General features: G+C 36.9%; 2 protein-coding genes across 8 annotated transcripts in view; both read left to right on the top strand.

Annotated features, from left to right (window-relative positions):
* Positions 1-23124, top strand: part of LOC106052146 (uncharacterized) — a 34895-nt gene extending 11771 nt beyond the window's left edge. For all 4 annotated transcript variants that reach the window (XM_013207442.2, XM_056032381.1, XM_056032382.1 and 1 more), the window contains exons 2-10: positions 4204-4316; positions 4883-5044; positions 5717-5881; positions 12363-12497; positions 13682-13843; positions 15359-15490; positions 16520-16654; positions 18072-18221; positions 21523-23124. In XM_013207442.2, coding sequence (XP_013062896.2) covers positions 4217-4316; positions 4883-5044; positions 5717-5881; positions 12363-12497; positions 13682-13843; positions 15359-15490; positions 16520-16654; positions 18072-18221; positions 21523-21668 — 1287 coding nt within the window. In that variant the 5' untranslated portion in view covers positions 4204-4216 and the 3' untranslated portion in view covers positions 21669-23124. The remainder of the gene's footprint in view (positions 1-4203; positions 4317-4882; positions 5045-5716; positions 5882-12362; positions 12498-13681; positions 13844-15358; positions 15491-16519; positions 16655-18071; positions 18222-21522) is intronic.
* Positions 23125-59358: 36234 nt separating this feature from the next.
* Positions 59359-142802, top strand: LOC106052142 (excitatory amino acid transporter-like). Of its 4 annotated transcripts, XM_056034141.1 has the most exons (11): positions 59359-59464; positions 90830-90917; positions 131303-131457; positions 132672-132870; positions 135151-135358; positions 136402-136664; positions 138531-138657; positions 139175-139408; positions 139817-140011; positions 140741-140875; positions 142541-142802. In XM_056034141.1, the coding sequence occupies exons 3-11, from the start codon at positions 131344-131346 to the stop codon at positions 142731-142733; spliced, it is 1668 nt and encodes a 555-aa protein (XP_055890116.1). In that variant the 5' UTR covers positions 59359-59464; positions 90830-90917; positions 131303-131343; the 3' UTR covers positions 142734-142802. The 4 variants fall into 4 exon arrangements, with proteins under 4 accessions (XP_055890116.1, XP_055890118.1, XP_055890115.1 ...); XM_056034143.1 differs by lacking the exon at positions 90830-90917 and having other exon boundaries at positions 59444-59464; XM_056034140.1 differs by lacking the exons at positions 59359-59464; positions 90830-90917 and adding an exon at positions 107063-107222.
* The last annotated feature ends 1377 nt before the right edge of the window (positions 142803-144179 follow it).

Genomic DNA, 144179 nt, shown 5'->3' with positions numbered 1-144179 from the left:
GTGTGTGTTTGAATAGACGCCCATTAGGATCAGTCTTTACCATTAATATCATACACTCTTCTCTCTTTCACACACACAGTAACTAGGCCTAAATCTGTTTTGGGCAGTCCAAGCAGGGCCGGACTTAAGCCAATGCAACCTATGCGGTCGCAGTGGGCCCCGCACTTTCATAGGCCCCGCGCTAATTCTAGGTGGAAATTATTACATTAAAACATTATAACTTGTATATAAACAGCATGATTTGCGCGATTTCCTGATTTTCCATATGCTAGTGGAAATCTCATGGAATTGCAAAATATGCCAACAAGTTCTGGAAATCTCCTGAAATTAAATATCTACTGAAAACTCATAAAAATCTCCTGAAAAATAGACAAATTTGTCATTTTTGGTTGCCAATCCAACGCGCGTTAAAAAAAAACGGCATTGTCATTTAATAAAAATTTATTCTAAACACAAATGTATTCTGTAATACAAAATTTTAATTCTGACATTACGCTCATCCCCCTACCCAGACTGGGCCCCGCGCAATCCGTTACGCATATTGCCCCGCAATTGTTAGGACCGGCCCTGAGTCCAAGTAAATGAATTGAGAACCACCATCTCTGGTCTCATTAGATTGAGAACCATCGTCCCTGTTCTGATTAGATTGGGAAGTATCGTCGCTGGTCTAATTAGATTGAGAACCACCGCCCCTGTTGTAATGAAGCACTTATTCACTCAACACCTACCCTTTGTCCCCTGAACTTAATGGACAAAATGCTCTTCGGGGTCACATTGCTCTCATGCGAGCTGACAATCATCTATTGAAAGTTGTGAAGTCATTTTTTGGACAGAGAGACTGAGTGTTCTGTCACTAGATGTAACATCCTGATTTGAACAGCGTGCATGAAGCGCCACTTACCACTGTACATTTACGTCACTGTCTGGGCACGGGCTTGATTGTGTGGCAGACTTGTAGATCTAAGTGTTTGCGTCAACATTATGCGTCTATATGTTTTAAGATTTCTGTGTTTTTGGACTTTGCAATCCATTGAAATCACACGCACAAGCATAAGGATGAGTAATATTGTTCTTTACTAGAGGGATTGGGCTGGGGATGGGGATCAACGAGCACACACCCTACCCCCTTTTTTTTTTTTGTTTCATCGTTTCACCTTCCCATGATGCTCTTTTTTTTTGGTGTTGACTCTTCAAGTATGATTGGCATGGCGTGACCCAGTACTTCCGTAGATAGCTCGAATGGTGTTGGGTTGCAGCGCATGTTGCTGAGGGTACACACAGGACAGGAATGCTTATGCTGTTGCCGTCTCATCTTGTACGTGCTGCGCAGTGGTCAGAACCTTGGCCCTTTATATTGACGTGGTCAGATGACGATCAGCACTGAGGCAGCCGGTACAGTGGAAAGGTCAAGTAGCAAACTTCGTGATTCTCACAGGCCTGTTTGTCAAGTCTTCCATTTCTGACCTTTCACCAATGACCTGTCTTTACCTGAACGGACCGGAAAAGAAAAAAAAAAAAAAACACATCCTTACAGCCTTGGCAGATGTTAGTAACAAACAGAACGTTGATCGTCTACTAACATTTTTTAATGACAAAAGTGTGAAGAACTTTGTCAACGAAACAATCCTAATTCACACAATGAATCGTCTTCAGGACAATGTTTGTTTGTGTGTGTTTTCTGCATCGGTGGTGTTTGTCTTCATTCTTGAGTTGTTGGCATGTTTTGGTTTGATCATACAATATTAATGTAGGGAGAACAAAAATACTTTTGACCTATCAGTAATCTTCGACTGATGTGCTTATGATCTCAAACTGAAAGTAAAACAAAATGAGTGACATTCTAAACCCAGAAAGTGTCAGGGGATGTAACCCTAAGTTTTAGAATACAGTGGCCATGTGACCTACTAACAAGAAAACTGTTCAAGGAATGTACATCTACAGTTATTTTTTAGTACATCTACAAGTTGACCTAGATCTAGATCTAGCAGACGTAACAAATAATTTGATTCGCTTACTTTTGATTGCCTTTAATTACGAATTCTATTGATTGCCTTTGATTACTAATTCTATTGATTGCCTTTGATTACTAATTCTACCCCTTGTTATTTTGTGCTGTACAAGCTGATGGGGGGGGGGAATGCTATACACGACAATGGCTTCATTGCCAACGTTTCACAGTAAGCTTCTGTTTGTTATTAACACTGCAAGTGTCCAGGTCACAAAACGTTATTTATTGCCGTCTGCTTGATCATGTGTTGTCATGGTTTGACCACTAATACCCCATTTGTGAGCTGTCAGAGAGGACATCATTTCATACTAGTCGACCGATGGCATGTGGCATTGCATACGCAGCTATTTTGCTGGGCAGGCTTTAGGCCACTGCAACCTATTCTACCTCAGTGGGCTCCTACTTTCATAGGACCCGCGATAATTCTAGGGGTATAAATTATTAAATTAAACCATTTAATAACTTATATAACAGATTTCCCGCGGCCTCCTGTCCATTTACCAGGGACTCCTTCAAATCTCCTGAAATTGCAAGATATACGAAAAAGTCATGGAACTATCCAGAAATTTTATTACAATCTTTTGAAAACTCATACAAATATCCTGAAATATATAGACAAAAATTGTCATTTTGGGGTTTCATTCAATATGGAAAACGCCAGTCCTATGCGCAATTAAAAAAAAAAAAGGCATTATGCAATACCCGTAATTGTGAAATCTAGTGAAAGAAGCTTCTCACGCCTTAAACTAATGAATTACTTGAGGTCAACAATTCTCGTAGATAGATTGAAACATTTGGTAATTCTTGCTATTGAGCGTGATCTATGTAGGAAACAGAATGTTTATGATATACTGTATGACTTCGCTACACGCCGCAAGACTCGTTAAGTAATTCTGTAGGTACGAATGAATAAAATGCAATGACAAACTCTTAATTTTCACTTTGCCCTGTGAAATCGTTTCACATAGGGCTCCACAATGGTTAAGTCTGGTCTTGCTTTTTAGTGACGGGTGAATACAGAGTAAATTACTTGTTCTCTTTCCATGACTTCTTGGTCACAATGGTTAAGTCCAGCCCTACTATTTAGTTACGAGTTGTCCCCCCCCCCCTTTTTTTTTTTCGGCTCTTCAATTACGTGGGGTAACTCTAGTCCGTCTGACTTGCAAAAATAAAAGAGTGATCTTTCCATTATGTGGTGTCCAAACTCTTGAGCCATGAAGAGAATTATATATATATATATATTCCTCACTGTCCACGTGGTCCTTATAACTTCCCCCAACCATATCAAGCCCCTACATACACACATACATTTCTGCCCCACCTCCTAACCAAAACTGCTTGACTATACCTTTCTGATTTAGCTCTTTGGCTTCCAAAAGAATTGTATGATATATGCCACATCAAATTTTCATTGTATTGTCCCCAATTTTACTTTCCATGTCCAAGTTTAGAAAGACAACTTGAGATAGACTTGATTCAGTATAGACGTCTTCAATGCATGATTGTTTGCACTTTGTCTATGCTCAAATCTTGATATCTTTGATTATACCATTATTCTGTCGAAATGTACTCGTTCGAAAAAAAAACAAAAGAAATATGTTGGTTTCAAAGCAAATTAGGATTTGATCTAAATTCACCATTAGGGATGTGTGTGGCTGTTTATAATAATACTTTGACTTTGATCATTTAAAAGGAGTTAAAATTATTTTTTAAAAAATCCTTGTGTAAAATGTGAAGCATTAAAATTAAAAAACACCAAAAAAATAAATAAATAAAGGAAGATGTTGAGGTAATTTGTGACGTTAGCCCCTTGGGCAAGTGATGACAGTTACTCGCAAGTGGTGACAGTTATTCCTGGCTTTATTATAGATGGTAGTAGACTATGTCTCCACATGTCTGTTAGTGTTCTTTTCAGCCCCTTCATACACACATACACAGACTTACATGCCTACACATCACTTATACATGTATAGGTATACTTGTAGCTTCTGCTACTGAGATGAAACATTATTTACAAAGCTTATATCAACTCAATCTGTCTGGTACAAAGTTTGTATATGTGATTTCTCCCACACACAGATCAAGTTGAAATTTTGCACAATTATTTCTTTTACCTGACAAAACAAACATCATTTGTTTTTTAGATTACCAATTAAACTAAATGATATCACCTATATATCAAATGTCTATTGTAGATAAAAGACAAAGATGAAGTTGTCCCAGAACTGGAGTATGCTGTTGTTGGTGTCTGTGGTGCTGGCTGTATTGGTCTGCACAGAGACAAGGAAGAGGGGAGCTAATAAATCTGGTAAGGACTTGTTTTATAAACTATTAATGTATTGTTTGTTTTCATGATGTGTGTGTGTCATCATTGTAGTATTCACTAAACATATGGCAAAGTTTGTGTGGTGTTCTAGACAGTGTAGTGTTCTGGACAGTATAACGTTTTGATGTTTATGTTTCATTGCTGAAAACAATTAACAGAATATAAAAAAAAAGACTCAGGATGTGTTGTGTACCACAGAAATCAAGTGATGAATATAGATAATGATGGAAAAAACACACAGAATTTTTTAAAACTTGTTTGTATCATTTTCTTATCAAATTTGTGTGATAAAAATAACTTATTAAATTACTAATATACAATTGGCAAGGCTTTTCATTTTAAAAAAAATCATAATGAGATAATTATCTCATGTTAACACAAGCTGGTCTGATTGTAAAAACACTTTCAATTATTATAAATAGAAATAAAATCTTTTTTTAAAGTTTCAAATTCTGTCATTGATTTGTTGGGTTAAAATGTATAGTTCTATTAGTATTTTCTGCACTCTGTTAAGCTTGTAATCTCATTGTACACTATCACTTGTTCAGTTTGCAAGTACAACAAGAAAGGCAAAGAGGCAGAATGTGATACAACAACAAACACCAAGGCCATCACTTTCACCTTGAAGAAAGGTGATGCCAACACCTGCGCTCCCACAATGGTCAAACAAAAACCCTGCAACGGCACCAAGAAGTCCAAGGGCAATAAAGGTTAGTCATCTGGAAGAGATGTAGTTGATTAATAGTCATCTGGAAGAGATGGAGTTGATCAATGTAATCATATTATGGAATGGTCAAATGAATTACTTCAGGACAAAAATACCAATTAAGTCAAAATTGATAAAAAGGCTTTGCTCCCTTATAGTTCCCTGTTTAAAGATTTGGACATTCTGCTTGTGACTCCAGACAGCAAAACCCTTAAAATTTCAGGAATGACATCAGCTTACTAGTTTATTCCAATAACTGGACTGCTACACTGACTCTACAGTGTTTAAAACTAAACTAATCACCATTCTTTAATGGAAATGTGAAGGGTTTGAGAATCTGACATTATAATGGTGTCTAAAATTACTATAATTTTGCAAAAAGGGGTCATGACTTAATGAGGTTTGGTCTTCTGGTACTGGTCTAAAAAGGGCATATTTCTAAATTCTATCAATAAAAAAAAATAATTAATGCCAAAAATGACATTTTAAAAAATATGTAAAGAAATATTTAGACTTCACAATTTAAATTATTAAATTTTTCCCCTATACTCTTGAAAGTTTGAATGAAATGTAGCCTGACTTTGGCTCATCAATTTTCATGTGTTGGTAGAGTTATTGCTGGCTGCTTTTTTTTTTTTTAAATGTTCCTCATCATTTTTCTCTATGATAACATCAGATTGCAAGTATGACAAGCAGAATGCCAGTTGGAGTGAATGTGACGAGGCTACTGGCAAGAAGAAGAAGACAATGCCCTTAAAAGAAGGCTCTAGTGCAGACTGTGAACCAACTCAGACCAAAATGAAGAACTGTGACAAAAATAAAAAAATGAAACCCAAGAAAGGTAATTTCTTTTTCTTTCCTCTGCCTATACCCAACCAAAGTCGCTGTAAGTTTCCTGTACTGATTCCTAGTTACTGTCACCAGTTTTTAGGGACACAGAAGTTGAATTAATCAACAAGGGCTTGAAGGGGAACATACTAGATGGGACCTATATTAGTCCAATCTAGGAGACACTGTTGAATTCTCAGTGTATTATACTTGGTCTCACAGCTGTTCAATTTGCTGAGACATATGAAGATAAATAATCTGATCATCCTATAACAAATTGTTCATCAGATATTGTGTGTGTTCTCTTAATTGTATCATTGTTGTTTTATCAAAATTTTAATTATAAGTTGTTTTTGTAAAATAATGGATTGGAGTCTAAACTAGCTTTATATTTGCTAACACACACACAATTATTTCACACACACACTTTTGTCTAACACAAAACGCCAGGTAAATGTGTTTTAGTTCTAATTCTTGCTAGTGCAAGTTGTAACAAAATTCAAGGCATCAAAAAAGTTGGCATTTTCTTCTGAGCATTAATAATAGTCTTTTATTTTTATCATGGATTATGGAGATAGGAGAATTATCTCTTGGTGTTCAAAGTTCTTTTTTATTGTTTTTCATTTAAAAAATTAAAAAATAGCTCTGTTGTGCTGGCCACAGTTCATTCATGACCCTTTTTTTTTATATGCTCTGTCGTCTCACTGACCTATGATTTTTTTTCTTTTTTTGCATGCGACTTGAGTTGAGATCATTACATAGCTCTAAATTTGTGTTGTAGTTTTGTTTCTTCCCTTCTTGCATGTTTTTTTTTTTTTATATACATATTTGATCTTCGGCATGTCCACAAAATATGTTTTTAAAAAATTTGTGTATAGAATATATTTTTCATCAGTCACAAATATGAAAAGTACAAAATATTTTTTGTTTGTTCTGTCTGTATAATAACAGTTTTCATCATAATGGAATAGTTTGTTTGTTTTACTGTGGTTTAAGAAATCCTAAATTATTTTATGCTCTTTGATATTGAATTATTCATAGGTGATAGGTCATTTAAAAAAAAAAATATTGCTTACTTTCAAACTTAAGAAACCTTAAATCCAGAAATAGAAACCAAGTTTCTTTTGAAATCCAGGCCAGCCTCATTGACCGTGTTGTCGTTGTACTATACCCTTAACAAAAATTCAAACCAGTCGATTGCTCATTGTTGATATTTTTAAAGCCTGTTAACATTTTATTATTTTTTGGCAATTTTTCTTTTGGTTTCAGGTAATTAATGAAACTATCTCTGGCAGTTAGAACTTATACACAGGCAAAAGAGAAGTTTGGAGCGAAAGAGAGAGAAAGGGAAAGAGAAGGGGAAATAAATCACCACTTGATATGAAAGCATAGAGCCTCTTAATGTTTTTTCTTTAAATATTTGTGTATTTTCTCACTTTTTAACACTGTGTCAAATACATTTTCTTTATCACTTTGATGGCCAGGTTTAAAAAAAAAATCACTATATTTTGGAATTCCTATATTTTTTTGAACTAAAGTGTTGTTGTTTTCTTTTAAAGTGTGACCATTAAAAAATTTAATTTTTTAAAGCTTTTTTACTACTTTATTAGCCAAATACATCAATTCTATTCTCTGTCTGGCCAAAAACTGTAAATGTCTAGAGAAAAAAGGACAAAAAATGTAAACCTTCTTTCCCCCCCCCCCCCCTCCCTACATCTATGTTCAAGCCCAGATGATTTTTTACCTCATATTCTGTAATGTGTATCAACCTTCCAAGCTTATTGTTATCAACCTGATGTTGTCATGTATCTGAACAATTTTTATATCAATCACTTCACATCAGAGTTTCTGGCAGCTGTTTCTCTTGTGAGCCTGGATCTCTTTGAATTCATCTCAGACTCAGATCTTTTTATTTATTTTTTCTTTTTTGAGCAAAATTTATTTAACTTATTTTTGTATAAGATTTTACGTTGAAAAATTACAATCAAAGTTTGTTGATAATGTGTTTTTTTCTTTTTTGCTTGTGTAAAAAAAAAATGTTATCTTAGAAGTAGTTTATAGTAATCTTGTTAGTAACATACTTATAATGGAACATAACCCACCAAATATTGTACCATAATTTTATGTACTTACAATTCCTGTAATTCATCTGTGTGTTCTTTTTTTTTTTTTTTTTCATTTGGCATGCTTTTTTTTTTTTTTTAAACAAACATTTTTGAAGTCAATAAAATATTTTTTTATATTAAATCTCTTTTTTGCTTGTTTTAAACTCATAACTTTTTATTTTCTCACATCATGATTTCAGTGTGTGTCTTTTTAACGTTTCTTTATATCGTCCAATTCTGTTATTGTTTTGATGTCTAGGTTTAATCATGAAACTTCACTGGAACCAAAGATTTGCATGACATACATGTTTTCCTGACCTTTATAAAATTAACCCTCACTGAATTTCTATTTCTTCACTGGGTGTTTTGAATCTGTATTTGATTGTATTAGTTTTTGCTAGCTAATCATGTGACAGTCATGTGATTTCTCTTCTAGTGCTGTCTGGCCAACAGAGCTGTTTAATTGTAACACAAGTATTCATTTTTTGTTTGTTTCATAGAGTTAGCGACCTAGTTAGACTTTTAAAAAAAAAACATTCAAAAAAAGTATTTCTCTCCAGGAGAGAAATATCATTAAGATTAAACTGAGTAAACTTTTTTCAAAAATTGATTTAGTTTAGTGCAAGTTTGAATCTTGATTTTTGAATTTCTGGATTTTTAGAAGAAAAGTAATGGCAGTTGGTCATTGTGCTGACCATGACACCCTGCTCATTTACCTATGGCCAAAGAAACAGATGGCCTTAACATCATCTGCTCTATAGACTCTAATCTCAAAAAGAGCTGAACAATTATGAAACAAAAATATTTTTTTTCAATAACCGAAATTTCAAAATGTAAACAAAGAGCTAAAATCTTGAGTCCTGTAAAATGTAATCAGTCAGAAACATGACTAGTTAGTACTGCTTTAGTGTTTTTATTTAAATTGGAAACATAGTATCTCAGGTGATAGAGCTCAAAAGTTTGTTTAAAATGAAGTTTTCAAAACTTTACCATATGAAAAGTTCCAATTTTTCTATCAAACTTAATCTTTGGGAAAGGAAAATGTTTTTTTTGTGTTGACTCTTTATTTGTTCCAATTTTATTTTTTTTTTATTTTTGTGTGAAAATGAGCATTTCCTAGAATAAACTTTCAATTATTCAATCATATGAAATCGATAACTGATCTATTTGCTACTGCACTCTTTCTTGAACTAGAAACATGTATAGGTACAAGCCCGCTTGTTGTGTAGCATCACTTAGTGCCGTGGACATCAAGGAACATAACAAACACAAAATGAAAAGGTTTTGGTTTTAATCTAAACTGTTAGTAAAAACTTTTTAGTAGCACACTACACATTTATTCTTTCTCGTTTTAAAGCTGTCCTAAAAAAAACAACTAGTCATTCAATTAAAACTTGAAGTATCAAATCATTTGACTAAAACTTGAAGTATCAAATCATTTGACTAAAACTTGAAGTATCAAATCATTTGACTAAAACTTGAAGTATCAAATCATTTGACTATCTATTGGACAAGATTTTCTTTTGTGACCAAAGCAACTAACACAGAAACTGTTTTGCTCTGACCGTTATGAAGCAAATCTTTCTGACGGCACCTTTGACACAGGTCACGGAGGTCACGTTCTGACACACTACCCAACACACTTGACATTCCCCTGAGGCGGAAGTGAGACAGTTGATGAGTCAAGATGGCTGCAGTAGTGATCAGAAAGTAGTCGAGGATTGATGGATCGCGCTTGACGCCTATCAGATGTAGAATGTTAACTCCCAAACTATTTCTCCACTGAAAGCAAAGATTTGAAAAGAAAGACTAATGATACAAGTGAACACAAAAGTCACTTCGTAGAACTTGTACTCCTCCATGTTCCACCCCTCCAGTTTTGGCGGCCCCCGAAAGGGGAAAAGACGCCATTAGTTTTGTGTGGGCTGTCTGTCCCTCCGGTTTAGATCTCGTAAACTAGAACATTTAGTGAAAATCCGACATCATAATATTTTAGACCATTTAAAGTTCTGATGCGACGGCTACTTTTTTCTAGTCTGAAAGCGAAAAATCTAATTTTTAAAATCACTTATGCAAGTAGATTTTTTTCATAAAAATACACCACTTTTACTACTATTCACTATTAATAGCAATATACACGGGAGGCTCTTTAGTAGAGGAGATACAGTATTACCTCAATTTTAACACATTTATGCAAATGGTTTTAGATTTCTCGTCAAAAAATATTTATTTTTTTAGAAATGTATAGCTAAGTTAAGCAAGTTCTGTCATAATAACTAGCCTAGTACATTCAACACACACAAAAAATGTCTACTTTTTTTAAAGAGAAAAAAATCTATTCAGTATGCATATTAGTTGGACATGATTTAAAACATCAATTAAAAAGTAGTTTTTTTCATTTTATCGCGTGAATTATATCACCCATTATAGAACACTTAACTAAAGGAGTTTGTTTTTTACGGAAATGTTTTTTTTTTCTAGAGGCTTTGAATAAGAGATTGACCCATTAGATCAGATCAATTAGATAATCATCATAAGACATCAGTTAGGCCAGATTCACATCTAACTTCACATTCACTTTCACCTATCCCTTGGTCTGCTCGACCGTTGGGGCACCACACAAGATCTGTCAACCTTCTTTCTCCATTCTTCTCTGTTATTTGTCTTTGATAAAATTTCATTCTGACGTTCTTTCTGAAAATATTGAAACTTGCCTTTTTACCTGCCTGGGTGGACCACTTCGGTGGCCGATTTTCAGTTTGTGTTTCCACACAGTCTTTGTAACCTTCTATATAGTCCGCTATGTTTTGTGGAAATGCCGAATACTTCGGCCATCGTGAAATGATGATTACCTCTTTCGTCACCCAGAGACCTAATGGCTTTCCACTGCAGTTTTGTGTCTCTTCATGTGACCGATGAGACCCATGGAATCATGAAATGATTGATTGGAGGCAGCCAACTAGAGCATGTGCTGATTGCCTTCATTTTCTGCTCTGGCTGTTTTCTTGTCCTCTGCAACTTTCACGTCATTTTTTAAAATGCTCTTTCGATATGAAGAAAAAAAAATTAATTAGCAATAAATAATTGATCAATTGGTTATTTTATTTCTATTAATTCATGTTTTGTCAGGTACAATAAATAATTGTTTAAAGTTTCAACTTGATCCGAGATTGTGTGTGGGAGAAATAACTTCTACAACTTGATCCGAGATTGTGTGTGGGAGAAATAACTTCTACAACTTGATCCGAGATTGTGTGTGGGAGAAATAACTTCTACAACTTGATCCGAGATTGTGTGTGGGAGAAATAACTTCTACAACTTGATCCGAGATTGTGTGTGGGAGAAATAACTTCTACAATTATATAAGGAACAAAGCCCAACAAATTTAGCCATGTCTGTGAATACTGAAGGATTAATTTCCCTTTTTAGTATAAAACAAAAGAATTAATTACCAGTATTTCATTGACTAATTGAAGTTTTTCTTTATTGATTCATGTCTTGTCATCACCAATGAATTAATTGTCTGCAAGTTTCAACTCCGGACATGGATGTGAGAGAAATAACGTGTTCAAACTTTTTTACCAGACACAGACAGACAGACAGACCGACTGAGCTGATATAAGCTTTGTAAAAATCCCAGACTTTTCCAGACAACAAGCTCTACAACCTCTCGGTTTGGGAACCAAGCGCTATGAAGCTTGACCAGCACATCCCTAAGATATATAAGCAAGTTCTAAACATGTCTGAAACAGACATTAATAGAAGATGTACCTTGAAATTCTTTCTGATGAACTGTGATGCAGTTTCTAATTCATTTTAAACTACAAGATATTTTTTACAAAGCTTATATCGATTCTGTCTGGTAAAAAGTTTGAACATGTCTTTCCTCCAATTTTCCATTCTCGGATCAAGTTAAAACTTGCACAATTATTCATTAAAGCTGACAAGACATGAATCAATTAATAATAATATTAAAAAAAAACTAGCCAATTAGTTTATTAATTGTTGCTGATTAATTATTGTGTTTGATATCGAAATAAGGGGAATAAATGCTAATTAATGAGAGATATGGATGTTTATATGGATTTAATCCCCTTTTTACGTTTTGATTCGTTTTTTTTTTTCTCCCACTTCCCATTCTCGGATCACGTTGAAATTTTGCATAATTATTCATAGTCGATGGCAATACACCAATCAATCCAAAAAACAAACCAATTAGTTAATCATTTAATGCTAATATATATATTTTTTAATATAGCAGAAAGGGAGCTAAACCCTGTAATTTTCAGTAGATTGCATTCTTTTTTCTTCTGACACCAAAGAAAATGTTTTAATTTTGTTCCTGAAACGTTCAAATGGTTGTAAGAGACGTGCCTCGAACTGTTTCAGCTTGTATGTATGAGAAACAGCCCTGGTCTGTCTGTGATGTGGAGACCAAGCAGAAGCAAAGGGACATGATTCTAATTAAAGGGAACTCAACTCAATGTGTTCCCAAGAAGACCATCACCAAAGCCTGCAAGAAAAGTAAGTCTTTTGTGTGTGTGTGTGTGTAAATGTCGTCAACACCGCGTTAATACTGATAATACTAAGACAAAATTTTGGACACAAAATGTTTGGTGTTTTAAAGTAGTTAAAGGTAGTTATGCGTTAGTGTTTCTATATGAATGTATCTGTGAGTGTGGGTCTGTGTGTATTAAAGAGAAGAAGATCTATATATAAATATATTGTTTTGTTTTTCTTATTTTTGTATACAATGAAATCGATCTTTTAAAGGAGAAGAATCATCCTTTCCCACATTTTTTGTTCTTTCCCACACATTTATATATTTTCCACACTTTTTGTTTCTATTTCAGACTTCTTGTTGTTTTTTTCTTCAGACTTCTTGTTTTTATTTTTTTTCCAGACTTGTTGTTCTAAACAGATCTATAATTAAATAAATCCTAATACATTTCAAGCTTATATATACTAACCAGGTCCGAATTTAACGGAGAGCAGGCGGGGCTACAGCCCCGGGGTCTCCACAACGAAGGGGTCTCCACAAAAGAAATAAACATTTATCCGAATTTTAACGGTAACGTTTTTTTTCTTAGATTTTTTTTTTTATGGCTGGCAAAAATGTCGCGATTAAGAAGTAAACCTTAATACAAAAATTTAATTTTAAAGTTTATATTTTGGAAAATTCTAAAGGTCAAATCCGATTTTTACCTGTGTGGCCACTTAGCTAAGACATACATAAACTGTCAAATTTGTTGGACAATCATTAGATCTGTTTTCGAGAATCATGTCAGGATATGTTTCAGCTCGTAAACCAACATGAACAAAGATTATTATCAACATAACTGGGTAAGACATATTGGATGAATGATATATTCAAAAAGTATTCATATTTTGACCGAGCGTGATGTATCAAGAATTACTTCATCAATTTTAGTTTATGATTGTTTTACATCTTGTGCACACTTTATTCATTTATTTTATCACGACAATATACTACATAGTGTTTTGCATCAAGCCGATATTATCTAATTTCTATCCGTTTATTGAGTTACTTCCTTTTGGATGTAGCTTGAGTGGTGTTCTCCTGCTGTGTGTTCTTTGCGAACAACTAACAGTGAACCATTGCTTTAAGTTTAGATTTAGACTGGTTATATATTGAGATGCCCGTGAGTGTATTGATCATCTCGCTACTTTGTGTTTCTATTTACCAGCCTGTAGATATGACAGAAGTGGGTGGAGCGCCTGCGATAAGTTGACACGACAGAAACAGAGGCAGCTGACCCCAAAGAGCAACTCCCTTCCTCAGTGTACGCCCACGGTAGAGACGAGACCCTGCTATGTTAGAGCTGAGTTAACAGCAGCCAAACCTCACAGTAAGTCAGACTGCATTGATGTTTAAGGTTTGGATTTGAAACCTACGCTGTTCGCCAGTACAAGACTAAAGATTTCGTATCACAATGATGTAGGCCTACAAGTAGCGGCCTTAGGGGGGTGGCCAGTGGGGCAACTGACCCAGTCCCGAGATAGGAGATTCCCTTGTCATCGTCAGGTTCGAAAACCAGACCAGTTCTCATAAACTAGGAATGTTGCTCAATATTTCCTGGCATCTATATGATACCAATAAACATGTAAGCTCTAAACATGACATTTTTGGTTTGGAAATACTTTCAGTTCCGTAGAGACAGCATCTTATGAACTGTACATTCTAATCGGCTATTACTGTTTACCTTGGCATGAAAAAAAAAGCAACCAAAATCGTTTATTTCGTAAATAAAGAGTCATGCAGTACTGTTATGTGGCATTACAGTTTAAAAAGAATTTGTACGCATAAAGTAAATAAACTGTTACTTTAGTTCGCCATAGAGAACAAAAAGGGACGAGGGTGTGTGAGCAGGATTCCTTGTTTGGTACTGTCGCCTAGCTCGTAGAGTTATTTCAGCCATTCAGCATTCAAAAATTTTGACGATGAGTTATTCATTTTTTCTCCAATAGGCTACTGGGCATATAGGATACTGGGCATATAGGCTACTGGGCATATAGGCTACTGGGCATATAGGCTACTGGGCATATAGGATACTGGGCATATACATCGGGTAGCTGTGTGAAAACCCGTGTTTCACTCATCCTTATCTGCACACTTACTATTAGCCACAAAGAACACATGTCTTTTACATAGCGTATTGGGAACATGGGAGTGCCCGTTAGCCTGACCTGGTGCGATCTATATAGTCTTCCCTTACGGCTCAGTTTCCCGCATATGACATTCGCCCAGGGCCCCGCGCACTGCTAAGGCCATCTCTGCGACAACATTGGAGGAGGTGGGGGGGGGGGAGATAAATTTCCACCATGCCTGTCAAGGGTCGTATCACGAAAAAAAAATGTCCATTTCAATGGAACAGAACGATGCGATTGTGGACATCGGAGTGGCCGGAGACAACGAAAAGCTAGCTATTTATAGTTTTTCTGCCATGTTTAAAAATGTACAATAGTAGAAGTGAGTATATATTATCAAGTAGGCTACATTCTGAACATCACGTAACCAGATCTAGCTAAGGATTAGTTTAGGATGAATAGAAATATGAGAAAAAAGGATTCTTTTTTCCTATCATAACGGTATTAGTTTCAAGACTAAGACTAAGACTGCTTTATTGATCCTTATGGAAATTTGTTGTGTTATTACAAGGACTCTTTTTCTCATATAAAGACAACACCACAGAAACATACACATAAATAAACAATTACCAAATGTGATATTAACTTTTTGACACTATTTTATTTACTAGTTGTTATTTTTGTTGTTGTTGTTGTTGTTGTTATATAATTACCAAATTTTGACTTTTATTGGATACTGAGAAATGATTTTTTTTGTGTGTGCATATGAACCTCAGAATGTCGCTATATGCCTGGCACTTGGTCCGAGTGTGACCCACGCAGTAATACCATGACGATGGTCATGACGTCCAAAACAAGAGACCCGGTGTGTCAGAAGTACAAGAAGCTGTCCAGGAAATGTAAAGCAGGTCAGTTTATGGAACTCTATGTCTGTTTTATAAGTTATGACTTTTCTTCACCTATTCTAAACCACCTGCAGGACTGCAGCTGAAGGCAGCGAACAAGGTTCGAACTGGGAATCATTGTAACAAACATCTGATGAGCACACAGCACGACAAAGCAGAAATCTACACCATGGCCCGATTTAAGACAGTGCAAAACTCAGGGTCTCGACCTTAAATGGGCTCCATATTTAAAAAAAAAACAACAAAATGTGCATATATATTAAAAGAAAATAATAGAAATAAGGTTAAAGTTACACATTTCTTTCTTTCCAACTACAGCAGACTTTTGGGTCTTTTAATATAATTCAGTACATTTATATTGAGGCATGAATATGGTATGAGGCCTCTAATCCAGCCCAGGATCTCCACTTGCTAAGATCCGGCACTAATCTGCACACTGAGAAATCAAAACACTTTGATTGAACATAACATCCATGTTGAACTAAAGACACGTTTGAAACCCATTTATATGGTGTTAATATGATGTGATGTTAATGCAATGTTAATGTGATGTTAGCGCGATGTTTACATGAATTTAATATGATGTTAGTGTGATATTAACGTGATATTAATCATTAATGTGATGTTAATTTTATGTTTATGTTACGTAACGTGATGTTAATTTTATGTTTATGTTACGTAACGTGATGTTAATTTGATGTGATGTTAATGTCATGTTTGCAAGTGGTTTTGCCTAGTTATGTGAAACACTCCACTCACCCTTAACCTTCGATAACTGAAGGATGGTCTGTTATGTTTACCCTAGTTTTGTTAATACTTATAGTTATACCAGTGTTATTTTTTATATTATATGAATATACATATTCTTTCGTGCAATTTCTTTTTATTAATACTAAAGTTTCAAGCTCCATTTTTGGTTTTACTAGTTTGAATACACAAAAACATACAGTCATTCGTATTCACAGTTTGCCTTTCATCTTTAAAAATAAACCACTCTACTTATGCAATATTCTCTTTGTACATTTTGTCCAGCTTGCAAGTTCCGTAGAGGAGAGTGGTCAGAATGTGATGAAACTAGCCAGTTGATGACCCGCGTGGACTCGCTGGTCAGTGGAAGCCCTAAACAGTGTGATGAAAGCAGACAGATCACCAAGAAATGCAGGAGAAGTAACTCGTTTATTTATCAATTTTGCGTACAATAAGTGAATTACCTTCCTTGATTTAAAAAAAAAATATTTGTTTAAAACTGTGTGTGAGTACGCGCGAAAGTGTGTGTATGGGTGTGTGTGTAATTTTATATTTTTGGAAATACAGTAAATTGTAACAAAGTATCGAGTTACTTTTACTGTTGAAAATGACATCAGAAGTACACAAAAACTGGGATGAACACTTTGTTTTGATTAAGTTGTGTTTGTGAATGATGTCTTCAACGTCCTCACGGGAGAGACGGTTTATTTATAGCTACATATGTACTACATGGTATGGAGGCGTAGTTGATCAATCACGTAGAAAAACCCACACACATCTGCTAGCACATAAATTTACCTCAACACACACACATAAAACATATAAACATAAACACGTGTATATAAACGCATTTTAAAAGTTGGATTTATATATTCTATCTAAAAAGCATTTTCAAAATAACAATTATATAGAATATCTTTACTACCCCCTAGCTCGACCTAGTTCTCCTCTCTTGGTGCCTCCCAGTTGACGGAAACAGGATACACAAGAGAAAAACAAGGAAGACATATAAAACACTTTTTAAAAATTCAAAGTTTATATAAAGTGTCATTGTATCAATTAGTTTGAATCAGTCATGTAATTCAATTTGTAATAGATCTAGAATCTAGACCAACAACAATAAATCTGTGAGTTCAGAAGTATTATTTTTGTTTACTGCTATTTCAGTTGGGAAAAAATTGGGGGGGGGGGGAATAGGTAGGCCTAGAAAGAAGTTGAACTCATTGCTCAAGCCTATTCAATCCGACATACAAACAGTCTGCTGGTATAGTGCTTATGAAAATAGAAGATTTGATAGTTACCTATTGCTTGTTTGAAACTTAATTTTTAAGTGGAGACCTATAAAGGAGTCTAACTCAGCTTATACCACCACTACAGTCAAGTGCAATTTCTTTCCCTTGTTCGAGATACCTAAAAAAAAATTGCCAATAGTTAATTAACTAATTGCTTAAATTTTTTTTATTGATTCTTGTTTTGTCAGATAAATGAAATCATTCTGCAAAATTTCAGCTTGATCCGAGATTTGGTGTCGGAGAAATAGGAGAAATGACGTGTACAAACTTTTGACCAGACACACAGACTGATTTGACATAAACTTTGTAAAAAGAGCAATTACTTCTATTGAATTAGTGAAATTATTATATTAAACCACGTGACACTCGAACTACATAGCTACATCAAAAAAAAAACACTCTTGCACAACCCCCCACATACACACAGAAACACTTCTTCACACACACGCTTACAGTAAATTGACCTTGAACTTCATTGATCACCAACTTCCTTGTCAGCCTTGAGTTTTGCTAAGTTTTTTCCCCTGGTGTTTATTTCCCTGTAGAATGCAAGTACACGTTTGGTGAGTGGGGCGAGTGTGACCCAGTGACCAATCACAGGACCAGAGTCAAGAAACTAGTGGATGGAGGAGACCAGACCAAGTGCCTCCCTGAGGACATCGTCACGAAGCCTTGTGAAAAGAAAAATGGCCGAGGTGCGTATCGTACTTGTTGTCTGCTCTAGCATGTTGGCTACCTGTGGCATTTTACGTCTCGAGAGACTATCCTTTCCCTTTATAACTTCTTATGTGACTAAAGAGGCCAATCCTTGGTACAAAGCTGCGGTCAAAGGTTGGGCATATGTAATCACCAGGCGCCGTTGTACTTTCACCCTTCTTTCTACTATTGTGTATAGCATCTGCAGTCCGAGACACTTCTTTTATGCTCTCTCTCCATGTGGATCTATCCAGTGCCACTTTACCCCAGCTGCTAGTGTAGATTTTGAAGAGCTGCATGTTGCGTTTGCATACATCTGTATACCGTAAAAGTGGGCGACCAGCAACTCTCCTGCCTTCTATTAGATTGTCATACAGGATGTCTTTAGAAGTCGGCCTTGTGACATTCTATGAACATGACCAAGCTAGCCAAGGCGTCTGCTGCTGATAACAGAGCACCCTGCTCTTCTGCTCTTCCTAAAACTTCCTCATTGGTTATTTTATCTTGCCACCATATTTTAAAGATCCGCCTTAGGCATCGGAGGTGGAAGATATTTAGCTTTTTTTTCTGCCCAGAGTAGATTGACCATGTTTCACTTCCGTATCTCAGAGTGCTCATCACACAGGTCAAGCAGACTAAGGCTTTAGCATTGTTAGTCAGCAATATGTTGTCCCACACTCCTTTCTGCAGCCGTGACATGGTGCCCATTGCCTTGGGGTATCCTGTTGTTAATGTCTATTTCCAGTAGAACATCGTTGAATATGATAGAGCCAATAAAAAAATGGTCAACAATTTCCAGTAGTTGGCCATTAATGGTTACATGAGGTGTAGTATTAGTGTTCTGAACTAGTATCTTAGTCTTGCTTTGACCAATATTTAAGCCAAACTTCTGGCAAGCAGAAGATAATTTGTCAACCAGGGTCTGAAGCTGAGTATCAGAGTCCGCCACAATAGCTGCATCATCAGTGTAGAGGAGTTCCCTGATTAGTACCTTCCTAACTTTGGTTTCGGCCCTCAAAAGTTGATACATTAGAGAGAGAATATCGAGATACATCTATAAGCAGGGCCGGATTTATGAATGTGGAGGCCCCTACTCTTTTTCAAATGCTGTAATAACAATCCACTTATTAATGATAAAAAAAATATTAATATCTAAAACATACCATTTAATTTAATCTTCCTTCGTTGAAAAAAAAATAAAATCATTTAAATATTTAGTAAAAAAAAATACAATTATGAGGGTTTATGCACTGTAGTAAATCAGGTTTTTTTATGAGAATAGGAGCACATTACAAGCGGACACATTTTAAACCATGATAGTGTTGCCAACTGTAATATTTAACTTATTGTTACGTAAAAATGCTAAAAAATGTTTTAAAAAAAAACGTAAAGTTGCTGACCCTTCGAAATATGTTTTCTCTTTTGTGGTGGCCCCTGACTTGTGTAGACCCATGGTCTTTGGGGCCTCCTGTCTTGTGTAGACCCATGGTCTTTGGGGCCTCCTGTCTTGTGTAGACCCATGGGCTTTGGGGCCTCCTGTCTTGTATAGACCCATGGTCTTTGGGGCCTCCTGTCTTGTGTAGCCCCATGGGCTTTGGGGCCTCCTGTCTTGTGTAGACCCATGGGCTTTGGGGCCTCCTGTCTTGTGTAGACCCATGGCCTTTGGGGCCTCCTGTCTTGTGTAGACCCATGGGCTTTGGGGCCTCCTGTCTTGTGTAGACCAATGGGCTTTGGGGCCTCCTGTCTTGTGTAGACCCATGGTTTTTGGGGCCTCCTGTCTTGTGTAGACCCATGGTCTTTGGGGCCTCCTGTCTTGTGTAGACCCATGGGCTTTGGGACCTCCTGTCTTGTGTAGACCCATGGGCTTTGGGGCCTCCTGTCTTGTGTAGACCCATGGTCTTTGGGGCCTCCTGTCTTGTGTAGACCCATGGGCTTTGGGGCCTCCTGTCTTGTGTAGACCCATGGGCTTTGGGACCTCCTGTCTTGTGTAGACCCATGGGCTTTGGGGCCTCCTGTCTTGTGTAGACCCATGGGCTTTGGGGCCTCCTGTCTTGTGTAGACCCATGGGCTTTGGGGCCTCCTGTCTTGTGTAGACCCATGGGCTTTGGGGCCTCCTGTCTTGTGTAGACCAATGGGCTTTGGGGCCTCCTGTCTTGTGTAGACCCATGGGCTTTGGGGCCTCCTGTCTTGTGTAGACCCATGGGCTTTGGGGCCTCCTTCCCTGTCTATAAGAGAGAAATGATATCCATGATGTAAAAATTAGAGTGACTTGTGATGCCAAAGTACCATTGTTTCGTGTACTACGCAGTGACACACGTACAGTGTTATTTTGTTTCAAGTATTTTGTTTGAAGTTATGGTTCAGGGTCTTATGCATTATTTTCAATTTATCCCTTTTTCTTGAAGTGTCTCTACATTAAGTGATTTTACTAATGCTGTTACTAAGTTAAATCTCAGAATTCATTTATTATTACTTTCAAGGCTTGTACTCTTCTTCTGTTCCTGTTTCTTGTTTATTGAGTTGCAGGATTCCAAGCAGATGTTTGGTTATTTAGGTACTGGTCAAACCACGGTTGAATAGTCTTTTATGTTCTTGTTTGATTTGTAAAGATAATTGTGTTGTAAATATCCCTGTTTATTTTCAACTTTCTTGGTAATGTTGTGTTGCCTACTGCTTGCAGTTGTTTCTTGACATATAAACTCGCATTGTTTATAGTTTATAGAATTAAAACAACCTTGACCTTGACACTTATTATCACATGACACACAAAATAGAGATGTACCTGCCAGATTGTAACAATAATAATACACCAAGCACAGACCTGACACACACACGTGACACAACAGATAGACACAGGACACACCATACATAAGAATATACGGCAAATGTATACTTACGTCACATATGAACATAACATAAAAACATAAACACTCACACAAGACACTTACACAGTACCCGCTACACATTCTCTCTACATAAACCCACTAAAATCTACATATACCAGCTACACATTCTCTCTATATTACCCACTAAAATCTACATATACCAGCTACACATTCTCTCTACATTACCCACTAAAGTATACATATTCCAGCTACACATTCTCTCTACATTACCCACTAAAGTATACATATACCAGCTACACATTCTCTCTACATTACCCACTAAAGTATATATATACCAGCTACACATTCTCTCTACATTACCCACTACACGCTGACAACAACAAAAGAGAAAATGAAGACTCCACTGTATATTTGTTTTTCTGTAAGTATTTCTTCTCTATTTCCCATCCCTCAGAGCGATGTTTCTACGGGGCCTGGGGAGAGTTTGGCCCCTGCACAAACGGAGTGGTAACCAAGAACCGACAAGTCCTGCAGGGGGGCGTGGAGTGCGAGCGCAAAGCAGTCATCACTCAAGCCTGCACCAAGACGCCTGGAAGTTAACATGACCTATTTCAACAAGTGACAAACTTTAATTCCAACACAAGAAAGAAAAATGCACATCTATACAAATCAAAATTTCATTTAGTGAATGGAAAATGTGAGCAAGTTAATAACAAATTTTTTGTTTCAATTCGTATGTTTTGGTTATAATTTTTATTTGCAGAAACCATCTCTAGAATAAAACAAAATTTCGATTTTTTTTAAAAATATTTATGAGAATGTTATATTCACTATATGCTCAGATACTGACAAAGTTGTTGTCTGGTTCAGTGCATTTGTAACTCGATAACTCGTTAGGTTCAACATTTTCTGGCTAGAGACCAGAAGTTTATGTGTTCCAGGGAATATTTTCTACATTGAGACTATATCACTAGCTAACAAGGTTAAATACTTTTTGCAATTTACCTGCACCTACAGATCTTTACGATGCTGAAAATATTAACATTTGAATTGAGTTTATATGCTTAGCGTATAATCCCATGTAAGAGCCAATTCGAAGTCTAAAAAAATGTGCACAGGAAATCTACACAATTTCTGTGTAAAGGTTATATCAAAGGTTTAGAGCAATGGAAACTAAAACGTTTTGAGAACTCTTCGGTGACGTCATGGAGAGTAAACAAAAACAAAAACAAAAAAAAAAAAAAAAAGACTCCCAACTGAATAATGGCACGGTATACCATTTGTTTTTTTTTTAATTTGATCTTGAATTTGATTGTTTGTATAATGTAGTAGTTGTTTGTTTAATGTTTATTTGGATTGCACTATATACACCTTTGGGTCAGTCATGAAAGAATGAAATTCACTTGTAAGAATGTCTGTATCTGTGTGATTGACGGGGATAATACCAGACCTAGGTAATGCTGAGTTTGACTGTGTCAATCAGTCAAACTGCGTAGATTTTGGTCAAAGGTTGAAATTGTATTTACATCTGGAACTTTTCCCTAATTTCTCTAAATCCGGTCCATCAAAAGCTATAGACATAATTCATGGCTCTCAAGCCAAAACAACTAGAATCAATTTTTGGAAACCTATGTCTATAAGTTCAACTGAACTCTTCTTAATGCTTAGATTAATTATCTCAATGTAACTACATTAAAGCTTCAAGAGATGGGCTTTAACACTAAATATTTTCCACCTTATGGGTGTGTGTGTATAAATATAAATACATAAATAGATAAATATTGATTGATTCATTCTTGTTTTAGGGTCAAAGAATAATTGTGCAAAGTTTAAACTTGAGACTGTTAAGTGGGAGAAAGTACGTGTGCAAGATTTGTACCAGACAGACAGAGTGAATTATTATAAGTTTTGTAATAATATTCTATGTGTATATCACAGAATGAATGTTTTAGTTGTGAGTTATGTTTTTTAATGTCACATTTTCAATAATTTTTTATGAATTTCTGTGCAAATATTTTTTATAGTATTTAATAATAAAAGTAAACATTTTCTCTAATTTTTAAATGTTTTTTTTTGTTTTACATTTTGTTGTGTGTGTGTTTCATGAGTTTACGAGAGAAAGTAAATCTTTAAAAATGGCCTACAAATAAAAGGAATAGAATTTGTTCAATAGACTCAAGGGGCAGGAATGAAACGAAAACCAGCGTTTAGTTACAAGAAAACTTGAAACCACAGAAAATGCTCCAATATATGGATTGTGAGGTAGCGATAGTCATTGCGAGACCAGTCTTTCTAGAAGGCCTCAACACTGACCTGCAACGTCACAAGCTGCGGGCAGTTTAGACCAATAGCTCGTTGCCACGTCACAAGTCTGTACGACATGTCAACGAGCCAATTGGTCTAAGCTGCAGACACGTTGCAGGTCAGTGTTGAGGCCTGCTATAACAATCGGTCTTGATCATTGACCACAAATCAACAAGAAAAACACCGAGCGCAATTGTGTATGTTTTTAACTAGGGGACGCAATTCGTTGATTGGCCGTTTGAAGCAAACGAAACCTCACGTTAGTTTTTTTTGTTTGTTTTTTTGCCTAAACACAATAAAAACAAGGTTACAAAGACAGTTTGTGTGGAACGGCCCCTGAAGTGGTCCATCCAGGCAGGTAAAAAGGCAGGTTTCATATCAGAATGACATTCTATAAAAAAAAAAAAAAAATGACAGAGAAGAATGGAGAAAAAAGGTTAACAGACGAGCGGTCCAGCAGACCAAATAATAGGTGAAAGTGAATGTGAAGACAAATGTGAACCTAGCCTAACTGATAACCTATAATAAATATCTAATTGTTTTGTATAGGGTCAATCTTATTCCTCAAGAAAAAAATACAAAACATTTCCTTAAAAAAAAATTTTTTTCCTTCGGTTAAGTGCTCTATAGTGGTATATGGAATGCACTACAGTTCACGAGATAATATGAAAAACTACTTATTAATTGTTGTTTTAAATTATGTCCAACTTATATGCATACTAAATAGATTTGTTTCTCTTTAAAAAAATATATTTTGTGTCTGTAAATATAGTACTTTGTATAACAGAACTTACATAAATAACAATAGAAATATAAAAAAAAATATTTTTTTGAAAAAATTCTACAACCGTTTGCATAACTGTGTTAAAAATATGGTAAATAGTCATCTCCCCTAATAAAGAGCTTCCCGTGTTTGTTACTATTAATAGTGAACAGTTGTAAAAGTGGTGTATTTTTAAGAAAAAACTGCTTGCATTAGTGATTTAAAAAATTAGATTTTTCTCTTTCAGAAAATAAGAAAATAGCAGTTGCATCAGAATTTGAATGGTCTAAAATATTATGATGTCGTATTTTCACAATCTTTTCTAGTTTAAGAGATCTAAACGGGACGGACGGACAGACATTCCACACAAAACTAATAGCGTCTTTTCCCCTTTCGTGGGCCGCTAAAAATTAGCAGAATTCCATCAAAACGGTTTGGTGAAATGTTGCGCGCGTTCGAAAATTGCGATTACAGCTCCATCTGGTTCAGATATTGATCCGAATGATTTCTGTAATCAGTTGCAACTATTTCCCAACATTGTTCGGATACTATTTAGACTTGTTCTTGATGTCTTATGTTTTAGGTTTGATTTATGATCGTACAACAAGACACCCGATAGCAAAGACAAACAGACACAAAAACGTTTTTGTTCACTTAGAGATTAAATCATTAAAAAAACAATTCAACTATCGGATTAAAACAATTCACGTGTAAATTATGAGTGAGTCTTGGTGTGGATGTATATTTTGGTTTTCTATATTTATAATGTTTTGTTTGGTGTAATGCACGAATTGTTAAACACATTTCTTTACGAATAATAAAGATTATTATTATTATTATTGGTTTAATCATGTGCACTCCCAGTGGAGTATAGCGCCGCAACCACACCTCTCCACCTAACTCCGTTCTGAGCAGCTTTCTTTATCTGCTCCCATGTTATTCCAATATTCTCACACAACAATTTTTCATAAAGCTTTTATCAGCTCATTCTATCTGTCTGGATGGATGGATGGATGGATGGAATCGTGTACACGTTATTGCTCCCATTTTCCATTCTTGGATCAATTTGAAACTTTGCACAATTATTTGTTGTCGATGACAACAAACGAATCAATGAAAAAAAAAAAAAAAAATAAAAATCAATAATCGTAATTAATTAATTTTTCTCTATATCGAGACAGTAGGAACTACTAAACTAAGTGGAGATAAGGCTCGTGTAAAGAATAAGGGCGTTCGCAAACTTTTGTAAACTAACAAAAGACTATAAAACCTCTTACTTTTATAAGAACTTTGATAACCTTCTCCCCTCCCCCCTACCTTACGGGTCCACCAGCAGTTTTTGGAACACCTATTTAGGCCTAGCGGAACACTCGGGTTTCTGGGAACACAGTTTGGGAGACATTAACTACTGGTATGTTGGCTTTAGTTTTTGTTCTGCTCCCTGGTCTCAGCTGACGGAAAGTCTGGACCTAATAGACGAAAGAAGAAAAAAAAACACAATTACAATGATTGAATTAGTGACTACATTATTACATTAGACCAAGTGACCACACCAGCTCAATAGTCTCACACACAGACACACAGTTGTGTGCACCTCTCTCACACGCACACATAGACACACTTTTTCACGTAAATTGACCTTGAACTTAATTGATCTCCAATTTCCTTTCCCGCCTTGAGTTTTTGCTAAGTTTTTTCCCCTGGTGTTTATTTCCCTGTAGAATGCAAGTACACGTTTTGGTGATTGGGGTGAGTGTGACCCAGTGACCAATCACAGGACCAGATTCAAGAAACTAGTGGCAGAGCAAGCGTCTCCCTGAGGACATAGTCACGAAGGCTTGTGAAAATAAAAATGGCCGAGGTGCGTATCGCATTCCTTGCCTGCTCTAACATACTGGTTATAAAGTGATGTCCAGGCTATTGCAGCGCCCACCCCGTTCTAAAACATTTGTGAGGCCAAAACTGACCAGCGTCCACAAGGCACAGTACAATCATACACAAAACACAATAGTATTTTATTACGTTTTGTTATGTTCAGTGTATTATGTATTATGTTTTATGTTTCATGTATTATGTATTATGTTTTATGTATTATGGCTACTTTTTTTTTTTAGTCTTCTGTCTTGAGGTGTGTCTATAAGTTAAGGCTGTTACTCTAGTCGAATGTCAATAAAACTATGTATTTCTTCTAAATCTCTAAAGCTCTATTTTTACGTCTGTTCTATTTTCTTTTTGTTTCCATGAGCTGAGGGGTCCCTGGTACAAGACGCTAACATTGGTCTCATCAAAGGTTAAATAATATTTTAGTTGTTTGTTCTTGTTTGGTTTGTACACATTTCTTTTAAAATCACAAATATTTTGTTTATTTTCCTTATTATTAAATCAATGTAGGGATTCGTGAAAATTTCCATTATATTATAACTGCTAGGGTTTTAGTCCGAGTAACTGGATTACTTCGTAAGCCGAGTAACTGGATTACTTCGTACAAAGGAACTATGCTATGGCTGTTTTTTTTTTTTCTTAACTTAATAATAGAAAATTTGTTCTAGACAGTAAAACAACTTGATTCCCTTTTCTGTAAGTCGTCTAATTCCATATAGTTCTTTATTAATGAATCCACATACAAATAGAGTAGACACTAAAACATGTTACCCAATCTCTTTCATCAGATATGTCAATATGATGTAAATAAGCAACACAATTAAAATGTAATGTTTTCTAGAATTTCGTCGAACCCGGCTATATGCACGCTTAGATAAACTCTCTTTTTGCATTAACCAAAACTAAATAAATTTTATTGAGCAAAGAGAAATTATTTTGAATATTAATGAAATAACTTCAAATCAATTTTTTTTTCCTATCGAGACAGAAGAGTTATCTTTCCCACTCCATTCTCTCCCCTTGTATCCGTCTGTCAGAAACAAATGGGCCGACCATATTCTGTTTGATACAGACGTATGGGCCAACATTTCTTGTGTGACACCAGGATTCTTCATCACATTTCCATATAATGACTGGGTCACAATAACAATAATAGAATACATTAGAAACTGATCATTGGCGTTATTGTGTTTTGAATTCTGAACTTTAGGTCAAGTAAAAAGTAAAGTTTCCCTTTCAGACCTTGTGGTCTATAGAGCAGATGATGTAGTGATCATTTGTTTCTGTGGCCCACGGTTAACGAGGGTGTCATGTGGCCAGCACAACGACCAACCGCCTTTACTTTTTCCCAGCTAATGTCAAGTACGCATTTGAGCTGGGTGGACTCAGTGGCTCCCAAGGATACCGAAATTAAAATCCCAGTCTTCAGCAGAGTTCGATTCCGGCACCCCACAACATTGATCTAATCAAGGTCAAATAATAACTTTAGGACGAGCCAGAAAACTGCTGCACTTTAGACCCTTACTATTAAGTATGTCCGTCTTAAAGGTCATCTTTCTAATGTGTGATGAAGACAGTATTTGTTGAATTATTTTTCAAATGGGGGTAACTTTTTGTGTGTGTAAGTGTTACACAAATAGAAATGTCACTTTCAGTTGGTAACAAAGCGTACATGCATACAGCTGGCAGACCACACAGACACACCAGACAGACACACACATATAGATTTAAGAAATATGTATACTCACATCACATTCGATACTTTACCCAGGCACACCACATGCACCCCACACACAGACATATGTTGACTAATACGACAAAACTACGAATCCTCTCCACAAATACTGAACACACACAGACATATGTTGACTAATACGACAAAACTACGAATCCTCTCCACAAATACTGAACACACACAGACATATGTTGACTAATACGACAAAACTACGAATCCTCTCCACAAATACTGAACACACGCAGACATAAATAGAAATAATATTTTTGAGAAATTTCACTTTTTGTTTACATGTAGCTCTCTCTCTCTCTCTCTATATATATATATATATATATATATATATATATATAGATAGATAGATAGATAGATAGATAGATAGATAGATAGATAGATGGATGGATGGATGGATGGATGGATGGTTGGATGGATGGATGGATGGATAGATAGATAGATAGATAGATAGATAGATAGATAGTTAGATAGATAGATAGATAGATAGATAGATAGATAGATAGATAGATAGATAGATAGATAGATAGATGGATAGATAGATGGATGGATGGATGGTAGGATGGATGGATGGATGGATGGATGGATGGATAGATAGATAGATAGATAGATAGATAGATAGATAGATAGATAGATAGATAGATAGATGGATGGATGGATGGATGGATGGATTGATGGATGGATGGATGGATAGATAGATAGATTTTTTTAAATTTGAAGATGTCTAACTAATTACATATTGTTACGAATCTCACTATCCAGGCTCTCTGCAAACTGCACCATACACCACCAACTTAAAGAACTTGACAAGTCAGGGCTCCAAAATAATGTAAAGGTTTAATGTCCATAAATAACAGCCAATACTGTACAATTGGCAGCACGTAGAACAGTACAAATAGCTCTGCGATAACAAATATCTCTCCGATAACACCGTTCCGCCGTATCAAGTCTTGCACTGGCCTCTCCGTCTCGTTCCGGGCTTGCACTGGGTTCAACAGTTCGGGACTGACTTCACACACTAGGCTCGTTGTGTCGGACTCGATCACAGACCAAGATCAAGACGCCGTTCGTCTCAACTGTACTTGACAGTACTCCGCACTGAACCGTCGTAATGCTCCGTACAGAACCACACCGCTGAACTGTGCTGTAGTCGACCGTGTTCTGAACTCCTGTCGTGAACCCGCTTTCTCAACCTCGCTGTATTGAGCCCCTTTTCTCAACCGTTTTGACTGCGTCACATCCGCTCTTATATAGGGTCCCTACTGGCCTTCTCGAACCGGACAGAACGCCGCTCGACGTTTCTAGGTGGTCAGATGACTACAACTCTCGTGACGCCCCTGAGCTCTGTTCACGACGACGATCCTACTCGAACCTTCATGTTGATACTCGTCTTGGCTGACCGTCGTAACTCGTCACGGTTGACCGCTCGTCTAGCGCTGGCCTGGGGCGATTGGCGTCGGCTGACTACACACACACCACTACCCCTCTCTGTGCCACCACCAAGTTTATAACACTGCCCCCTCCTTAGATCTGTCCGTCCCGGACAGAATCAAGCTCATGACATTGGCTGTAATGTTTCATTGCTGCAGGCGGGGGTCGATCAGTGGCAGTTGGCTTGCCTCTTGAGCTTGATGGAGCCATCCATGTTGCAGTCAGCAATGGTCGCTTCCTTCTTCTTCTCCAATTGGCCTTCACCTGGTTGCATGGACGTCGTGCTTTCATCGCCACCCACGTTGAATTCAGAAAACGTTTTCTTCTTCTCCTCCAGTTAGCCTTCATCTGGTTGCATCGATGTCGTTGTCGCATCGTCATCCATGTTGCACTCAACAAAAGTAGCCTTCTTTTTCTTCTCCGCCAGTTGGTCTTCGTGCGGCTGCAGTTAATTCTTGGTTGAATCACCATGCACGTTGGACTACGCAAACGCCGCCTTCTTCTTTTCCTCCAGTTGATCGTCCTCTTGTTGCAGTGACGTTTTGGTTGCATCGCTCTCTTGTCGGTCGGTACTGAGGACAGCCTCTTGACACATGGAGAGGTATAGGATGTAAGGGTAGGGATTACCAAGATTGTTGACCAAAGAGGTGGCTTCATAGGGCTTTGCGAAGAAGGACTGGGATGGGCTTCAAATTCACAGGACAGGGAATTGTGGGACAGGTCATCATCGTCAGCCTTGTCTGGAGGGCATGCTTGTGGGGCAGGTTGGTAACACTCCTCGTGCAAAGGTCCCTCGTCTTCGGCTTCAGGCTCCATTCGGCTTTCTTCACCACCATCAGGACCTCTCTCTCTCGTCTCAGTATCGGGCCAATCGCCTGTTGGTTTCAGACCCGGTCGATGACTTTCATCGTGCGAATGTCCATCAACTTCAACGTCAAGCTCCCTTGGATTCTCTTCACCACCATCAGGACTTTCATCTTCAGTCTTGGCAGCTGGACCAACGTCTGTTAGGTCCGGACCTGGCTGGTATCTCTCGACTTGCATATGTCTCTCAACGGCTTCGTCAGGTTTCAATGGGTTCTCATGATCACCACCAGGGCTTCTCTCGCTGAGCTTAGCATCTGGACGAACGTCTGTATGGTCCAAGCCTCGCTGGTAGCTTTCATCATGTAAACGTCCCTCAGCAACAGGCTTGTAGGCAGAATCAGCGTTCTCTTGATCTGTTTTGCTGTTTGAGGTGCTCATATCAGGTAAAGCTTCAGCACAAGATTCGTTAGAACTATGGGCAGCTTCCATTGTCTCTTCATCTGTCTCTTTCGGCTTTACAGGTCTGTACTCCTTGTTTTCGGTTTCACAGGCAGCACCACGTTCACCAGCATTGCCATTGTTACTGCTTATTGATTCACAGCATTGGGTGGGTAATAGTTCAATGTCCAACGATGGTGAATCTCCTTCATCTTTCAAGTCTCCTTGGTCGTACAAGGTTTCTTCCACCACGTCCATCGTTTTCACCACGGGGCTCGTCACTTCTTTCACTGAGGTACACATCTTTTTAATCTCTCTACAGAACTCCTCGGTGGACTTCTTCAATGTCATACTCATCTCGTCTAGTACAGAGTTCAAGAGCTCTCCCAAGTCTGGTGCGACTTCAAACAGATACGTGTCCGGATCTTCTTCTTCTTCCATTATGTCTTCCCGGAGGCGTGCTTGTAAGGTTTCCTTGTTTCCACATGTCTTCAGCCCTCGTTCACGGAGTTCTTGCTTCAGTTCTCTAAATTCAAGTTCGTACAGCAGTTTCAGACGAGCCATAGTAGATCCGATCCAATCCGATTCCGATCCTATCCCACTTCTGACACCAGTTGTTACGAATCTCACTATCCAGGCTCTCTGCAAACTGCACCATACACCACCAACTTAAAGAACTTGACAAGTCAGGGCTCCAAAATAATGTAAAGGTTTAATGTCCATAAATAACAGCCAATACTGTACAATTGGCAGCACGTAGAACAGTACAAATAGCTCTGCGATAACAAATATCTCTCCGATAACACCGTTCCGCCGTATCAAGTCTTGCACTGGCCTCTCCGTCTCGTTCCGGGCTTGCACTGGGTTCAACAGTTCGGGACTGACTTCACACACTAGGCTCGTTGTGTCGGACTCGATCACAGACCAAGATCAAGACGCCGTTCGTCTCAACTGTACTTGACAGTACTCCGCACTGAACCGTCGTAATGCTCCGTACAGAACCACACCGCTGAACTGTGCTGTAGTCGACCGTGTTCTGAACTCCTGTCGTGAACCCGCTTTCTCAACCTCGCTGTATTGAGCCCCTTTTCTCAACCGTTTTGACTGCGTCACATCCGCTCTTATATAGGGTCCCTACTGGCCTTCTCGAACCGGACAGAACGCCGCTCGACGTTTCTAGGTGGTCAGATGACTACAACTCTCGTGACGCCCCTGAGCTCTGTTCACGACGACGATCCTACTCGAACCTTCATGTTGATACTCGTCTTGGCTGACCGTCGTAACTCGTCACGGTTGACCGCTCGTCTAGCGCTGGCCTGGGGCGATTGGCGTCGGCTGACTACACACACACCACTACCCCTCTCTGTGCCACCACCAAGTTTATAACAATATAAATGTTTCCAAGCATCTAAATAAATAAAAAATGATATAAGGTTTACTATTGCCATGTTTTAAGCAGAATTGAACAGCTTCAGTAACACAAATTTGAAAAACCATCAGAGATTCTTGTGCATGAGAGGGTTACTAAAAAAATAAACTTTCTCTTTAACTCAAGCACTATGAAGCTTAAACTTCAAATTGACATTAAAATATTTTCAGTAAAAATGAAACCTACATTTACAGTATTGATCCATGACTTTCATTGAACCTTCAAGAAAAGATTCTATTCTAGAACTGCTTGAAAAAGCTTTAAAAAAAAAGCAAAGCTTATCTAAAGAGGAAAAACTTCGTTCTAAAAACTATATCCACCAACACTGTCCAAGTTATTTCCTTTATTCGATATCAAACAAATAGTCAATTGACTTCATGAGTATTTTAGTCTATTGATTATTGTTTTTAGGTACAATAAATAATTGTGTTTAAAGTATCAGCTTCATCGTTAACAATCATTTAAGGGGACTAAACAAAACTTATTTATCTGTGAATACTGAAGCATTAGCTTCCCTTGTTGCTATTAAACAAAATAATAAATTACCAGTAATTAATTGTCTAATTGGTTACTTTCGTTACTGACTCATGTCTTGTCTATGTCAATGAATAATTGTGCAAAGTTTCAGCTTGATCCGAGAATGGGTGTGGGAGAAATAACGTGTGCACACTTTTTACCAGACAGAAAAAAATGAGTAAATTTAAGGTTTGTAACAAAAAGAGAGATATAAATCTCATTCGATGGAAGCTAAAATGTTACAGTGGAAGTAGGCCAAAATACTAAATAGTGAAGAAACAAGACTCAGTGATTTAGATGAAGACAATCTTATACATGAAATGAACTGGTTGAATCAAACGAACAAAATGAATTTCAACATATCACCAAGGATCTATTTCAGTCTAGACATTTCGGAGTAAACAATTTACTGTATTAAAAAATGTTGCTTTTGTTAAGCAATAATTAGCTTGGAATTTCCCTTGCCCTCGTGGGCTTCTCTCTCTCTCTCTCTCTCTCTCACACACACACACACACACACACACTTCTTTATCTCTCTCTCTCACACACACACACACTTCTTTATCTCTCACTCACACACACTTCTCTCTCACTCTGTCACTCCCCCAATTTTTTTTCCTTTTTTTCTTTGTCTAGCAATTAATCTCTAATTCGTATAATTAATTAGACTTGCAAGCAAAAACCAAGAGGAGATAATAGAAAAATGCTTTTCTTGCGTAACAAAGCGAGTGCTGGAATGCTAGTTCTATCCCTTTGTTTAACAATTAGGTTAATAATTTGAATCATTTCACACATCGCGCGAGATATCGTTATATTCATTTTATTATGTTTTAATAATAAATATCTAGCAGACGTGAACTTTTTATGATAGCGATAAGGGCGTGGCTTCGAATGTGTACGTTAAAAAAAGCACTGCAGAATTTTACTCTGTGACTAGAACGTTATCGCACTATCACCCACAATTCTAAGAAGTTCAATCCGTTAAGGCTTCGCATATCCCAAATAGAGAATTCATATTCTATTATTGGCCTAACCAAGGTTAAATAACATTTTAATTTTATGTCTTTATTTGATTTACAGACATTTCTTTTAATATACCCTAATGTTTTGTTTAATTTTTTTATAGTTTCATCAATATTTGGATTCCATGACAGTTTTTCATTGATTATAACACCTAGGTATTTTGCGTTTTTAGTCTGTGTTACTGGTTTACCATGAATAAGATAAGTGGAATTAATTTGTTTTAGGTTGTTGTTTTTTTGTTACTCCTAATAATTGACAGTCCTCTGGGCGGATAGACATGCTCCAATTTGATTCCCATTTCTGTAATTCATCTAATTCTCTTTGTAAAATTTCTGTATCTTGTGTTGTTTTTATTGTTCTATTTATTATGCAATCGTCTGCAAATAATCTGACCTTTGTTCCTGAACTAATGCAATTTGGTAAATCGTTTATGTAAATTTAAAATAGTAGTGGACCTAAGGCTGTTCCTTGAGGTACACCTGAGTTTACTGTTATTGGTGTTGATTTAGAGCCATTTATTAGTTTGTTCTCTCCCTATCAGAAAATCTTTAATCCACTGACGCAATGGACCATCAACGCCAAACAGATACACACACACACTTTCATAACAAGGTGTATGTTTTCTTTGAAAGTACACGTTTCAACTACCTATAGATCTTAAATATAGCTATAGTGAGTTCACAGCTGTTGTCCAGATATTATGTTTGGACACTTCATGGATCTATAGAATTCCTAAATAGCCAGCTTTTTGGTGCTTACGGTGCACAGAAAGAATGATGCATTGCTAAGCTAATGTTTTTTTAATAATAATGTGTGTACACTTTTCAGTACCAAATGTCTAAGCTCTTTTTGATGCATCACTAAGTAATTTTATTTTTTAGTTGGCAACATGGAGCTTTCAATATGGCGTCCTTGACATTATTGCCCTTATTTATTTCACAATCTCTCCCATAGTTCCATTTTCTTTCGTCTCTTTTCAGGTTCTGTATTATCGTCAAACTCATTTCTTCATATCGCTTTACCTTGTTTCTCTCTTATTGCATGTTATTGCTTAAAGAACGCCAACGAGATCTTACTACTCAACTAAATTCAGGTATCAATTAGACTAATTAGAGTTAGGTGGACTCAGCCCCCCCCCCCCCCCCCCAAAAAAAAAGACTTAAAAAATCCCAGTAGTCTTTGAGAAAGAGGAGATAACTATTGATGACTCCCTCATTGTAACACATCCGAGAAGAATCGCAGATGTAGTTCTGGGTTTAGTAAAAGTTTTTTTTACAGTTTAAGGTCGTTCACAAAATGTAGGACAGTTTGGCTGTACCCAAAATGACGTAACACGTGAAATGGGGGGGGGGAGGGGTAAGGGAAAGCCTGACAGACCTTGATAAAAAAATAGATCAAGGTTACAACAGAAAAAAACATAATTTAATATAGGTCAAGGTAAAAGGGAACAAGAGAAGTTAAGCTGAAGGTTATTAGAAAGTGTGTCATGTGGTGGCATGATGTGACGTCATAGTTCTAGAGGAGTCTATGAAGGGGGTATAGAAGGAGAAAAGTTTACTTGGTGTGGGAAGGCTTGGAGTAAAGCTGTTAGAAAATGTATTCTAATATTTAATTTAATACTGTTTTATGTTTAAATTTTGAAAGCAATTAAACTCAAGTAAAAGTTTCTCAAAGTGGTTTGAGCTCAAATTACGGCACCTACGAATCCACATGTCACACGATTTTGGAGAAGAAACAACGGAAGCCTTCATATAGAATCTTGACGACCTGAATCAATAGATCCTATTAGATCATCTTCGCAAACCCAAAAAGGCAGGGCGGATCTAATGGAGGGTGCATGGGGCTACAGCCCCGAGGACTCCACAAGAAAGAGACCTCCACAAAAGAGATGAAAATATATCGGAATTTCAACGGGTCAGAATTTATTTATTTTTTTAATTGTGTTCACATTATTACGGCTGACAAAAATGTCGTGAATAGCTCGACATAAGTAACTACAGCTTGGGATTTACGACACTGCGTCTACCCTCCCAAAACTAAAAAAAAAAACGACACTTTTTAAAACTAAAATAATCCATATTAAATAGTGTTTAAAATGAAAGTGAGATAAAATTTACAAGAACTCTATTTCTTTCGTCTAAAACTTAGCATGGATTCATGTTGAGCTAACTTTATTTCTTCGTTACTCTCTGCCTTATGTTTTTCTCTCCAGTGATTAGTTGTTATGACATGATTAGGATTTAGTTATTTGTTTCGGGAAAAAGAGTGAAAGTTTTACTTAGCGACGATGACGTAAAGTTTGTTAAAAAGTAAGATCGCTCTATTCAACACTATCAACAAGACGCTTTTCATTAGAGCAGTGAAAACAAGAAGTTATATCCAGACGACTAGTAACAAAGGACATTAGACGGATCCTTTCTTGAGGATTAAAAGCGTTTCCTATTTTAACACTAGTGTTGACTACCTATCTTGATTGTTTTGGCATTTCGTCGGTGTTTGAAGGTTACCTCCTGTTTATTTCATTGTTTGTATTTGACACGGCGGAAGAGCCACAATAAATAAATAAAGAAAGCGCCCATTTATTATATTAATTACCAGTCAGTCATTTGCATCTTTCATATTTAATTTGACTGATTAGACCCGACAGACATTAAAAGAACGCGATTGGCGACTACATATGCACAGAACTGAAATGTTTTTTGGGGGAAAAAATGAGAAATCAAAAGATTTAAAAGCAGATTTGTTGAACCGTTTCAGAAGTGATTATTGTGTCACTCAAAGTTGGCATGGCTTTCACGAGCAGAGAGCCGGAGGAGATTAACTGCTCTCCCTTGCAATGTTCCAGACCCCCCTTGTAAGATTTACTTGAGAAGACGCTATTAATATCTTGGAGATTCTAAATTTGGAAGGTGTATGGCGATTATTTCCAAATAATAACTCTTCCCTTTTTTTTTTCTACTCGTTTGTTAATTGTAGTCTGCCGTCTTAATCAATTTATAAAGCCTGTCCCCCTTCTATCTCTCTCTTTTACTTTCTCTCTCTCTCTCTTACTTTCTCTCTCTCTCTCTCTCTATTATGTTAAAATAAAGTGTTTTTGATAAAGACGATGATTAAAACTAATAGAAATGTAGGTCAATTATCTTTGGTGGGCAACGACATTGTCCTCAATGTAACTCTTTGTACTCAGTAGCCCTATTTCTAGTAGCCCTAACTCTAGTAGCCCTAACTCAAGTAGCCCTAACTCTAGTAGCCCTAACTGCAGTAGCCCTAATTCTAGTAGCCCGATGTCTAGTAGCCCTAACTCAAGTAGCCCTAACTCTAGTAGCACTATTTCTAGTAGCCCTAACTCTAGAAGCCCTAACTCTAGTAGCACTATTTCTAGTAGCCCTAACTCTAGAAGCCCTAACTCTAGTAGCACTATTTCTAGTAGCCCTAACTCTAGAAGCCCTAACTCTAGTAGCCCTAATTTTAGTAGCCCTAACTCTAGAAGCCCTAACTCTAGTAGCACTATTTTTAGTAGCCCTAACTCTAGAAGCCCTAACTCTAGTAGCACTATTTCTAGTAGCCCTAATTTTAGTAGCCCTAACTCTAGAAGCCCTAACTCTAGTAGCACTATTTCTAGTAGCCCTAACTCTAGAAGCCCTAACTCTAGTAGCCCTAATTTTAGTAGCCCTAACTCTAGTAGCACTATTTTAGTAGCCCTAATTGTAGTAGCCCTAACTCTAGTAGCCCTAATTCAAGTGGCCCTTGTGTTTGATATACCTTTGCTTTGCTCCTCCATGCCCAATAGGGACACTCCTTTCCACAATGTAGCCCTCCCTCTTCGACCCATTACATTGTTGCCCTAAAGTAGGCCTATATAATGCTTTTGGTTGGTCGCCTCCATATCCGCCCCTGATGTACACACATGCACATTTCTTGAAGCAAGTAGAATATATTTCTTTTGTCTCCTGATAAGGAGCTGACTGCGAGTGATATTTTTTAAAATGGTTTTCACCCTGTTTGTTTGGACTCTTTCATGTGTAGAATGACCAGCTTTGGCAAACATGAAATTTAAAAAAAAAAAACAACTTCAGCGTAGATTTCTTGTAGTTTCTTTCCATCAGCAGCACCTCAACCAGCCTTGGAGAGTTGACAACACTGATTGTGATAATCCACCAGATGATGTCAACATTAAGTAACATCACATTACAGTGGATCCCTGGACACACTGGCATCATGGGAAATGAAAAGGCATATAAACTATCAAAGGCAGGATCATCTATGGAACAACCAGAATAGACCTCTTAACTACCTCACCCTAAGGTCAATGTTAGTCACAATCACAAAGAGGAGGGGCTCAACCAATGGGCATCAGGAAACACTGGCAGAGCCATATACAACGAAACGACCAAGCCTAACAAACTGGACAGTATTGACTTTACTTTTAAGTCTTCTATCCTGAAGGCTTTCTAAATTTAGTGATTTTACTAAAGGTGTTATTCTAGTCAAATGTGAATATTCTTTTGTTATGAATTTCACTGCTCTATTTTGTGTCTGTTCCAGTTTCTTAATGAGGGGTCCCAAACAGAGGATGCATATTCTATTATGCATTTAGGGCCACCAAATTTACTGATCCTAGGGCCTCAAATTATCTGAGGTTCTATGAACATCTACCTCTCTCTATGAACATCTACCTCTCTCTCTATGAACATCTACCTCGCTACCTCTCGCTATGAATATCTACCTCTCTCTATGATCATCTACCTCTCTCTCTATGAACATCTACCTCTCTCTCTATGAACATCTACCTCTCTCTCTATAAACATCTACCTCTCGCTATGAATATCTACCTCTCTCTCTATAAACATCTACCTCTCTCTATGAATATCTACCTCTCTCACTATGAACATCTACCCCTCTCACAATGAACACCTACCTCTCTCTCTATGAACATCTACCTCTCTCTATGAACATCTACCTCTCTCTATGAACATCTACCTCTCTCTATGAACATCTACCTCTCTCTATGAACATCTACCTCTCTCTATGAACATCTACCTCTCTCTCTAAGAACATCTACCTCTCTCTCTATGAACATCTACCTCTCTCTCTATGAACATCTACCTCTCTCTCTATGAACATCTACCTCTCTCTATGAACATCTACCTCTCTCTATGAAAATCTACCTCTCTCTATGAACATCTACCTCTCTCTCTCTATGAACATCTACCTCTCTCTATGAACATCTACCTCTCTCTCTATGAACATCTACCTCGCTACCTCTCGCTATGAATATCTACCTCTCTCTATGATCATCTACCTCTCTCTCTATGAACATCTACCTCTCTCTCTATGAACATCTACCTCTCTCTCTATAAACATCTACCTCTCGCTATGAATATCTACCTCTCTCTCTATAAACATCTACCTCTCTCTATGAATATCTACCTCTCTCACTATGAACATCTACCCCTCTCACAATGAACACCTACCTCTCTCTCTATGAACATCTACCTCTCTCTATGAACATCTACCTCTCTCTATGAACATCTACCTCTCTCTATGAACATCTACCTCTCTCTATGAACATCTACCTCTCTCTATGAACATCTACCTCTCTCTATGAACATCTACCTCTCTCTCTAAGAACATCTACCTCTCTCTCTATGAACATCTACCTCTCTCTCTATGAACATCTACCTCTCTCTCTATGAACATCTACCTCTCTCTATGAACATCTACCTCTCTCTATGAAAATCTACCTCTCTCTATGAACATCTACCTCTCTCTCTCTATGAACATCTACCTCTCTCTATGAACATCTACCTCTCTCTCTATGAACATCTACCTCTCTCTATGAACATCTACCTCTCTCTCTATGAACATCTACCTCTCTCTATGAACATCTACCTCTCTCTCTATGAACATCTACCTCTCTCTATAAATATCTACCTCTCTCTATGAACATCTACCTCTCTCTCTATGAACATCTACCTCTCTCTATGAACATCTACCTCTCTCTATGAACATCTACCTCTCTCTATGAACATCTACCTCTCTCTCTAAGAACATCTACCTCTCTCTCTATGAATATCTACCTCTCTCTCTATGAACATCTATCTCTCTCTATGAACATCTACCTCTCTCTCTATGAACATCTACCTCTCTCTATGAACATCTACCTCTCTCTATGAACATCTACCTCTCTCTCTATAAACATCTACCTCTCTCTCTATGAACATCTACCTCTCTCTATGAACATCTACCTCTCTCTATGAACATCTACCTCTCTCTATGAACATCTACCTCTCTCTATGAACATCTACCTCTCTCTCTATGAACATCTACCTCTCTCTATGAACATCTACCTCTCTCTCTATGAACATCTACCTCTCTCTATGAACATCTACCTCTCTCTATGAACATCTACCTCTCTCTCTATGAACATCTACCTCTCTCTCTATGAACATCTACCTCTCTCTATGAACATCTACCTCTCTCTATGAACATCTACCTCTCTCTATGAACATCTACCTCTCTCTCTATGAACATCTACCTCTCTCTCTATGAACATCTACCTCTCTCTATGAACATCTACCTCCCTCTCTATGAACATCTACCTCTCTCTATGAACATCTACCTCTCTCTATGAAAATCTACCTCTCTCTCTATAAACATCTACCTCTCTCTATGAACATCTACCTCTCTCTATGAACATCTACCTCTCTCTATGAACATCTACCTCTCTCTCTATGAACATCTACCTCTCTCTCTCTATGAACATCTACCTCTCTCTAGGAACATCTACCTCTCTCTCTATGAACATCTACCTCTCTCTATATGAACATCTACCTCTCTCTATGAACATCTACCTCTCTCTATGAACATCTACCTCTCTCTATGAAAATCTACCTCTCTCTATGAACATCTACCTCTCTCTATGAACATCTACCTCTCTCTATGAACATCTACCTCTCTCTATGAACACATACCTCTCTCTTTCATCTCTGTCTTCTTTTCTCGTGTACAACTTATTTTCGTTCAGTTGTCTCCCTTTGACGTACAACAATAATGTGTACATTAGACCAGAGGTTCCCCAACTTTTTCGACCCGGAGGCCCCTTTATATACATGTAGTAAAAACTTGCCCACAGACCCTTAAGAGAAAAAATCTTTTAGTGATGGAGGTGTTTTCTTTGTATACAACTTTCCTCTTTCTGCTGACCCCCTTTGGCCGTCTCGTGGAACGCTGGGGATTCACATTCCACAGTTTGAGAAACACTGCATTAGACGATGTCTTCGACTCTTCTATACATTCACGTGAAAAAATGTTCTACGAGACGAACCATAGTCGCTCTTCGACTGAACGGGGCCCAACAAAATGTGTTAGTTCCTCCCTAACCTCTTGAACAGAGAATGTTAACTTCTAAAACATATGTAAATTGAAGAGAATGTAAACTTCCAAAACAAATATGAATTGTAGAGAATGTTAACTTCTAAAACGAATATGAATTGTAGAGAATGTTCACTTCTAAAACAAATATGAATTGTAGAGAATGTTCACTTCTAAAACAAATATGAATTGTAGAGAATGTTCACTTCTATAACTAATATGGAATTGTAGAGAATGTTAACTTCTAAAACGAATATGAATTGTAGAGAATGTTCACTTCTAAAACAAATATGAATTGTAGAGAATGTTCACTTCTAAAACAAATATGAATTGTAGAGAATGTTCACTTCTAAAACAAATATGAATTGTAGAGAATGATAACTTTAAAAACAAATATGAATTGTAGAGAATGTTAACTTCTAAAACAAATATGAATTGTAGAGAATGATAACTTCTAAAACAAATATGAATTGTAGAGAATGATAACTTTAAGGGGAAATATGAATTGTAGAGAATGTTCACTTCTAAAACAAATATGAATTGTAGAGAATGTTCACTTCTAAAACTAATATGAATTGTAGAGAATGTTAATTTCTAAAACAAAAATGAATTGTAAAGAATTTTAAATTCTAAAACAAATATGAATTTGTAATGCTCATGGTCTAGTTTATCTATTATTACATCTTCAATGTTTTAATGCTAACGTTTGAAAAGGGAGGAAAACACGGTGAAATAGAATTGAAAAAAGTTATTTCCCTTATTTTTTGTTTCTCTCAGTTGAATGTTGTGAAAAATTGATAAATTTATAACTTTTCCCATTGGTGCCGGAGGAAGCTACGAGACTCCTGGGAATGAAACCACTTCATTCCTGAACAGACAGTTGAACTCATTTCCAATGGTTCTACTGGTTCTCAATCTGTTACTTAGTATACAACATTTATAGCAAACAACTTTTTTTTTGCTTTACTGCGGTATTTTTAGAACGCTCGAGAGTCCACCCAATTCTATTCGGTGGCTAAGACAAGTTGGTGAAAGTAAAGGCGATTGATCGTTGTGCTGGCCACATGACACCCTTGTTAACAGTAGGCCAAAAAAAAAAACAGATGACCTTATATCAACTGCCCTATATATCGTAATTTTTATATAAGTTAACCTTAATTAATTTCTAATAATTTTTAAAAATTGTATTTCTACATACTTTGTAAGGAACAATAAATAATTGTGCGAAGTTTCAGATGGATCCGAAAGTGCGAAGTGGAGAAATAACGTGTACAGACATTGTACTAGCGTAAGTGGATATAAGATTTGTAAATATATTCAGATTTGTTTTCAAAGAAGCGTGTTCCTATTGTTTTCAAAGAAGCGTGTTCCTATTGTTTTCAAAGAAGCGTGTTCCTATTGTTTTCAAAGAAGCGTGTTCCTATTGTTTTCAAAGACGCGTGTTCCTATTGTTTTCAAAGTAGCGTATTCCTATTGTTTTCAAAGAAGCGTGTTCCTATTGTTTTTAAAGAAACGTGTTCCTATTGTTTTCAAAGAAGCGTGTTCCTATTGTTTTCAAAGAAGCGTGTTCCTATTGTTTTTACAGAAACGTGTTCCTATTGTTTTCAAAGAAGCGTGTTCCTATTGTTTTTAAAGAAACGTGTTCCTATTGTTTTTAAAGAAACGTGTTCCTATTGTTATCAAAGAAGCGTGTTCCTATTGTTTTTAAAGAAACGTGTTCCTATTGTTTTCAAAGAAGCGTGTTCCTATTGTTTTTACAGAAACGTGTTCCTATTGTTTTCAAAGAAGCGTGTTCCTATTGTTTTCAAAGAAGCGTGTTTCTATTGTTTTCAAAGAAGCGTGTTCCTATTGTTTTCAAAGAAGCGTGTTCCTATTGTTTTCAAAGTAGCGTGTTCCTATTGTTTTCAAAGAAGCGTGTTCCTATTGTTTTTAAAGAAACGTGTTCCTATTGTTTTCAAAGAAGCGTGTTCCTATTGTTTTCAAAGAAGCGTGTTCCTATTGTTTTTACAGAAACGTGTTCCTATTGTTTTCAAAGAAGCGTGTTCCTATTGTTTTTAAAGAAACGTGTTCCTATTGTTTTTAAAGAAACGTGTTCCTATTGTTATCAAAGAAGCGTGTTCCTATTGTTTTCAAAGAAGCGTATTCCTATTGTTTTTACAGAAACGTGTTCCTATTGTTTTCAAAGAAGCGTGTTCCTATTGTTTTTAAAGAAACGTGTTCCTATTGTTTTTAAAGAAACGTGTTCCTATTGTTATCAAAGAAGCTTGTTCCTATTGTTTTTAAAGAAACGTGTTCCTATTGTTTTCAAATAAGCGTGTTCCTATTGTTTTCAAAGAAGCGTGTTCCTATTGTTTTTACCGAAACGTGTTCCTATTGTTTTCAAAGAAGCGTGTTCCTATTGTTTTCAAAGAAGCTTGTTCCTATTGTTTTTAAAGAAACGTGTTCCTATTGTTGTCAACTTCTACGCTTACATACGTTTAGTTGTACTTTAGCTGTTTTCAGTGGCGTAGCTAGGGATTAGCCATCATTTTTGGAGGCTTGATCTCTTTAGGGGCCCCTGCATTTTGACATTCGACATCATAATGAGATATTGGCGTAATATTTAATATTTAATGTAAAAAAAATGTTTCGAACACACATTTGAGGGCCTCCCCTTAAGTGGGGGCCCGGGGGGATTTTCAAATTCTCCCCTCCCTTCCATCCCCCACCCTAGCTACGCCAGTGGCTGTTTGGAGCTACAAACCAACGACCGATCATTACCGTTGTTGACTTCTGAGATATAAGTCTACGAAAGATGCTGAACGTAGACAGAAAGAGAAACAGAACGCTGGTCTGACATGCATCCAAGCTGTCAATCATTTTAGTGTTGTTTAATAATTCGTTTCTTTGTGTTCCCATCTCCCTGGTATGACGTCATATAAGGTCATTTATAGGTCAAGCAGATGAAGTTTTCAAGTAATTAATACCTAAAGAAATAAAAAAAAAAAAACAGATTTTCCTGACAAAACAATAGATGGGATTAAATGTCTCTATTTTACCGTTCGCAAGATGAAATTAATTTAGTAATGGATCGCACAGAGTTGTCTTTTAGTTTTCAGGTAGAGAGATGAAATATTTAAGGAATGTTTTTCTTTTTTTATTTTTTTTTTCTAAAATATATATTTTTATTTTTTTTACATTTCGATCGTAAGTCTTACGAGACAAAGAGAAGAGGAGGGGATGTAGTTTGTACGTGTTTACACAAATCTATTCAACTCATTTCACCGTTCTCATCGGAAGCTTTCACAAAGTATACACTTTGACAACTAAATACAATATGCTTGCATGGAACGTATATCTCTAGAATGTGAAAAGTCAAACACTATAAATGAAGACATGCACGCGCTCCAAAGATGGTGGCAAAACTGCGAATCTTGTCGTCCAGAATAGTTTCTTTCATTTTTTCACCACTCCTCTATGTCTCTGTCTTTCACTCTCTTAGCTTTCTCTCACTCTTCCTCTTATCCTCTCTAACTTTTTTTTTCTTCTTTTAAGACATTTCCATTTGAGTCTTGACTTTCTTGTTCTTTCTTTCTCTCTTTTTTTTTTCCCTCTTTTTCTTTTTCATGTTCTCTCTTTCACTCTTTCTTTTTCTATTTTTATCTCTTTCTCTCTTTCTTTCTATCTCACTTTCTCTCTTTCTTTTTTCAGTTTCTCTGTCTCTCCTTTTTCTAGTTTTTCTATCTCTTTCTCTCTCTCTCTCTCTTTCTAGCTCTCTCTCTTCAATCGTATCTCTCTCTTTCTCTCTGTCTCACTTTTCTCTCTCTTTAAGTAAAGTATTCACTCTCCACACCTTGAGTTCAGTAGGCCTACAGGGTCTCCCTGAAGCAGTAGTGACATAGTTTGTCACAGTTCAAAGCTGACGCCATGTAATCGATTACTAAACAAAAGAAATTTCATTGTTGTTTGTCATACAGCGATACTCTGTTTTTTTTCTCGCTACTTCTCTCTTTCATTCATTGACGCCCTCTTTTGTCTTCCTCCTCTCTCTATCTCTCTCTCTCTCTCGCCGTTTAATCTCCTTTTTCCCACAACATTTTCAACCTCAATGTGTTAAGTTCATGAAATGTTTATTTACTGAACCACTTGTCCCCCAGCTGACGGTCTATTGTAGTCGCAGCGGGTACTCGGTGTGTCGAGCGGGTATCGACCTAAAGTATCGATGTTGTTGGACGGGAGAGCGAGACAAACGTTGACCTTGGTCACCCAGTGACCTTGAAAATGTGAGACAACTCTTTCAATCACATTTGCCATCATTAAGTTGATACTCATGAGGATAATTTCTACCAAAAAAAAAAATAAAAGGTGGTTTTTTTAATCTTTTCTTTTTATTTCTAAAAATGACTTTAGAAAGAGTGGATTAAACTTGAGGCCGCGCGCAATGAACTCTGGGAGAATTACTTAATCTTAATTATTTACTTAAGTTCAATTATATTTGTCCTTTTTCTTGTAAGAGAGGCATCACAATAAAACATCAAAGAGGCATCATAATAACACACCAAAGAGGCATCACAATAACACATCAAAGAGGCATCACAGTAACACATCAAAGAGGCATCACAGTAACACATCAAAGAGGCATCACAGTAACACATCAAAGAGGCATTATAATAACACATCAAAGAGGCCTCACAGTAACACATCAAAGAGGCCTCACAGTAACACATCAAAGAGGCCTCACAATTACTAGTTAAAGAGGCCTCACAATAACTTGTTAAAGTGTTCATAGTAACTCGTTAGAGGCCTCACATGAAATTGTTAAAGCCTCACAATAAATTGCTAAAGAGGCCTCACAATAACGTGGTAAAGAGGCTTCACGCTAATTCATTAAATAAGTCTCAGATTAACTCATTTAAGAAGCCTTAAAATAAATTGTTAGATACCTCACATTAACTTGTTCAAGATAACACTACATAATTATTTATAAACTATCACTAAGACTATTATAACTTCCCATTCAATTGTAGTACTATTTAAATTCAATAATGCCACTAAATTCGGCTGATACTTTTATACAAGCTATTAGCCAGCTTCTGGTTATAAAATACCGTCATAATGGTCCCAAGTACACTTACTTCCAAGACGACTCTATGACTACTACATGTAACTAAATATTCCATATCTCATTTTCATGCTGCTCCTTGGGTCAGTAAGATTGGTCCAACATAATTTGCCCTAAAAGTGTTGCTGGTCAGAGAGTTGTGAACACAACGTCTCCGCCATTCTTCTGCCCCGTTGGTTTGAGAAAAACACACAAAAATCTCGCCGACTTTGTCAAAGTTCAACTTAGTTTTTTGCCATAGATGGATGGATGGATGGATGGGTGGGTGGATGGATGATTGGATGAATGGGTGGATTGTCACATCTCTCGATATTTTACGTATGAAATGTAACAAATATTGTTGTACATTAAATTCTAATCGAATGAAACCTGGGGGGACAAGTAAACAAGGAAAGAGACAAGTTAGTGAACTTTCCTGTAACCTTAGTAAGAGTTCACGACATAATAACCTTCACCTTCAACACAAACCTTTGCTGCACTTTATTTCCTTCTCGGCATTCTTTGCTACAGAGACTGTCGACATGTACTCCTGGAAAGTTCAGCAAAAAAAAAATTACAAAGGAGAAAGAAGAAAGAGATTGGTAGAGATCGAGAAAGAGATTGTGAGAGAGATAGATGAGAGATAAAATTAAAAAAAGATAAAACAATAGAGAAAAACAAAAGAGTGACGAGAAACAAGAGTGGGATAAAAAGAAAGAAACAAAAAGAAAGGCTGAGAAAGAGATTGACCTAGACTGGACATCTTACCAAAAACATTCAATGTGGGATTCAAATATAGAACTGTAGAAGTGAGCTGAGCAACCACGATGAGACAATGAGGGAAGTAGAATTACAGAAGAGAGAGAAAGAGAGAGAGAGAGAGAATAGATATACAGAAACAAACAAGCATGATCACAAGCAAAAAAATCTATAGACATTAATTGTAATAGATTGAAAGACTCACGACTAATGTACAAAGTGTGATAGATTGAAAGACTCAAGACTAATGTACAAAGTGTGATAGATTGAAAGACTCAAGACTAATGTACAAAGTGTGATAGACTGAAAGACTCAAGACTAATGTACAAAGTGTGATAGATTGAAAGACTCAAGACTAATGTACAAAGTGTGATAGATTGAAAGACTCAAGACTAATGTACAAAGTGTGATAGATTGAAAGACTCAAGACTAATGTACAAAGTGTGATAGATTGAAAGACTCAAGACTAATGTACAAAGTGTGATAGATTGAAAGACTCAAGACTAAAGTACAAAGTGTGATAGATTGAAAGACTCAAGACTAATGTACAAAGTGTGATAGACTGAAAGACTAAAGACTAATGTACAAAGTGTGATAGATTGAAAGACTCAAGACTAATGTACAAAGTGTGATAGACTGAAAGACTCAAGACTAACGTACACTTTGTATTAAGTGTGATAGATTGAAAGACTCAAGACTAACGTACAAAGTGTGATAGACTGAAAGACTCAAGACTAATGTACAAAGTGTGATAGATTGAAAGACTCAAGACTAATGTACAAAGTGTGATAGATTGAAAGACTCAAGACTAATGTACAAAGTGTGATAGATTGAAAGACTCAAGACTAATGTACAAAGTGTGATAGATTGAAAGACTCAAGACTAACATACAAAGTGTGATAGACTGAAAGACTCAAGACTAACGTACACTTTGTATTAAGTGTGATAGATTGAAAGACTCACGACTAACGTACAAAGTGTGATAGATTGAAAGACTCAAGACTAATGTACAAAGTGTGATAGATTGAAAGACTCAAGACTAATGTACAAAGTGTGATAGATTGAAAGACTCAAGACTAATGTACAAAGTGTGAGAGATTGAAAGACTCAAGACTAATGTACAAAGTGTGATAGATTGAAAGACTCAAGACTACTGTACAAAGTGTGATAGATTGAAAGACTCAAGACTAATGTACAAAGTGTGATAGATTGAAAGACTCAAGACTAATGTACAAAGTGTGATAGATTGAAAGACTCAAGACTAATGTACAAAGTGTGAAAGATTGAATGACTCAAGACTAACGTACAAAGTGTGATAGATTGAAAGACTCAACACTAATGTACAAAGTGTGATAGATTGAAAGACTCAAGACTAATGTACAAAGTGTGATAGACTGAAAGACTCAAGACTAACGTACAAAGTGTGATAGATTGAAAGACTCAAGACTAACGTACAAATGGTGATAGATTGAAAGACTCAAGACTAATGTACAAAGTGTGATAGATTGAAAGACTTAACACTAATGTACAAAGTGTGATAGATTGAAAGACTCAAGACTAACGTACAAAGTGTGATAGACTGAAAGACTCAAGACTAATGTACAAAATGTGATAGATTGACTAACGTACAAAGTGTGATAGACTGAAAGACTCAAGACTAATGTACAAAGTGTGATAGACTGAAAGACTTAAGACTATTGTACAAAGTGTGATAGATTGAAAGACTCAAGACTAACGTACACTTTGTATTAAGTGTGATAGATTGAAAGACTCAAGACTCATGTACAAAGTGTGATAGACTGAAAGACTCAAGACTCATGTACAAAGTGTGATAGACTGAAAGACTCAAGACTCATGTACAAAGTGTGATAGATTGAAAGACTCAAGACTAACGTACACTTTGTATTAAGTGTGATAGATTGAAAGACTCAAGACTAATGTACAAAGTGTGATAGACTGAAAGACTCAAGACTAATGTACAAAGTGTGATAGACTGAAAGACTCAAGACTAATGTACAAAGTGTGAAAGATTGAAAGACTCAAGACTAATGTACAAAGTGTGATAGACTGAAAGACTCAAGACTAATGTACAAAATGTGATAGATTGAAAGACTCAAGACTAATGTACAAAGTGTGATAGACTGAAAGACTCAAGACTAACGTACAAAGTGTGATAGACTGAAAGACTTAAGACTAATGTACAAAGTGTGATAGATTGAAAGACTCAAGACTAATGTACAAAGTGTGATAGATTGAAAGACTCAAGACTAATGTACAAAGTGTGATAGATTGAAAGACTCAAGACTAACTTACAAAATGTGATAGATTGAAAGACTCAAGACTAATGTACAAAGTGTGATAGACTGAAAGACTCAAGACTAATGTACACTTTGTATTAAGTGTGATAGATTGAAAGACTCAAGACTAATGTAAAAAGTGTGATAGATTGAAAGACTCAAGACTAATGTACAAAGTGTGATAGATTGAATGACTCAAGACTAACGTACAAAGTGTGATAGATTGAAAGACTAAAGACTAACGTACAAAGTGTGATAGATTGAAAGACTCAAGACTAATGTACAAAGTGTGATAGACTGAAAGACTCAAGACTAACGTACAAAGTGTGATAGATTGAAAGACTCAAGACTAACGTACAAAGTGTGATAGATTGAAAGACTCAAGACTAACGTACACTTTGTATTAAGTGTGATAGATTGAAAGACTCAAGACTCATGTACAAAGTGTGATAGACTGAAAGACTCAAGACTCATGTACAAAGTGTGATAGACTGAAAGACTCAAGACTCATGTACAAAGTGTGATAGATTGAAAGACTCAAGACTAACTTACACTTTGTATTAAGTGTGATAGATTGAAAGACTCAAGACTCATGTACAAAGTGTGATAGACTGAAAGACTCAAGACTCATGTACAAAGTGTGATAGATTGAAAGACTCAAGACTAATGTACAAAGTGTGATAGATTGAAAGACTCAAGACTAATGTACAAAGTGTGAGATATTGAAAGACTCAAGACTAATGTACAAAGTGTGATAGATTGAAAGACTCAAGACTAATGTACAAAGTGTGATAGATTGAAAGACTCAAGACTAATGTACAAAGTGTGATAGATTGAAAGACTCAAGACTAATGTACAAAGTGTGATAGATTGAAAGACTCAAGACTAATGTACAAAGTGTGAAAGATTGAATGACTCAAGACTAACGTACAAAGTGTGATAGATTGAAAGACTCAACACTAATGTACAAAGTGTGATAGATTGAAAGACTCAAGACTAATGTACAAAGTGTGATAGACTGAAAGACTCAAGACTAACGTACAAAGTGTGATAGATTGAAAGACACAAGACTAACGTACAAATGGTGATAGATTGAAAGACTCAAGACTAATGTACAAAGTGTGATAGATTGAAAGACTTAACACTAATGTACAAAGTGTGATAGATTGAAAGACTCAAGACTAACGTACAAAGTGTGATAGACTGAAAGACTCAAGACTAATGTACAAAGTGTGATAGATTGACTAACGTACAAAGTGTGATAGACTGAAAGACTCAAGACTAATGTACAAAGTGTGATAGACTGAAAGACTTAAGACTATTGTACAAAGTGTGATAGATTGAAAGACTCAAGACTAATGTACAAAGTGTGATAGATTGAAAGACTCAAGACTAACGTACACTTTGTATTAAGTGTGATAGATTGAAAGACTCAAGACTCATGTACAAAGTGTGATAGACTGAAAGACTCAAGACTCATGTACAAAGTGTGATAGACTGAAAGACTCAAGACTCATGTACAAAGTGTGATAGATTGAAAGACTCAAGACTAACGTACACTTTGTATTAAGTGTGATAGATTGAAAGACTCAAGACTCATGTACAAAGTGTGATAGACTGAAAGACTCAAGACTAATGTACAAAATGTGATAGACTGAAAGACTCAAGACTAACGTACACTTTGTATTAAGTGTGATAGATTGAAAGACTCAAGACTCCTGTACAAAGTGTGATAGACTAAAAGACTCAAGACTAATGTACAAAGTGTGATAGACTGAAAGACTCAAGACTAATGTACAAAGTGTGATAGATTGAAAGACTTAAGACTAACGTACAAAGTGTGATAGACTAAAAGACTCAAGACTAATGTACAAAGTGTGATAGACTGAAAGACTCAAGACTAATGTACAAAGTGTGATAGATTGAAAGACTTAAGACTAACGTACAAAGTGTGATAGACTGAAAGACTCAAGACTAATGTACAAAGTGTGATAGACTGAAAGATTCAAGACTCATGTACAAAGTGTGATAGATTGAAAGACTCAAGACTAATGTACAAAGTGTGATAGACTGAAAGATTCAAGACTAATGTACAAAGTGTGATAGACTGAAAGACTCAAGACTAATGTACAAAGTGTGATAGATTGAAAGACTCAAGACTAACGTACAAAGTGTGATAGATTGAAAGAATCAAGACTAATGTACAAAGTGTGATAGATTGAAAGACTCAAGACTAATGTACAAAGTGTGATAGACTAAAAGACTCAAGACTAATGTACAAAGTGTGATAGACTGAAAGACTCAAGACTAATGTACAAAGTGTGATAGATTGAAAGACTCAAGACTCATGTACAAATATAAAATGCTGAAAGAAACGACAAAAACAATACCTCCTTTGTATAAATTATAGAGTGATTTTTTTTCTCTTCATAACTAATGAATGTTAGATTTAAATGGAATATTTAAATCTAGTTCTCTCGCTAAATTTAAATGTATTTCATTTTGTACTTGGAAAATGATAACGGCTTAACTTGAGTTTTTCCCCCTGTGGCCAACGAGTTAGTCATTCTTTTCTCAGCGGTATACATCAACATGTTACATTTCTAGAAAAAAAAAAGAGCCGTTTTTGAGATCAGCGACCAGAATCCACCCTCCGCCCACAAGCCCATGAAGTTTCGACTAGAATAGAGGTATCGTAAAAAAAAAGAGAAATGAAAACAAAATGCTCGAAAAGCTGCCAACCTCTGATGCGCAATTGTTTCTTGGACAATAGCCCCCTCCTTCTCGTCCACTCCCCGCTTTATCCGCATCCATTGCTTTGGTTAATTAATGATCATCCATCGTGCCGGTGATGTACAATCCCAGAGTTAAGCTGGTGTCAGAACTGACACATGGGGATAAATCCAGCACACATGAAGGAATGGGGCCAAGGGAAAAAAAAAGGGGGGGGGGGGTCACTTCATGAGCCATTAATTCAATCATGCTATATTGGACGCGTAGACTTTGTCCAGTTCAATGTTGGAGTTGCATCCTTCTTTAACTAACTCTTGCCCAGGATTATCTACCTTACAAGCTTGATCAAAACAATTCTACCTTTTTTTTTAAGCATTGACCTATATTTTATAGTATTTATTGCTAAAATTTTCTATATTTTTTAATTAAATATGTATTTTTTTAAAAGTCATTATGATTGTATAAACTTATTAATGAAAATCTGAAGCCAGATGTATTTAGGAAGTGATACATATCATAATGGAATTGTGTTGTAGGTATGTCATTGTATTCTCAGATGTTAATTTTGATGACCCAAAGTCCAATCATCTTTTCTTTGTGTTACTCGTGGCACATAGGGCCTCAGTAAAAACAAGACACCCTTTACCGTCTCTTGCTAGTTTTAATGGATTCCCAGCTCGGTCCTCTCGGCTTCATCTAGTTCACTGCGCGCTAGCCACGTTCTTTTTGGTCTTCCTCAACTTCTCGTGCCCTGGGGGCTCCACTCTAAGACCTGTCTAGCTCTGTTGTCCAATGCAGACCGGTGAGCCTTGTATAGGTGAAGTACTGACAGAAATTCTCAGAGTTAACATAGAGCTTTAAACTTATTGCCTTCCCTTGTATTTATACCTTCTTTAAAATAGCTTATCCAACACACAGGGACAAAACAGAACGCACATTGAATATCGTCGCATAATAATGTGGGCAGTGCTGCCAACTTCTTTTTTAAATGTATTTCACCTTCGAGTTTTCCTAATACTGGGATGAATAGTGCGGTCTGATTGCAAGAAAATACTTCAATATAGCCTCAATTCTTTTTACATTAACTTTTTCGACGTATACTTTTCTTACTATAAAATAAAAGGCAATTTAAACGCCCCGAGAAATAATTTCTAAGTTCAAAATGCAGAAAGATGCTTGGCGTCGCGGCTCCTTCAGGACCCCGCTGGGTGAGCTTACAACTATCCGCCAGAGGCCCAGAACCCTTGATAGATAGGAAGGGAACCTGGTGCATCTTCAATACTTCAGATAGACCTTTTTCTTTAAACAAAAAAAAAAGCTAACCAGAAGCGTATTTATGAAACACTATTTTTTACAAACATAAATATACTAAATGTTTAATAAACATTATTTATGTAAATATGGTTACTAAAGTTAATGTAACTATGAAGGCAAATTAACAAGAAAAACATTTTAAAAATACTATTTAAAAAAAAACGGGTTTGATCCACAACGAATGTCAGATCGACTTCTAGCAGCTCACACTAGATCTCAAAGAGCACCTCTTTCATTACTGAGTGGGTCAGTCGATCAAGCAGGACTCGTGTGCAAGGACCTTTACTGCTACTGAAGATACTGGGATGTCTCAATAATTGAAGCAGTCTGACATTTTGTATTGGGATCTAATAGCAGAATCTCATAGATCATGTAGAACAACGCATTTCTCCCAGCATAGAGTGTAGAAAAACGCATTTCTCCCAGCATAGACTGTAGAACAACGCATTTCTCCCAGCATCAGCATAGAGTGTAGAAAAACGCATTTCTCCCAGCATAGAGTGTAGAACAACGAATTTCTCCCAGCATAGACTGTAGAACAACGCATTTCTACCTGCATCAGCATAGAGTGTAGAACAACGCATTTCTACCTGCATCAGCATAGAGTGTAGAACAACGCATTTCTACCTGCATCAGCATAGAGTGTAGAACAACGCATTTCTCCCAGCATAGAGTGTAGAACAACGCATTTCTCCCAGCATAGAGTGTAGAACAACGCATTTCTCCCAGCATAGAGTGTAGAACAACGCATTTCTCCTGGCATAGAGTGTAGAACAACGCATTTCTACCTGCATCAGCATAGAGTGTAGAACAACGCATTTCTACCTGCATCAGCATAGAGTGTAGAACAACGCATTTCTACCTGCATCAGCATAGAGTGTAGAACAACGCATTTCTCCCAGCATAGAGTGTAGAACAACGCATTTCTCCCAGCATAGAGTGTAGAACAACGCATTTCTCCCAGCATAGAGTGTAGAACAACGCATTTCTCCCAGCATAGAGTGTAGAACAACGCATTTCTCCCAGCATAGAGTGTAGAACAACGCATTTCTCCCAGCATAGAGTGTAGAACAACGCATTTCTCCCAGCATAGAGTGTAGAACAACGCATTTCTCCCAGCATAGAGTGTAGAACAACGCATTTCTCCTGGCATAGAGTTTAGAACAACGCATTTCTCCCAGCATAGAGTGTAGAACAACGCATTTCTCCCAGCATAGAGTGTAGAACAATGCATTTCTCCCGGCATAAAGAGTAGAACAATGCATTTCTCCCAGCGCTGACAGAATAAGTCTTTTACTTTTTTCGATTAGGGCAACTCTTTTGATCTTTTACAATTTCCGCCTGTCTTTTGGCATTAAATGATTGTTACTCGATGGTCCAAGGTTTAAGCCCTACCTGCCTCTCTCCTGGAAGAGGTTTGATCTAGAAGGTTATACTCTTCCAATGTTAAGAGACGTCCGAGAAATGTAAAATAGACTTTTATTTAGCACAAAATTGACTATTAAAGTATTTAAGTATTGTTTGGCGCTTTGGAAGAAGAAAAAAAAGTGAAATTCTCTTATCTACTTACTTGGTATTAGTGGTCAATTTGGAGTCAATGTAAATTCTTGTCCAAGATCAATCACTAAATGACTGATATTCACTACCAGATCAATCACTGAATGACTGATAATCACTAGACCTCCGACTTGCCATGGACGCTAAGATACGAAAATTTTACGTTTTTATTACTTAACGTAGGTCTAGAACAACAGAGCCATTTTCACGAGCCAAATAACAGCGATTAAGTTTACCCAAAACTTTTTTGATTCGCTGTTTCGACCCAATATGTTTTTTAAAGCCGACATTTTAATGTCTAAAGTACAAAATCGTATTTCTTTCTGCTTTAAGTACTTTTTATTAATGTTTATTTCTACGCAGATCTAGATCGTAAATCTAATTCTCCTCGAGATGTAGCCTATATAATCGGATTGAGGGCTTAGATCAGAGTGATTATCAAAAGTGATTGGGAATGAGGGCTTTCTATCGGAGGATGTCAAAAAATTATGCGATGTTATAGTAATTTTGGCTGTCCCACTGGATATAAGAAAAAAAGTAAAGTTCCCTTTTCAGTCTATAGGACAGATGATGTAAAGGCCTTCTGTTTCTGTAGCCTACATTTAACGAGGGTGTCATGCGACCAACACAACGACCAACCGCCTTTACTTTTCCACAACTAATGTCAGGAGCTCATTAGAGCTGAGTGAACTCAGAGGCGCCCAAGGATCCCGAAATTAAAAATCCTAGTCTTCACCAGTATTCGAACCCGGGATCCCCCCAGTTCGGAGGAACAAGCGCTTTACCTCTCGGCCACCGCGCCTCCCCACTGAATATATAAGGACCAAAACGTGTTGGGGGAAAGGCGTTTCATTTAAAAGTTGTGTGTGTGGTTGTTTGTGTATGTTTGTGTGTGTGTTTGTGTGTGCGCGCGCATGTGTGTGTGTGTGTGTGTGGTGGGGAGATAGAATGCTATTAGGCTATAACTGATGGTTACAAAAAGTGTTTGAACAGCACAGATATCTGCTTGTTTATTTGTAAGCTTTTGGTTTTAGAAGAGAATTATGAATTTGACATTAATTTATATTACCGAAAAAAAAAATATTCATGGTTTATGCTGTCCAACAGATGTAAGTAATGATAATTGTAATACCATTATCTTCCGACATGTTATTTATTGGTAGAGAATGTGGAGCTTTACATACAAAGCCTTCAAAATTAATGTTAAATATTTTTTATTATCAATCAAACATAAAATGACACATATGTTGAAGAAGTCATATTTTATGAAAAATAGTAAAACTGTTATGGTTTACACAGTACAAACAAATGTATTTAATATTTAAGTATGTTATTTATTTTAATATTTCAGCATTGCGAAACATGATTTATATCAGTGATGCCCAATTTAATACAATCTGCGGGCCATTTTAATTTCTAATACTTGTGTTGCGAGCCACATGATGGAAAAAATACACAAACTGAATGAAATTGACCTGAAACTATTTTATTTCAAACCCGAGGATCTAGTACTGACATTGAAGTATTGGGATGTTTCAATTTTCTCTTTACACTTCAAAAAATGGCGTAAGTTCTGTATAGATTGTCTTGTTATTGTTTTTTTTTTAAACAGCCACACTTTTTTTATAAACACAAACATGTTGGCTAGCAATGGTATCATGTTATACAAAAAGTAAAGACCTGTTCACTTTTCCAAGTAGATTCTAGAGTCCCATTTCATGAACGCACAAATGTTAAATGCCTTGGTAGTAATCCATTAGAACAAGGAAACAGCCCTAACGTAGGTAAAGATACATTTTGAACATTTTTGTTTTGGGGGGGGGGGGGAGAATTTCTATATTTTGTGGCGACGTTTCGGCTGGCCAGATGGAAGCACGTCGTGGGCCGGATCTGGCGCGCGGCCCGAATTTTTGGGCATCACTGATTTATATCATTTTAAAAAACTAAAAAATAATGGTAATACTAGCTACATTTGAAATAAATATGTTGTGTATTTTCTTTTATTTCTAGAGCGCTAAAGGTTCATCTCATCTAAAGGTTCATCTCATCTAAAGGCTCATCTCATCTAAAGGTTCATCTCATCTAAAGGCTCATCTCATCTAAAGGTTCATCTCATCTAAAGGCTCATCTCATCTAAAGGCTCATCTCATCTAAAGGCTCATCTCATCTAAAGGCTCATCTCATCTAAAAGCTCATCTTGTCTAAAGGCTCATCTCATCTAAAGGTTCATCTCATCTAAAGGTTCATCTCTAACCTCCATTTTTGTGTGTATGAGCAGAGCGTATGGAGATCTTCTTGTAACACTTTTTGTATAGAGGTTGCGCTCCTTCCGGATTTCCAAAGGACAATATCATCTGCATATAGCAGCTTTTGGCATTTTAGCTGAGACGATAGGTCATTTATGAAGGTCGTGAAAAGGGCGCATGACAGGACGGAGCCCTGGGGGAGGCCGTGCTCGAGGGTCATTTCACCTGAGACTTCTCCGTACATCCTTGTTCTTATTGTACGCTCTTGTAGGAAGTCTCTAATCCAGTGATATATCCATCCCCGCACCCCCACGGCTCTTATCTTTTGAAGCAAACCAGGCCGCCATACTTTATCATATGCCTGTTTTAAGTCCATGAAGACTGCTTTCGGTCCTTTGGAATCCATCTGCTACGCTCTGCACAAAGATGTTGACTTGGTCTATAGCGGACATTCCAGCCCTGAAACCAGCCTGTTCTGGAGCTATAAGACGGGCACTCTCAAGGTACCACACCAGACGCTCATTTACCATTTTTTTCAGCCATCTTTCCCACACAAGATGTGAGTGAGATGGGCCAGTAGCCCTCAGCAGTGGAAGCGTCTTTTCCTTTTTTTGGTATAGGAATAATGGTGGCACGTTTCCAGGCCCTGGGCAGATGACCATCAGCCCAGGTTCTATTTACAAATGCCAAGAGCACGGCCCTTCCTTTCCGCCATACATGCTTAAGTATTTCGGGGGTGATACCATTAATTCTGTTAACAAGCTGTGATTTCTACAAATAAATTGGGCCTCCCCCCCCCCACTCGAAAGTTTATTGGGGGAGGGCGGTATTGATACATCGCCACCTCCCCATCCCACCAAATCGGCCAACTTACTAGAGGGGGGGGGCGAAATAATCTAAAAATAGTTTGAAATATAAATAATTTTTATATATTATTATCATAACTAATAAATTCGTATACAAATTGTGTGATTTCTTTACTAAAATTCGTCTTCCCCCCCCCCCTTTGGGAGGGTCAGCCAAGTGGGGGAAGGGGCGATCGCCCCTACCGCCTCCCCCCCTCTGGATCCGCCAGTGATTTCAGCACTGTAGAATCAAATTACTAAGATCTTTCTCTTGTAGAACAAAATAATGTTCATTCTTGAGTTGGCAGCAGTAATGTTTCAACATGGCGTCCTTGACATTGTTTAGTTTGTCTATATATTTCTAATCTCTCCCGATCTTCAACATTCCATTTCTTACTTTTTTTTTTCAACCACCAAATTTCTTCATTAGTTTTCTCTCTCTCTTTCTCTCTCTCTCTTTCACTCAAACACACACACACTTTTTCTTCAAATCTCTTATCGAAGGTTATCACAGAACGTAAACGGGGTATTAAATATCAAGGTGCAAACTAACGATGAACAAAGATCAGGTAACTGCGATCAACTTTAAGTGTTCAAATCAGCAATAATAGTTCCCCTTGAAGACTTTGGGTCTATAGAGCAGATGATTTTAAAGGCAATTTGATTCCGTGGCCCAAGTTTAAGGAGGGTGTCATCTGGCCAGCACAATGACCAACCGCCTTCACTTTACCCCAACTCTGATGTCAGGTACCCATTAGAGCTGGGTGGGACTCAGAGGCGCCGAAGTATCACGAAAATAAAAAAATCCTTGTCTTCGCCGAGATTCACACCCAGGACCCCAGATTCGGAACCCCAATTCGCTTTACCACTCAACCACTATGCCTCCAGACATATACATACTTTTAAAAAGCAGTGGCGTAGCTAGGGTTTTTGATGCCTGGTGCGGTCGGTCCTCATGATGCCCCCCCCCAAACAAAAAGTTCTTATTTTTTCTACAAAAGAAATGCGTATTTAATGTTAAAGAATTGCTAATTTGGAAAAAAAATATATTTTACAAAAAAGATACTACAAATAAATCTTAGTGCTTTCTTACTAGCAGTTTATTTATAATTTTCATACCGCATCATGATATTGCTAAAATTTGATGATAATTTCTAGAAGAATTTGGTCCAATGAAAAAAAAATTCAACCCGTAGCTCTTTAAAGGTGTGTTTCTACAGAATCTTTTTGCTTTTGCCTGGTGTTTTTTTTTATGCAGCCAATATTGCACTAATTTAGGACTTTTAATCCAGCCTTGACATGTCAGGTGTAGGCTTGATGCCCCTCATCACTTGATGCCCTGTGCGGCCCGCACCACCCGCACACTGCTAGCTACGCCACTGTAAAAAAGTATAAATTACTGTATATCTTTAATTGACTAAAGTCTCTTTTTTTTTAACACTAGAAAATTGTGTCAACTACCCATGCCAAAGTTGCGTAACATTCACAACCATGGACCTAGTCATTTTATTTGGGCTTTCAGTTTTCTTGTTCCTCTAAGGGTCCATGGATCAGCCAGGGAAAACAATTTTGTTTTTTAAATCTCACTATCACTGTTTCATTAAATCCGTTTGTACAACGGGGGGGGGGGGGGGAGCCGCTACATCACTACGTTTCGGTTCTCCCATCACCCCCATTGTGCTGTGGGAATCCCCTTGGGGTAATCCCTCGCACCCATTGGCTGGACGAGGTCACGTGGACACGGAACAAAACTCGTGGGATTCCATTCGGGAACTTGACTCGCAGACTCTCGTGCTCGTGAGATCTGCCCTTGGTGTAGTCCGCTCTGCTATCCACACGCTTTTCAAAGGATTTCGTAAGTACAGATTTACTATCTTTTTCTTTTTTTAGCATAACTCCACACTTGTACGCAGAATCGCAGAGCAGATTTATCTCCCTTATTTTTTTTTAAATTGAAGAATATTTTTTTCCATAATAACTTACAATGAAATGCACTATTTTGATGCATGAAATCTTAAATAGTGGATAACTTCCACAACTGTTTGATATAGATAAATATCTGCATCAAATTTTAAATATAATTAGAGTATGATTAGATTTATAAAAAGATTTTTAAAAAACGCCTGAAATCATTGAGTCCGTATAGTTTACGTTTCAACCTAAACATGAGAATAAACTGAGAACATTGCTTTGTAAAATTTCGATTAATTGTAATGGATCGATAAAGTATTTTTTTTTAAAAGGAAAAAAATCTTAAAATTACTTTTTTTTTAGTGGGATGTGTGTGGGCGAACTTAAGTGTTTGTGTGTGTGTTTATATTTTTTGAAATCTCTTGATTTTTATGCGTGTAATTCAGAACTAAATATAGTAGTTTTTATATCTATGAGAGAAAGAAATGATTTTATGAACTCTAGCGTACATATTCAGTGTATACAAACAGGTCAGCTCCGCTATGATGTGCATGCACCATTTTGTCTTAAACTTTTTTGTTGTTGGTGAGGGGCGATGCTTGGTTTTGGACGTGGGGAGTAATGTCCTAGTCAGAGCTGGTCTTTATATTTCTTTAATTCAATTATTATATCTTTCTCCTATTCCTTCTATGCCGTGTGGGGTGAGTGGGGTTGATGGTGATAACCTTGGAGTGCATGTACCACGTGATTAGTTTCTAAATTTATGTTAGTCAATAGTACTATATAATATCTTGTTTGTACCTGAGTGGCTTTTGTTTTACAAACTGCGTTACTCAGTTTGCATGTAAAATGACATGCATTCAGCAGTCTGACTCAAACATGATGGCTGCCGTAACCCTGCACCGAGAATGATCGTCATAAAAGGCCTGAACACTGACCAGCAACGTCACAACCTGTGTGCAGTTTAGACCAATAGTTCGTTGCCATGTTACAGGTCTGTACGACGTGGCAACGAGCTAGTGATATAAACTGCCCACAGGTTACGACGTTGCAGGTCAGTGTTCAGGCCTTTTATGACCTCGGCTGGACTGCCTATATGCGCGAAGGCCATGACATGCACCAGCTTGACAATATTATATCTTCCCTTTCTTCTACATCATCATCTTACATTCCATCTGGACCAAGCTACTTGGTTTAGACAATAATCATCCGTCTGTTACCTACTTCTTGTTAATGATTACTGTAACTTTTTAAATATTTTTTTTCCAGTTGCGTTATGGGTTTAAATAACAATATAAAGTGTAGATAGGTGGGGGGGGGGGGTATATATTTTTTTAGCGCTTCAATGATTTCATGTATGCATTCAAATTTGTATCTGTTTGACATGTGAACACGTGACCATCTTATTCCTTAATGATTGTAGGGTTTCGCTCTATGAAAAAGAAGGTCTGTTGTTGTATATAGCTTGAGCTAGTCGACTGTGTCACCATAACCTTAGGTTCTAATACGTGGGACACTACTTTATGACTAAGCATGCGTCTTGGTGGCCTGACTCGTCTTGGTGGCCTGACTCGTCTTGGTGGCCTGACTCGTCTTGGTGCCCTGACTCGTCTTGGTGGCCTGACTCGTCTTGGTGCCCTGACTCGTCTTGGTGGCCTGACTCGTCTTGGTGGCCTGACTCGTCTTGGTGCCCTGTCTCGTCTTGGTGCCCTGACTCGTCTTGGTGGCCTGACTCGTCTTGGTGGCCTGACTCGTCTTGGTGGCCTGACTCGTCTTGGTGGCCTCACTCGTAGAACGACTTCTGTTCATCTCATGGAGCACGCTGATGAAGATATATAATAAAGTTATTTCTATAGGTAGAAGGTAGAATGGAAATCACTCGATTCTGTTTTATATTGTCTACAAATTACTTACAAGTTAAAAATTTCTCTTATTGTTAATAACAAAATAACTTTATTAAGCAGTTACCATTTGTACAGTTCGTACTAAATGCTTCAAAGAACGTGGCTCATCCCAAGACCAAGAACTCTAATTGGTTGCTCTAGAAATACTCTAGATTCATGGTTCATCATTATCAAAACCATCATTATGAAACATCATTGGACTGATGGCTTGAGAGGTTCGAATCCTTTCTTGAAACCCAGAAACTTTCCTGTCGTTTTTTAATGCACGTATGTCAACCTGCAGGTCATCGATGGTCCATAGAAAAATCTTTGTTCATTTTTTTCTGTTTATCAAGTTAGACGATTACAATTTTCTGGAATGCTTATAAGAATGTAAAAAGTTCTACTCTGGTGCAGCACTAATATTCACAATGAACTTTTGATCATACTATTCTCGGTGCATACTTTGTTCAGATCTCATTGTAATTCATTGTGCACTGGTCTTGAATGTTCATACTTTGTTCAGATCTCATTGTAATTCATTGTGCACTGGTCTAGAATGTTCATACTTTGTTCAGATCTCATTGTAATTCATTGTGCATTGGTCTAGAATGTTCATACTTTGTTCAGATCTCATTGTAATTCATTGTGCACTGGTCTAGAATGTTCATACTTTGTTCAGATCTCATTGTAATTCATTGTGCACTGGTCTAGAATGTTCATACAACTTTTGCCGTTTCACTTCTAGGCTCAGAAGAAAACAATCGACTTGAATAATTCAATATTTTTTTGGACTAAAACTCGACACATTTGTATGTCTTCCCTCGTTCTAGTCTCAACGATTAATATTGTTTCTTCTTAGTGGAAACTCAACATGAAACTCTGGCTGCACGTGTATGCGCGTGAATATGTGAGCGTTGACGGTTAGTTTCATTGTTAGCTCACATGGGGGGAAGAAAAGTGGTTGGGGAAGGGGGAAGGGGGGGGTGAAAGCATTATGTCAACAAAGTGAGCGCTGGTCACAGATTGTGCTCACGCAGGTTTCCGAGTGAATGGGACACGAGTGAAAATGTGTTGTGGTACCAAGCACGTGAGGCGGTGCGTAGATCCAGAGTGTGAGTAACAATAGGTCTGACTTAATGCTCACACATCTCCCCGTCCCCCCAGGAGACTCTGTGTCACCGACACCCGCATCAAGTTCAAAAGTGGGTCAATTGGGGTGAGTTAAGCTCATGGTGGGCAACTACAGCTAGGCAGGCTTACTCAACCATATACATAAATAATAAATAAATAGAATATATATATATATATTTAGAGAGAGAGAGAGAGAGAGAGAGCGAGAGCTTGTCTTGAAGTCCGAAGATTAATGAGGAATGCAGTGTTGTCCGAGGCTATGCAGTCCCAGCTGCGACCTACATACTTTACCACATCCAGCGCAGACATGACTAATATCCGCCGTGATCAATTTAGATTTTCTATTCGCCGTCTACGTCTGGCTTAGGCAGTGGGGTTTGTTTGTTTTTTGCCTCAAATGTGTAAGTGGCCTTTGTCAGTGATCTCCAGCTGTCTCATTCTGAAGCCGCCTCCTACCAGATGCTCTCATCTATATCAATTAAAGCAACTTGTATAATACTGAATGATAGTCAGCGCTCACTAATCTAAATGCAATTGGGCAATTACTAATAAATAATAATAATAATAATAATAATAATAATAATGTTAATTATAATAATATCTTACTATCCCGAAAACAAAATGTGTTTTCAACTAGTGCCTAACAGAACACAAATAGCAGCAATGGAAACAAAAAATAAACATTTTGACAACAGTTTCACTTGAACAACAGATGTGGAGTTGGCATCACAAAGTTATCAGTGCCATAGGATTCTATTATCGTACATACCTCTTTAAATATAAACTAGAGGACACGTTGTTTTGTTTTGTTTTTTTTAGTTATTGGTTGTAAATAAATAAAAATACAATACATAAATATGTATACAGAGAGCGAGACTGACAGACAGACAGACAGACAAACAAACAAAGATGAAGTATAACTTTAGGAAAAATTAACCTTTAACATGTTTCTCTGACATCAACGACATTTCTATGATTTCAAATGTTAGCATGTTAATTCTGTAGCAAATATATGAACAGTGTCACTCGTTTAGTCTAAATTTCACGATCATCAAAAGCTCGATCTCCAACGTTCCATTTGTAATGGTGGCTTCATGATTTCCATGTGATTTACAAGTCAGATTGATCTTTGGAATAGTGTTAGAGAAGCCCATTTGGAACGTGTACGTAGATTTGATTACATTATTCACAGGAGACATTATTATTATTATAGCTTTTATATTGCGCTACTTTCATGCTTATAGCATGCTCAGAGCGCTTTTGGTCCAATTTTATTTGTGGACCAGTGGGGGGAGGGCGTATCTAGGAGTTGGTTTTCCGTGCTGCCTTTAGGCTCAGTAAACACAACTCTGCCCGAGTCGGGTGTCGAACCTCGAGCCCCCTTCTAGGTAGCCAAGCCAAGCCAAGTTCAAGCGCCTCTCGACCACGCTTCCCACATAGGTCAGTGCTTGTTTCTGTAAGCATAATGTTTACAATGAATATATGCAAATAATAAATTATCAACGATTCTTTGCTAGTAACAGATTAACTCGACTATTAAGTGCCTTGTAGTAGGTCAAATATGTCACGCTAAGTATTTTTTTTACATACTCTGTGTTTTATCAAATATTACAAATTGGCTAATGTAAAGTTCAGTACTGGAAATAGCCTCATCTGCTAGTTATTCCTTACCTCCCCCCCCCCGCCCCAATTACTGATACAACAATTCGTCTGCTAATCATATATACACGTCTGCTGTTAAGGTTTACGTATTAGTAAGACAAATAACTGAAACTGTTGTACAACAGAAAGGCATCACGTGGTAGTCCAAACACACTGCCAACGTTCTCACGTCCTGGGCTGCTGTCTTATCTCCCCCTCCAGAACTATTTCCTCCATTGTCTCCCCCACACAATATCATCTACACGTGGTTTTGTTTGTAGCAGCGGTGCCTGGTATGTGACTCGTAGAGAGTCATTTCTTTCCATGCTTTTCTATTACAAAAAAACAAATAATGTCCAATCTGTTACATTTGAGATTATGAAGTCTTTGTATGTAAATTGTTTTTTATGGGAAAAAAAATATGTGTTCATATTCTGGACTGAAAGAAATAAGCATGATTTTTAATTTGAGATTTTCATAAAATGGAGGCTGATCCATAAATAGCTTTAGTTTGGTACATCCGGTGTGCAGAAAACTAAATATTTTTAAAACAATAGATTGTGTGCAATTTTTAGCCGTTCCACAATTCGTTCACTGACATTTCGTTCACCGACAAATCGTTCACGACTTTTCGTTCACGCGACCATTCGTTCACCAGACATTTCGTTCACCCGACAATTACCGAAATAGTGTTTGGCGGCGGAGCTCCGCCTCATGCTATGGGAGCTCAATAGCGCTCCCGCCAGACCCCGTTGCTGGCAATGGCTGGGAGTCTACAATTTTTGCACTAACTCCAGGTCAGAATGTAATAAAGACTAATTATGTACACACGCACACACATACACACTCAAACTTACACACACACACACATATATATATAAATATATTTGCGGGGGGGGGGAGAAAAAAAATCCCCCCCCCCAAACACCATCCCCCGAAAAAAAATCCTGGCTACGCCCATGCTACCAACAATATGGCGACATTAAAATTAGTTAGATCTAGAAACAACATTCAAAGTTAGATTCCAAACCAAGCATTTATCCGAGAATTTTTTTTACCATGACAGAACCAGGGTTCCCGCTGTAGTGGGTATCTTTCAAACAGATTAAACTAATTTGCCAACTACTTAGAACAATTTATTTCACATCTATAGAGTAGACAGAACTGTCACCTGAGTAGGTATTTATTTCTAAGTCTGAAAAGGAGAGGAAGTGGTATATTGTAACTCTAACGTCGAAGATTGAACTTATATGTCACACTTGTAGTATTATTGTTTACTGTTAGGCGCCTCCGCGCTATATATTATGAAGTCAAACGGCGATAACAATCAAATAACGAAATCCAATACAAAGGCGAAAGGTCAACACTGTAAGTTAGTCGACGCTAATAGCGAATGTCGAATAAATTTAATAATAACAAAGGGAACCGTCAAATGTCGTCAAGCTAAATCTCTACGTTCATAAAAACTGTCTCTTTCTAAAACCGTCAAAAGTATTCTGGTTACATTTCAATATTCCTCCTAAATTCCTAGTCTTGCTTTTACTAGTCGCGTCATTGTCTCTAAGTCAAAACTTTCCCTTTCTACGAAACAAATAACTAATGCCTAATCGTGCTATAACATTTTATATATCACCGACGGCCGACACAATGATTTCGTCATCAGTAATCCTTGACGTCAATCATTTAAAACACAACCGTCTTCCGCTCCATGGTGACTACATCTTCCTCTTGTTTCTTCACATTCTCCAAGAAGCTGATACAGTCTTTGTGAATACGAAACAAAGGACACTTCACTTCTTGTCTAACAAGATAAAAGTCGTCCGTGTGTGTGTGTGTGGGTGTGTGTGTTGTAGTCACTTCAAGAATTCCTTAGACTGTTATTTCTACTTTTGTGGTTTTCTTTGGGATATTGTTCTTTTTGTAATCAGAACACATTTCCAATTAGTATCGCTAAAGCAGTTATGGTCTTAGTACATCTAGTAGCCCTAATAACCCGAATTATTTTGTGATATCGATATGAAAACCTCATTATAAGAGATGTTTTCGTTGACCTCACAGGAAATTGGCTTTTAAATTGTTCACTGAATCATTCACTTAATTGACTTCTCCTTGATATGAATTTAAATAAAATATGAGAAAATTCAAATAATAATATTATAATAACGACCTACGATCCATCTATAATAATATAATGATTAAGATATCAATTATCATTTATATTATTCTTGAGGAAATGTGTATTTTATTAATTGCTTAATGTCGTTCTAATGTTATAGAAAATGAATCAATAACGTTTCTGTAAACTCGCACGCTAACAACTTCACCTTTTATCTTATTTATCTTATAGATTAGGAAGCACGGTGGTCGAGTGATAAAGCGCTAGGCTTCCAAAACGAAAGGTCCCTGGTTCGAATCCTGGTGACTGGGAATATTAATTTCTGGATCTTTAGGGTGCCTCTGAGTCCACCCACCTCTAATGGGTGCCTAAGATTAGTATGGAAAAAGTAAAGGCGGTTGGACGTTGTGCTGGCCACATGACACACTCGTTAACTATGTGTTAAAGAAACAGATGACCTTTACATCATTTGACCTATAGATTATTTATCTTCTAGATTACATCTTAGTGAAAGAAAGAATAGAATTTTATAATAATATATCGAATGATGATTTTAAAGGGGGATAATAAAAAAAAAGAGTAAAACAGTAAACTACACTAGTATAAATATTCCTGACCAATATTTTTATTACAAAGCCTACATCAGTTCACTCTGTCTGGTAAAAAGTTTGTAAACGTTATTTCTCCGACACCCATTCTCGGATCAAACTGAAATTTTGCACAATTATTCATTGTTGAAGCCAACACTTGAAGGAATCAATTTTTACAAAATGAACCAATTATGGTAGATAATTAATTGTTAATAATTTATTAATTATGTTGTATATAGAATATTGAGTGATATGGCATAGATTGATTCCTTGTTAAATATAAGCTTTGTTGCTATTCTTATTTTTAGCGGCCCCCGAAAACGGAAAATACGCTATCAGTTTTGTGTTGTTTGTCTGTCCGTCCGTCCGTCGGTCACGTTTAAATCTCGTAAACTATAAAAAGGTATTGAAAATCCGACATCATTATATCATAGACCATTCAAAGCTTTTGATAGAATATCATCATGATATTCTTTCTGAAAATATTGAAACCTGCCTTTTTACTTGCCTGGGTAACCTTGTTTTGTTTTCCTATGCATCGGTCAACTATCCACTGTAATCACACAGGCTTCTAAGACCTTGGTTGTGCCATGGGTCGTCAGATATTGCCAAGCATAACGATATTGATCAATGGTATGACTGCTCTAAGAACTGTTTCCAATGATTTAATCTACATGATCTACTTTCTTTAATCAGACTAAGCTAAAATAAGTACAGTATTAATATTGGCCTTTTAGTATCCATATTATAATAGGCCAATGTTAGAATATGCATCCTCTGTTTGGCACCTCTCAAATCAAGAAAACTTTTTTTTTTAAATCAGGAGAGAAGAATAAAACGTCAAGTAGCAATAATACATAAAACACTGAACCATAATTTACAAATAGAAAAAAAAATACGAATAAAATAATCAGAAAGACACAAAGGCACATTTCTTATTCCATATTCTAGGTCAAATACTTTCAAGTACTCCTTCTTTCTTAGTGCCATTAGAGGATGGAATGGGTATTCTGGATCAGCCAGGAAAACCAACTACTTTGCAGAATTTAAGTCACTGATTAACATGCATGACTAGGTTGACATAGGAAATGCGTAAGACGTAATAATCTTCTCTAATAAAGTAACGTATCAGGTTCGAATCTGGGGGAAGACTAGTAATAATTACTTCAAAGGACTATAATGGGTACCTGAAATAGTTTGGCAAAGTAAAGGCGGTTGGTCTTAGTGATGGCCACGTGACATTTTCGTTAACCGTCGGCCATAGAAACAGATCGTTAAGTCTGTAGGGTATACTTAACTATATAGGATCCAGGGCCGACCCTACAGATTGCGGAGCCCATGCGAAACGGATTGCGCCCAGTCTAGTTAAGGATAAGGATAATATGTGAAAATTAAAATTCTGTATTAGAAACTAAATTCGTCTTATTTTATTCACCTACTTTACTAAATGCAAAATCACTGTCAAATTAACTTTACGAGCCATCTACATTAGATATTAGTTTCACAACAAAAGGCCGATAAACATTTAGATCTGTCTTTTAGTTTTTCTATCGACTAGCAAAATATAGATTTAGATCTATATTTATATGCCATTGACTATTAAAGTAAATAAAGTATTTGAACTTCTTATTTTGGTAAAAATTCGCTCTTATTATTTCATTTTTATTAAATTAAAGTTGACAATGCCTTTTTTTTTATCGCGAGTAAAATTAGCGTTTTCCAAATTGAATGATACCCCGAAATGATAATTTTTTTCTGTTTTTTAAGAAGATTTTTAAGACGATTTTAATAATTTCAAAATATTTTCATGACTTTTTCGTAAATTTAGCAATTTAGGGAGGATTTCAGGAACCCTTTAATAATATGTTAAAATCGTTTAATTGAATAATTTACACCTAGAATTCGCGCGGGGCCTATGAAAGTGCTGGGCCCAACTGCGGCCGCATAGGTCTATGCACTGATACAGATATGAAAAAAAAATCTACTTTTAGTTGTGAATGAGAACACGGATTCTCGAATGCAGTCGTACTATCATAACAGAGCGCCACTCTGGCAAGACCATCCTAGGCCAACAGTTTTGAAATAATTCTCTGCTCTCGTTTTGAAAGGTTTCAATGTTCTCACCATTTCGAATGTAGGTCTTTGAAGTTTCATTTTCTCTGCAGTTTGCTATTTCAATAGCCCACCCCCTACTGGCTATCTGGCAACTCCCACCAAACTTTTTTTTTTAAATCTCCTCTACAGACACTGTTTAAAAACCTGGTGTCGGTTCTTTTAACCTGAGTCTGTAGTAGTCTCTACTTGGGTCATGACCTATATAAACAACTGGGTTACAGGGTATCACCAATCAGTGTTGGATGTACTTAAGCAACTTGCTAACAGAGACTTTATTGGAAAAATGTATAGGTTGAAAATAAGTGTCTTCACTTTATCAGGCAAGTCCGAAAATTGAGTCCCTGTGCAGATGACCAATAGGAGGCTTCCAAGATAACAAGAGCACCCCCCGGTAGGCTATCGGCCTTGCCACTGGGGCTCTGTGAGTGAGGAAAAAAAATCCATGTCTTATGTTCTCAACGGAAATATTGAAGCTGACAGAGATCGTTGGTGTTCGTAATTAGATTTAATTAGACAGAAATGTGATAAGGTTTTCAAATCTTCGCTGAGGATAATATAATATGCAGTAAACACTACTTATGGCCTCCTTCAGTGTAAACACTACACACTTGACTTAACCACTACACACGTGACTTAACCACTACACACTTGACTTAACCACTACACACGTGACTTGCCACGAGGAGGAACGATAACCTGTTAAAAGAGCGGGAAAACAATTTCAAAGAGAGTGTGTGTGTGTGTGGGGGGGGGATAATGAAATTAAATAAGGAAATGGAACAAACTTCTGTAGTGACTATGAATGATCAATTGCGATTTCAATCTATAGTATATTTTGTAAAATGCCACCGAATGACTGATTTATGTATCAAGAGATTTCTAGAACTAGCACACGGATTCGCAGCCAGAAACCCGCCACTCAGAGAAAAATCACAAGTTTCCTATTAAACCTTTGTATATTATTTTCTCTATTTCCCCCAAAAGGTCGCATTTCTATATATAAAGTATGAATAGAAATAGCACAAAATTAGGATTTCCTGTTGTTTTTTTTTTAAAAGCACATTTTTTTCCCTTAACTTTTTAAAAATTTGACTAGCGTCACTTCCGCTTCCTTTTAGACACATTCTAAATATTTCAAATAATAGTCCTAATAGCATCAATGTTGTTTGTTTTTTTTTTCAAAAGAGAGAGAGAGAGCAAGGAATGATATTTTGTAGCACTATCGTTTCTCTTCATTCAAAAGGAGTCATATATACGATCAATAAAACCAAATTAATAGTTCCTTTTATTAAGATGACACAATACCAAACTAAATGTGTGGTATTCAATTGAAGCCTTCGGATAGACCATATTGTTCTCGAGGCCTGAAACTGGTGGCCTGAAGAAATGCTTGCGGTGTCTAATAACATACCAGTAGTTCTCAGCCTTTATAGTTGGGCGACCCCCAACCGTAAACCTTTTTTCGTTTACAGATAAATAAATTTGTGCTCATAATTAAATTAAAATGGATTATTATTCAGACTTGCGTTTATTAACCTTTCTATTGCGTATTTACTAATATACATGCTTATACGTAAGTGAAAAATTTGATAAAATCGGCGAAGTATGGAGAACAGTCTTTGATAAGTAAAGTACATTGTTATAGAATTAGTGTTATGACAGTATTTACAGACACGCCATTGGTAGTACGAAGGTTGAGCTTGTTCTGTTCCACCTGATCTGGAATTCAGTAGTACAACGAATGTCATCTTATGCATCAAGTCTGCTTATGAATTTAAACTTAATAACTAACAAGCTGGAATAATTTGTTTTTCAAAGATTTGTTCTTGGAAATGGAAGAATGCGCAACACAATCTCAAACTGAACCACCAGAGGGGAGCGGTAGGGGGGCGATATTTTAACCGATCTTTATATTATTTAGTTCCCCTGTTGGCCGATTGGGTGGCGGACGAATACATCTACTGCCCCTCCCACCTAAAACCTTTGAGTGGGGGGAGGCGGTCCTACTTTTAATTAGAAATCATAGTTTTTTAACAAAATTAGTAGAATTACTATGTCATTTTTATATTATATCGCTACACTTCTGGTATCTTAGCCGTTTTGGTGAGGTGGGGGGGGGGCGATTGCTTCTACTGCCCTCCCCACGCTAACCCTCTGAGTGGGTGGGGTGCGGTCCTATTTTTATGGAGAAATCATAGTCTGTGAACAAAATTAGTTGAACATCTGTATAATATAGGGTACATATTGATGCGCCTGGTGGGATTGAGTCAGTTGAAATAGTCGTCGCGTCCTTTGTACATACGCTCTGTATACGATCATATGAGTTCATGCTGTGTCAAAATATGCAAGTGTATGTTTATGTGTGTCTGTGTGTGTGTGTGTGTGTGTGTGTGTGTGTGTGTGTGTGTGTGTGTGTGTAAGAGTGAGCTCCACAAGCTTTGTTGTAGATTTTAGCTTGATAATCACCTACGGGGGGGGGGGGGAGGAGGAGGCAGCGTTCTTTTACGTGTAGTGCTAACATCTTACACACGCACACAGAGATAACACTATTTCTTAGTAGCAAGAGTCGAGTGCAAAGCTTTGAGAGCAGTCTAGTCTACAAAGCCTGCATTTGATTGAGATGCATATATTTTAGCAGAGGAAAAAAAGCTACTGCAATGTCATGTGACAGATAACGTTGGATGCATCATCACGTGCTTATTCCTGTCACGTGATGTCAGGCACACACTTTGAATGAGACAAACGTAGGTTTCATGTTGGAGCCCTGAAAGTCATGAGCCAGTAGTGCCAGTATAAGACCTTACTAGTTTAGAGGAACAAGATAGTTTCTGTCGACCTAATATCAACTCTGTGTGTGTGTGCTAATCAGCTACTTGCCTCCTCTTTTTTTTTTGTCACCAGTGGCGTAGCTTGGGATTCGCCATCATTTGGGGGCCCGGGGAATCGACCTCTTTAGGGGCCCCTGCATTTTGACATTCGAAATCATGACATGAGATAATGGCGTAATATTTAATATTTCATGTAAAAAAAATGTCCAACACTCAAGTGGAGATCCGGGGGGATTTTCAAATTCTCCCCACTCGCATTCCCCCAGCATGGCCATGCCACTGTTTGTCTCTCTTATATCTTTTTTTAAATATGTCATAAAAATACTTTGTCACGAGTCTGGAACAAGCCCCTGCCACGTATCGATCCAGCAAGAAATGGTCGCGTGTATTCCCTGTCATGTATCGATCCAACAAGCCACTGTCACGTATCGATCCATCAAGCCTCTGTCACGTATCGATCCATCAAGCCTCTGTCACGTGTCAGTCTAACTAATCACTGTCACGTGTCTCCAGCACGCCCCTGTGACATGTCAGCCCAACAAACCAGTGTGACATGTCAGCCCAACAAGCCCCTGTGGCCTATCAGCCCAACAAGCCCGTGACATGTCAACCCAACAAACCAGTGTGACATTTCAGCCCAACAAGCCCCTGTGACATGTCAACCCAACAAACCAGTGTGACATGTCAGCCCAACAAGCCCGTGTGACATGTCAGCCCAACAAACCAGTGTGACATTTCAGCCCAACAAGCTCCTGTCACTGTTCTAACTTGACAAAGAATAGCAGACGCTAGAATCGCATTGAGAAGACGTATTGAAATGTCTTCTATTCGAGAGCGTTTTGAATCGAGCTTATTCCAGCCCGGGATCATTGTCACCATCGAACGACAGGTCCAGAGTGGATACCACATGAGCAGACAGTCCAGGCTTGTGACGTCTCCTAGGGGAGAACGTCGGATCTAATGCCCCTATTGCCTTCTTAGTGTTAAAAAATTGCAAAATGGCTGCTACATATCTATATTATAAAGTAGAATGTGAGGGGTATGTATGTATGTATGGATGTATGTTACTTATAGACATCAAAACCGCTTGACCAATCTTGATAAAACTAGGCAGGAATGTTCCTTGGGTACCAACTTAGACCGTAGTGTATGTATTGTAGCCCTAAAACAAACTTAAGACCCTCAAAAAAAATAAAGTTGTCCGACTCTATTACAGCTATAGTATTTTATGGATCTAGGTCATGTCTACAATGTTGACATGAGAAAAGATAGAAAGGATTTAGACCTAGATCTAATTTTAAGAAATACACTTTGCGCAGATAGTTTTTTACTTTGACACATGAAAATACAAAAGAAGATCCATTGATTTCATTATATAATAAAATTAACCTTCAATTTTGTGTTTCAAAAGCATTTTTTACATAAATTAGTTCCTGATATCTGTGACTACAGATTTCCTGACGAACATTCTTTCATTAGACAATACCGTAATGAATCGCGTACTAAAAATTATTTCGTTTAATTGTTTACTTTATAATCCCATCCCTAGATCTAAAACTCTAATCCAACTCTAAGATGATAAAACTTCTCTTCGCACAGATAGTTTTATACTTTAACACATAAATATATTAATTAAAGTCCATTCATTTCATATTTTGATCAAATAAACATTCAAATTTGGTTTTCTAAAGCTAAAAAGCTGCGAAGCCGAGTTGAGATAGTCCTAGATCTATATTCATTCATGAATCGCGTACTAAAAATTATTTCGTTTAATTGTTCACTTTATAATCCCATCCCTAGATCTAAAACTCTAATCCAACTCTAAGATGATAAAACTTCTCTTCGCACAGATAGTTTTATACTTTAACACATAAATATATTAATTAGAGTCCATTCATTTCATATTTTGATCAGATAAACATTCAAATTTGGTTTTCTAAAGCTACATTCGTTTACGAAAGCTGCGAAGCCGAGTTGAGATAGGCCTAGATCTATATTCATTCATGAATCGCGTACTAAAAATTATTTCGTTTAATTGTTCACTTTATAATCCCATTTATTTAACAAAGCTATCGCTCTTTTCGTTTTTAATAGATAAGAATGTATCGACTTCGGGTAAACCATTTTCGCAAAACTAATTTTATTTTCGTAGCGAAAGAGAAATAACGTGAAAGGATCATTAGCTACGTTTAACATACATCTAAATCCAATCCACTAGATTATTTAAAAGCATTTTTTACATAAATTAGTTCCGAATATCTGTGACTACAGATTTCCTAGCGAACATTCTTTCATTAGACATTACCAAATGGTTACACATTAATAACACATCTCTCTACTGAGTCTATTCCTAGGCCTAGGTCTAATAAAACTCTTATTGAACTCTAAGATTATAAAACTTCTTTTCGCAAGATAGTTTTATGCTTTAACACATAAACATACTAATTATTGTCCATTCATTTCACATTTTAATCAAATTAACATTGAAATTTGTTTTTCTAAAGCATTTTTAATACATTCGTTCTCTGTTCGCTAAAGCTGCGTAGCCGTGTTGAGATAGGCCTATATAAATTCATTCATGAAAAAAGGTCACGCATGCGCAGCACAGAACTCTAGATTAGTGTAGATTTAGATCTACGTCTACCTCAAGATCTACTTTATACTTTATACACATGAACATACAAAATTTAGTCTATTCATCTCAAATTTTAATCAAATATATGTAGGCCTACATGCAAATGTTTTAATTTGAAAAAAAATGGATTTAAGCCTATTAGCTATTCCATGGGCGTAGCCAGGATTTTTTTTCGGGGAGGGTTTTGGGGGGGGGGGGATTCCCCCCTGACCCCCCCCCCCCCCCCGCGGAAAAAAATTATATATAAATATATATATATATATATATATATATATATATATATATATATATATATATATATATATATATGTGTGTGTGTACATAATTAATCTTTATTACATTCTGACCCTTTCGGAAGACGTTTATTGTTTATTTTAGACTCCCTGCTAGCAAGGGGGTCTGGGGGAGTTCGCAGCGCTCCCCCAGCGCGGGGCGAAGCCCCGCCGCCGAGCACTATCTCTGGTATTGAAAGCCAACAAAATGCATATTCTGAGGTATCTACAGTGCATTATCTTGCTATTAAAAAGTTTTATTTCAAAAACCTAATGTGCTATTCTTACTGACTTAGACCCTCTCGAGCCGATCGGCGCATTTTCCGGCAAGCTGTTTCCGCAACTCTTATTTTGCGTAATTCATTTTGTGTGAGAACATGTCCCACAAAACCTCATGCGACGCTCTGTCACAACCTTACTAAAAATTTGACTCCCAGTTCGGCATATGATTTCTTTGATTTAGACCCGATCTCTATGACTACTCCTAAAATCTGTCTTAGTCATCTTTGTTGAGACACATTTAATGATTTTCAATTTCGGCAGAAGACTATTCACACTTTATTAATGGAGCCCAAGCCACTGGTAGAAATTTGTAACCTTTCTTGACTACGCTCTTGGAATTACATGCCTGTATTTCGCTTTAGATTTTATATCGAAAAGGAAAGTTTTTTCGTCAAATCATCTGTTGAGGGGTTTTAAACTAAGAAATCTCTGGAGTTTTTTTGTTTTGTTTTTAATTCAAAACCCCATTTAGCTACGATCATAGAATTTGGTGACTGTAGTTTGCTTTAAAATAATATTGAAGAGAGAGGTTTTCAACTCTAAACGCTCTGTAAGGGAATTTTAAACTCAAAACCATCTGGAGGGGTTTTAAACTTTAAAGAAAAAGCCATCTGGAGAAGGGGGACTTAAACTCAAAACCCCTTTGGCTACGCTCATAGATTTTATAGTGTGTAATTTGCTTTTTTTTATATTGAAGAGGTACTTTTTAGCTTCAAACCCTAACTGGAGGGGAGGGGGGTTTAAACTCAAAACCCCTTTGGCTACGCTCATAGAATTTTGAGTGTGTAATTTGCTTTTTTTATATTGAAGATGGGGTTTATCGTAAATTTTGGAGGGGGTTTTAAAATCAAAATCTTCCTCAACTGTGCTGTTGGAATTTGGGGATTGTTGTTTGCATTTTTTTTTTTTTGTTTTATAGAAGAGGGGGATTTAACTGCAAAAAACCTCAGGTAGGGGGTTTAAAATTCAAAACCCCCTGTAGGGGGTTTTAAACTCAAAGCCCCCTGGTAGAGGGATTTGTATCTCAAAACCCCCTGGTAGAGGGTTTTTAACTCAAAACTGCCTCGGCTGTGCTGTGGTAAGTGATAATTTAGTATTAAAATCTCAACTAAAATAAACAAAATGAAAGCAAAAATCAGTCCCTTAATTCCGTTCCCACCCCCCTGCGGGGGGGGGATTTCATTTCGGGGGGGGGGGTTTGAACCCCAAGAACCCCCCCTGGCTACGCCCATGAGCTATTCTGATTTGATCGCTTCATTCACACTATTTTTACATTGACACATTCGCTTTACTTATTACATTATTATTTCGTTTAATTGTTTACAAAACACTCTCAGTGACTATATCGACAGTAATGCGCAAATAAAGACCCGCGGGTCGCGGGAAACATATGTCTAGTTTTTCATAAATGCAATTGTTGTTATATAGGTATGAATAATGTTTGAACATATATATGACATTGGATACCGTGTTTTTCTAGCTCCTATATGAGCGATGACATTATCACGTCACCCGCACGGCACGCGCTCTATGTCTTTTGTCATAAAACGATTTTGTCCCGTTTTCCTGTCAGCTGTCATTCAGATCACGTAACCACGTAAGAAGACATGTTCTGTCATACTTTTGTAACATGTCATAGAATTCTTAGTGGAGTTAGTCTCATGGAACCAGAGGGTGTCAGAGAAGTTTTCAAAAATAGTTTTTAAATTTAAAAAAACAAAAACAAGAACTAACTGAAAAAAAAAAAAAAACGGTAATCAAGTATAAAGTGAGAGGAAAAAAAAACCCAGCCACAACTAGACCTTGGGTGTTGGTCATATGTGACCTTCTGGTTACCCATAATGCAATAGCAAGTGTTGAAATTGAGCGTATGCCCTGGGCGTGAGAAGAGAGAAGGGGTGAAAACAAATTGTTGGGGAGGATCTGGGGGGCGAATCTGTGGCAGCGGCGAAAGTGATCATTTTCAAAAGGGAAAAAAAGAAATTTAAAAATCTCATAGAAAATATTGTTTGGTTCAAATGGAAAAGTGGAGGGATGACCTGTTTGATTATGAGGGTCGGTGCAGAGAGGCTACAAGAGGGGAGGTCATTCATCCCATTAACATTCTGTGTACTCTAACTTAAATCCTAAGATCAGTGAAAGTTTCCCTTTCGATCTATGGTACAGATGTTGTTCAGCTTATCTGTGTCTACCGCTGAGTGTCATGAGGCCAGCGCAACGAACAATCGCATTTACTTACCCAACGTATGTAAAGTAACTCATTGGAGTTGGCTGGACTCAGGAGCCTCCTAAAAATTCAAAATCCCCAAGTCTTCACAGGAATTCAAACTTAACACCCCTCGGTTCGGAAGCCAAGTATTTTACAACTCAGCCACCACACCTTTGTTCAAAGATACTTAAAAGATGTCAAATAAATATGATCTATTCTATGGTGAAAAAAAGTTGAAAAAGAATACAATTTTTTTTTTAATATAATCTTTTTTTTTTTAAAGGAAACCTCAGAATTTGCGCTATTCAATTTTAGCTTTATGATCATAGGAATCCTTGGGCCTAAGGCCTCTTTTCTTTGTCTCTTTTTTTGGGCTTTATGTGCCTCTTTATGGGCCATCTTGTCTCTTTTGTGGGCTTTTTTTTTTTTTTTTTTTTTTGTTATGTTATGATAAAATATAATCACTTCTTCCATTTTGTTAAATAGAGCGTCAAATTGTAACAAAGAAAACAAAAAAAAATTATGTTTTAGTTCTCCTATTATGCAACTCAGAAACGGTGTTGCGTTTCATGAGTACGTAATTTTTTTTATTAGACCACATTAATAAACACTTTAATAAAAGTCTAAAGCTAAAATGCATAAGAGGACCTAGTTACTCATTAGACTGAGCCCCCATTTTTAGCATGAATGAAGGAATGCGTCTGAGTGTCTGTATTATAAGTCTCACTTACCTATCCACATAAACTGTAAGCCCAAGTGTCAGATTTTTTGTCAACAGACTTGAGAAAGTTGTCTGTTGGTTTGTCTTTTTGTTAAATTTACCTCTGTACTATTAAAGGCACTGGCGGATCCAGGGGGAGGGAGAGGGGTGATCGCCCCCCGACCCACCCCCTTAGTGTTTGACGAATTTTATTATAGATTTCACACAATCTGTATACGAATTTATTACTTATGTTAATAATATATACTAATTATTTATATTTCAACCTATTTTTAGATTATTTCGCCCCCTCTAGTATGTTGGCCGATATGGTGGGGTCGGGATGGGGAGGTGGCATCAATCCCCCCCCCTTAACTTTCGAGAGGGGAGGGGGGTGGTCCAATTTATTATAAAAATCTCTGCTTGCTTACACAATCAATTAAATATCTAAATGATTAAAACTTATTATTAGTATTTTAACCGACCTTTATATTATTTTTGTTCCCCTGTTGGCCGATGGGGGGGGGGCCGAGTACCCCATCGGACAAACCAATACTTTTTCTTTTTGTATTATAGTTAATAAATTACTAAATAAATAAAATCAGTCACTAATATAATTTATTATTTATTTATATATGCTAAAAATGTAATTCTTATATCGAGTCGCCCCACCCCTATTCTTTAATGCCAAATGCAATCATCAGCAGAAATTATAAAAAGGAGCGAGGATTAATCGTTTTCATTCTACCGCCCCTACCCTTTCCAGACAGAGTTTATGTAATTTCACATGAATTTATAATAATTATTTTAAGAAAGACTTTGCTTTGGAAAAGTTATAATTCAAATGAAAATTGTCAGTATAAGAGTCACGATTGAGATGAGTTCTAAGCCCAGATAATTATCTCCTAGTCGCATAGTTTATGCAGAGGGTTAGGGTTTACTGGGCGTTAGGGTTAGGGTTTGGAAAAAATCGCCCCCCCCCCCCTTTCCGAAGTTCTGGATCAGCTAGTGATTGAAGAAACTCTTTGTCCTGCTTTTGTGAAGGATTTAGTCTGTAGTCCAGCTGTACATTCTCTTCTGTTATGTACCATCTACTACTCGTTGTGATACATCTGAATAATTCTTCCGTTAAGGAGCTATCTTGATTTTTTGTAGCCAGTTTTTCTTGACCACGACCTAATCACTTTTAAGGCTCAAATCTGGTCTCTCGATTTAAAAAAAAAAAAGGCTTTAATTAATTAGACAGGAAAAAAAAAAACATAACTTATCAACACGTCACGTTGTCTGTATACCAGATAGACGAAAACTAAACTATTTATAGCTTTTCAGCCATACATGAGAATCTCTAAATAATCTCTAATCACATTAGTTTTTATTTTCTGCTTGCGTGAATTATAATGACGACAATATTACGACAACAGTTTTTAAACCACTGTTTCCCAAATGAATAAAGCCCTGTCGGTGTTCCGGGAAGATTGCTGAAGGTTATAATAGAAGCGATAAGTTCTTAGATCAGTAGTTCTGTCTCGGGCCTTCCTCTTCATTCAAATTTAGTGTCACGTGCCTTGAAGAAATCTCTACCCATGGTGCACTGCCATTATTCCCGGATGTGTTTCCTCATTTGAGTTCGTTGTGAATTCCTGGCATATCTTGCTCTCCCACTGGCCCTTATAAATTTACGACACGACACATTGTTTGTGTGTGTGTGTGAGTGCACACATGTTTGAATGTGTACCTGTGTACGTGGTTGCGTCAGAGCCAAGGGGAGTTTTAAGGCTTGACCTTTCTTGACCTCTCTTCCCGCTCATAAACCAATATATTGTTGAAGACATGTCATGCATTACGGAAAACAGAGATGGCGTCACAAACAGCGCCTTCTGTGATATTCATCTCTTGGAGCCTGCTTAAACAAACTCTGCCAGATACATGACTTTCTCATAAAGAGATTTATTTTTTTACAATTGATAATATTTCATATTTTGTAGACTTATTTTTATATCGAGAAGCTAAGCTACATAAGTATTTCAAATAGATAAGTATCTAATGCAGAAACATAAATAAACCAAAAGGCAGAAATATGTTGACATTAGGTATTCGTGGTTAAAAACAAGTTAAGAACAACTTTTCATAAAAGTTTAAAAAAAAAACACTCAGAAACAAAATTTAGAAATGAATTTAAGAAACAAACATTAAGAACAACTTTAGCAACATAAAATATCTGGCTAGATGTATCTTATAGAATAAGTTACAGACGTGACTGCAAAACAGATGATGATTACGTTCTATGCGTGCTCCTGGTTCAATCTAGTCATGCATGTTATTTAGTGACTTAAAAGCTGAAGTCGTTGGTTTTCCTGGCTGATTCAGGCAACCCATTCCTAGCTCTAATAGCATTAGGGAAAAAAAGGGTGTTCGTTTTAGCATATGGCAGGGCCGGCCTTAGATAAGTGTAGGCCCTAGGCGAAGTGAATTTTGGTGGCCAGAAATGAAATAGAAAAATGAAAAACTGTGGAAAAAAAATTACCCAATTTATTAAAAACATAATGACTCCGACAATAACATTGAGGACAAGTTTCGATATTTCTACTCTAAAACTTTTTATACTTTGTGAGGCCCCCACCAATCAGAGGCCCTATGCGGCTGCCTAGTTTACCTATGCCTAAAGCCGATCTGCAAATGGAATAAGAAATATGCCTTGGAGTGGAGGGTCTTTGTCCCTCATCAGGCACACCCATGATTAGGATGTTTGCACATAATTGTAACTTATAACATATACACCATGCACACACAAACGCGACACACGTAGACACACACTCAATGCGCTGTTTGAAATCGAACGATAGCAGCGTATTGAAGGATGAATGAAACGCAACAGACCTTCTGGCGTGTATCAGTGTGTCAAAATGAAGAATGTTTCTTCCAATTATCGATTATTACAGACTTCCAATACACAGATAGATAGAATTTAAAAAAAACTACCATTGAAATTTATTCTAATTAAGTGGAATTTCAATGTATGCCTGTTCGAATTCTCTGCATTCCATTATATTTCACTTTCTCTGTGTTCTAGTGAGTCTCTGAGCTTTTCAAATATACTCAGACAGGTTTCAATCCTTTAGTGCTTAGCAGACGGCAAGTCTGAAACAGTAGCTTAGCTGTGAGATATTTACATCAAACACACACACACAAAAACTGTGGACTGGTGAATTCCACTGAACCTCATAAAACATTCAGTCAGCAGCAACCACCACATCCCACACTGCCCCTCACCATGGACACCAGTAACACCACCAAGTTCGTGTCCCACGCCGCATACACTGAAAATCTGTCTTCAGAGAAACAGAAACTGGGTTTATTAAATTACACATACTTGTTTGTTTGTTGTTGGTTGTTTTTTTTTTTTGTTTTTTTGCAGAGATCGTTTGATGTGGTGGGGAAAAAAAGGGTGAAGGGGGGAAACCGAGGGGGGAAACCGAGGGGGGAAACCGAGGTTAAAACATATACATGCGCGCTGACAATTCTCCCTATGGACTTGCTGAAAGGGAGTTAACTCTGGATCCGTTTACTTGTGTTGGTGTAAGTTCACCATCCAGAGTTAAGCGAACAGAGAATTTCCCGCCAAATTCAATCACACGTGAAAACGTGATTACAGCGTGCGGCATGGTCGACGATCAGACGTAACTATAGCAGCAATAATTCCCACATTTTGTCAGGTCTGCCTTTGTATTTAGACTTTGCCCAACCTTGTGATATATCATCCCAAGTATACTAGTGCTGTTGCGTTATTATTGAGTGGTAAAGCTTTTGTTTTCCGAACCAACCGGTCTCGAGTTCAAGTCTCGGTGGAGACTTGGATTTTTGAATTTTGGGATTTTCAGGAGACCCCTGAGTCCACCCAACTCTTCTTGATACCTGACATTCGTTAGGGAACGTAAAGGCCTATGGTCGTTGTGCTGGCCACATGACACCATTGTTCAACCCAGATAACGGTTTCAACTGGTACCAAAGTATTAACCGTGTACCAAAAAAATCAGATGACCTTTTCATTATCTGCCCAATAGATCGCAAGGTCTGAAAGGGGTACTTTACTTTTAGCTTACTAAAATAATAACAATAGTTATGTTCTAATTATATAGCTCTGTTAAGATAGGCAATGGTTGGCTCAAGCGGTACAGATCTGTACGACGTGGCAACAAGCTATAGATCTAAACTGCCCACAGGCAGATAATTAGATAGATAGATAGATAGATAGATAGATAGATAGATAGATAGATAGACAGACAGACAGACAGACAGACAGACAGACAGACAGACAGACAGATAGATAGATAGATAGATAGATAGATAGATAGATAGATAGACAGACAGACAGACAGACAGACAGACAGATAGATAGATAGATAGATAGATAGATAGATAGATAGATAGATCTTTCAATGTAAAGATACATTTATATATGTTGTTGTTACAACTGCAAGAAGTTCAGGGGACGTTTCTTTCTTTCTTAAATAAGTAAATCATAACAACTTTTTTTCAAACAGATTTCAAAAATGAAATTCTCCTGACTTGGGACCACTTCCTGTCACCACTCTACTTAAAACCACACGATTATCAAGTGCCCTAAACCTAAATTATACACCTTTTTTTTTTTCACTTTCGTCATCAAATAAATACTATAATAAATAAATAGAGTAATAAAAATAAAATGAAAATGTAAATGAGAAAGAGGTCATTAAAATAATTATTTTAGATATTACACCATTTGTTGTTGTGGTTGTTGTTATTGTTTGTTTGTTTGTTTTTTTGTTTTTTTTCGCTTAAAAAAAACAACTCAAGTTATAGTTTGAAAAAAAACAACATTCAACCCAGATAACGTTTCAACTGGTATCCAAGTTTTCGTCTGCAAGACACCTGGTTTAAACAGGAAGTACTTTAGGGCTTCTTGTAGCTCAGGGAAAAACTTCTGGTTTTGACAAGAGGAAGTGAAAGACTTGGTTCAACGCAGCAACTTGTCTGCAGACTCATTTTCAAACGGCGGATTTGCATACGTTTTTCTGTTGTGGTTTTTCTTTTGTGTGTGTTTTTTTTTTTGTTGTTGTTGTTGTTGTTATACTTATCTTTAATTCTGACCACACTTGAACTGAAATTATTGAACTCAAACATTATGATCTACTTGTAGCACAATTTCGGCATATTTTTATGAGACAATATGTTTATTTAACTTCAATATTCTTCAGCACTGTTTAAGTTGGTTTTAAACTATTTGACAAAGCTGGCATGCTCAACCCAATCACGTGATATTCTCGCTCTGCTATTAAATAAAATAGAGTAGAAAAAAGTTGTATACATTAAATTAAACAAATTTATTTCACACAAGCGCTGATCAAGTTTTTAAATTTTGTCACCATTAGTTTTCAATGAAATCTCTCCATGTATTTTTAAAGATGAATTTCCCAATGATTCCTTGTTTAAACTAGATATAAGAGTAAAGTAATTACTATTGAAGTATTCCACACGCTGGGAAAAAATTAAAGCGAGGTCAAAGCCGACAATTTAACTTTTTTTTAATCGACCGAAATTGTATCTACCTTTCGCCAGGCCTTGAGTCTAAGTTTCTGTCTTCAGATTTATAAAGAACACTCACTGAGATGTCAACAGTATTAACTCTTTCTCTCCGTAATTATTTACTACATTCTGGTGGAATCAACGTTGGTATCGTCAGTTAGAAGAGAAATAGTTAAGTCTTTGCTAATGCTCTTCTCTACGCTTTGTAATATATTTTATCTATATCTGTAGAGTTTGTGTTGATCAGTACATGTATTATTTCTCTGAGTTCTTATGAACAGACACGGTATATACAACAGAAACATCAACAGGCGTAGATCAAATATAAATCTTTAATTCAGAACAGGAACAGTCTAGTCTCAGTCACTATTATGTTAAAGATGTCACTCCTATGAAAGCCTAGCCTAAACTGCCCGTTTATCTATATATACAGTCAGGGCCGCCCTAACATTTGCGGGGCCCTATGCGATATGGATTGCGCGGGGTCAAGTCTGGGAAGGGAAAAGGATGATAAGTGAAAATTAAGATTTTCGTATTTGAAAATAAATTTGTCTTTACATTACATTTTATTAAATGAAAGCTGACAAGCCGTTTTCTTGTTAACTCGCGTAGTATTGGCGTTTTTTTCTATATTGAATGACACCCCATAACACAAAGTCTGTTTTTAAGATATTTATGAGTTTTCAGGAGATTTTAATAATTTCAGATTTCCAGGACTTTTCATATATTTTGCAATTTCAGGATATTTCCGACATCTCCTGGAAAATTTACACCTAGAATTAGCGCGGGGCCTATGAAAGTGCGAGCCGGTCGTGTGTACACTACAGTCTCGCTTTTAATGAATGTCGTTACTATTGCGCGTTCCCTGGCAGTCCCCTAAAGTGCGACTCTACAACTTCCATTCACTTCGTTCCCTGGCAGTCCCCTAAAGTGCGACTCTACAACTTCCATTCACTTCGTTCCCTGGCAGTCCCCTAAAGTGCGACTCTACAACTTCCATTCACTTCGTTCCCTGGCAGTCCCCTAAAGTGCGACTCTACAACTTCCATTCACTTCGTTCCCTGGCAGTCCCCTAAAGTGCGACTCTACAACTTCCATTCACTTCGTTCCCTGGCAGTCCCCTAAAGTGCGACTCTACAACTTCCATTCACTTCGTTCCCTGGCAGTCCCCTAAAGTGCGACTCTACAACTTCCATTCACTTCGTTCCCTGGCAGTCCCCTAAAGTGCGACTCTACAACTTCCATTCACTTCGTTCCCTGGCAGTCCCCTAAAGTGCGACTCTACAACTTCCATTCACTTCGTTCCGAATACTTTCCAATGTCGTCTTTTACTCCTTTTTTTTTACCAACTCTTACTTCTTTATTCGGACCACCGGTTAATAGGACCAGCCGGTTAATAGGACCAGCCGGTTAATAGGACAAACAAAAAAGAACGTGACCCATGTGGTCCGATTATCCGGATTTGACTGACTGACTCTTGCGAGTGTACGATCCCTAGCCGACACCTTTTTGTCGGCACATTGGTTCAACAGTTGGGACGCTTCCTACAAGGGCCGAGAGCTACATAAGCAGATGAGTAGACCAGACCGAAAGGACGCATGGTGGGAGCTTTGCCGTGCGGAACAGGCAGTCCCAGCCCAGTTCCGAGCCGGGCACTGTCCAATAGGTGCGTACTTGGGACGGTGGAAGGAGAACTACGACACACGGTGCCGCCACTGCGTCGAGGAGACGAGACAAAAGAGCACATTCTTTAAGAATACCGAGCTCTGCATGAGGGACGTTTGGGACAAGGAATTGGGAGAGCGAATACTAGTCCATGTGCGGCAAGAGGTCTGTCCTTGTACGGGGACAAGGCGACCTTACAACTCACTGCCCGCTTCCTCTTCCTTGCTCTAAGGGAGTAATTCTCAGCATAGTTCGCTACCAATGGGGTTTCTGATTCGGTAATCGAGAGCGTGCGAAGATGTATAAATCTTGAATTGATCACATTTGTATTGACATAGGAAGCATAGATAACTGAAAAAAGAAAGATAATTAAATTTAATTTGTCTTTAGAGCTTAGAAAGCCACTGACGTCACAGCCGGGAAACAAGAATGAAATATTTGATTTTTCGAGCATTTGTTGCGGAAAGTTTGATTTGTGAATAATGCTTTTATTCGAATAATAGAATGACATTCCAGCTTTTATTCGCTTGTTCTATCGCTATTAACAAGTGCATGTTCAGTGGCGTAGATGTGTTTACCCCCCACTCCTGCCCCCAGACATACAGAAGACATGTATAATTCAAGAAGACTGTTAGCTTCGCATAGAAAAGACATCTCGATTTCTATTGATTTGTGCTGAGTTGAGCGCTCTGTGTAATAGAATCTATATGGACCATATATGGAAGTATGTTTTTATCTTACTGTCATTGTTTTGTTTTGTTTTGTTGTTGTTTTTTTTTTTGTTGTTGTTTTTTGTATTTATAAGCATTTTCTTCTTCATCTGAACTGTCTTTTGCTTCTCTATTGAATTTTGTTGTTTTTTTTCTTTCATTACTTTCGTTTTCATTCAACGTTCTCTCTCTCTCTCTCTCTCTCTCTCTCTCTGCGTCTCTCTCAGTGTCTCTCTCTTCGGACTCTTCCTGTGTATCTCTCTGTCTTTCTCATGAATGTTTCTCTCTTTCTCTCTCATTATCTCTCTCTCTCTCTTTCCCTTTTCTCTGTCTCTCTTTTTCCTTTGTCTCTCTTTGTCTCTCATTTACTCTCTTTCTCTGTGTCTCTGTATCTTTGTCTGTCTCTTCTCTCTCTCTCTCTCTTTTCTCTCTCTTTGTCTCGTCTCTCTCTGTCTCTCTCTCTGTCTGTCTCTTCTTTCTCTGTCTCTCTCTCTTTCTCTCTGTCTCCTATCTCTCTCTCTCTGTCTCTCTCTCTTTCTCTCCTACTCTCTTTCTTTCTCTTTCTGTTTCTCGCTATAATTGTGCGAAACTTAGAAACACTAGCCTGCAAAATTTATATTTATGTCGACTTAAAATAAAATCTGATAAATTATAAATCTTAAAATATATTATTGATAATCAATAAATCTATCAGACAAAATTACCCTTAAAAGCTAATTCTCTCCCCCCCCCCCTTTTTTTTTTCTACCTGTGCTTGGCCTGTTACTAGTCTGGTGTCCTTTACCTTTGTTTTTTCTCGGTCACTAGTTGACATTGTTGGAATGTCATGTGACACCAACAAGGGGCAGACAATACAAATGTTTTTTAAAAAAGTACAGTGAAAAAAAAAAAACGAAATGGATAGGCTCTCCCTTACAATATTTGTCTTCACTGGGTGGAAAATCATAAAATATTCGTCACATGATTGCCATGTTCTAGAATCCAAAATCTTAGCCATTATTTTTTTAAATGCATTAACCTTGTGAAATCTAATTATTCAATTATACCTCAATTTAGGCAGAAAACAATATATGCAGCTCTAATTACAAACATATGAAATATGCACATAATTGTTGACTGGAAGGGCAATAATCACTGGTACATTTAAATCTTTATTATATACATTATTTATAATTTAAAATAGTAAACAAGATAGTAATTAATCCTTAATGTACAATTTTATACAATAAAAAGTTATAAATAATAATACTTTGTCCAGCTTTAGTTTTTGAAACAGTATTTGGAATTATTATTATTATAATGTAAATTTAGTGTATTTTAAAAAATTCATTTGAATTTATATTTTAAACACTTAAACTTTTTGTTAATCATAACACAGCAATGCGCTCCCAGCTTCAAGCAGTTTTCCACGCAACTCCAGCAATTAACACAATAATTATACATATAACAATCATAGACTTACCCATAAAATCCCTGGTATCTTTTGAAATTAATTAGTATCGACTGTAAGTGTTCAACAAACGGTATGAGGCCGCATAAAAACAAAAAGAGGCTTAAGAATTCAATGGAGAAAAAGGAATAAACGATTGCAATTATGCAAATTTATTAATACCAATTTTTTTGTAAACCACATATACAATTTAATCCTGCTAATCGAAAGTTCAATTTGCAGTAACGTCATCGGTGTAGATTATAACGTGTGCTACAGACGCGTCATGAATATTTTCTTATACGACATGTCCTCATCAATGGACGCGTATACGATTTTCGACGGTGTTATAATAAAGTGAGGCAGATGGTAATTAACCTGGTCCTTCGTAACCTTCGTAAACATTTCGTTACTCGAGACACATCCGAACACTCTGAAATGCCTTCTTTGAAAGAAAGTTTTGAGAAGTTCTTGTTGAAGGGGCCAATTGTAAAAAAAAAACGACGTTTCATAATTAATTTTATTAGTGATACTTAGACTGACTTAGACTTAGGTCCTCCCACGTCGTTCAGCACATTGGGCGGCAAACTGTCTCCACAAAGGTCACTGGCAATGTCTGAAGCCTCCTCCATCTACTCCGCCATCTGCCGGTCCCGAACCCGGGTGAGAAAGGAGGAGGGTTTGGCGTGGAGCTAGCGACCCCACCCTGTAAAACCACTATTGCTACCGAAAAGTCAACCTTGAACTAATTAGTGATAATATTGTTTTTTACTTGATTAATGCTCAGACGTGGATTTACAGCTATTTTCACTCTGGCAATCTAGAGTTGTAGGTCGAAAGCTGACGACAATGCCGCTTATATCGTTAACAACCAATCACTAACCTCTTCCCATCGTCACCATTGACAAAACACACACACACACACGCCATTACACAAACACAATCTTTTTTGTTTTGATCCATGAAAAAATGTAAGCATTGCCCTCCTCTCGTCTCGTTCCAATCAGCAGTCTCGCCCTCCCTAACCCTACGTCATATGTCCCAGAGCTTGAGAGAATCTCATTCTCTAACGCTTTATTTTTAGATTCTCTTACACCACAACATTTCTCCAGATCGCTAATTTTTTAAAATGTGTTTTGTTACTAAGCTTATATCAACTCTCTCTCTGTCAAGTAAAAAAAATGTGTACAAGTTATTACTGCAACACACAATCTTGCCTAAAGCTGACATTTTGCACAATTATTTCTTTTTACCTGACAAAACAAGAATCAATTCAACAGAATGAAATCATTTAGTTAATCAACTATTGGTAATTAATAATTTTGTTTGGCATCTAAAAAGGTTAAGAAATTGTACTTCACTGATTTAGTAATATAAGTTGAATAGGTAACCGATTTAAAGTTTGAAACTAATAATAGATAACTATAAAACCTAACATTTTCATAAGTGCCCCACTAGCATAATGGTTTATATATCTGTTTGAGGTGACTTTAGCCCTGAGTTCGAATTCAGGTGGTTCCCTCCCCTTTTGTTTAATAAGTGCATTTAAAAAGTGATTACGATAACATTCACCCAGAATGACCCAGATGACCCTTTCTTCCCTACCCTTACCCCCTTTTTTTCCCAAACTTGTCCAGTGATAGTGATGGGATCATGGTTCATTGCGTATGGAGAAAGTTAAAAGTATGAAATTGCGCTAAGCAAAAACAATTGGTAAAAATATTTCTAATCGCACAGATTTATTAATGTTGGTCAAGACTCTACGAGTGTAGGCTGATGGCGGAAATTGTTCTGCGTAGTTGACCATTTCGTGCGCCATCATTGGTCATGGGTTTTAACGTTTAAGCCCACGTCTATTAATCACGTGAGAGTGTTGATAAATAGTCAGGAAATTGCATATAATAACCATAGAAGTGACACTTAATGCTTTATTTTAACTAGTGAACTACCCAGGGCCGGTCCTAGCGATTGCGGGGCCCTATGCGAAACTAATTGCGCGGGGCCTAGTCTGGGTGGGAATAAGGATAATAAGTGAAAATTAAGATTTTGTATTAGAAAATAAATTCGGCTTTGCATTTTATTCATTCTTTTCTAAGTACAAAATTGCGATCAAGTTAACTTTACTGTACGAACCTTTTAACCTATGGCATATTTATATTCCAGTGACAATAAAAGTAAATAAGGTATTGGAACTTCCGGTTAAGGGGAAAATTCGTCCGATTACTACATTTTATTACAGGAAAGCTGACAATGTCTTTTTTTTTTTCGCGCGTAGGAATGGCGTTTCCCATAATGAATGACACACACAAATGGTAATTTCGTCTATTTTTCATGAGATTTTTATGAGTTTTCAGGAAATTTTAATAAGTGCAGGTTATTTCCAGAAATTTTTCGTATATATTTTGCAATTAATAATTACACATAAAATTAGCTCGGGGCCTATGAAAGCGCGGGGCCCACTGCGACCGCATAGGTTGCAATGGCCTAAGACTGGCCCTGGAACTACCTATGGAACTAAAGCTAACAAAAATACACCATTAGCCTGATTATGTTGACGCCAGAGTCTAACCTTTTAACCAATCAAGGTCGAGAGGTCAGGATATTACCTCTCCCTCTCTCCCATCTCTTTCTGATTCAAAATCATATTATGGATTCATGAATTGCGTATTTTATTTTCTGGTTCGCTCTCTCTCTCTCTCTCTCTTTCTCTCTCTCACACACACACTCTCGCTCTCTCTCTGTCTCTCTAATTTATACTATGTATTTCGAATTTTTCTCTTTTGTTTTCTCTGCCTTTCTCTCTCTCTCTCTGTCTCATTCTCTCTCTCTCTCTCTCTTTCTGTCTGTCTCACTCCCTCTCTCTTTCTCTCTCTCGCTATATGTTCATACTCATGTCGATGTGTACTTTCCTAGTAAATTTTTATTTGTAAGTAAGCAATCACGATATACTTGAAGTACTGGAGGATCCAATTGGGAGGTGGGGGGGGGGGGGATGGAGGATTGTTTCGGAGAATTTAAAGAATCGGTAAAAAAAAGAAATAATCTAAATAATGTTGATATTGTACGCAAGTCTCCAGTTGTTTTTCAATCACAGTTTAATATATAGGTCTATTTAATAATCCAAAGACTAATAATATATTCAAATAGTGGGTGTTATTGGCGAGTAATAGCTGGTTGTTTTAACAAGGTTTATTTTTTAACTTTGATTTTTAAAAAAGTAACTCTATATCTTTGTTAAAGAAAAGCGTGCACAAATGTAATGCTGAACGCTGGGTATTTATTGTTTAAAGTTTCATTACAAACTTAAAATAATCCTGTATTTATAGAGTGATGATGTTTTGGGAGCATAAAAAGCAGTTACGTCTTGAATTGATTGGCAGATGTCACAGATGTGGAGTGGAATCAGGTTGCAAGGATAAATAGAACAAGCTCATTAGTAAAGGAGCATCAGGTGTTATTTACATTGTGTTATTATCTCGATGCGCACACACACACGCAAAAAGATGTTATGATTTTTTTTTTGCATCCCCAACAGGCATCACACCTAGCAACCCACCGTCAGCTTGACGTCACCACGACCCCCCCCCCCCCCCGGCATTAGTGAAAGGATAAAGTACAATAAAGTAAGTATTATTTTTTTTTTTTTACAAATCCGTCTGTTTGGTCAAACTTTTGTACACATTTCTCCAACACCCAATCTGGGATCAAGTTACAATTGTACACATTTCTCCCACACCCAATCTCGGATCAAGTTACAATCGTACACAATTATTTCTTGTACCTGACAAAACAAGAATCTATATAAAAAATATTAAAAAATTAGTCAATTAACTATTGGCAATTAACTTTTTTTTTTGGTATCAAAAAGGGAAAGAAATTAAACTTTGACATATGTTGTGGGATAAGCAGAATTAGTCCCCTTTAGAAGGGATGACCTTCTAACTAGAAGTCAAGATATATCAAACATTTAAAAAGCGATCGCGGTAACATTCACACAGATAGCCCCCTTCCTTCACCCCCCCCCCCTTTTTTTCCCTTTGCCCCCCCCCCAACTAGTCCAGATAAGTGATAGGATCGTAGCGTAGTAAGAAAGCTATAATCATGAAATTGCGCTAAACAAAAACAATTGGTAAAAAAAAAATTATTGCACAGATGTATTATTGTTAGTAGAGATCTGTTACGTAGTCAATTTCATGACATCCAATCTTATAAATACAATTACGCTTAATCTAGGCCTTTTTTTTTAAAGTATTTTTAAATTGTTCTTGTTTAGACTATAGGCCTACTGCGGAACATAAAAACTTTCTTCTATTTTCGTGATTCGATTTTTTGTAAGACTAAAGCAATATTATCAAACTGTTATAAATAATAAAGTAGTGACATGATATTAGGAAACTTGAATTTAAAAACAAAATGTATCCATGCGCCAACATTCTCCGCAAATACGGCGCAAGAAATTCATCAACGTTTTTTCAGCAAAAAATAAATTAATAACTTATATTTAAAAAAATGAAACTAATTTTCATAGATTGATTTTATTGTCTATATTTTTTGTTTTCCTATCAGCAAATTTAAACTATAACTTTGCATCGAGTAAATTTAACTTTATGCTAGACTCTGCAAGTTTCGCCTCGTCTTGAAACAGCCAAACAAATTGTTACATAGACGTTTTAGGTACTTCGTAGTCCGTATGAGTCACGTGAGCCTAATCTAGAGTGAGGCATGCTGGGCCAGCAATGCTCAGCATTAATTATCATCACAACTAGCAAAAAATGAGCTGATAGAAAGGTCAATTGTAACAAATTGGGATTTTTAGTGGTTCTACAAAAAAAAAATAATAACGTAACACATAATGATAATGAAACTAAAGCTAACATCCTAAATAAATATTTTGCATCAGCATTCTCAGCCCCAGGAGACAAAGACATATTACTAAATTTGAACCAAGTAGACAACATAGGAGATATAGTAGTACAAGAAAAGGGGATCCAAAAGCTATTAGCGAACATTTAACCAAATAAAGCGTCTGGACCTGATGGTATTCCAGATAGATTACTCAAGGAACTAAGCAATGAGCTAGCACCAGTGTTCAAAATACTTTTTCAGGCATCTCTTAACCAGGGCAGAGTACCAAGGGACTGGAAAGAAGCTGTCACCCTCCTATTTGAAAAGGAGAAAAATCTGACCCAGGAAACTAGAGACCAATATCACTTACAAGCATCACTTAGACAAACATAATGTCCTTACTCCTTACCAACATGGCTTTAGGAAATATAGATCATGTGAAACACAACTAATAGGACTAATTGATGATTTTTCAAAAGGATGCTATTTTACTAGATTTTTCCAAGGCTTTTGACAAAGTTCACCACCATAGTTTGCTTAAAAAATTACAATATTTTGGTATTGATGTTCCATTACATCAGTGGATTAAAGATTTTCTTATAGGGAGAGAACAACTGTAATAATAAATGGCTTTAAATCAACACCAATACTGTTTTTAATTTACATAAATGATTTACCAAATTGCATTAGTTCAGGAACAAAAGTCAGATTATTTGCAGACGATTGCATAATATATAGAACAATAAAAACAACACAAGATACAGAAATTTTACAAAGAGAATTAGATGAATTACAGAAATGGGAATCAAATTGGAGCATGTCTTTCCACCCAGAAAAATGTCAGTTGTTAAGAGTAACAAAAAAAAATAAAACAAATTAATTCCACTTATCTTATTCATGGTAAGCCAGTAACACAGACTAAAAACGCAAAATACCTAGGTGTTATAATAAATGAAAAACTGTCATGGAATCCCCATATTGATGAAACTATTAAAAAATCAAACAAAGCATTAGGGTTTATTAAAAGAAATTTCTATAAATCAAATAAGAACATAAAACTAAAATGTTATTTAACCTTGGTTAGGCCAATAATAGATTATGCATCCTATGTTTGGGACCCCCTCAACACAAGAAAACATTAAGAAACTGGAACAGACACAAAATAGAGCAGTGAGATTCATAACAGACGAATATTCACATTTGACTAGAGTAACACCTTTAGTAAAATTACTAAATTTAGAAAGCCTTCAGGATAAAAGACTCAAAAGTAAAGTAGCAATTATACATAAAACACTGAACCATAATCTCCAAATACAAAAACAAAATTTAATAAAATACTGAGAAAGACACAAAGATAAAGGCACATTCCTCGTCCCATATGCTAGGACAAATTTGTACAAATACTCCTTCTTCCCTAGTGCTATTAGAGCATGGAATGGGTTGCCTGAGCTAGCCAGGAAAACCAGTGACTTAGCAGAATTTAGGTCATTGGTTAATATGCATGACTGAATGTATGACGCGTAGGACGTAATCATCTTCTTCATAAGATAAATTGTTCGTTTATGATAACCTTATTTAGTTTGAGCATTTCCGGTTCATCGTTTTAAGAATTTATTTTTTGAACATGTATTAATTAAAACTTGAAATTATATCCACTCAAATGCAATAAATTTTAATCCGTTCATGCCATAATAATTATAGCTTTTTTATATAATCATATAATGTTACAAAACAGTGGCGGCCTCCTGAGCAAAGTAAATGCCAACGCCCGTTTTTATATTTCCTGTGGTCTAATTTTTAACTGAGATTCAGGTTACAGTTTGCTGTTGTTTTTTGTTTTTTGGTTTTGGTCGTTGTTCTTATTTTCTGTTTCCTTTCATATTTGGCAACATTTTCATCCCCAAACTGCGTCCCTGGCACACTCAAACTATTAGTGAGACAATTTGGCACTATTCAAATAAATTTTTATCACTTCATTGTTCGATTACACTTTTCTGTAAGGCATTGAATTTTTTTTTTCCAAGAGTAATATATAGTCACTGGATCCAGTCTGGGGGGGGGGGAAATGGGAGGACGAGTGGAGGAGTCGTATCATTAGGTTCAAAAGTGGGTCAGAGTAAACAAGTCGGTATATCATTAGACTAAACCACATTACTTTAGTGACTGTGAGCTAAGGTTTTTTCTCTGGGTGGTACTACCATTCGGCTAGTGTTTTTGTTTCACTTGCAATAAGACCTAAAACTGTTTACATGTCTTGGTTTAAACCAAGATAATGACGATAATTAAAGCAAAAGAGAAATTGAGTCTGATTCATGTCTCCACCATCGGTTTCCCTTGGTCAATATTTGAATGTCTAGTGCCGCGTTTTTTTTTAAATAAGTTTTTTTTGTCTGAAACCTACACTCAAAATTATTTGTAGCCATATTTGAAACTACTAGAAAATACGAGTAAATAGGTTATATTTGTAATACATAAACTTCCCTATAGAGAAAATGTCATGGAACGTACGTTGTTATAAGCAACGCTTGCCGCGCTAGTTGCTTAATTCGTGTCCGAGTTCATTAACTAAAGCATGACCACGACAAGACAGAGCAGCAAAACGTCTGAAAGCTATGCACAGAAGTGAATGAAAAAACAAAGGAAAGTAGTTTCTTGTAAGTCAGGCCTAGAGAAACACACAGGCTCACACTTAAAAACTTCTGAAAACAACCCAGATTTTTATTTTTAGCTCCTTTTGTCTTTCTTCTAGCTCAGTGATTCCCAAAGTGGTCTATATAGACCCCCAGGGGTCTACGAAGAATTCCAAGGGGTCTACGAAAGTGAAAAAATAAATTGGGGGTCTATGAGATGTCCATGGGGGTCTACGAAAATGGATTTAATTGAAGCAGGTCGTGACTTTAATTTTCACATTTCATCAATGTAATTACTTTCTACACTAATGTATGATTTGTACTTTAGTTAATCCGATCAATATTTATCCTGCTATTCAAAACAAAATTTGTTATATTTAATTTCAATACTTATTTAAATAGCTTAATTTTTTCTACATGTAACAAAAAGAAATATAGATTGTACAGCGTTGGTTATTTGAAATTGGGATTCATTTCTTCCTTGTCAAACATATGGTTGCCTAAGTGACGTTATATGACGATATGAAACTAATTACATTGGAAGATCGATTGAGACGATGTCACCCTGATAAAAAGATAAAGGTTTTAAAAAACTTTCGAACTCTCAATGATAAAGTTCAGAATTAGACCCACAAAATCTCTCTTCAACACCATGTAGAGAAGATGGTGGTTTGTGAGCGTCTTACAAGATCTCTTTACTTATAGCCGAATACGGAAAAAAATAGATAAAACATTGATTTTACCAGCTGTTATAGTCGTTTTAAAAAGTATTTTACACAAACATTCATGTGATATTATTACACAAATTTCTTTAAGCAACAATACAGTAGGCACATCGGTGGTATGAGTTATATGTAATTCTTTGCAAACAACATATACAGTTTGGGATCAGTAGCCATCTTCTTTTTTGAAGTAACGTCTGTATTATATAAGATAAGATAAGTAGCCTTACAGGCTCTGACTGGGTGTAGCGCTGTGTGTTGCACACTGCCTAAGGGTCATCTGCTCCTTATTTTTCCTCGAGGTTGACCCACGAAACAGTTCCCATGTTTGGGTATAGCTGCAAGGCAGCAGAGGGTTGAATTCAGTTTTTCCCCTGCTAGGTGGTTTGCAATGAGTCCCTCCTGCCCAAAGCCTACTGGTTTGGACGCCCGTTACTTCGCCCCTTCTCCTGTTCCGCGGACCCAATATTTGAGCCAGACGTGAAAAATTAAGAAATAGGCCTACACTAGAAACTGCTCTTTACGAAAACTTTTGCAGTGATACTTAAGGCCAATTAATTAATTAATTGATATTTATTGTTTGAAGAACTACTTCACAGAACAACAAATTCCTATATGAAACATAATATCCGTAGTAACGGATGATGAACCTGCGAAAAACAACAACAACACACATTTCCGGTGTGTTTGGTGGTTCCAGTAATACATATCAATTGTTATTTTAATTGGTATAAATTTGAATTTAATAATAAAAAAGAAAGATCTCTCTAACTTACTAAGTAGCTTGAAATTACTTATTTACTATTTTACTCACTACAGCTAGAAATTACTTTTAAAAAATAGAGTTGGTGAATTTGCAAAATTGCAGTACCAGTATAAGTTAAGCAGGGGGTCTACCGAAAACCAGAAAACATGGCAAGGGGTCTACGAGACAAAAAAGTTTGGGAACCACTTTTCTAGCTATTTGTTTTAGTCGCAAGCAGAATTATATAAGTAATGTCCAGTTTTAGCAATATTTTTTTTTAAATATTCAATAAAAAAATATCCGTATAATATCAATAAAGAAAATGTGTCCACTTGAATGGTGGTCAGTACTTGCTGGATCATTCAACATCAGGGTCAGGGGAAAATATAAGGGGAAAAAATCGACAAAAGAATCGGCTAAATTCAGCTTGTGTGGTTCTGTTGTCCCAAGGCAAACAACTCTTGTAATACGCTAGTAATTGCTTCCCTTAGGATTCCAAAAGATGGTCAAACAGCGGTTTGTGGACGTGACTTCCTGTAATGGGCACCATGGGAAGAACTAGCCGGCAACAACCACCCCAACCCACCCCGTTTTTTCCCTTTGCTGTTTTTCTTTTAGTTTCAATACCTTGTAATGTCGTTAGAATTGTATATGCCATGTTTTGTCTTGGCATCTGTTTATAATTGTGAAGTAGGCTACTGTAAGAGATTTTCCTCTAGATCTGTGGCGGATAGCTAAATCATTGGTGTACATGGTGTACAGAATATTGAAAGTGTTGATGATATATGTATTATTTCTATATATAATTCTCTTCGTGGCCCAACCATACAGACGCCACGATGAAAAAGTCATAAAACTCTTTTATTTCTGCAAGTCGGGCTAGAGTTTCCCCATTTAACTTTCGCGGTGACAGAGAGCGAGGCTCAGAAAAAAGAGGGAGGCGTATGCTACGCCGCGGTCGGCTCGTAAAGTTTCTAAACGCTTACGATAATTTATTTTTGCACCTCATGGCACCGTAGAACCAATTTTTAGCTCTTTTGTATAAATAAGGAGTGAGAATTGTAAACGAAATGATTTTTATGTATTTTAAGTTTGGTTTTGAATCTATTTCTGTGAATGCCATTGAAGTAACTTTGTTTTGTGTATTATTGAATTTAATTGTGCCTGCGCTTGTTTATTTTCTGATTTCAATTTGGATTAATCAAATATGCAATTCTTTAAGGAGGATTTCTGCTTATCTTTTACCAATTAAAATATCTCCGGATACGTTAGTAATTGGGTCATTGGACGGTTTCTTATTTGCATGGAATCTCACACTGACCAACCAATTCCAACGCTTTATTCTATTTATTTCTTAAGTTTTTCTTTCATGGCCTCCCCCATTTCTCCAGATGGCTTTCTCTTCTTGTTCTATGTTACTGTATTTAATTGTTTCAAGAATGTAAACTGGATCCTAATAATCGAAACAAACGCAAAGAGGAGATTAGTGTGTTAAAAATTTAATTTATCCTGAAATTCCTCAAAAAATTTCAATCAAAAAGGTCTGTCCCTAGATTAAGAATTTAAAAAAAAAAGTTTAAAAAAAAAGTGAAGTATGGTATCTAAGTGTACTCGGATAACACAACGGTGGATAGCTACTATCAGGAACCACATTTCAGAACAAATTATTGAGCCCAAAAGCTTAACCCCATGATGTGATTGCCTTGAATTACGTTGGTTGTCTTCCCTTCCTTTTTATTTAATTTAGCCAATTGATTTTTGTTTCCCTTTTTAAATATTAGGAAAAGGGGTGGGGGAGTTTGATTTTTAAATGTTATGATTCTTTTTTATCACAATAAGAACAAAATATACAAATATGAAAAGTAGGATGATGATTTTTTTTAAAAATCTCCAGTAGTTTTATGAAATAATATTTCCCGATTAGGCACCATTTCCAGTTAGTATGGAGCCATAGGACTTGTTAGTTTTTTTTGTTGTTGTTTTAATTGCTTTTAGATAGCGCAACTTTCATACTTCTAGCATGCTCAATGTCCTATGTCCTATGGGCAATCTCTTTGTGGACCAGTAGGGACATGAGGTTTTCCGTGCTGCCTTTGGGCTCTCAGTAAACCCAACTCTGCTTGAGTTGGGTGTCGATCTCGAGCCTAAGCGGCTTAAGCCCCCCAGCCACATATCTTACTATCTGACTCCCAGGAACTTATTTCTAGAGTTCAGCAGACTATGCATTTGTCAATATCTACTTGTCTGATACCATTGTGTTCTGTTGCTATATATAAACTGTTGCTGAGCGTGGATATTCTTTTCCAGCGCACCTTCAGTGAAGTCCAGTAGGGAATCGGCACCTTCGAGGGTGCCATTATCCCGTTGACTGTTAGAAGGGCTTTTATCCAACAACCAGGCATTCCCCATTCCGAGTCCTGTCTGAGGGACCCCAGCGGTAGACGTGATTGACTGGTCCAGATCGGATCGTGCCGCGTACACAGCGCGCCGTCCCGTTCCTGGGCCCCACTCGCTACAAGTGGCCGAGAACAGTGCTGACTGCGGGGAGCTTGTCTCATATTCCTATAATGTAACTAACCGTCACTGTTCCGTGTAGGGACCGCCACTCCAGACACGGGTCTCTGATGATGGCCCCTTTGTGGAACGGCGTTGCGGACATTTTGGACTGGGGGTGAGTGAGATAAAAAAACAAAGGCTCACCCTGAGAATCCCGCAAGGGCCTGCTTCGCTACTCGTACTTGGCCTATCTAGTTCCACTACTAGACGTTTCCACGGAGGGGCCACGCTGAGGCGACGGGTAGCTGGAATCCTCCGTTTTCCAGCGCACCAGAAGTTTCATCCTTTTTTTTTCCCAACTAGCTCGGATTGTTGAGTATATTATATAACTTTATTATGAGTCATGTAAGATTTTTCATCAATTTAATTTTTAAAAATTAAGAAGAATCCATGATTTACTACCAGCTAAATTATTTTATCATCCTCATCATCATCTGTCTCTTAACTTTCGTCGTAGGGTTCTGCGACAGTTCGCGTAATCAACTCCCTCCATTTTCCCAGATCAGCGGCGGTTCTTGGCATGATATCAAGAAGGAGGCCGGTCCATTCTTTCACGTTGTCCTGCCAGCTTTTCTTTGGATGACTCTTTCTTTTTCGTGATCCCTCCACTGGACCTTGAAGGATGGCTATTGACAGTGAGTCATGTCTTACAATAGGACCGAGCCAGCTCAGCTCTTGTCTCTTCTAAGCAAAGAGGGGTTCCTCCTTTTACCTAAACCGGAATTATATTATTACTGTATCTGTTTATCTCCTGCTCTATTGCGGGAGCGTACTACTAGTTTGTATTTATAAAAACAAACTTACAACTAAGCTATTTGTAATAAAAAGGTTGCTGAATAAAATGAATAAAACTGTTTTAAAATTGAAAAAAAGTTGCTCCAATCATTGAATCACTCTAATAGTATAAAAGCTCCAAGATTGTAACAATGAGGTCACGTGTGTTTTCAGCGCATCATTCAATAGAAACAAATAAATGCTAAAACTAAAGGAGTTTATATATTGATCGATATCATCTAGTGTCTTTACATGCGTTAATTCTAGTAGTTTTTTTTTTTTAACTTTTTAGTACCTTCATTCTTGTGTGGGGATCTCTTAAGCGATGGCTGAGTGGTTAAGCGCTTGGCTTCCGAACCTGGGGTCCTGGGTTCGAATGTCGGTGAAGACTAGGATTTTGCAATTCGGGATTTTTATGACGCCCCTGAGTCCACCCAACTCTAATGGGTACCTGACTTTAGTTGGGGAAAGTAAAGGCGGTTGGTCGTTGTGCTGGCCACATGACACCCTGCTCGTTAACCGTTGGCCATAGAAACAGATGACCTTAACATGATCTGCCCCATAGATCGCAAGGTCTGAAAGGGGGTGTGGGGGATCCCTTGAGCTAAGAAATTAGTTGCATCAAACCAGCTTGTCGGTAAAATGTGAAAGTTTTGAATTCGCAACAGCTTAACGTCTCATGTTGGCTTAGTAAATATACACGAAGCTGTGGTTTCATTTTTATACAGCAAATTGCACTCGTCCAATTAAGGCCGAACGCGTGCCAGTGAATACCAAGACTGCTAAGGCATGTGCTGTCAACTTGTGTATTTTTCATGTATGCGTAGGCCTATAGTTATTGGTATGTTATTAATATGTCCTAAGTGGTGTCGAATTGTGTAGCTTATTGTCGAAATGTGTGCGTATAGTTATTGGTATGTTATTAATATGTCCTTTACAAAGCATAGGTTTGTCGCCAGAGAACCGTTCTACTTTCCCAGTATAATAGATTTGATCAGTTACTAGCGACGCCCGGCGTAATCGTGAGCGTTCTTATTTAGCAACAGAGGAACCTGCTAGAAACAAAAAAATGTTTGTTTTAATATTAATCCATGGGAAATAAAGCCTCCGTCACCTACCAACCCCACGCTGTTTCAGCAAGCAGACATCGGTTGAGTCCCCTGAGATGTCGTATGGAAGGAGCTTCGCATCAAACGTTCATTATCTATTCCCGCGCTTTTTTTTTTTTTTTTTTTTTCAATTATGGAACTTCAGTTTGCCATCGCAGAGTTTTTTTGTTTTAACCGCGTGTTCATGGTGCATCGGAAGTGACGGCCTGGGATTTTAAAACAAGTCGGTCTAACAATGTGTTTGTTAATCTGTTGTAACCTGGTGGGGTCTTGTTTAATCTCTCCACCCCTCCCTTTTTTTTCCACAAGCAGTGGCGTTGTCTAAAAGTGATATCATGACATGGCAAGACCAAGGCCTTCTCGCTATTACGTGAAATTCATTTTTTTTTAAAAAAAGGTAAACTTTATTTACATACAAAAATAAATTAATACTAATAATTAATAAATGAACTAATAAATTTATCCCAAACAAAAAAAAATAGTTAAGTTCTACTTTCAGACCTTGCTGTCTATAGGACAGATGATGTAAAGGTCCTCTGTTTCTATGTTAACGAGGGTGTTATATGGCCCTAGAAACGACCAACCGCAGTTACTTTACCAAACTAATATCAGGTTCTCATTATAGCTTTGAGGGGCATCTTAAAATACCCGAAATTCAAAACCCCAGTTTTCCTTACCGAGATTCGAGCCCAGGACCTCTCGGTTTGGAAGTTAAGTACTCAACGCTCAACCACCACGCCCCCATCCCTACCAATAAGCTATTCGTCACCCTGGGGTCATATATATATATATATATATATATATATATAGGACGTAATCATCTTCTTTTTTTAAGTAGCGTCTGTATTATATAAGATAAGATAAATAACAGTCGTTACTTCAAAAGAAGATAATTAGGTCCTACAAGTATCCTTGTGTCAGTCTAATCATGCATACTAATCAGTGACTTCATGGTTGCGGACTATATATATATTTGCGTCGTCACTAGAAAGAGTCAACTCCACTGCCGCTTCAATTTACTCTTACTATTAGAGCATGGAATGGGTTGCCTGAGTCCGCCAGGAAAACCAACGACTTGGCAGATTTTAAGATTTGAAGTCACTGATTAGTATTGTAGGACCTAATTATCTTCTTTTGAAGTAACGACTGTTATTTATCTTATCTTATATAATACAGACGCTACTTCAAAAAAGAAGATGATTACGTCCTACGCGTCATGCATTCAGTCATGCATATTAACCAATGACCTAAATTCTGCCAAGTCACTAGTTTTCCTGGCTAGCTCGGGCAACTCATTCCATGCTCTAATAGCACTAGGGAAGAAGGAGTATTTGTACGAATTTGTCCCAGTATATGGGGTGAGGAATTTGCCTTTATCTTTGTGTCTATAAGATAAGGTACACTATATTACTTGAAATTTCGAGGGCCGGATGTGTTCCGCGGGCCGTAATTTGGACAACACGGAAAAATCATTCGCAAATTCAGTTTAAAAAAAAAAGTACGGCAGGTGATGCACCTAAGACGGATTCAGATACTAGAATTCACAAATGTGAATTGTATCCTGTACTCATGAATCGTGAGTACGAATTAAGTATAGAGTACTTACTCAACTCGGTGGTCGCTGCATCGCTCTCTCTCTCTCGCACGCACACTCTCTTAGTCTCACACACACACACACATACATACATACATATCGGGCAATTGTCTACTCTACGTGAGTAGTATGCCCCACGCCCGTCTAATTGTTCACATCTGCTCTGAAGTTTATTGCTGGCGGTGAACAACGCATGGGCTTTAAAATAAGAGAGGTCGGAGATGGTGATAAAGGTTCTCAAACAGTTCGTTCAAGTGTTTTTCTGATTATATCAAAATTATTTAATTTGTTAAAGACTCGTAATTCGTTTTCCCACTAATATGTATCTGGTCCCCAAGTCTTAAAAGAAGGACCCCGACTGGAAATGGTACAGATGTCATACGCACTCTAAATAAATATAACAAAAAACATTGAACTAAGACCACCAGTATGATGGGAAAAGAACACAATTGACCAGCGTTCACAGGCTTAGAACCGCTGGAATGCAATATTATTTATGAGCTTGTAATGTAAGTTGTATATGTTCCGTGTATGTTTCCAATGTAGTATAGACTAGGCATGACTAGCTCACTAAACTATCTCTAGGTGCAGTGAACGCTTATTAAGACCCATCGACCGTTGTTGTAAAACTAATCAATAAAAATTTAGATAAGAAAAAAAACACTACATTATATCTAATTACCCAACACAAAAAAAAAGTTTCTATTCGATAAAACAAAGTCCTGTACAAGTCAATGTGTTTGTCCTTTTAATGTAACTCTCCTATATGTGTGTATATAAACTATAAAGTCAATGTGTTTGTCCTTTTAATGTAACTCTCCTATATGTGTGTATATAAACTATAAAGTCAATGTGTTTGTCCTTTTAATGTAACTCTCCTATATGTGTGTATATAAACTATAAAGTCAATGTGTTTGTCCTTTTAATGTAACTCTCCTATATGTGTGTATATAAACTATAAAGTCAATGTGTTTGTCCTTTTAATGTAACTCTCCTATATGTGTGTATATAAACTATAAAGTCAATGTGTTTGTCCTTTTAATGTAACTCTCCTATATGTGTGTATATAAACTATAAAGTCAATGTGTTTGTCCTTTTAATGTAACTCTCCTATATGTGTGTATATAAACTATAAAGTCAATGTGTTTGTCCTTTTAATGTAACTCTCCTATATGTGTGTATATAAACTATAAAGTCAATGTGTTTGTCCTTTTAATGTAACTCTCCTATATGTGTGTATATAAACTATAAAGTCAATGTGTTTGTCCTTTTAATGTAACTCTCCTATATGTGTGTATATAAACTATAAAGTCAATGTGTTTGTCCTTTTAATGTAACTCTCCTATATGTGTGTATATAAACTATAAAGTCAATGTGTTTGTCCTTTTAATGTAACTCTCCTATATGTGTGTATATAAACTATAAAGTCAATGTGTTTGTCCTTTTAATGTAACTCTCCTATATGTGTGTATATAAACTATAAAGTCAATGTGTTTGTCCTTTTAATGTAACTCTCCTATATGTGTGTATATAAACTATAAAGTCAATGTGTTTGTCCTTTTAATGTAACTCTCCTATATGTGTGTATATAAACTATAAAGTCAATGTGTTTGTCCTTTTAATGTAACTCTCCTATATGTGTGTATATAAACTATAAAGTCAATGTGTTTGTCCTTTTAATGTAACTCTCCTATATGTGTGTATATAAACTATAAAGTCAATGTGTTTGTCCTTTTAATGTAACTCTCCTATATGTGTGTATATAAACTATAAAGTCAATGTGTTTGTCCTTTTAATGTAACTCTCCTATATGTGTGTATATAAACTATAAAGTCAATGTGTTTGTCCTTTTAATGTAACTCTCCTATATGTGTGTATATAAACTATAAAGTCAATGTGTTTGTCCTTTTAATGTAACTCTCCTATATGTGTGTATATAAACTATAAAGTGACATAGGAACTGCTTTTAGTGTGCCTATTATTTTACGCTTTTTCTGATTCCTTTTATATTTTGGAAATTTTGTATAAAGTATATGTCTGTAATTGTACACACATATGTATATGTCTGTAATTGTACACACATATGTATATGTCAGTGATTGCACACACATATGTATAGGTCTGTAATTGTACACACATATGTATATGTCTGTAATTGTACACACATATGTATATGTCAGTGATTGCACACACATATGTATAGATCTGTGATTGTACACACATATATTTAGATCAATGATTAAACACACATATGTATATGTCTGTGATGTACACACATATGTATATGTCTGTGATTGTACACACATATGTGGCCTATATGTCTGTGATTGTACACACATATGTGTATGTCTGTGATTGTACACACATATGTATATGTCTGTGATTGTACACACATATGTGTATGTCTGTGATTGTACACACATATGTGTATGTCTGTGATTGTACACACATAAGTGTATGTCTGTGATTGTACACACATATGTGTATGTCTGTGATTGTACACACATATGTGTATGTCTGTGATTGTACACACATATGTGTATGTCTGTGAATGTACACACATATGTGTATGTCTGTGATCGTACACACATATGTATAGGTCTGTGATTGTACACACATATGTATAGGTCTGTGATCGTACACACATATGTATAGGTCTGTGATTGTACACACATATGTATAGGTCTGTGATTGTACACACATATGTATAGGTCTGTGATTGTACACACATATGTATAGGTCTGTGATTGTACGCACATATGTATAGCTCTGTGATTGTACACACATATGTATAGGTCTGTGATTGTACACACATATGTATAGGTCTGTGATTGTACACACATATGTATAGGTCTGTTATTGTACACACATATGTATAGGTCTGTGATTGTACACACATATGTATAGGTCTGTGATTGTACACACATATGTATAGGTCTGTGATTGTACACACATATATATAGGTCTGTAATTGTACACACATATGTATAGGTCTGTAATTGTACGCACATATGCATAGGTCTGTGATTGTACACACATATGTATAGGTCTGTAATTGTACGCACATATGCATAGGTCTGTGATTGTACACACATATGTATAGGTCTGTAATTGTACGCACATATGTATAGGTCTGTGATTGTACACACATATGTATAGGTCTGTAATTGTACACACATATGTATAGGTCTGTGATTGTACACACACATATGTATAGGTCTGTGATTGTACACACATATGTATAGGTCTGTAATTGTACGCACATATGTATAGGTCTGTAATTGTACACACATATATATAGGTCTGTAATTGTACACACATATGTATAGCTCTGTGATTGTACACACACATATGCATAGGTCTGTGATTGTACACACATATGTATAGGTCTGTAATTGTACGCACATATGTATAGGTCTGTGATTGTACACACACATATGTATAGACAGAGTGAAAGAGAAAGTAAAAAAAAGGAAACATGTTGTGACATTCTCATAACAAAGAGAACAAACTAATACATTCGAGCAGCCTATGTCGAGCTTCATAAAAAGACCGTATAGGTTAAAGGTCAGCTGAGTTTAAAATTGGGATCCACGTGAAGAGGGACAAAGTACATGGCCCGAAACACGACTTGTACTCTTTAGCTTTTTATCAAAGCTTATATCAACTCACTCTGTCTGGTAAGAAGTGTGTCCACACCCATTCTCGGATCAAATCCAAACTTCACACAGTTATTCATTGGCATAGACAAGGCATGAATCAATAAAAAAAAAATGAACCAATTAGTTAATTAAATGCTTTTAATTAATTATTTTGTTTGATACCAACAAGGGAAACTAATCCTTCAGTATTCACATATATGGCTAAATCTGTTGGGTTTAATCCCCATAAATAATTGTTAACGCTATTTCTCCCTCACGCATGCTCAGTTGATACTTTAAACAATTATTTATTGTAGCCACCAAAACATGTATGAAAAAAAAAACAATTAGTCAAATAATTATTGGTAATAATATATTTTGTTTGACTTCAAATAAGGGAAATAGCTTGTTCATTATTGATAGATATAGTTTTAAGGGCTGAGTTCTTCCCCTTTAGATAAGCTTTTTTGATATATTTTATTTTTTGATTTTTTTGTTGTTGTTGTTGTTGTTTTTACTGTATAAAGCCGTAAATGACGTGCCAGTTTGAGTCAAATTAACAACGTACACCAAACTATAGTCGTAGTTCATCAAAAGGACACATAAATTGTGTTCTAGTCTCAAATTGATGAGAACCGCCGGATTTGGGCCCCCACAGATCTATAATATGAGAGAGTACCGCATGAATGATTTGCAGCGCGGAAGTTTAAACCACGTGGCCCTGAGGAAGAGAAAGACAACATAAACCATCGGGGTATACGAAAAATGAGGGCAGAGTGCTAGACCATTTAGCTGCCGAGCCACTGCTTGAATTCAAAGTAAAGAAACCTTATGTACACACTGCACTGTGTGACTACTGCGTGTACAAAGACATTTTTCTTTAAAAATCGAAGATGAGAAAAAAAAAAAACTTTTACTATTGCACGCATTGATAGAAATCTAAGTGAAAAAAAAATACAACAGCCATTTAATCTCTTGGCGATTAATGTCAAGGCGCTCGGGGGGGAAGGGGGAAGTAATGGAAAAGTTTAGTGACCTGGTCTACATAGATTTTGACTCATTTGGAGTGCACACGAATAATAGTAAACATGGGGGAGAGTGGGTATCATGTGGGTTGGTGGGGGAAAGAACGTGGATGGGGGGAGGGGGGGAGGTAAAGGCAGTGATGTTGTCAAGTGAGCGTGTAGCTTCCCGCGTGGCTAGCACATTACCATCTCCAAACGGTGCATTGTTGTGTAAGGCGCACATGTTGTTTGTTTTTATACCTCGGATTATAAAATCCTCTTTCTCTTTCTAAATACAGACTGACGAGGTAAGCAGTATCTAGCAGTTATTTATTTGTTGTTGTTGTTTTTTGTTATTTTGTTGATGTTTTACAACTGTTGCGTGTTATGGTGGTAGAGGCAAGAGTAGATCAAATATCAAGGCACAGATACCTTAGGTACAGTATTGAATCACTTTAGTTATAGGCCTACAGTCACTCTACTTAAAATTCACCCCAACGTTGGGAGTCGTTATGTCCTAATCCGACTGAATCCATTTACCCCAAATGTAATTTTTCGAATTTTGCACTATTGTAGTAACTCTAAGTCAAGTACTTAACGCAAGGTTGTAATATTGTAATAAATGACGATGAATATATTAAGTTGTAAAATACACAGTGAGACATGGACTTCAGCTGTAAAGTCACTGGGCGTCTTACCTTAAGTTCCACCAGTACTTTTCTACCTAAACATTAGTACAGACCACCGACACACTTCCCAGTGTCTCTCCTGGTCCTCATTACAGTTCGCAAAACCTAATAAATTAAATAAAATACTCAGACACAAAGATTAAGTCACATTCCTCGTTCCATATGCTAGGACAAATTTGTACAAATTCTCCTATTTGAAGTAACGTCTGCATTTTATAAGATAAGAAGGACGGCTCTTAGTCCCAGACAGCTCAAAGTCCCATTACTTGCAGATCACTTCAGCCGGATAACAGTCCGTCCTCTACAATCAATATGTCGTCTATCCCTCGTGTTGAACGGTGCTCTGGTGCGCACCTTCAATGTCGGCGCGGGAGCGGGCTTATAATAATGCACACCTTGAATGTCGGCGCGGGAGCGGGCTTATAATAATATCTTTAGAGTGTAACAAAGTTGGAACTGGGCCTGTTTAACAATGGTGACATGCATGCAATGGGTGTAGGATTATTTACCACAGTTGTCAGCTTTACTGCGGGGGCACACTTGAAGAACAGAGCTTACCACCTCAGACCCAGGGAGGGAGATGCATACTGATACACACACACGTTGTCAATTTATAACTAGCACATGCTCTTTTTGTGTGTCAATTTGTGTGTGTGTGCGTGTGTGTATCAAATGCGGAGTATCGGCGAATAAAAATCCTACACACTAAGATCTAGTCCTTTGAAGTGTGTAGGAACACAATTATGATTCTAAAACATGGCATATGTTGTTGTTTTAATGAGAGTGATCTCCCGTGTTTTGTCTCACTTTCAGTTGTTTCCCTCTAGTTCTACGTTTGTCTTCTGTAACATTTTAAATATCAATTTTCTCCTGAAAAAAAAATTAAAAAAATTAAAAACAAAAAAAAAAAGGCTTCACTTCTAATTGCTTGAGCTTGTCACCGGACACAATCTGTTCATTGAATATGAAAAGCATAAATAATTCTTGGCACATTTTTGTATCTTAGAAATATCTAGACGTCTCATTGCTCATCAAACATGCTTTTATTTCTATTTCCGGTCACGTGTTAACGCCATTTTTAATAATTGATTTTAGGTTGTCGTTAGCATCCTTCGAATCAACCTCGTTTTGTTGTTTTTTTATCACGTTATTTAGATATAAACTTAAAGTGGGACAAATAAGGTCGAGTGCATTTCATGGTAATGCATGGTAGAAGAAATGTGGGTGAGAGAGAAAGTGATACTCCAAGAGCAGGCTTTGAAAAGTTAAGGCCTTGTGCAACAGTGCAAATTACTTAAAAGGAGGCTTTATTATTGATTTCTTGTATCATTTCACTGTGTGGCTTGAACTGTGAGACCATTTTAGGTTTGGGGTTCATTGTGGTCGCATACTTTTCACACCCTTAAATCCCAGCCTGGTTATTGTTTTATATGCCTACAACCCGGCCTGGTCATTGCTTCACACGTCTAAATTACGGCCTGGTCATTGTTTTATATGCCTACATCCCGGCCTGGTCATTCCTTCACACGTCTAAATTACGGCCTGGTTATTGTGTTATATGCCTACATCCCGGCCTGGTCATTGCTTCACACGCCTAAATTACGGCCTGGTCATTGTTTTATATGCCTACATCCCGGCCTGGTCATTCCTTCACACGTCTAAATTACGGCCTGGTTATTGTGTTATATGCCTACATCCCGGCCTGGTCATTGCTTCACACGCCTAAATTACGGCCTGGTCATTGTTTTATATGCCTACATCCCGGCCTGGTCATTCCTTCACACGTCTAAATTACGGCCTGGTTATTGTGTTATATGCCTACATCCCGGCCTGGTCATTGCTTCACACGCCTAAATTACGGCCTGGTCATTGTTTTATATGCCTACATCCCGGCCTGGTCATTCCTTCACACGTCTAAATTACGGCCTGGTTATTGTGTTATATGCCTACATCCCGGCCTGGTCATTGCTTCACACGCCTAAATTACGGCCTGGTCATTGTTTTATATGCCTACATCCCGGCCTGGTCATTCCTTCACACGTCTAAATTACGGCCTGGTTATTGTGTTATATGCCTACATCCCGGCCTGGTCATTGCTTCACACGCCTAAATTACGGCCTGGTCATTGTTTTATATGCCTACATCCCGGCCTAGTCATTCCTTCACACGTCTAAATTACGGCCTGGTTATTGTGTTATATGCCTACATCCCGGCCTGGTCATTGCTTCACACGTCTAAATTACGGCCTGGTCATTGCTTCACACGTCTAAATTACGGCCTGGTCATTGCTTCACACGTCTAAATTACGGCCTGGTCATTGCTTCACACGTCTAAATTACGGCCTGGTCATTGCTTCACACGTCTAAATTACGGCCTGGTCATTGCTTCACACGTCTAAATTACGGCCTGGTTATTGCTTCACACGTCTAAATTACGGCCTGGTCATTGCTTCACACGTCTAAATTACGGCCTGGTCATTGCTTCACACGTCTAAATTACGGCCTGGTTATTGCTTCACACGTCTAAATTACGGCCTGGTTATTGCTTCACACGTCTAAATTACGGCCTGGTCATTGCTTCACACGTCTAAATTACGGCCTGGTCATTGCTTCACACGTCTAAATTACGGCCTGGTTATTGCTTCACACGTCTAAATTACGGCCTGGTTATTGCTTCACACGTCTAAATTACGGCCTGGTTATTGCTTCACACGTCTAAATTACGGCCTGGTTATTGCTTCACACGTCTAAATTACGGCCTGGTTATTGCTTCACACGTCTAAATTACGGCCTGGTTATTGCTTCACACGTCTAAATTACGGCCTGGTTATTGCTTCACACGTCTAAATTACGGCCTGGTTATTGCTTCACACGTCTAAATTACGGCCTGGTTATTGCTTCACACGTCTAAATTACGGCCTGGTTATTGCTTCACACGTCTAAATTACGGCCTGGTTATTGCTTCACACGTCTAAATTACGGCCTGGTTATTGCTTCACACGTCTAAATTACGGCCTGGTTATTGCTTCACACGTCTAAATTACGGCCTGGTCATTGCTTCACACGTCTAAATTACGGCCTGGTCATTGCTTCACACGTCTAAATTACGGCCTGGTCATTGCTTCACACGTCTAAATTACGGCCTGGTTATTGCTTCACACGTCTAAATTACGGCCTGGTCATTGCTTCACACGTCTAAATTACGGCCTGGTCATTGCTTCACACGTCTAAATTACGGCCTGGTTATTGCTTCACACGTCTAAATTACGGCCTGGTTATTGCTTCACACGTCTAAATTACGGCCTGGTCATTGCTTCACACGTCTAAATTACGGCCTGGTCATTGCTTCACACGTCTAAATTACGGCCTGGTTATTGCTTCACACGTCTAAATTACGGCCTGGTTATTGCTTCACACGTCTAAATTACGGCCTGGTTATTGCTTCACACGTCTAAATTACGGCCTGGTTATTGCTTCACACGTCTAAATTACGGCCTGGTTATTGCTTCACACGTCTAAATTACGGCCTGGTTATTGCTTCACACGTCTAAATTACGGCCTGGTTATTGCTTCACACGTCTAAATTACGGCCTGGTTATTGCTTCACACGTCTAAATTACGGCCTGGTTATTGCTTCACACGTCTAAATTACGGCCTGGTTATTGCTTCACACGTCTAAATTACGGCCTGGTTATTGCTTCACACGTCTAAATTACGGCCTGGTTATTGCTTCACACGTCTAAATTACGGCCTGGTTATTGCTTCACACGTCTAAATTACGGCCTGGTTATTGCTTCACACGTCTAAATTACGGCCTGGTTATTGCTTCACACGTCTAAATTACGGCCTGGTTATTGCTTCACACGTCTAAATTACGGCCTGGTTATTGCTTCACACGTCTAAATTACGGCCTGGTTATTGCTTCACACGTCTAAATTACGGCCTGGTTATTGCTTCACACGTCTAAATTACGGCCTGGTTATTGCTTCACACGTCTAAATTACGGCCTGGTCATTGCTTCACACGTCTAAATTACGGCCTGGTTATTGCTTATTGCTTCACACGTCTAAATTACGGCCTGGTCATTGTTTCACACGTCTAAATTACGGCCTGGTCATTGTTTCACACGCCTAAATTACGGCCTGGTCATTGTTTCACACGCCTAAATTACGGCCTGGTCATTGTTTCACACGCCTAAATTACGGCCTGGTCATTGTTTCACACGCCTAAATTACGGCCTGGTCATTGTTTCACACGCCTAAATTACGGCCTGGTCATTGTTTCACACGTCTAAATTACGGCCTGGAGAACCAAACTGGTACGGGTAGGATGCAATGTGATGCATATATTTTTTTAAAGGTTGTATGAACCATAAACTAAACACTCTCTTCTACCCCAAGCCACCCGGTTTAAATACAACAGTCACGATTATGCTGGCCAGGTATGTAAATACAACATCAAATAGATTCAAACAAAAACAGTTTAGCTTTGTAATAGCTGCTCTGTTTGACATTGCACACATCATTATCAGTGCAGGTAAAGTTAATATCGTCTAGTGTTCTCTACTATTTGAACGGCTCAAACGTTTATCAGTGTGTTAACACGTCCGTACTTCGTCTTCACTTTAGTGGCAGTCATTTCCAAGGGGAATTCCCATACACTTAGGTCAGGTCATCGTGACATAAGACATAACATGCTTTCCATGTGTGACGTTTAGAAGGTCCCTAAGTTACAAAACACTTCCTTTAGTTTTAGTTTTTGTTGAGTTTTACCGCTACGTCTTTATATATACATATATGTTGATGGATGGATAGATAGAGAGACAGAGAAATGAAGAGAGAGAGAAAGATGGATAGGTAGATGGATGCATAGATATAGATATATATATATATATATATATATATATATATATATATATATATATATATATATATATCGAGAGAGATAAAGAGAGTGATAAAGAGAAAGATGGATAGATAGATGAATGGGTGTATAGAGGGAGGGAGTCGTTGTATTCCTAGAGAAAAGGAATGCAGCCAAAAGTTGATATATGAATGTACTATTAATACTTTGTTTTCCTGGCAGCTGGTTTAAACCCACAGAGTTACAACACAAATATAAACATTTTTATTTGCTCTATCCACATCCTGGCACTTTTTTTTTAAATGACTAATTCTTGCAGACATCTCGCGTTTTGTTTGCCCACATTCAATGAAAGGCAACCAACAACGACGCCTACAGATGGCGTGAGTGTCTGCGGGGGGTTTTCGTAGGATCATCTTCACCTCATCATTGCCTGATATTCAGGGCATGTGCCAATCTCATGTGCTGCTTGCACGATAGGGAATTAGATGACAGAATATCTACTCTTGAGATTTTCATTGTACAAATCAGATTATAGACAGAATATCTACTCTTGAGATTGTCATTGTACAAATCAGATTATAGACAGAATATCTACTCTTGAGATTGTCATTGTACAAATCAGATTATAGACAGAATATCTACTCTTGAGATTGTCATTGTACAAATCAGATTATAGACAGAATATCTACTCTTGAGATTGTCATTGTACAAATCAGATTATAGACAGAATATCTACTCTTGAGATTGTCATTGTACAAATCAGATTATAGACAGAATATCTACTCTTGAGATTTTCATTGTACAAATCAGATTATAGACAGAATATCTACTCTTGAGATTGTCATTGTACAAATCAGATTATAGACAGAAGATCTACTCTTGAGATTGTCATTGTACAAATCAGATTATAGACAGAATATCTACTCTTGAGATTGTCATTGTACAAATCAGATTATAGACAGAATATCTACTCTTGAGATTGTCATTGTACAAATCAGATTATAGACAGAAGATCTACTCTTGAGATTGTCATTGTACAAATCAGATTATAGATTGTTGTTGTTTTAGTTCAAACTTCGTTCCATGTAAATCTAGTAAAGATTTCCTTCATTCGAACTTGAATAAAAGACTTTACAAGTTACAAGTTAATCATCTTCACCTACACGTTGGGGGACCACACATGATCGTCTTTCAATCGTCTTTCTCCATTCCTCTCTGTCTGATCTTGAATTTAATCTTGTTCAATAAAAGTCCCGTCCATTCCTTTCTGCTGTCTTTTCATCTCTTTCTCTGCTTCCCTGGCACTGTTCCCTGGAGGAAGATCTTTGCTAGCCCTGAGGACCTTCTGATATGGCCATAGAGTTTCAGTTTGCGTTTTTTGACAATAGTTATCAGCTCATTGTGGGGGCTCTGTGATCCTGTTTCTTATCTCTTCGTTTGAGATGCACTCTTTTAGGTGATACATAGAATCGGTCTATAGCATCTTAGTTCCATTGCTAGGATCGTACTGTCTAGTTCTGCAGTCAGTGTCCAAGATTCGCAAGCATGTAAGAATGTGGTCATGACAAAGGAGCGCAACAGTCTGATTTTAGTGTCGAGGTCTAAACAATGACTGTACATCAAATACAGACTTTGGGAGACAAATTTCTTGACAGCTATCGCTCGTTATGTGTTAGTTTGATGAGTGATGTGAATACATGATGTATTTATAAATCATCGCAAATTCACCTTCCTAAATAGTTGTTACCGACCCACCGAAGGAAGTTTATACCATTAGACTTAGCTCTGGTTTTCCCAAGGGACTGCTTGGTCTATAGTTATAACAAAAACACAATGAAAACATTTGAATTTGACTCAGACTTAACAACTGAATGTAGTTTATAAGGAGTCAGAGACAATTCAAATTCCCTAAACTCACGCCTGCCAATACAGAAGTGTAGAATAAGTGCATGTCAATACATAGATCTAGCTCTAATACAGAAGTGTAGAATAAGTGCATGTCAATACATAGATCTAGCTCTAACACAGAAGTGTAGAATAAGTGCATGTCAATACATAGATCTAGCTCTAACACAGAAGTGTAGAATAAGTGCATGTCAATACATAGATCTAGCTCTAACACAGAAGTGTAGAATAAGTGCATGTCAATACATAGATCTAGCTCTAACACAGAAGTGTACAATAAGTGCATGTCAATACATAGATCTAGCTCTAACACAGAAGTGTACAATAAGTGCATGTCAATACATAGATCTAGCTCTAACACAGAAGTGTACAATAAGTGCATGTCAATACATAGATCTAGCTCTAACACAGAAGTGTACAATAAGTGCATGTCAATACATAGATCTAGCTCTAACACAGAAGTGTACAATAAGTGCATGTCAATACATAGATCTAGCTCTAACACAGAAGTGTACAATAAGTGCATGTCAATACATAGATCTAGCTCTAATACAGAAGTGTACAATAAGTGCATGTCAATACATAGATCTAGCTCTAATACAGAAGTGTACAATAAGTGCATGTCAATACATAGATCTAGCTCTAATACAGAAGTGTACAATAAGTGCATGTCAATACATAGATCTAGCTCTAATACAGAAGTGTACAATAAGTGCATGTCAATACATAGATCTAGCTCTAACACAGAAGTGTACAATAAGTGCATGTCAATACATAGATCTAGCTCTAACACAGAAGTGTAGAATAAGTGCATGTCAATACATAGATCTAGCTCTAACACAGAAGTGTACAATAAGTGCATGTCAATACATAGATCTAGCGGAAATGTAGATCACGCGCTTTGAATGCTGCTCACCTAATACACACTTTAACCAACGTCAAGTGTGGGCTCATGGGAAACATTTGCACATCTTTCCATAGATGTTGTGAGGAGGGGGCTAGGGGCATCAGGCCCCTGGCGCCACTCTTAGAGGAGTGCGACGCCAAAAGATTGCCAATACAAATATGATTTTCTGGAAATTTTTGACTAAAAAAATCAAGTTCTGGAAAAAAATATTTTTAGCTAGCAAACATTTTTACGTACATCAAATTACTTATGTTTCTTGATCTGCCTAATAAATTAACACTTGCGTTTTATCAGACGTAAGCACCGTACTAGATACTATGCTATGTGTTAATCACAAGTCGTCAGTGTGCATTATATTAATGTCATCTGCAATCTATTTTTAGTTCAGTTAATAGTGTAAGTTTCTTTTTTCTATGCTGTTCAACTTCTTCATTTAGAGGCTTATACTATATTATTATTATGGCTCCTCCTGTCTCGGAAGACAATAGATGCGCCCAGAGTCACTGGTTTTGGTTTCGTCTTGTGACATTCTTTTATGGTTCTGACAAACGGGGGCCGCAATTTTTTTTCAATGTCAAGAAACTGTTTTTTTTACACTGTAGTTATAATCCATATTTGTCTATTAATCAAGTAAAATCAATATTATTAACAATGTTTAAAACATAAATTAATAAATTAAGTGAATAGTTTCAACTTCTATGGAGAACCTTTCATTCTGTTCTAGTTAAAAGTGTCTACAACAAGATGGAGTCATAAAGTTTTTTTTTTAAATAGAAGACTAAGATTCTAGCGTCTACTCTATTACGTCAGAACGGTCCAATGTGTTTCTGTGTAGTGTACAGTCGTTCTGTTGATGCTTTTTACGTAAACAACGACCCGTACCATATGTCTTTCTGAACACGAATAGGATCTTTCAGCAATGCCCATGATAAAGGAACATGCCCAGCTGACTCGAATGTCTCTCACAATGAAGTATTTTAGGTTTATTAATTAAATATGATCGGAAATTATTTTTGTTTCTATAATTGGGGATGCATCATTGCGTGTTGTTCAATATATCCCCAAACGATTCTTTGATTAAAACTTACACATATTTTACTTAACACACACAGTCTAGAAAAAAAATGTTGTCTTCAAAGAGTCTTCGTTTATATCTGTTCTTAACCTTCAACTTAAGACACTTTTACCTTTTAGATTTACATAGGTCTATCAACTTCATTGTGTCTATTGTCTAGATGAAGGTGAAAAGCCTAACAATACGTCAGTCACTAATCTAGATGTTTATTGGTCACTTCAGTTTATGTAAATTTAGTCTTAAGTTAATTTAATCTAAGGATTGTGTTCTAACGCTTTCAAAATAATTTATTCAAGAATTAACCAAATGTAATATATACAAGGTTTTAAAAGAACACAATAAACATGCATAGATGTGACTCGTACGGTTACCTATATGTTTGTTTATTTTATGTTCTATACAGTAGTCCACCCCTGCAGCAATTGATCTTTGTGTTTGTTTGTTGTTGTTTTTTTTTAGTCTTTAAAAAAAAAAAGCCTTCTTTACACCCAAATTATGTCTTCATAACACCAACAGTATGTTTCATAACATCTTTCCATAACATCCACAATATGTCTTCATAACATCCACAATCTTTGCATAACATCCACAATATGTCTTCATAACATCCACAATATGTCTTCATAACATCCACAATCTTTGCATAACATCCACAATATGTCTTCATAACATCCACAATATGTCTTCATAACATCCACAATCTTTGCATAACATCCACAATATGTCTTCATAACATCCACAATATGTCTTCATAACATCCACAATCTTTCCATAACAGCCACAATATGTCTTCATAACATCCACAATATGCCCTCATAACATCCACAATATGTCTTCATAAAATCCACAATATTCCCTCATAACATTCACAATCTTTCCATAACAGCCACAATATGTCTTCATAACATCCACAATATGCCCTCATAACATTCACAATCTTTCCATAACATCCACAATATGCCTTCATTACATTCACAATCTTTCCATAACATACACAATATGGCTTTATAACATCCACAGTGTCTTCATAACAAATCTCTGCCAATGTGTCTGTTTTAGTTTACGTAGATGACCTATGCAAATTTAAATGTGGATACCGGAAAATAGGAAGATAATAGTGTTTTGTAAAAAAAATTAAAATCCACCGTTTTCGTTCTAAAAATAGGGATCTGACATTGAAACAAAATGTAATTAAAATATCTTTGAAAGCACTTTTATAGTCTATTTAAAATGAGGGTGAAAAGAGTTTAAAATTGAGGATGTGTGTGTGTGTGGGGGGGGGGGTTCATTGAATTACTTTTTTTTTCTGCTTGACTGGGCGGGACATTGATTGGAGGAAGGGTTACACAAAAGTGGGTCATCTTTGAAAATGTCGTCTGCTATTGAAAACAAAAAAAAAATGTGTCTCGTGCACTTCAATTTGGAAGATAGAAAACGAAACTCCAACTTGTTTGGAGGGATCGACTAGGCGGCATGCTACAGGCTTGACCTAGATCTAGGTGTGCAGACCAAAAAAAATAGCTGAAGGAACTGTCCTAAATTATGCATTTTCTTAAGTGCATGCCGGGACACATAATGCTTTACACACACTTGGGCAGACTGTAAATAGAGTCACGTTATAAGCCTTACATTTTGTGTCGCCAATTAAAATAAATGGATTCGATTATTCTCTAAACTAGTCCAAAGTAACAAGCACTATAAGCTGACCACAACAATGTATGTATTCTGGAGTTGTATGTAAGATATTATATATATATCATACTTCTGTCCATTATCTACAATCGAGACTTGGCTGAAGCTGAGTGTCAATTATCGCACATAATGGACCTCATTCACCAATCATAAACAAACAACATTTAGCCACGTGGTTCTCTATCTCTTCTATACAGATTACGTAATCCATAAAGGCTGTCACGTGATACGTTGTTTTTTTCATTGTTGTATCAATATTATCACGTGGCTAAATGTTGTTTGTTTACGATTGGTGAATGAGGTCCATTGGGATACTATAGTTGGAGAACGCCTTCAAAACACTATACCCTCAATTGCACTGCTTGTTCTTAAGATATACACTCCAGACTGGTGGATGGACGCGGGTTTGAATCCTGCCCGCCGCTATACTCCGACGTCCTGCGAGTGGCCTGGGATTGGATGTAATTATCTTGAGTTCTGAAGGAACAAACTGCTGGCTGAGTGGTCACGTGGTTATTCCCTGCCGTCATGCAGTAGGTTTGGCACTATACATTACTATATTTATATTATGTCTCAATAACTCCTCTAATTTATTCGTGTTATTATATTCTGTATGTAATACAAATCAAGTGATTGTTGCTGTATAAAGAGCATAAGATAGATAGCTACGCTCCTGATTAAAATTGTTTGCTCCTGTATATATTTTTTTTTTGTCTTCGCGCTAGGAGGTCACGGCCTTCTGGAATTGGATCCACTGACCCTCCAGGTGCCTGCTGCCCGCCGAATGGGAAACGCTGCCAAGGGCGGTAATATTGGGGACAGAAGGAGAGGAATAATTGGAAGTGTGAGGGTCAAATTAGAGGGGGTGGTCTGTCTCCCTTGTTTCTAGGACTAAATTTGTACGTCGTCTGAGTGGAAGGAAATAGCAAGTGTAGTGGGAGTTTGGGGGGGGGGGGTGTCGTTTAGTACAAGCTGAACGGTATTCTGTCGCTCACACCCATCAGCATACAAACATACACTCACTCACACTCATGCTAATAAAGTACGGAGCTATTTAGGTGCATTCACGCGCTAGCGACACTACTTAATGTTAATTGTACTAGATCTAAGTGAAGATAATTAAGGGTGATTGCACGACAGAAGGAGCAAGTGTAAAGCACTGGTCTATATACGCTTTTGAGATGTAGAGCACTTGCCTATATATACTAATGTGTGGTAATGTAGAGCACTGGCCTATATATCTTTTTATGATGAAAAACTTACGTTACTGAGCACCAGGGCGGGTTTACTAATAGTCAACACAAACTTTAGGTTAGGGCCCCCAAGAAATATTTAGCTCTGACCAGGGCAGGCTTTAAATAATCGGAGGCCCTTGGCGAAGTGAATATATAGCCAAAAAAAAGGAAATGTGGCAATTTATTAAAAGCCCAGTGTACTCCAACAAGAACGTTGAGGACACGTTCAGCGATTTCTTCTCTTTAAAATAATTTATAAGAGTTCTGTGCGATGCCCCCAACAATCGCAGGCCTTGGCGGCTGCCTACTTTGCCTATGCCTAAAGCCGGTCCTGCTCTGACATATACATCTTGACTTATAATGAGCTCTTAAGTGATGATGCTCTTGAATACATTGCAGAGCACTGGCCTATATACTCTTTTGCAGTAACGACACATCTTTTAACATTTCAGAGCACTGACCTGTATAATCTTTAATCGTGATACACTTGCAGTTGTAAATGTTTGCACGTCACGGACCTATATACTCACTTGTTGTCATGTACTTGCAGGTTTTAAATGTTTGCACGTCACGGACCTATATACTCACTTGTTGTCATGTACTTGCAGGTTTTAAATGTTTGCACGTCACGGACCTATATATACTCACTTGTCATGTACTTGCAGGTTTTAAATGTTTGCATGTCACGGACCTATATACTCACTTGTCATGTTGTGACAGGTGGTGAAAATGTGACGTGTGTTTGGCTCGTTTAATGTCTAGGGGATGATTATTTTTAAAGCTATCACACACCAACCTATCAGCATATGAATCGGGAGCAGACACGCAACGAGACAAAGTAATGAAAGATAGATACAAAAGTTAAAAATGAAGAATATTTATTTACATAAATATACATATAAGAATAAAAAGGGGGAGGGTTTGCTTCTATCTCTAAATAATACTAGCTTTAATCATCACTCTTGCATTTAATAAGAGAGTATGTCACTTTGTCCTCTGACTTAGCTGGTATTCCTGTTGATGTCGCAGCTGGCTGTGTCCTGGCTTGAGGTTCTGCAGCTGGAGGTGGTGCTCTAGCGGATAGAGGGACGCCGGTGATATAGTTCTTGTGGAGTCTCAATCCCCAAAATCTAATATCTGTAGTGGGCACAGTAGGGCGGGTGGCCGGCTACCGTGGGCACAAAGTTACTGCGGGCAGAGCTGATCTGCCGTGGGCAGCGTAGTTGACAGGATATGTCCAGTGAGTTGCAGAGGGTTGGCGTAGCTATGACGTCTCACACAGATCTGAATCTATAGGGACGTCGCACCTAATAGCTTGACAGGTGGGCTGTCGAATAGGCGGGCAAGGCCGATAGCGCCAAGTAGTAGAGTTGAGTAGTGTCGTGGAGACACTGAACAGCAAATGGCAAATAGTTGAGTAGTGTCGAGTAGACACTAAGCGGCAAATAGGCAGACACCTGAGGGAGGCTGCGGATAAATAAAGACAAGTTAGGACATGTCTCTCATACATCTTATCGATGCCCTCGACTGAGGTGCATTCGTCAGATTGGTAAAATTGCTTTTGAGCACAAAAGGGCAGATGATGACAAATGGGATTTGGAATAATAGATGGCTGATAGTAGCAATATAAAATGTACATAAAAGGGAAAGTAATAATATAAAATGTACATAAAAGGGAAAGTAATAATATAAAAATGTACATAAAAGGGGAAATAATAATCTCAAATAAACAACACAGGTGGATAGAGAAAGAGAGGGGGGGTGGGCGGTGGTCAGCGACCCAGATGGTTTGTTTACATATGACCGTAGGTCGAGAACAATGAAGCGTGCTTGAATGGAGAGGGTGTCCCTTCAAGCGTTGCAACTCTCCTTAGAGTAAAATGAGTACAGGGGAGACAATTCACTACAGGGGAGATAACTCGTATCTCTTTTCTAGACGCAGTATTAGTGCGCTAGTAAAATTATCACGGTTGTCAGCCGAGATAAAGAAAATAAAATAAGATGTACAAATATATACATGGCTGCACCAACGATCAATTGAGCAACGTAGCATTAATAGATTAATGCAATACATAAAATATACATTAGACATGTTTATGTTCTCTACTTACGCCAGTGAGAAATACACAATGCACTAATTTAATACAAATGAAATAAGCAAAATACACATGATAATATCCAGTGGAAATAGCACAAAAGTAATTAAGATGGAACTTGTGATTAAGTTCAGCTTACCACCAGGTATTCCTCTAGGAGAAAGAATGTATGAAGTAGTCCAGACTCGATTGCTCAGATATAATGAGAAAGGAGAGAGGGTCTGACTCGATTTAATTTACCTTATATACATGCCTGGAGAATGTGGGCGGACACAGGAAATGTCCTAGGCTTAAGGATTATCTCACACGTGGGTGGATTTGACTCGAGGTGGGAGACGCACCTTGGAATATCACGCGGTGTGTTGACCAGAGTAATCTCCTAGATCAAAGAGAGACGTGGGAGAAAGGGGGGGGGGAGAAAGATTGGTTTGCATTCAAACCAAGGTGGTGTCAACCGCGACCGTCCTTCAGACATCCGGCGGGTAAGACAAAAGAGATTGTGTGTTTACCTTTCCCCGATCAAGGGCAGATAAATGAAAGGACGCGCCTTAGCCATCTCCAATGTGGTCAACTAAGTCTAGCCTGGAGAGGAAAAGGTGGCGCGGGTGGAGAATTTAGGGGTAGGATGGGGAAATAATTAAAATAAAATAAATAAATAATGAAAAATACTAATTAATGCTGTGATAAATTTGAGTGACTCTGACAGCGAGTTTTTGACTTGTCACACATGTACTTGCAGGTTGTAAACGTTGTCCGTGTTGAAAACGATGCACTGTCTATAGATGTTGTCGCCTTTATAGTTTGAAGACGACTTTATAAATATGCCTAGAGTGCATCCAATTTTAAGCAACAAAACATTCTTCGCCTCCACAAAGAGATATTGATTTAATTATTAGGCGTTTGTTTGGAAAGAAAAATATATAAGACACATTGTCATTGAAGAACGCCTTGTGGATTCATTAAGTATTAGTGATCTATTAGATGTGAGATTTCGCTATAGTGTTGGTTGCATGGAAGAGTAGAATAACAATATCTATGTCATAATGTTCTTCAGAGAGTTAGTCAGCCATTATGTATTAGGTTTTTACTTGTTAACTTTTACTTTCATAGAGTGTCAGACACGAGCTTCGTTGATACGTGTAGAAACTGTTTGACTTGAATAGTATAGCTGACAAGTGTAATGACGTTATGAATTGAAAGAGTCATAACTGAATTGATTATCTTGACATTATGAATTGTAAGGAACCATAACTGAGTTGAGTGTCATAACATTACGAATAGTAGTCGTAACTGAATTTGTTGTATTTTTTTTTTTACTGGCTGTACGTGAAAGATAATAGTGACATTGTATGTGAATGTAAAGTTGAAGAGAGACAGAGAGAGTGCAAAGGTTGGTTGTATTTTGGTGAGAAATGTGAACACTTTTTAGTCTTGTCAGATATTGAAAAGAACATGAGGAGGATATAGCACGAGAATGAAAGAGATGGGAGGAGGGGGGAGGGACAACGAGAAAAGTGAATGAGTGAAAGAAACAAAAAAGAGAAGAAAAATGAGCGATTGAAAGGACGCGCTAGAGAGAAAATATCTAAGAGTACATTTCGTTAGCGTACAGCTTCTTTGTTCTTCAACATGGCGAACTGAGCGCTTGGCGTCCTTTTTCTTTCTTTGGTCTAAGTAGTCCACTGAGATTCGATCACATACCTTTTCGTCTCTTCTTCCAGAGCCTACATCTGTATCTAATTGTTTTCTTACACATCTTATACACGCAGGCGCGCACACATTTCATGGACATACTCACTCAAAAACTCCCTGCTGAGTTAACTCAGGCGTGATCACATACCATTTGGCTTCTGTACAAATTAGCGTCTTTGAATTTTGTTCTAGAGTAACTTATTTTGTACAAAGGAAGAAAACGTTCTGCTCCTCTCAACAGCCTCTGGCCTCTCCCTTTCCCTCCCAATACTCGAGTACAAGATTAGTTTTGTTCCACCTGACGATGAAACTACTGACTTCAAAGAGCTAAATGATGCTCAGCCAGATGTTGTAGGGAGGAGTTTGTATGACTTTTGGGAGTACAACTATTTTGGTAGTGAGAGACGAAACCGCATAGTGACTCCAAGATTTCCGATAGGTTGTTAGAAAGTGAGTACAGGACAATCTACTACAAGCAAACAATTCAGTGAAGGGATGGTACCATGCATTTCAGCTGTCTATTGACAATGTCTACACACGTTTATCTCTCACTTCTTCAGAGAACACTGAAAGCAAGATTCTGGGGTACAATGCTGGAGAACGAAGTAAAACTGTAAGCAATATAAAGTACCTTCAACTTAACAGACGACTTGCAGCTATAATGCCAATGTACGGAAACAAGACACTGATGGAGTTTCTACGTGGCATTGCATACAATTTAACTTTGTGAAAGTTTGTATGTGTGTGTATGTGTCTGTGTGTGAATCTGAAAAGTATGAAAGTATCTTTGCGTGTTTTTGAAGTGCACTTTTGGAATTTAAATAAATGCTATATTTTGAAATTCTTCATTTTGGCTTACTACAATTCTAGCCCATGGTTTGCATTGTTGCATATAATTATATTTTAAGATATCTAAAACATTTCTTACTAAATGACTGAAAAATATTTTGTCGGCGTCATATTATTTACGCTGTCGGGAAACCTTACGAAGGTTCTGTAAGCATTAAAGGAAGAAAAACAAAACAAACTTGCGGACGAGATAGAAAGCACTTTGATGAGCACATCACTGATGTCTGTGAACAGTAAACTCTGGATTTGTTTTTTATTGACGTATTTTAACCGAATTTTTTGATGTCGTTGATTCTCAGTATCTTGACTTCATGCACACAAAGATATCGTTAATGTCCACAAATTTATTTCAAGAGCAAATGACAAAAGAGCTCTCGAAGGCTGCCTCGCTTCTAGTTACAATGTATACTGATGATATTACAAAGAATGAATGACGTCGTTTCATCTTGTAAGTAGGACTTGACTTTTTCGTTTTCGCTAAAGATGTGAGCAAAGTTATTTGGAAGCAAACATTTCAAGGCGATGCTACAAAATTTTCTTTAGTCAGAACGGATACGTGTGTGCCGAGTAAGTAGCAAGGTAGCAGCGTCTTTTTACATGAACAGAACATCCCCGCTACAAGGCGTCTTGCTAAACAGGAGGATGAGCTTAATTCTCTACCAACTGGAAGTAAGGGAATGTCTTTCACTTGTCAGTATCGGCCTGTCCCAGCGCATACTGGTGCATACTGATTTGCAAGACAGAAGGAGGCATACATTTATGCAGCAATAATGTTCAGTTCATATTTCAAGGATATGAACGTCCATTTTAGGTTTGTTCATATCAGTTCAGTCACAGAGCTGATGACGGGCGGATTGTTTTCTTAAAATTGCTTTTTTTTTTTCAATGTTCAAAATTTAAATCGGCCAAACCACATTTCTAAGACTCAACAAAGTCAAGTGTTGCCTTAGCAACGCCTCCCCCCCCCTTCTCTGTGTACACTGATCGCCCAATCTATGGCATTGATCACGTGGTTAGGCTACTCATTGTTTATAGAGCTCTACTTTTGGTGGGCTATCAGACGGACGAGCGGTAAGTGGCATTCATTTTAGTGAAGCACGAGCAGGCTTGAACTTCAAAAAAGTAGAAACGAAATTCACACAACGAAATAAAAAAAAAAAAAAACATTCGTGGCTAAATGTTATTGGTGCTGGCGTATTGACCAGTACATGTTTTTCAAATTTGACCTCTCGGGTCTGCCTCCTATTTATTCAATCTATCGCGTTTAGTGCCTTTGTGTTCTTTTGTGACATTAAAGAAACAAAAAGCAAAGTTCACGTAAAATAGTTAGTTTACTGACATGGTCATTTGTTGCACGAAGCAGCTAAAAAAAACCCACTTTCATTGGATCTTTTTTATGGTTTAGCGCAAGATAGCTCATCTAATATCACAGAACACATATTTGAATTAAAGCTTTAAATTATTTTTACAAAGCTTATATCAGCTCACTCTGTCTGTCTGTCTGTCTGTCTGTCAGGTAAAAAGTTTAACGTGTTATATTGTTTAGTGTTTACCTCACCACCTCACCTCACCCTTAGTCTGTTGGACCGTCGGGGCACCACACAAGATTTGTCAACTGTCTTTCTCTATTCCTTTCTGTCTTTTGCCTTGGATAGAACCTCTTCCAACGGCAGGCCCGTCCATTTGTTTATGTTGTCTTCCCATCGCTTTCTCCGTCTGCCTCTTCTTTTTTCCTGGTACTGTTCCCTGAAGGGAGGTCTTTGCCCCGAACACCTTGTAATATGTTTAGGGTTATGTGTCAGAAATTAAATTATCGGTCATGAGTGAGTGACATGAGGTCAAAATGGAGACGCTTCTAATAGAGGGACACATTGACTGACTCAAATTGGAGACGCTTCTAATAGAGGGACACATCGACTGACTTTGATTTAAAGGCTTGAATTTCCTTGGTCCTTTGGTCTCAGCAACTCTGTCTTTTATGTCCAGTCAAGTTTATCTACAAATATATTGACAAAACTAGCTTCACACTTGTTGTGTTTATTAAAAATAATTGCAATTTAGACTGCCGAATTTTCTTGGCAACGAAAGAAAACTTTACAACCTACAATGAACTCTGCCACCAAAAAAAAAAGTCTAGTTTCAAGTTACATGTGTTTGTAAAATTCAAGGTTGAAAATCCGTGTCACTGTTTTTTATTTTTTTTTATTAAAGAGCTACTCTATTTTGTTGTGTTCTCCCGAAGTAAAGCAACCCTGTCATCAGCAGCCAATTGGGCAAGTCTAGCTTTCAACTAGCCGGAAGTTGATGGTATCGTCAGCAGCGGGGCGCTTCAATTGGCCTCTAATGCACTGAAAATCCCAACCGAGACATAGCCTTTCGAGAAGGCGGGTCACCTTTGATAAGGTCAGGGGTTACTGCAACAACGTAACTGGCTCTGATGGGAGCCAGCATTCCGACGTCATTAAAGATGGCGTACTACCAAAACTAGAAATCGGTGCTGATGTAATTTTGGTTCTGAGAGTGTTTCAAACCTAGCGCAAAATGTGCCGGTGTGTTTGATGGGGTAAATTTTTTTCTGTGTTGTGTGAAGCTACCATGGGTTATTATCGGGCTATGTTGCTATCGTGTAACACTATCATGGGTTATTATCGGGTTATGTTGCTATCGTGTAACACTATCATGGGTTATTATCGGGTTATGTTGCTATCGTGTAATACTATCATGGGTTATTATCGGGTTATGTTGTAATCGTGTAATACTATCATGGGTTATTATCGGGTTATGTTGTAATCGTGTAATACTATCATGGGTTATTATCGGGTTATGTTGCTATCGTGTAATACTATCATGGGTTATTATCGGGTTATGTTGTAATCGTGTAATACTATCATGGGTTATTATCGGGTTATGTTGTAATCGTGTAATACTATCATGGGTTATTATCGGGTTATGTTGCTATCGTGTAATACTATCATGGGTTATTATCGGGTTATGTTGTAATCGTGTAATACTATCATGGGTTATTATCGGGTTATGTTGTAATCGTGTAATACTATCATGGGTTATTATCGGGTTATGTTGCTATCGTGTAATACTATCATGGGTTATTATCGGGTTATGTTGTAATCGTGTAAGCCAACCAAAGAATGTTAGCCCTTGAAGGAGAACAAATAACCAATCACTTTGCTTCTCTCTGAAACTCTCTTCCTTCCACTTTTCACTCTGCAGCTGTTTCTCTCTTTCTCACTCTTCACTCCCTCTCTCTCTCTCTCTCTCTCTCTCTCTCTTTCTCTCTCTCTCTCTTTCTGTCTCTTTTATTTCTCTCTTTCTCTCTCTTTCTTTCTCTCTCGGCTTGATCTGGGCATCAATCTCTTAGTTCGTGTTTTGATTTCAACTTGTATACCTGTTAAATAAAATGTAAGTACGAAAACATTTTTTTTTTCAGAATCGTACAGCGTAAAATCTGCACACACACACACTTCTCTCCCAATCTCTCACTGAAGTGTAGACACTTTGAAACGAACCTGAAGAAATTTGTTACTTATAAACTGCTAACTTCACTTTACGAACTCGTTTTTTTATCACGTGGTGCCTGAAGAGAATCGTCAGGAGACATCCAACTGAGTTTCTTATGTAAATAGTGCAGTTGCTTTTTAACAACATAGATATTTAGAAGCATTGCCGTAGAGATAACTAGATTCTGTGCACGAAGCATTACATGGGTCTGTGGGTCTACCCTCTAGATCTGTGGGTCTACCCTCTTGGTCTGTGGGTCTACCCTCTAGGTCTGTGGGTCTACCCTCTAGGTCTGTGGGTCTACCCTCTAGGTCTCTGGGTCTACCCTCTAGATCTGTGGCCCATGGTCTGTGGGTCTACTACAAAGGACCAATATATTTGCACGTTCAACACATGTCACAGGTTTACTAGAGCTGGGGGCCTTCTAGAAGCTTAAAAAAAATTGCAACTTGACTTAATCCTGTGCACTCCCAGGGGAGCATTGAGCCATAACCACACTTCTCCACCGAACTCGGTTCTGAGCAGCTTTCTTCACCTGCTCCGATGTCATTCCAGTACCCTCAGCTTCACTGATGACTGACCTCTTCCAGGTTTGCTTGGGCCTGCCCACTTTCCTCTTTCCTTGTGGGTTCCAGTCAAGTGCCTGCCTTGCAACATTGGTAGCTGGTTTTCGCAGGATGTGTTCTATCCAGCTCTACTTTCGCTTTAAAAAAATATTTTACAAAATATAAAAAATTGCAAGGCATTAACACAAAATGTTTATAATTCGACTAATTTTGAAACGAGAAGATTTGTATTTCTATTTCTGATCATGAGGTAAATCAGCGTTGTTTTTTTTTTGTTTTTGTTTTTGTTGGGTGGGGGGGGGGTTGAAGTTCAACTGGGTTCTTCTCTTCTTCAAATCTGGAATTATTTTCTAACAAGCAGTGTTTTTATTTTATTTCGTTTATTTATCACTGAAGCTTTTTAAAAAGATGGCCCATTGTCCTAAATGGAAACTCTGCCCTGTCGAATTCCCGCCCATCAAAGACGACATCTACACGGATAGGCTTTTCCGGACAAGATAAGCCAATAGATCTAATGGAAGAAATTCAGAAAAAAAACAACATTTGACTCTAACACAACACCCACGTTCGAAAGTGGAATAGAGTTGCTATAACAATATACTTAATAGCCAAACATACAGAGCCTATGTATTCTTCTAATAGTCTAAAATAAAAGTCTTGTAAAAAAAAAAAACATACATTAAAATGATTAGAGATAAAAACTCTTTTCAAGTCTATCTGTAAGGATGGTCCGTAAGTGGCGGGACAGTCATTAATAACATTTATTTCGATTTATACATAGACCTACTGTAATATAGGCCTGCAATTAATTTACTAACACATTCAGTATTGGGCTACATCGAGAATTTGAGTTAATTGCGGAATATAACACAAAAGTTATTACATTTTATCCACTTAGGTGCTCAAACTGATTCCGATACACCTTGCCGGATTTAAGAAACTGGAGGCCTAAGGGCAGGTATTTTTTGTGGAAGCCCCTAAACTTTTTCAAAGCTTTCATAAAAATACACGTATTAATGATAGTTATATCCAAAGAGATTATAATTACTTTGTACATGAAAACTTGATTGCAATTTCACTGCATTCCCACTGGCTCGGTTGCTCTGTGCTGTAAAGGTAGCAGTTGATCGCTTGTTTAATTTAACATGAAAATACATTGCAATGTTGTAGGGTGGCATTGACATAAAGAGTTCCGTTGACTGGCTTTTCTAAATAGTTTTGAAAGCTCTACGCATTGCAAATTGTATCTTTTATATATACATATCCTCTTTAGTTGCGAAAGTTTTTATAACTAAACATATAAGGAAATAAACTGGTATTTTGAGGGTTTATAATCTTATGAATGGGATTTTTTATTTCTGGTCGCCTCTGAATCCACCCAGCTCTAATGGGTACCGGTATCTGACATTAGTTGGGGAAAAGTAAAGAAAGACGGTTAATCGTTGTGTTGTCCACGTGACACCCTCATTAACTGTGGGGCACTGAAACAGATGCCCTTTTCATCATCTGCCTCACTGATCACAAGGTCTGAAAGGGAAACTTTGCTCTTTTTTTTAACCATATGAATCTATCTGTTTTCAGTTAGGAAAGTAGGTCGAATTGGGCGGGAAAAAGAATGTTTGCAAAATAAATCAGTGTCAGAAGAAAATGGCTTCCTTTGTACTACTGCAAACTGTGGCCGAGTTCTTTTTTTTTTTTTTAATGTCTGTGCTTATTAAGTATTCGTTAAATTGGTTTATTCTGGCGTGCATTAATGTTCCTATGTAGACTGTCTGTCCACTGTTGACATTAATCAAGTGACAAAGAAATTGTAAATATTTTACTTTGACCTTGGCACGCGACTCTTGTTACGCAGATAAAATTAGCATGAATCAACACGAATGAACAATCATTAATTTCCAACTTTGTGGTTTCCACGCGTTAAACCTTTCGTCGTCTTTATTAACAGTTAAATGCTAAATTGCTAACCTTGGTTTTAGTCACAACTAAAATGTTTTGCCTATATTGTGATAGCGCATCCAAAACCATTTCTCACATGATAGGCCTACTAATCCCGCAAGGTCGTCAAAACAATGACAAACTCCAGCGCTTTCTTCAGATACATAGCAAACATTTGTGTCTTAAACAAAAAACACTAAACACGCATGTCAGTACATTGTCATAGATATCAACGTTGACGTAATACTACTTTATTCATTTCATGTCAATTGATACAAAGATTTGTTCTACGACGTCCAAATATTTGGATATGCCGAGTTTTCGTGACGGAAAATGTATAGCCTACATCAAAAAAAAAGTTTTAGATATTTTTTTTAGCCCATCCTATTATACAAAATACAGATTTACCAAATGAATATCAAAGATTTTTAGAACCAATATTGAAAATTAGCTGCTTGGCCATTTTGTATCCAGATAGAAAAAAACACGTTTGGTATATCAGTAGGCTAATGTAAATCCATAGACATATATTTATAATGTATATAGGCTATGTCTATGTGTAAATCGATGTGTGAATTTTACATTGACCTAAGGGAAACAATTTAAGAATGTATGTCAAAATAGTTATTTTACCAGTTATAGCCCATTAAGCGGTTTGAACCACAGAGTTCCTATTGTAGCTCACTATTCACTATCTACCAGACCTGCTAATTAAACTATTTCTATTCAACCAATTCTGAATTTGTCAATGTGTCATTGGCAAATATTTCTATGCTTCAATAATTGTTTTTATTGTAAATGAGCACAGTGCATTCTCGGAACCGTGGGCTATACTCTATTGTCTTCTATAAGATCAATATAGAGTTTAGAGCATGAAAAAAATTCTTCATGTGACTGACTGCTGCAGACGGTCGTTGACTTGTGGTACCAAACTGCTGGTAGACAACTAAACTGCTGTAGGCATATTATATCTTAGCTTATAAAACTTGAAATAACTTGAACAACATTTTTGTGATTTAAAACATTTACCTTTTATTACATTGTAGACAAAATCAACTTAAGATAAAATGATATCAATGTAGTAGACTTTAGTAATACTATAAAATGGTATTTTGAATAAAATCTAACTCACTACAAAAACACGTTTTTTCAGTCTGGCAATCTGGAGTCGTCTGGTCTACCCAAAACAGCTGACGACAATGCCGCTTATCATGCATCATTCACACTGCATAGCCACCATCCAATCCCTAACTTCTTCTCACGTCAACTTAGAACACACACACACTCCATAACACTGAGGCTGTTATTAACCATACATTTTTTGCGGCTCTACATTCAATAGTCTTTCTCTCTTGCTCCTCAGATCCCCCATCATTCCATAGCAGCAGACGTTGGTGATACAAGATGGCTGAGTCGGGCGCAGGAGAGCCTATGATGTGCTCCACAAACAAGGAGAAGACACCAGGGATGTCCGGAAGAGGGAAGCCTCTGTCAACATGTATTTCTTGTCTGCATGGCGTGAGTACATGTTTTCGACATTCTTGATTGGAGTGTATAAGAAAAACAAAATGGTGCCCTCATCTCGTGCAGAAGCCTAGTAGTAGTAGTATTAGCTTTTACCGTATATGAAGGTTGTGCAGACTTTTCATACATATATACAGTGCTTTTTTTTTTTTTGTGACGGTACGCACCAGTACGGCGTACCGTCACCTTTTTTAGTGGGAAAAAAATTATACTTTACTTAATTTTAATGACGTTTATTATTAATGTATTAGTACGGTAGTTAAAAGTTAGGCAATCCATCACTGAGTACCGGTACCTATTTTTTTTTTTTACAGAAAAAAGCACTGCATATATATATATCATTTTATCTATATATAATCAGCATGCAAAGTATGTCATTGTAATATATTTACTTTTTAAAAGGCAGTTTTGGGTTTTTGGTGGATGTTTTTACAAAGCTTCTATCACCTTACTCTGTCTGTCTGATAACAATTTTGAACACATTATTTCTCCCAAACCCATTCTCAGGTCAAGTCAAAACTTATCACAATTATTTTTTTTACCTAACAAAACTTGAATCAATAAAAAAAAAAACTAACAATTAATTATTGGCAGTTAATTATTTAGTTTGATGTCAAATAAAGGGAAATAACTTTCTATATTATTGATATATAGATGTAAATGTGGAGTTCCTCCCCTTAGATAGTTTTGTTTGTAAAAAAAAAATATTTTTATATTTTGCTTGTTCCAATGATTACTTTAAAATGCAGTTTCGGGGTTGGGATAATGATTGTGGGTCTTTTAGACAGCTTAAGTTCTGAAATATTGCCAGGCAACTGCAAGGGGAGCTAATGCCCTGCACCTAGATGGAGCCCAACAGAGAAAATGTGTATATCTTGTGCATAGTTCTAGGGATTCCTCAATTCTCATTGGTCTGAGGTGCTATATTTAGAATTGATTTCATCACCACCCCTTTAACATACACATACATTGTTGAAATAAAGGGTGAAAGAATCTGACTGTTTGTGTTTGGTGGGAAATTTTACACTAATGAGTGTATACAGCACTCCATCATTGCTCTAACTTTTGTTGCAGTTACACTTGTAGCAGTAATGGTTTCTTATATTTGCATAAATATTAGCTCTTAATTTATAATTCAAAATTATTAAGATTTTTAAGAAATTTTTTTTAATGAAATGTTAATATTCGATTCTGAATATTCTCCACAGACTCGGTCATGGTGCCGAAAAAATCTTCTTTTAGTGCTAACAGTTGCAGGAGTTTTGCTAGGAATCATCTTTGGCTTTGCTCTGCGCCCTGTACAGCCCTCAGTTGATGCCATCATGTTGATCTCTTTCCCTGGAGATGTTTTGATGAGGATGTTGAAGATGTTGATTGTGCCTCTCATTATAAGTAGCATGATCACAGGTGACGGCAACATTTAAATCTGAACATTCGTTTTAATTATTGACTTACTGTCAATGATATTAATATGATTAAAAACAAACACTGGGCACGGCCGGCTTTAGATAATTGAAAGCCCTAGGCAAAGTGGATTTGTTGGCCTTAATGAAATTTTAAAAAATTAAAAAGAAACAGAAAAAATAAAATTAACCAATTTATTAAAAACCTGCCAGTGTCTCTATCTAAATTGACAAATAACTGAAATTCCAAAATTAGAGACAGAGTTGGACTAGTAAACATAGAGTCATAGTGCTCTACTATGTTTGAGATCTTATCCAAGTTTCAATACTTTTTCTCTAAATTTTTATAGCCCTGTGCAAGGCCTCCACCATTAGGAGGCCCTAGGTAGTTGCCTAATTTGCTTATACCTAAGGCCAGCTTTGCACTAGAACTATGTTTGTGCTGTATCCTTATTGTAAGATATTTATCATGATATCATCTAAGTTTAAAGCCAAAATTAATACAAGGGGCATTACTCATATAGACAAGGAAAAAAAACTCTTGTAATAAATGTAGGCTACATATATCAATACTTCACGTTTTTGCTGGTAAGGGCAGGTAATGTAAATCTGTTCATTGGTCAATGACAAACGTAGCTGCTATGTGAATCATTCTCCCTATCAGATGTTATGTTGAAGACACTTTTTGTTAATGATGAGCTTAATCTTCATTTCTGTTTATCTAATGATGATTGTGGGGCTAATCTTAACCCTGAAAAGCTAGCATATGTATAATGGCCCTGATGGTTGGGTTGTATTGAATTAAACAGGGGCGGCCTTAGCAGTGCGTTGGGCCCTGGGCGCTTCATGTGCAGCGTAGACAATATATATATATATATATATATACTGTACCACATCACGCTAATGGGCTTATCCGTCTCCAACGCTGTAACAACAAAAATACATATGTCTGCCTCTAGGCTGTGGGCCTTATTTTTGCTACAAAACATAGAACATGACATAGCTACATTATGTAAGTACATTAAATACTGTATAGTAATTGCTCTTCATTAACAGAAACAAATAAAAAAGAAAACACTCATGCACTACTAATATTATGTCTCCTCTCTCTCTCTAAAATTGAAGCCAATTGGACATTCTATAAGAACAAAGCATGCTATAAGAGCTATAGTGGTCCCTACACTTTTGCAGACCACAGGTTTTCAAAAATTTAATTTTTAAAAAACGTAATCCCGCATTTTGTTTTGTTTTTTAACATGGTGGCACAGATTTTCCCACAACCGCACGATGTCCATGCACAATAGCCTATTGAAAAAAACAAGCACATCAACTGGTTCAATACAGGCTAGGTTACAGTAACAAATAAGGAATCCTTCTCATACACCCTCAACCCTTTTTTTCCATTGCAGACTAAATTAACAGTATATTTAATGTATACTTATCTATTTTTTTTAAACTGTAATGCGACATAACAGTGCTGTATGACACGTTTAAAAATTACTACACATATAATGAGTTTTTAAAAGGAACAGCATGTAAAAGTTATTAATGAAATGGGAAATGGTTATCTAGAGGTTTTAAGTGTTTGGGGATGTCCTGTGATACTGATCATATCTGAAAATAGTGTGCGTATTTGAAATTAAATACTGTGAAAATCTGACCTTCACATGCGTCTTAGAATGTATCACCAGCTAAAGTCAAGAAAACACTGTATATTTGTTTATTAATTTTCATTTTTAAACAAAATCAATTTTTCAAAAGTTGCATTTATGTTACTACAAGTGTTATATCCAATGGCTGCCTGGTCGTGTGGTTTGTGCGCTGGACTGTCGTTCGGATTTATCGATGGTCGAGGGTTCAAATCCTGCCCGCTCCCATCCCCCGTCATCCTGTGGGAGGTTTGGACTAGGAAGTAAACTATCTTCAACTCTGAAGGAACATCCGAAACATGTAAAACATTTTAAAACATTTTAAAACAATTTTCATAATTCAAAGAGTAGTTCAAACTTGATCACTACGCATTTTTCAAATAAAATCCAATTGGACGTCAATGTTGATATACGAAATAAACAATTTGGATTGGTTGCTTCCACCTACGTGTTTTTATTGATGCCAAGGTGAACTGTTAAACAATGATAGCCTCTTAGAATCGGCAGGTCATTACATGCTGTCTTTACCGAAACTGAACGGTATTTCAAAACCCAAAATGTATGTTCAGAGCTTAAATTTAGTATGTATTTTCATCATTTATATGATGTTTAATGTTTTTTATATTTGGTTTCAGGTTTGGCTTCACTAGATGCTAAAAACTCTGGCAAGATGGGATTGCGAGCTATAATGTATTATCTCTCTACTACCTTTATAGCCATTATTCTGGGTATCATTCTTGTCTTGAGCATTCACCCAGGCTCTTATGATGGAGGTGTACGTAAGAGGAGCAAAAAAAAGAAGTACACCCCCTCCTCATTGGATGCTTTTCTTGATCTGATCAGGTAATAATCAAGTCATCTGGTCATTATTTATAATCTAGTCAAAATTACCAGTTTAAAAAGTAAATATTCTTTAAAAGTGGGCCGAATAATTCTAAATGACATATAGGCTAGTTAGTTAAAACATGGAAGTAAGGGGAGATAAGTTACAGAGGAGATAGTGCAGAGGGATGTCGTAGAAAGTTACAATAGTTGCCAACTTAAGCTGTGTTTTAATTTTTCTTATCCATGTAATTGAAAACGTTACAATTGTATTTTCAATTAGGAAGATCTAACTGCTAAATAGGATCCTTTTTAGAAATAACACAATAACATTTTTTTAAAGTTATTACCAAAAATTAACTCAAATCACAAAAAAATCAACTGGTCACTTTTAGTATGATTGCAACATTCTACCTGACATTTCAACCATAGTTTTAAAAATGTTATCCCTGAATATTAGGCATTTGTTGTTTTTGTCACCATCAATATCTGACTGAGGCCTTAACTCCCTGGTAAAATAAAATTCTTTTACTATGAAAAATGTAAGTATGTAGTTCCATGAGTTGTGAAAGTGGAATTCTGCAGTTTCAAAACTAAAATCCATTTAATTGTGATAGTATTTTAAATGTACCTCCTCCCTGTTTAAGCATATAAATTATAATTCCTTTCCCACCTCTCTCTCTCTCTCTCTCTCTCTCTCTCTCTCTCTCTCTCTTCTCTCTCTCTCTCTCTCTCTCTCTCTCTCTCTCTCTCTCTCTCTCTCTCTCTCTTAATCATAAGATTTTTTAATTTGTTACTTGGAAAAGGGGGGGGGGGGGGCAAAAGTATTGGATTATAGTTCCAAGACAATTAAATGACATATAGTATTTATCATAACCACAAAAAACCTTTGTAGCAATGACCTCATAAAACAAAAAAGCTTAGAAAAATGTAACCTATGTAGCCTAGCCTATTGATGAATAATAGCTAAAACTAGAAACAATTTGATTGAGCTGGGATTTAATGGGTTAAAATTAGCTAAAATATACAAGGTACTATTTTTTTTAATTGTGTACATCTTGCAGAAATATTTTCCCACCTAACATCATCCAAGCTTGTTTCCAACACACATCCACTGTGTATGAAGTCAGCGCTCCAGAGGAGTTCATCACCACCAATGCCACCGAACTGAACAGCACAGTGGCAACAACCATTACAACCATCATCACCACCACCCAGAAAAGTATCGTGGATCTCTCCACTAACTCAACCAATGAGACCATTATCACAGAGACTGTCACAAAATGGGTCAGAACATATCCAATGTCAGATGGTGTTAATGTGCTAGGTAAACTAAAATGATTTTGCACTAAACTTAAGCCATTAGCCAATTATACTTGGCCATTATTCTGCTAAATTAGCTTTTTTCATGTCTTTAAACTTGTAAGGACCAGAGGTTTTAGTTTTATTTTCAAACATCACCCTGGTAAAAAGTGTTTAATATTAATATAAAGTTTCCCCATTCAGACCTTGTGGTCAATGGGCAGATGATGTTAAGGTCATCTTTTTCTTTGGCCAAAGGTTAATAAAGCAGGGAGACATGTGGCCAGCACAATAACTAACTGCCTTTACTTTTCCCAACTAAAGTCAGGTACCCATTAGAGTTGGGTGGACTTAAGGGTGCCCTAAAAATACAGAAATTCAAAACCCAGCATTTTACCACTCAGCCACCGTGCCCCAAAATATATTGATATACTTGTTTTATTCTTGAAGAAATTTGTCTTACAATTATGCATTACCCATAACACATGACAGAGCATCATGGCGTCACACTGTGAAAACTGGTGCACAAATTGCTGAGGAAAAGAGAACAGCGCTGGCAGAAGAAAAGCGCCAGAGAAGAAAAGTTAGGACAATGACACTAGCTTCAGCTGGAGTAACTTGCCAGGGTGCAGCCAAACATTCTGGGTTCACCAGCCATATGAGAAGGCACAAAACCCCAGTGCAAAGCCCTCAGCTCCCTGGATGACAAAAGTGGTCATCATCGAACCACGTTGGATGAACTATATATATATGCATAACAAAACATTATAATGATAGCAAACAAAATATACTTTTAAACAAATTTTAATCCAACAGAAGTAGAAAAAGCATGTCATGGGAGGGCTGTTGAGGACTTCTTTTAGTAGCCTAAAAACTTGTATTAGCTCTCAGTCTTTTCACAACCCAAGACATACATGTAGAACGCTACCAAAAACAAAACTATTCATTAGCTGGTGCTATCTAAATGCTTGTCAGTTAATTGAAAATACAATAACCATGCATATTGTATTTTCTATACACTATATCTTTGTTTTTCAGTTAATAGGAAGCCTTCAAACAAAAGAAGGAAAGTACTGGTAAAAAACTTTCCACATCTGGTTCGCAGTCAAATTTATAAGTTAAACCTGGAACGATATGGTTTTTTCAAATTCTCTTTTTACATATATATCGTATTAGTCTGTAACTTCCAAAAGAAAATGACTATGTATTAAAAGCCCCTTTTTAAAATGTTGATTCAATTAAACTTCTGCCATCTCCATGCACCCACCAAATGAAGTATGTGATTAATCAATCTTTGGATTGAGCAGACAATTACCTTAAATTAATTGATTTATTTTTAGTTTTATTTGAATTTGAATTGGATGCAATCTTTGTGACTGTGTTAAAAATCCCTACATTTTATATTGACTCATACAAGCTTTATTCACAGTTGATGCACTGATTAATGTTTTAGTGTTAATAATTTACATTCTGTGGTATTTTAGTATTTTATACCTTGATGAATATCTTCCCTTTGCAACTTCTTGTGTGACTAAAATGGCTAATCCTTAATACAGATCCACAGTCTCAGACTTGACATTTGTAATCACCATACCTGCAGTGTTTTCATCCAGTTTACTACTTGTAATGTCTTTACTATATGCTTTCCAGTACCCCTCCTTTATGCTTGCCCTCTATTTAAGCCTGTCATTTGATTTTTTTCTCATATAGATGCTGACATAAATATATCATGTTTTTAATTTCTTTCATTTCTTTAGTAATGCTGACCAGTAAATGTAACATTATATACTGGGGAACCAATTTTTGAAAATGGAATTTGTTTCATAGTTGATACAATGAACCTTTTTTTTTTTAAATCTTTGACTCTGTACGATTCTGAACTCTTCCTCAGGAATCATCACTTTCTGTACAGCCTTTGGTATTCTCATCAGCAACATGGGCCCTAGAGGTCAAATAATGATTGACTTTTTTCAAGTTCTGAATGAAATTATCATGAAAATGGTTACCATGGTAATGTGGTAAGAGACTAACTTTTTCTTATTCTGTTCTGTACTAGAGGCAAGACATTTTTTTTCCCTATTTGACAACTAAAGCAATTTCAAAATTTCTAAGCATTACTCAGACCAAAAAATGATTGGTCCTACATGGTGCTCCTTTTAAACAGCCATCAATGTCAGCTCTAAAATGTTTCTATAACAAGCAGTTGCTTTGTTTCATCTAGCAGTTGAAATGTTTTTGATTTTAATGCAAACATAAGTATTCACTATTCTAGTGGTCAATGAAATATTTTATAATTCATTTATGTTTCAAATAGCTCTTCTAAAAACAAATTAAAATCTTGACAATGGTATATAATTAATTACTCTGGTTTACATAACTACTAGACTTCGGGTAGTATAATAGAAAGTTAAATTAATAATATTCCTACCAGTGAGAAAGAGCCTACAACAAAGCTAAAGTTATCTGCACTATGCTCATTAAAAAATATAGTAATTTTTTCAAAATCACTTTTTGAGATGGTATTATATTTTTCAGGTATTCACCAATAGGTATCATGTTCCTTATCACTGGTAAAATTCTAGAGCTTGATGACCCTGCAAAGGTTGGAGAACAGCTGGGGATGTATATGGTCACCATTCTCCTGGGGTTGACAATACACACATTGATCGTACTGCCAGCAATTTATTTCATTATTGCCCGCAAAAATCCATATCTTATATTTTGGGGAGTAATTCAAGCTTGGGTGACTGCCCTTGGCACAGCTTCTAGGCAAGTGTAACATAAGTATTTTATTTTGTTTCAGATTTATGAACATTATTTCTAAATACAAAGATTGAATTATCTAGCTTATGCATGTCTTTGGGCTAATCTAATTGTTCATGTTAATTAGAAATTTATATTATAATTTAAATTGCTTATTCACTGGCTAATTTAGGCCATCTATTTTATTCTTAAATGACAAATGGAAGAAAAGAGAAATTCTATTTTGTGTTTTATTTTAAGTAAATTAGTTTTATAATGGATTGTTTGAATATGCTATGTTATCAAGTGTCTTTTATGCATTAGTATTTCTTCTAAACTGTAACTTTTGTCACTGATTTTAAATTAAGTCTGTCAGAGAGTTTACTTCACATTTTAGATGTTTACAGTAATTAATCTAAGGCTTCACTTTTCCAGCACAGCCACTTTGCCTGTTACGTTCAGGTGTCTTGAGGAGAACCTTCACATTGACAAGAGGGTGACGCGGTTTGTCCTTCCCATTGGTGCCACCATAAACATGGATGGAACAGCTCTTTATGAAGCTGTGGCCCCAATATTTATTGCACAGATGAATGGCATGGAATTAGGATTTGGACAAATTGTGGCTATCAGGTATAAGAGCTTATTTTCAGCCATTTTCAGATTCATTAAAATTAACAACTAGAGTAAAGCCAACTCCTACTTATTCTTCATTTAACAGCAAAGTTGGATTGTTATGTTAAATAGATGATTTTTTTAAACTAGCATTGAAGCATTATTGTCTTTGAAATAGTATATTTGCTAAATAAAAGCACTTAGGATCTCGCTGAGCTTCAATACGAACAATCAAATGTATTATACTTGGAAAGATGATTCTCAGGCAACAAATCTAAGCTGTGTAAAAGACATACCAATAACTAGATGCATACCTGGATGGCTCATGAGAAATACTGCATTCCTCATTGATCTTCGGACTCAAAGACAAGCATTATTATTATTACATGGATGGCTGCCTGGTTGTGTGGTATGTGGGCCGGACTGTCTTTCTGCCATCTTGATGGTCCCCGCCTCATACACTTATACTGCCAACCCTTGTCATCCTGAGGGAGGTTTGGACTAAGAAGAAGTTTATTTCAGCTTTGAAGGAATATCCGAAACATGCATAACATTTTACGAAAATTGTGTTCAATCTTTTATTGATTTGATTTCAGCAAAATAAAAAAAGTTAATACTTTCAATATTTCACAACATATATCTTTTTATAAAGTTATTACATTGTATTATAATTATCTCTGAATCTATTCTTTATTAATGCTCAACATTTTGAATAAAAGATACTCATTTTTATTTTAATTCAACTAGCCTGACAGCTACTTGTGCTAGTATAGGTGCAGCAGCTATCCCTAGTGCTGGATTGGTGACCATGATCATGGTACTGACATCTGTAGGTATCCCAGCTGATGACATCAGCCTCATTCTGGCAGTTGATTGGTTCTTGTAAGTACATTGTACAATTACTAGCTACTGATTACAATTACTAGCTGGTTGAGTGGTATATGCTTCATGGTCCAAAGCTAGAACTCTACTAGCTTTCTTCCGCTGCCGTCTTGCAGGACAAAATAATCTTCATTTCTGAAGGAATGTAAAAAAAAAATTTTAAAACAAAAACTAATGATTTTTTCAAAACAAATATATTTTTGTATCTCTCTAATTTAAATTGATGCTTGTCAGGTGGGTGTTTTGGGGCTCATCTAGGGCATGATGAACGGGCCCAGGCTTCTCCTCCTGAACAGTGTAGACCAAAGCAAAAAAAAACGCTAGCATATGAACAGCAAAGTAACTTGAACAACGAATAAATGTCATCGAAGATAAGATAAAATTAAAACATCATCGATTAACCAACAATTGTTAAAACAAACAATATTTAATAATACATAATTATAACTTAACAAGGTATTCCCCTAAGTATCAATGTCATGGTGGTGATCATTACATTAATAATTGTTCAAATAACAATAACCCATCTTCTACACACCCACTCCATCTCGGCACCCTACAGAACATCCAAGGGTGAAAGGTGACACTCTTTCCCATAGCCCCAAGCCTAACACCCTGAAACGAAAGAAAATCTAGATCTAGCGATGCTGCTACAATAAAGAACTTTTCATTAACGACACCCGTATCGAAAGATCAGCCTACTTACTAAAACTATGTACTTATGTACCGTTAAAATGGGGAAACAGATAACCAGCTAACAAAAGAAGCTCTCTCTCCACTGTGGAAACTAAAGATGACGTAAACATACACATACACAATATTCTAGACAACAAAACACACCTAATGCAAATTACTTCCTATACACTAAAACACAAATAAATACCAAAAAAAACATCACACGCCGCGCACTTCAATACTTATAAATATTTTTTACTGAGTAGTTGTAATAGCCTACATTTTTACAGTGCTTTTTTGTAAAAAAAGGTGCTGATACTCAGTGATGGATTACCTAACTTGTTACTACTAACAATAAGTAAAAAAAAAAAAATACAAGAAAAGTAGGCCTAATAATTTTTTCCCCACATTGAAAAATGTGCATACTGTCACAAAAAAAAGCACTGCATATTTAATGAAAATTACAGGCTTATACTATACTGAAGGATATTAACTTTTATAATTGCTATAAAGGGAATGCTAATTATCTTACAGTGGTGAAAAAAGATTTAATAATCGAAGTAAGTCAAATGCTATGCAATTTTGATGCTGGTATTAAGTCACAAGTTATGAAATTCAATAGTTGCTTCAAAAGTTATGCAACACTACATTAAATTATGCCAAGGTCATCATTATGACAATTTAAACAATACCTGGTAGTTTTATCAAGTAACCTCTGTTAAAATTTATTATTGTAGCTATTCATATCTAACACTAAAATTTGAAAATCTGTTTGCAGCTGTAAATAAGTTCCTTTTTCTTATTCGCTTGAAATCTAAAACAAACAAAAAAAACATTTGACTCTTTACAAATATTTTACTTTAACCAAATTCTATACAATTATTTATGAGTCATCAGTTTTGGTTTAGATTAATATAACTGTGTGCATTTCAATAGGAGTCATTGCTTTTAAGATTTTTTTATAATGGATTTTATTTTTTAATTCTTTAGGGATCGCTTCCGTACATCAACCAATGTACTCGGAGACAGCTATGGAGCTTGCGTGGTGGAACACTTATCCCAAAAAGAACTTCAGCTGGATCCTCATGTTATTGATGATGGACCTGGATTAGACCTTCATGAAAATCAGAAAAGAAAATCTTTGACTAACAGCCAAAAAGGTGGCATAGAAGATCAACTTTAAGTGCTTTGTTCTACTCATAATTTCAGGATGAATGAAAAAAAAAAAGAATTACTATTTGATACTAAAATTGAGCATAAAAACTGGATTTAATTTTATAAATTTTATGCTATTTTTTAATTGAATTCTATTTTAACCTGTGTGGTTTTGGACTTTTCTGCCAAGATCTTAGGGCATTTATTCATGTACAGTATTTCTTCATTGTTCTTATTTTTAATATACTTTTTAGTCATTGATTAGAAATACTAAATACTTAGAAGTATTTTCTTGAAGTCCAAAACTTTTTTATATTTACAAAATTTTATTTTTATTTGAAATTCTTTATATTTACTTTTTCATTAAAAAGTCTTTTTTACCTACAAATGGGACAAAATAAATAAATAAATATATATATATTGATTGACCTGGCTAAATGTTCATGGTTGTGTAATTTCATTGGTGCTGCATAGATTAATATTTTATAGCAGTTTATTTGATTTGAAGCAAACAAAATTAAAATTGTACATACTGATTTGATTTGGAAAAAAAAATTGACTGACATTTTAAGGAAACAATTCTAGACCAGTTTATGCTTTGGAACATTGACGACACTTTACCTCATCATTTTTGTGTTGAAAATTAATTTCACAATTGTTAAGTTGCTAATAAAGGCCATACTTTACTAAGTTGCTAATAAAGGCCATACTTTACTAAGTTGATAATCAAGGCCATACTTTACTAAGTTGATAATCAAGGCCATACTTTACTAAGTTGATAATCAAGGCCATACTTGATGAGCTGGTAATCAAGACAATACCTTACTAAAAAGGTAATCAAAGCCATGCGTAGGACGTAATCATCTTCTTTTTTGAAGTAACGTCTGTATTATATAAGAAGATAAGATCTACTTCCAAGTTGGGTTTTATTTATATCTAGGAGACATAATATTTCATCATCATTTATTCATTATTCCCTTCTTTCTGATATTTCAATTACATGATCATTATTTTTGTCATTTTTCAGCAAATGTATTTTGTTTGAAAGTTTATTGTGCCATAATACCAGTGAGCATGAAATATCACGTCTACATTGAAGAGCACCAACAATAATATACTTTATTTAAAATGATTTCATATGTGCTATATTTGACTTTTGTAGTTTTCATGAAAGGACATGAAGACATCTGTATGCTTACATCATGATAAGTGAATCTGCAGGTGTTTTTTTTAGGCAATGGGAGAATCTATAGGTAATGGGACTTTATATAGGCATATATATATAATATATATATTATAAAGATAAAGACATTAACAACAGGATAGCCAAAGCAATGGGTACCATGTCAAGGTAGCAGAAAAGAGTGTGGGACAACATATTGCTGACTAACAATACTAAAGCCTTAGTCTGCCGGACCTGTGTGATGAGCACTTTGCAATATGGAAGTGAAACATGGTCAACCTAATCATGGCA

Source organism: Biomphalaria glabrata, chromosome 6 (assembly GCF_947242115.1).
Source record: "Biomphalaria glabrata chromosome 6, xgBioGlab47.1, whole genome shotgun sequence".
Classification (NCBI taxonomy): domain Eukaryota; kingdom Metazoa; phylum Mollusca; class Gastropoda; family Planorbidae; genus Biomphalaria; species Biomphalaria glabrata.
This window is presented reverse-complemented; position numbering and strand designations above follow the sequence as displayed.

Bases quoted from the DNA above. Each gene is read 5' to 3' on its own strand.
- LOC106052142 (XM_056034141.1), top strand. From the start codon at position 131,344: ATGGCTGAGTCGGGCGCAGGAGAGCCTATGATGTGCTCCACAAACAAG. The intron at 131,458-132,671 runs GTGAGTACATGT...TATTCTCCACAG, and splicing joins GTATTTCTTGTCTGCATGGC to ACTCGGTCATGGTGCCGAAA. The intron at 140,012-140,740 runs GTATAAGAGCTT...TAATTCAACTAG, and splicing joins GGACAAATTGTGGCTATCAG to CCTGACAGCTACTTGTGCTA.